Raw genomic sequence first — 128,792 nt, 5'->3', positions numbered from 1 at the left:
GCCTGTCAATTTTCTGTTTATCATCATTCTCACTTGTAGCTTCCTCTTATTTTATCCCCAGCATCTCCTGGCCTTGCCATCTCCTCCCTGGCCCTTCCCCATGTGGTCATGGCTCTTTTCCGGGTGTGTTATCTCCCCATTTAAAAAATAGGAGGGGCGCCAATGCTCTTTCTGGCACAGAGCACCAAAAAGTCTAGTTGCGGCTTTGGGCTACCTATAGTTAGGCTTGCCATAATATCCCTTTATTTCTGGACACCTATGATTTACACAGGTTCTATGGCTGATTAAAACCAGGTTAAATCCATGCTTGAATTTAGCCAGCCTCAGAACAAATGTAACTCATAGGTGTCCTGGATTAAAGGGATAGTATGGCAAGCCTAGCTACTGCATACTTATACGTGATACTGTCCCTTTTGTTATTTCCAACTCCAAGGCTGACCCACGTAGATGATTCCTTAACTGACAGGAAACTTGGGCCATTTAGATTTAGATACTTGTCAATGTTTTCCCTTCAAAGTTCGGGCAATCCAAGTACCACTTAATCCTATGTATAATGTTCTCCAAAATTGGACTCCATTGCACAACATTATTTTCCATAGTGTCTGCCTCTGTTACGTGGCATAATTCTGCTGTGTATACCAATTACGTTTGCAGTAAAATAAGGGGTTGTCACTGACGAACCTGGGTTAAATAATGAATTCTTTGGGAAATATTACTGTTTATGCATAAGACAAAGGGCATGATTCAGACTCGGACGCTATTTGTGGGCGCTTGTTGGCTAAAAGGGGCCAGCTATTTAAATCATGTGCTCGCACTGCGTCGCGTAAAGCCGCCCACTAAGTAATAGCGAGCGGCCACACTGTGCGCTCGTACCTGTATAAAGATTCCACTTTGCCACTCGCAACACAAGTCATTTCCGGCAGTTGTAGGATTACTCGGTAACATCGAGAGCCATCAGTTCAGGCTAAAATACAAACCAGTCACGTGTGTAATGACGCTACTTTGCTAATTATGCACACCCATTAAACGCCGTTCTGATGGTCAGGCACGTTCGCACATCCACACCCCCATTTACAAGCACCTTCCCCTGTTACCACCCATAAACGGCACTATCTGTCACTCAAAATAGCGGCCCGACTGCGGGCTACGGGCGAACACTTTCCCATCGCAATGACTGGTTCGCGCATGTGCTTTGCGACTCATACGCATGCGCAGATTGCATAAAATCGCTCAATGCGAGCGAGCGCAGCATAGCGTCCGACTCTGAATCAGGCCCAGAGTCTCTCTGGACTGCTGATATACTGTACATTCCTTGGATAACTGCAAATTACTTAAATTACACCACACTCCTTTTTGCAGAAAAACCTAATAAACACATAACATTGTAGGAAGTAAAGCTTGGTATTAAAAGGGAAATGTATCAACCAATTAGTTCCTAGCTAGTATTTATGAAGTACATCCTAAAAAATGATAGGCAGAAACTGATTATTTGCTACATCTTCTCCACTCTTTAGAAGGTTTGATACATCTCCCACAAAATCTCAAAAACCTAAAGAGCTTTTCCATATCTTATTATAAGGGATTTCAGGGGATGCTCACTCAGTGGCTAGCACAGGTCTTGAACTATGGAGCTCATTCAGACCCACTCACTAGATGTGTATGCTCGCACCCAGCGTATGCAAATTTGGGAAGGCAAGCGATCGCACGGCAAGGCAGTAGCACACCCACTATGTCTTGGCGTGTGTCTGCTCAGTGTATGCAGACGCCCACCAGCCTGTCTTAAGATGCCCACTTGCGCATGTCATCTCCAGCAAGTGTATGCAACCATCGGTACCATCGGATGTGATCGCAGTGCTTGCGGAAGACCATAATCGTCCACAAGCACTACGAGCATTTCAGTATATAAACCAGCCAGGTGACGTGTACTGTGACGCTGCCTTTAAATTATGCACGTCTCTGAAACGGTGTTGTGATGCTCAGACACGCCTGCGTTCGCATCTCCACTCCCCCGTTTTTAGCAGCCAGCCCCTGTCACCACCCACAAACGGCTCCTCCTGTCACTCACTCTGCTGGGCAGTCTATACACAGCGCGCAAACGCTTCCCGATCTCTCACTGCAGTTAGCACACATGCACTGCGATGCATACGCATGCGCACAATGTGAACCATCAGCAGCTACGAGCGAACGGGTCTGAATCAGGTCCTCTGTTTCACATGGTTGCAGTTCCACTCTGGCCCTGATTCAGAGCTGGACGCTCTGACAGAGCGCTCGCTCTGAATCAGGGCCTTTCTTTTTTTTTTTTAGAACAGCCTCCTGGCCGCTCGTATCACAACCATCGGGCTTGCGACGAGAGTAGTGTCTCATTGACGCAAGCCCAAGAGAGATTTCGGCTCTAACAGAGCCGAAATCTCTCCCACTGACATCACTCGTGATGTCAGTGGGGCTGCCCCCAAACGGAGGCGTTCACATGGGAACGCCTCCGTTTGGGCAGCCACTCCCTCGGCCCACCCACCAAAGGGGGTGTGCTGTCACTCAACATCGACAGCACGCCCTCTTTGGTACAAGACCCGGAGCGACAGCATGCGTCGTGCGCATGCACACTGGCCCACCATCAACCCGGTTGCGAGCGCACAGCGCTCGCGACCGGGTCTGAAACAGGCCCTCTGTTCCAACATAATTGTGATCCCCAAGCCCACTAAAAATAAAAAATATACTACATACACTAATAATCAAACAATATCACTCGTGAATAGACTAAATCAGGGTTCTCCACTTCAGTACTCAAGACCCCCAACATGTCATGTTTTATGGATCTCTAATCGTGCACAGGTGAGTTAATCTATTTTGCTTACTCAGTAATTATCCCACCTGTTTCCACAGACAAAAATCCTCTAAACATGACCTGCTGGAAAAACGTGAGGGCCACTGGACTAATGCATCATATACACTAGACGACAAAAGTGAACAATATGAACGATATCATTCAACGATATATCATTCATATCATCTATTGTGTATGGTCCGAACGACCAACGATGCACGCTCCCACGTGACGATAACGATGTCTGCTGTTTCATCCGAAAATGCAGATCAATTTGACGATATATCCAGGAACTGCCTGTTCGGTGATGTGGCAGGATGACGTCACTGAACGATATAACGATGTCGTTTGGCCAGCAGTTCAAGGGCAAACACTGACGATCTCGCTGATGGAGCATATCGTCTAGTGTGTATCAGCCTTAAGGGCCTCATACAGCTTTGATCGCAAATCCGCATTCGCACACACCCGGCCGATGTTTGCAATATGCGCATAAGTCGCAGCGGCTATGCAGACCCATCCTGAACTGATTGACAGAAAGTGCCGTTTGTAGGTGGAGAGTGGCGGTGGTCAAAGAAACGCAGACATGCTAATGCGTTTGAACTAGGGATGTGCAGGCTCGGATAGGTTCGAGTTTGCACGTTGAGTTTGGATTTTTCCCTCCAAAAAAACGGAACTCAGGAAGAGGCTAAACGTCATCTTACATGGACGAACATCATCATTCCTGGACTTTTGTCCAGGAATGATGATGTTCGTCCATGTAAGTAATATCTAAATGCCACCTTCATCAAGTTTTGCCCCTAGACAAGTGCCTAATGGGAAATTTACCACTGAGTTGTCACGGTTATGATATTCTGTAGATGAATGCTGCAGTATATTCAACTAGAATGCAGGTAACAATAGCAAATGAGTAAGTCTGAATGCAGCATGGAAGCTGCAACACTAGCAGAAATAGCTGAGGATGGTAACCAGCAAGTCATCCACAAAATAGCAATGGAAGTCACAGGAGACATGATATTAGAACACAAGGAATGAATACTGAGAAGGAAACATGTTGTTCAGCCAATGTGCTGACTCTAGATGCAGATTTAAATAGCAGACAGTCCATTCCCATTGGAGCAGAGGATCAGGTGAGCAAGAAGCAAGAAGTGTCTCAGCATGTCAGAAATGCTAAGACCCAAATTCGTGACATGAGTAAGGGCATGTTTTGGGCTTGCATTTGCAAATTGTGGATAAATAGGCCAGTAAAAAGTGGCAATATTTTCTTACCATTCACTTCAGAGGAATCCAACAAATAAACTTTCCGTATTACACCTGTACAGCTGCTGGTGATCTTCACATTGGAAACAAAGTATTGCCAGTATTCTAATTGAGAAGGACAGTACAATTTGTGTCCTATATATTATCCCAGCAAGAGCATATCTGAAACATTTTGTTACTATTACTTGCATATAAATGCTGTCAATTTGAAGAAGATGCGAGGAGCAACTAGTCCACACCGATTATTACTATTACTAGAGAGTAGCAGGGAAAATGAAGGCAGAGGAGCAGTCCATGTTGGGAGCAGCAAGAAGAAGGAAGGCAGAGGAGCAGGCCATGGTGGGAGCAGTAAGAAGAAGGAAGGAAGAGGAGCAGGCCATGGTGGGAGCAGCAAGAAAAATGAAGGAAGAGGAGCAGGTCATGGTGGGAGCAGCAAGAAGAAGGAAGGAAGAGGAGCAGGTCATGGTGGGAACAGCAAGAAGAAGGAAGGAAGAGGAGCAGGCCATTGTGGGAGCATCACATCTCTCTCCACATTCTGCCAGATCTGTCTGCCACCTTCCACACTGATGACCCCCACTTCTCCTCCACTCTATTGGCCCCCGTGACTCTGTCCTTTCACCTCCTACCGTATTCAACTGGCCCCAGTATACCCCTCCCTTCCTCTACCTGTAGTACAAACAAGTGTCCATTCTTGGCAATGTTCTCTTCTTCTTCTTCTACACCTCCTCCCCTAAAATTCTCTTTAGCTCCTTTGGCCTCCAATACTCTCTATTTGCTGATGACACTCTCGAGTCTGTAACTGCCTAACTACAATCTCTTCTTGGATGTCACAATGATTCCTGAGCATTAACATGTCCAAGACCGATCTCATTGCTATCCCCTCTCTCACTCTGTAATTAATTATTAACCTCACCCTCTCTTATGCCTTGGTGTTACCCTTAACCCCGCTTTCTTTTCACTCAGTCACCGCTTAATCTTGCCATCTCCACCTCTGGAACATATACAGAATCTGGTCCTTACTCACCCTAGATGCCACCAAAATTATTTCTTAAAGCTTACCAGCCCTTCTCAGCCCTTCAACACTCTTATCCTTTACCTTTCCACCATGTCCCACTCACAGGGATATATTTACTAAGAATCATCTTTGATCAAGAGTGAACACGGTGGACATCGCTGGGATAAGTACTAGTTTTTCTCGATCAAACACTGAAATTCACTAAGATTTTTGTTTTGCAGAATCATGTTTTTCGATGGTCTATGGAATCGTGTCTGATCATGTGTGAGTCCAGTCATATTGAGCTGAAATAAATAGATCTACCTGTGAGCAGCGTGTTTGGCAGAAGCACTGCACAGATCAGTGTAAACTGTTCAGTGCTTGTATGTGTTTGTAGTTGAAAGAAAATGTTAAAATTGAAGAATAGAAATGGCTTGGGGTCCCCCCCAAAACATAACCAGCTCTGGACCTCTGAGCCCCTTCCCCTAAAATAATGGGAAAAACCAGTGTGGGGTTCCCCCTATTTTCCTATAACCAGCACAGGCTGAACCAGTCAGGCTGGTAATGCCATAGCAGGTAGACACTCAGCCTGGGGTCCTCCTGTCAAAGCATTCACCAAGCCCAAACTGGTCAGCCCAGGGCTGGCAGTTGTTGGAAAGTGTGGACCCCAAAAATAAAATGGGGTCCCCGCTCCTGAGGATCAACCCAGGGCTATTCCCTGCACAACTGGAGACGATGAGTGCAGGGGTAATGGGTTAAATATAGAAATAATATTGTTATTCACAGTGGGACTACAGATCCCAGCAAGCCTGCCCTGCGGCACTTGTACAAGTGTCAGCAGCCCACCGGCACCTGTACCCTCACTGTAAAAATATAAAAAAAGACAGGACATGGACATCGTATATTCTGTATTACACATTTACTCACCTGCACTCACTCATACTACATACTTACCTACTCCATGGCGCTGGTCAGTCCTTTTCTCCAGTAAGCATCCAGTGGGCTTGGTGAAAAAACCTGAACCAGGGGACACAGAAGCTCTGTATATACATACTGTACATATAGCACTTCCCCGGAGACTGACAGGACTCACAACATTTCCTGCACCTTAGCCATGATTGGCTAGGAGCCAGACCACTCTTAACCAATCAGCAGCCGCTGTCATATGGTCTGAGTGTGCTCCATGTTCGATTGTGTTTACAAACATGATACTTGGTGAATCCCTGTGTTGTATTCCTGTCTATAGAAAGTACTTGAGAGTTGGTTTGACGATTTATTGACTTCAATTTGTGTGCCTGCCCGTGTTTTACAGACCTAATTGTGTTTTTACATCTGTGTTTGCCTTTAGTACATCTCCGTATTTGAAAATCAGGGGAAACTCTCACTACAATACAATCGCAGACAAATATGATTCTTAGAAAAAATACCCCCAGCTGTTGACCCCTTCCCCTTAGTATGTAAGCTCTCAAGGACAGTGCACTCTTCCCTGTTATTCTCCCCTAGCAATTAACCTTTTCACAAGTTGTCTGATTCCATGGGGTATATTATTTACTAAGGTCGATTTTGTTTTTTGCCCGATTTTCCATCAGTTTTGCACACCAACCATTTACTAAAGGTAAAACTGACCAAAATACAGACTTTACAACATTGAACCAACAATTGGTTATTTAATAAACCAGAATAGGATCCGCAGATTTACTAATGGTTGGTTTTAAAACTGACCAAAACTCACCCCAAAAAAAGACCTGCCTGAGGCAAATGAATTTGGAAGAAGCACTGCACAGATCACTATGATATGTGCAGGCTTCATTAGGTGAAAAACCATAGATATAGTTAAAAAAAAAGAGTAGGCACCCCCCAAATCCATACCCAGCCCCGGACTTCTCACTTTGGGCTGGTATTAGTGAAATGTGGCATGGGGTTCCCCCAAATTTCCATACACCAGTGCTAGGCTGATCCAGCCGGGGGGGGGGGGGGGGTTAATGCTATAGCAGGAGTACACACCATAGCATTAACCAGCCCCAGACTGGTCAGCCCAGGAATAGAATTCCCAGATAAACCAATTGCATACTTACCAAATACAAATCCTTGGTTGAGCTCCTCTTTGGGCCTAATAGGACTTGTTAAAATAACAAAATGGACGAGGCCATCGGACAGGCACTGTCAGTGCTAACCTGAGATGACTCTGGAATAGTGCCATAGAAATTACTGTAATGGGGAAGAGCTGATTAGCAGAGAGTGGGCACTGTCATTGCAACTGTTCCTCCACTTTCAGCCAATTAGCACTTCTTCATTCATTTTAATGGCAGTGGTTCTGATTTAGCAGTGATCGTAATTGCAACTTTGTACACAGATCGAGCAATTGTTATCCATTGCGCATGCACCGCAATGCGCGTGCGCTGCGATCGCATTGTGATCACGTACGTACATAGGAATCCATTGCAGAGTACCTGACAGGCCGTGAACGTTTGGGAGAAGTGACGGGGGAGTGGTTGCCAAAACGCAGGCGTGCCTGTCCGTTTGAACACTGTTGCATGAGCATGCATAAATTAGCCACTGCGACAACATACGCATGCTTGAGAGCCCCCTGCATGCGACGAGGCTTGCAATTTCTGCGACAGGTCAAACCTGCTGTAATTGTGCGTGACTGACCAATGTGCTTCGATGTTACCGATGTATATGCATGACTGCGAGGTATTACAGATGTGAGAATGCAGTAGTGGGCGTCTCTATGATGGCTGAGCTGCGCAGGCATTAGCATATTTTCGCAGCTTCATTACGTGCGATTACTCAGTTGCGATCGCAATTGCGATCCGTGTTGAATCAGGCCCAGTGTCCAATAGTAATTTTTCATTTTGGGATCATAGGGCATATAGCTCATCTGTTCCCCTGGACACAGGAGAACAAGAGGACTACATATAACACATGTTCAGCTTACCGCACTATTCCTTCTACAGATCCTCCGGGGATGGAGATTATTAGTATGTAAACTGAAGTAGAGGATACTAGCAGTCGCTACTTTGAGTGGTAGCAGGGGAAGGTGCTTGTAAAAGGGGGAGTGGATGTGTGAAAGCAGGCGTGTCTGGCCGCCAAAACAGCGTTTAAAGGTTGTGCATAATTAGCAAAATAGCGTCATTGTACACGTCACCGCACTGATCGCTGTGCTTGCGGCAGGCTACAGCAACTCCTAGGGCTGTGAGCAGCTCCGTTGGCTCACGATGGTCTTGATTAATCCTTCATTTACCGGAGATGACGTGTGTTGCGAGAGGCATGGGGGCGTCTTCAGACATTTGCGAGCGCACTTTGCCGTAGCTCGCTAAAACATAGTGGGTGTCCTTACGCGACACAGTGCGAGCGCTTCATTTAAATATCCGGCCCCTTTTTGCCAGCGAGCGATCGCATCTTGCGAGCGGGTCTGAATGAGCTCCACTGGTTTTTGTAGTGAGTCGATGAGACTGATTCTGAGGTGGACACAACACAGCCACAGCTGCGTCTTTTGCCGCAGTCGCATCTTTATGCTATTGCCGCATCTGATTTTCAAACAACTGAGGTGCCCACTTATTACAACATCTTAAAACAGTGCATTTTCGTCACTGTGCGTATTTAGATGCAAAATTGGTCGCATCGGTTGTCCTGTGGCTGGTGCCGTTTCTCCAGTATGGACTCTGGGCCTGATTCAGAGCCACTCGCTGCTGGCGAGCGTTCGCTCTGAATCAGGGCGTGTTTTTTTTTTTTACTCCAGCCGGCTCGCAAAGCTGTGGGTGACCACCCACAGCTTGTGCGAGCGGCCTAGAGTTCGTCGCGATTATCGCCACCATCGGGCTTGCGACGAGATCCTGTGGTAGGTCTCGGCTCCTGCAAGCCCGAGTGGACTTCCTGCTCTAATAGAGCAGGAAGTCCACTACTGACATCACTAGTAATGTCAGTAGGGCCGCCCACAAACGCCAGGCGTACCTAAGAGAATGTCTGCGTTTGTGCAGTCACCCCCCCTCCCCGCCTACAAAATGGGGCGAGCTGTCACTCACCATCGACAGCCACCCCAACTTGTAGCGAGACCCGTAGCGACTGAGCTGCAGTTGCAGGACAGGTCTCATGCATGCGCACGCTGGAGGTGGCGCATGCGCAGTGGGGGACCATCGACCCGCTTGCTAGAGCTGTGCGCTTGCGAGTGGGTCTGAATCAGGCCCTCTGACCCATGCGCAGACTGAAGACATCGTTCACTTGCGTGCAGCATTGACATGGCGTGCACCTTTTTACCAAGCCCAGGCTGAGAATCAGATAATGGAAGTAACAGCAGTAGTCATGTGAGGCTTCTGTCAAACTAAAGCAGAAGGATTGTGTAGTCAAACTCACCATTATATGACTAAATATTGACAGCTTGATATGGCTGGGAATGGGCTAATTTGGGACAGGTGTGGGGATTATTTTTAATATCACCACCAGGCGTATTGTGTATTGTCTTTTTCTGCAGTAACTAAAATGGAGGGGTGGGGTGTTAAGTTGAGAAGTTGTAGGTATTGCTTGTGCCCAGGGTGCCATATGTGCCACCCTCTAGGTACTGTACCACTCAATCGGGTGTAGTATAAAAGATAGACAGTTAAAAGATCAACAATGTCTAGAATAGATAGACACCAGATGTTAGACAGGGAATATGTTGACAGGGACAAAAAGCAAAGTTGCCGACTTGTAGCTCCCTCCTTCCGGGAGGGAGCTGTCGGACATCCTCAGCAGGGGGGCGTGTCCCATCAGAAGGGGGCGTGACCCGGACTATGGCTAGTCAATGGGGGCGGGGCATGGGCGTGACAATGCGATCGCGTCATCGCGGCCCCGCCCCCTCTTCACAATGCCAAGATAAATGGCAGTGTGAAGCAGGGGGCGGGGCCATGATGACGCGAATCGCGTCATCGGGCCCCCCCGCTGACGGGGATAATACTGTATTCGAGGGGGGGAGCGGCGGCGAGCCAGATGGATCACCGGGGACCGGGAGACTTACCTACCTTTCCGGGGGGCCGGGAGCGGCACCCGATTTTCGGGAGGCTCCCGACCAAATCGGGAGGGTAGGTAAGTATGACAAAAAGTCAACACACTACAGGTCAACATGGAAGAAGGTCGACAGTCAAAAGGTCGACATGAAAATGGTCAACATAACAAAAAAAAGCAAAGACCATAGTCAAAGGAACATAAAAAATACAGAATTAAAATAAAACAAGTATGCTAAAAACATAATTCAAAAATGTTTAATTCCATACTACCCTGGTATCAGAAAAAATAACATTCTGCATCCCTCAGATTTTATTCTTCCGTGGGCACAGAGTCCGCTCACTGAGTCATTTTATTCTAGTAGCTGAAGACATGAGCTATAAAACTGCAGTAACAAAGCAAGTACAACACAGAAATGGGCAAAGCATTTGAGCCATAGGGCCTGATTCAGCAAGGACCGCAGTTGCTAATATGCACGCAATTGGCCGATTGTTGATTTCTGCGCATGCGTCACAGTGCGTGTGTGCGAACTAGCAATTGCTATCGGGACTGCGATCGCAGAGGCTACGCAGACCCATCGCAGAGTGGTTGACAGGAGGTGCCGTTTAGGGGTGTGACGGAGGGGTGGCCAGGCGAATGCAGGCGTGCCAGCGCGTTTCAATGGCGTCTCAGGGGCATGCATATATTATCCACTGCTACAGCCTACGCAGCCTGAGGTCTCATAACGTGCGTGGCTGTTAGCAATTTCTGAGCGAGGTCAGGGCTTGTGCAAGTGTGCGTATGCATTGCATGCGTATTAGCAGAATAACGATCCTTGCTGAATCAGGCCCCTATACATACCTTTACATCTCACTTAAATATAGTAGAAGTCACAGTTAGATATGAGAGCAGACACTAGGGAACGCACCTGGCTGATATTTCATAGTGACAAAGCACAGAGTACACACCACTGCAGGAGCACGTTCCTTCTCCAGTCACTCCCATTGGGGAGGGCAGATGATTACATCACTGTGAGAAGTCAACTTCCCTGTGCCTGCTGTGTGTGTATCAGACAGTTACTCGGTGAGTAAAGTCTACAAACAGTCAATTTATTTTGGGGTGGTGGTCTTTTAATCTGTTCAGTTTAGTGCCAGGGCAGCTATGATCATGTAGATTCCTGTGCAGTCAGACATGAGGCATGGCCCAAACTAGTTTCAAAGAAACTTGTGTGTCAGCTTTATTTCCTGTATAGTCAGCACGTTCCGGGTGTTGTGTGTCTGCCTTTATCTGGTTCACTAACACATTTGATTCATACAATACATACTAAGGTGCTAAACAATAAACATGTCTCACAGAAAATTAGACAATAACCCAGGTACACAAAGGCAGTATTTACCACATTAGGGCCTGATTCAGAGGTGAACGCTAATGCAGCCATGACTGCGTTTTTTTTCCACAGCGCGACTTTATACTAATACCGCAGCTAATGGGCTTCCACTGGCGGCTTTGCTAATCCATCACTACGTAAAAAGACGAACCATCGGTCGCACATTTTCGCACAATCGAACATTGCACCAGTCATATGGAGGCGCAAAATATCCCTCTGAACGTTGGCGCCAAAATCAGTGCAACTGTGGGAAGTAGACGCAGTCGCTGACCATAACACTCCTGCGCATGGCTAGCAAACCCCGTTACCTACCAGGCTTGCCTACCGAAATTATCTATCTCTGCGTCCAAATTCGTTCTGAGTCCCCCAGAAGACTTACTCACTCCTTCGAGCGGCCTCGAGTGCTACTTAATTTTCAGGAACCTCCCAGCCATTCCAGTAGAATAGGCAAATATGCAGTAAACATTCCTAAGAGATTCTGGGTGGGCACAATGCCGATGTTTGCGGAATTGAGCAATTATTATTGCACTGCGCATCCATCCCGATGGATTACCGATGGTGGTCGCAGTGAGGATTTGAGAGTGATTTACAGTCAGTAAGCGTTTGTGGGAGGTAAAGGGGGTGGCGATTCAAACACAGGCATGTTGCGACTGTTTTGGAGGCACATTTCAGCCTGCAACTGTGTTTGTGTACTCAAGGCCTGATTCAGCTTGGATCGCCGTTGCTAATACGCACGTAATCGGCGATTGTTGCATTCTGCGCATGCATCGCAGTGCACGTGCGCTAACTAGCTATTGCAATCGTGACTGCGATCGCAGACTCATCGCAGAGTGATTGACAGGAAGTGCCATTTGTGGGTGGTGAAGGAGTGGTTGGGCAAATGCAGGCGTTTTAACGCAATTGCAGGAGCGTGCAAAAATTATCCACTGCGATGGCCTACGCAGTCTGAGGTCTCATAGTGTGCGTGGTTGTTAGCAATTTCTGAGTAAGGTCAGACCTTGTGCAAGTGTGCGTGAGGCTGCGATGGTACTCCATTGTACCGATGGTTTTGCAGTCTTGCTAAACATTATGGATGTGTGGTAAGTAAGTGGGCATCCTTGTGTTATGCTGCGAGGACATTGCGATCGCAATGGATTAGCATACTGGGCCTGATTCAGCAGCTGCGATTACGCATGCAGTTCAGCTGCGATAGTATGCTAATCCATTGCGATCGCAATGCCTTCGACCTTACTAAAAAATTGCTAACAGCCACGCACGCTATGAGACCGTGAGACCGAAGGGTGCGTAGGCCATCGAGGTGGATAACGCCTGCGTTCGCCCGACCACTCCCTCGTCACCCTCCACAAAAAACACTTCTGTCAATCACTCTGCTATGGGTCTGCGTAGTTCGGCAACGCGCACTGCAATGCATACACACACATGCGCAGAATGCAACAATCGCCCAACTGCATGCGTATTAGGCCCACTATTGCAGTTGAACTGCGTGCGTGATCGCAGCTGCGATTCAGGTCATCAGTTACAATGGCTTCGGCGGCTTACCTCTGAGGGACATTCTGAGCAACCATAGCATTGCTCTGATGATCGAGGGTGCAACTGATGGTGTGTCGAGGGAGCTCCGTCGTGCGCATGCGCGAGACACGACGAGCGAAGGACTTTCCTTCGCTCGGAGTGTCTCATCAAAGGGGGCGTGCTGTCGATGGTGACTGACAGCACGCCCCCTTTGGTGGGCGTGCCGGGGGCGTGCCTGCCAGACGTAGGCGCTCCCAAGGGAACGCCTACCGTCTGAAGCCGGCCCCACTGACATCACTAGTGATGTCAGTGGGAGTGATTTTGGCTCTGATAGAGCCAAAATCACTCCTGGCCTTGCGGTTGAAAAACCCAACCGCAGGCTTTTGCTCGCAGTTTCGATGGTCGCGATAGTCAAGACCATCGCGACCATCATTCTGCACGCTCGTATATGCTGTGGGTGGTGACCCACAGCTATACGAGCATCCAGGAGGACGCTCCATATTAATGGAGGTGGGCCCTGATTCAGAGCGAGCGCTCTGGTCAGAGCGTCCGGCTCTGAATCAGGGCCTTAGACCAGAGTTCGGGTGCTACAAATGTTTTCCCTGGCGGGATCTTGACCTTAGTGACTGCAGCAAAGCACCCAGGATTTAAAATTGGTTTGTCTTCCTTTACTTCATCCTCCTAGGCCAAATTGAAATTCTCAAGCAAGTATCGGGGCAACGGGTTACCAGCAGCTTCCATGTTTTTGGGCCAGAGTATTCTGTCGCAAACTCTCAGACGGATAGTGAATGCAACCCGTATTCAGGGAATTGACTAGACATATTCCTGAGGCGCGGAGTCTAATGTGCTGGCGGGGTACTCACCGGTGACCCTTGCAAGAAGGTATGGACTTAGCTGCGTCTGACACACAAGTCACAGCCCTCAGGTTAGGTTTCCCTATACAGGTGCTGGTGACTAGTAGAGTGCAGGAAACTTGTAGTGTAGTAGACTAGCCGGGTCAGAACCAAACAGATAAGACGGTACCAAGGAGCAGACGTAAACGGGTCACAGGGAATAGCCGAGGTCAGAACCAGATATCAAACACGGAACCAGGGATCAGGCAGAATCGGAGCCACGATCAGGCCAAGGTCAGAACCAATAGTCAGGATATACACAGGAACGTTGGAGTATGGTAATGGAGCCTATACTCTGGCACTGGAGTGCTCCCAGGAACTTCCTTTTATAGGTCAGAATTCAGACTAGCCCCAATCAGCGCTTCCTATTTTGAGTGCCTGTCACTATAAATCTTTAGCAGAGTGGCGCGCGCTCCTAAGGAAGCTGCGGCCGCCTGTACACAGCTGCCGGGGAAGGAGAGGGACAGCTGACAGCGGGTGCCTGGGATCCCTCGCCCGCTGTCCCACGCCAGCCAGGACTCCAGCGTCGCCGGACCAGGTAAGAGAGACCTGGATTCGGCGGCGCCGTGACAATAATTATATAAGAGGATGAGGCAAACAGGTCCTATGGTGAAATAACACTTAGAGGAGGCCCAGGAGCATCTGAAAAAGCATTGACAGTCTGACAGTAATCTGATTTTTCAACTCAGGAAATAAGGTGTTACTACTTGTTCCCACTCAGTCAAGTCAACTCTTTGCACACTGGCAGGGACCATACGAGGTCATAGCAGTGGTGGGGCCAGTGAATTATAGTCTGCCAGCAGGATAAAAGGCAGGAAGAACAAAATTATCATGTCAATCTACTAAAGTCTTGGCACAAGGAAGGTCCTGTGTTTCATGCTAGCCATTAAGCAGAAGATTGTGAGGTACCCATTAAGTCCTCCTTGACACCTCCTTGAAGGCAACAGGCGGTAGAAATGGTAACTCGGAATAAAGACGTATTTTCTCCTATTCCTGGAAGTATCAACTAAGTGTTGTGGAGGGTAGTGTAGACCTATTATGGAAGTCCCGAAACCCAATGGGACTATACGCTCTTGCAATGACTTTAGACATTTAAATAAGGTCTCCCAATTTAATACATATCCTATGCTACGGATAGATGAACTGGTAGAGAACTTAGGGCCTGATTCAGCACAGATCGTATTGCTGTGTTTGCATGCACCCGCTAGCTGCGAAAATATGCTAATGAATGCAATCGCGTGGCAACCGCAGCACTATACCAAGATGCCCATCACTATATAAAGCCACCCACTTCCCATGACATGCGTCCGCAAGTCAGCAAAAACATTGGTAACATCGAGTAACATCTGAACCATTCGTACAGTTGTGGTTGACCTGACCCTACGTCACAAACTGCTAAGTTTCCTGTCACCATCTAGACCTCTGCCAGCATTTACAATCGCAGGGGCTTAATTATGTACACCCCTGAAAACTACGTTAAAATGCACAGACACGCCTGCCCACCCCACCTCTCCACCTCTAAATGGTCACTTCATGTCAATCTCTATGCTATTGAACTGCATGTTCACTGTAATCGCACAAACATCGACCAACTGCGTGCGAACGTGTTTCTCCTAAACTTCACTGTGCTCTGTCGGGAGAACACAGTGGCCCACATTCAGAGCCACTCGCAAAAAGCGAGCGCTCGCTCTGAATGAGGGCGGCCACTTTTGTTTTGAAAGCTGGTCTCCTGGCTGCTCACTAAGCTGTGGGTTACCACCCACAGCTTTAGCGAGTGACCAGGTGATAGTCGAGACCATCGCGACCATCGGGCTTGCGACGAGACCCTTGAGGTAGGGTCTCGTCTACCGCAAGCCCCAGGTAGCTTCCTGCTCTAACAGAGTAGGAAGCTCCCTACTGACATCACTGGTGATGTCAGTAGGGCCGCCTACAAACGCCAGGCGTTCCTTCAGGAACGCCTCCGTTTGTCCGGCCACCCCCCCACCCCGCCTACAAAACGGGGCGAGCTGTCGATCAACATCGACAGCCGCCCCATTTGTAGCGAGCCCCGGAGCGAGTGAATTTGTCACTCGCTCCGGGGCTTGCGTACGCGCACTGCAAGCGCTGCATGTGCGCAGGCCCTCACCATCGACCCGCTTGCAAACGCATAGCGCTTGTGAGCGGGTCTGAATGAGCGTCTGTGTCAGCACAGCAGACAGAGCCTGAGGCGGCTGCAGTGGCCAGATAAGTGGGGCACTGGGGAGAGGTGAGCAGAGGGGGGGGGGGGGGTTGGGGCGGACAGAATTACAGTGTAACAGCGCATGCGCAGCACGGATTCCAGCTGCGGTAAGTTAGAGCAGAGATGGTAAAGTATCTATTTCCCGAAAAGCTGTCATCGCAAAAATGACAACTTTTCAGAATAGATAGTTATAGGGAGGAGGAATAATGAATTCCTCCGGTAATTAGGTAGAATGATGAATAGACCCCATAGGGGTCTATTCATCATACCTTAAAACTCTCTGGAGGTAATTAGGTTTAGAACTTGCATGGAGTTCTACCTAATTACAGGAGGAATTCATCATTCCTCCTCTCCCTAACTATCTATTCCGAAAAGCTGTCATTTTTGCGATGACAGCTTTTCGGGAAATAGATAGTTATCTCTATATACACTACCTTACTGCAGCTGGAATCCATTCTGCGCATGCGCTGTTACATTCGTAAAGCCAGCGCATGCCCAGCACTGCCTACAGCGGCGGTAAGTTTGTGTCCCCCCCAAACCGCCCCCCCCCCTGCTCACCTCCCCCCAGTCCCCGCACTTACCTGCCCGCTGCAGCACCTCTGGCTCCTGGGGGCTGTGCTGTCACGTGTTCTCCCAGCAGCCCACAGTAGTTTAGAAAAAAAAAAACTTTTTTTCTTCTAAACTTTGTGTTCTGCTGGGAGAACACGTGACAGCACAGCCCCCAGGAGCCAGAGGGCGGACCAGGGCGCCGGAGGAAGACACCGGGGGACCTCACCAGCTGGAAGCAGGTGTCACCTGCTATTCGCCACCTCACAGTGGCGAATAGTAACTCCATCAAATTCCGAAAATACATAATTTTCTGAATTTGATGAATAGCCTAATTTGAATATCCCCATACTAATGTATGGGGAGTGTGGAAATGAACGCAGGGGGACGTAGCAAGGAGATATCAGTGATATCTCCTGTGCTAAGTGTGTTCATGAATACTAAAATAACGTTAATTAAGGAAAATGTCCTTAAAAACGTTATTTTAGTTTTGATGAATAGGCCCCATAGTCTCTAATGAAAGAGGGGGGCATCCACTACACGATTTTAGCAGCCGATTGAATGATAACGACGTCGTTATCGTTCAATCGTTTAAAAATCGTTTATAAATAGTGCAGTGTTTGGTCGTTAACGATCAACGATGTGCGCTCCCGCTGGTCGTTTAATCGTCTCGTCAGTCGACTGAATATGCAGGTCAATTTCACTTGATCTATTAAAGATCGTTTGCATATCGTTCAGACTGAAAGATAAAATTTCAAGGGAAAAAATCAAGGGAAAATCGTTTAGAGATTGGCCATGGGAGTAGATCGTCTAGTGGATGTGCCCCTTAATACTTTCAGTGGGAGTCTGCAGATTTATGCTAAAGACACATATTCCTGCACACAGAACACAGCTACACAGGTGGATCACATAGGTGTGATTGTTTAGTTAGTTAGAGCTTGGGAGGAAGCTGGTCTTTTGTTGGGGGCAGGGCGAGTTGCCCAGGGACTAGAGAGGAACAACAGTGTCTAGTCAATGACAGGGTTGCTGGAACACTTTGCTGGTGTGATGTTGGAACCAATGCTGATGCTGAATGTACTATCCTGACAATCCTGGCATCCCTTATAATAAATTACAGCAAGCTGGTTCAGCAATACATGGACATTCAATCAGTACTACCTTGTTTGCCACTATATATATTGAAACGTTGCCTTTTTCACATATGCTGCATAAGAGTTCTTCATTTCTAAGACGCCTGGAGTGCTGCACCACTTTCTTTATACGCTGTGTATCTTACCTTGTGCGGGCACCCGACGCTGCTGTATGTCATAAGGGAGAGCCGGACCTTCCGCTGTATATTTATGTGAGTTACATATATAGCATTCATATGCTAACTCTGTCAAGGCTCCCTGCTATATATTATTTGGATTCTCAACGAAGTGGACTTATATCGTCACCTATCTATGCAGGAGGGTTTATACTGAATCCCCTGCTCATTAAATACATGTATTGAATTTTATTTTAATATACATTTTTTTGGGACTATGTGCAATAATTGAGTTTTTAATCATACGTTGATCATATGAATGGGACTGTTTGAATTTTTCTTTTTCTTGTTGATATATATCTATTTGGCATTTTTTGGATATAATATCGATCAATTTTGATACCATCTATTGACATCATTCAATTTATTTGCTTTTTCTCTTGATCTACTACATATATTTATAAAATTAAGACATGACAGATGAAACTGGTTTGAATGAGGCTAGTGGTTATTCATTTATGACGTATACCATAGGAGATGTACACAGTTACTCTGAAGCTGATGATATCCTTTATAAAGAGATTCTGGCTGAACAAGTTGAATCAACACCGGTAGATGATCTATATAGGACATTGTTAAAACTTAAACGTAAGGAAATTGACTACTATTACCACTGTATATCCCTCAGTGATTACCATCGCGCTAAGAAGATTCCTCGAGGGCTTCGAGTAAGAAACTCACCCACGATAGGGCGCAATGATCCCACCTTTTGTAAAAAATGGGTGGGAATCCTTAACAAATGTTCCATGGATCTCATGTTATTAATTATTGAACAATCTACCAAAGAAATGAACTGTCTTAAAACAAAAATTGCTGATTTTGAATCTATACATAAATCCATCATTGAGGCTGATACAACTCAGAATTGGTACGAAAAATTGAATGGGCAAATAAATATTTATAAGCGTGACCTAATCAAATTTAAATCTGATAAAAGAACAAAGGTAGATTTAGATTACGAGAACCATAATGTCTATCGATGGACCGATAGACCAGGTAACTTTGGTGTCAAAAAAACATTTTTTCGTCGTAAACATCGTATAGAGAGAGATCCTGATTCATCAAACAGCTATACATCTACAGCGAGTGAATCGGATAGTATGCATATTAATCCTGTTGATAATCGCCCTTTAGGGGTTACTACCAGGACAGGTGGTGCAGGGGGAGGCGGAGGCGCCCGTACACTAGACGGGGGCGGCAATGGCAGAGGCAGAAATCGAGTGGGCAGACCGCCCAGGGGTCGGAGACCTTAATAGTCAATTTATCGGACTACAAATTAAACACCTATGAGGAACAGTTACTAACTAAAGGACTGTCATTTGTACCCACCTATCGGCAAAATCCTTTACAGTGGGAAATTGAAAAATTCCGATTACATCGACAGTTGAAGTTAAAGGAATATTTTTTCAAAAATCCTCCGATGCCATCAGCTTTACATGAGGTGCCCGCACAAGTCTCTAAACTCCTCCCTAAATCTACCTTTGAGCCACAGTCACATAATGCCTCTATCCGTACTTTCATGAGATTACTTGAAAATCAGACTAATATCTATGCCTCACAACAACCAACATTAAGGAGTAATTTGTCTATTCACGAGAGAAAAGCATTACAGTCTTTAGCGTCCAATAAAGACTTGATTTTTAGACCCGCGGATAAAGGGGGTGCCCTGGTTATCCTTAATTTCCAAGACTACAAGGATGAGATTGATCGCCAGCTGTTGGATCTTGATACTTACAGTCAATTACCGCGGGATCCGACTTTTTCTTTTAAAAAAGAACTGTTTGATCTCTTGGATGGTGCAGTACAAGGCGGTTTGATATCAAGTAAAATTAGAGATGCCCTGATTCCGATAGGTCCTGTCGTACCATTGTTGTACATAATTCCTAAAATACACAAGTCACTTGTGAAACCTCCGGGCCGCCCGATTATATCGGCAAAAAATTCTTTATTTCAACCTGTGGCTCTCTTTTTGGATTCTATCTTACAGCCTTGTATTCAGTCACACCCCAGATTTCTACTTGATACCACGAGTTTATTGATCAAACTTAATAATTTGCCTACATTTAGTGATGATATTCTGATGTGTTGTATTGATGTTCAAAGTCTTTACACGGTGATCCCTCATGATATGGGCGTGGCGGCTGCCGGCAAATATCTTGCGGGTCATCCAGATTACCATGGTCCAGATTTGAAACTTGTTCTAGAATTACTGCGGATGGTATTAACAAAAAACTTTTTCTATTATGATGGTCGTTTTTTCCTCCAGGGCAGGGGATGTGCCATGGGTTCTAGTGTGGCCCCCGCCTACTCTAATATATTCATGTTCGAAGTAGAACAGGATATTTTCTTTACAGATGCCCATATTGCAGCTAATATCGCCCTTTACTATCGTTATATCGACGATATCTTATTGTTCTGGAGAGGTTCTAAAGATAACCTTATTGGGATCATCGATCAACATAATATTAAATCTCATCCTATCAAATTAACGTATACCATGAGTAATGTTTCAATTAACTTTCTGGATGTTGAAATTTCACTAACTGAGGGTAGAATTAACACAGCATTGTACTCTAAACCCACTGACAGGAACAACTTATTGCAATATAGTAGCTTTCATCCTAAACCATTAAAACGTGGCCTTCCCTATTCCCAACTACTAAGGATTAAGAGAATTACATCTGATCCTATTATAGCAGAAAGACAAATGGATACCATGATAGAAAAATTTAAGCAAAGAGGATATCATTCTAGTTTTTTGGAACAAACTAAACAAAAAGTATTACAATTAGATCGCAATACTTTATTGCAATATAATCGTAAGACAGGCAATGCATCCAGGATCCCTTGGGTATGTCAATTTAATCCTGCTAGTTCAGGAATTAATAGTATATCCAAGAACCTATGGCCGATTATAAAAACCGATCCTGATTTGGGATTAAGTGATTCAACTTTGATGCCCTGCTATACTAGAGGTAGGAATCTTCGTGATATATTAGTTAAATCTGATATTACACGCATACCTAGTAACAAAACAACTTTTCTAACGTCAAAGAAAGGATGCATTAAATGCACTTGTACCACCTGTCAATACATGATTCCGGGTGACACTTTTCAACATCCCCATTCGGGACGTACATTATTTATACGCCAGCGATTGACTTGTTGTTCTAAATTTGTTATCTATCAACTGCTTTGTCCCTGTGGGCTGTCATATATTGGGAAAACAGAACGTATGTTCAAAGAACGTATGGCAGCTCACAGGTCATCCATCAGAGCATCTCTCAGTGGCAATAGCGACCAGCCTGTTGCACGTCATTTCTGCCAGGCTCATCACCCCCTTACCACTTTGAAATATAGGATGATTGACCAGGTTCCATTATCTGTCCGCGGCGGTAATAGGTCGCTTAAGCTGCTTCAACTAGAAACTCGCTGGATCTTTCGCCTGGGTACTCTTGTTCCCAAGGGACTTAATGAGCAATTAGGACTCAGTAATTTTCTATAATTCTTTGCACCTATTATCTTTGTGTTAGTTATTATTAATCTAATTGATCTTTATATTGCAATCGCTTTTTATATTGTTGTTTACTTTATAATTATTGGCCATATATAATATTGTTCCATGGCTTTATGTCCCTGACATGATCATCTATTCTATCTATATACATGCGCTTTGTTCCTATTACCCATATTTTTTGTTGTGTTGGTTTATTTTTGTTTTTTTGTATCTATGGTGATGGTAGCACTTTGATGACGCATCTGTTGATGACGTCATCCTTTGTGCGCCGATTGAACGGGCGTGTGGTCCCGTTTCCGGCGTTCACTTCACGGGGTTATTTAAGGTAAGATGTAATTGTTTGTCTTTAGCCTGACGAAAATGCCACAATAAACGGCATTGAAACGTTGCCTTTTTCACATATGCTGCATAAGAGTTCTTCATTTCTAAGACGCCTGGAGTGCTGCACCACTTTCTTTATACGCTGTATATATATATATATATATATATATATATATATATATATATATACACACACAATGAAGTGGAAATGGCAGCACTCAAAGGACTCCAAATAATACCCCTTTTACACCAGAGCAAAAACCTGGGTTTTTGCTGGGTCTACCCGGGTCGCAGCTCAGTATAAAAGGGTCCCTGAAAAATAACCCAGGTCAAGTGACCCAGCAATCCAACCCAGGTAGCTACCAGGGTTGGACCCAGGTAATGGTGCAGTGTAAACGATGCAACCCAGGTTATCCAACCTTACTCATACCTAAAATGAGCTGATTGGTGGTTGTGGAGCATTCACCTCATACTTTTTATGACATCATAGGTTTAGCAGGGCAGACGTGAGTTCAGTGTGAACAGGGCTGACCTGGGAGTAAAGGCCCCCATACATCAGCAATCTGAAAACCACAATTGAACAATTTGAAGATTTATTGCCCGATTTTAGGATTTCCCAATCTAGCAATCTGTGCCCATACACTACAGATCTTTTTCAGTGATTTGCAGATCGATTGCAGCAAACACAGATCTGCCAATCTTGAAAGGCCCATCATTTTGCTAGAAACGGTCTACAAATCTGCTGATCATGTCCATACACTAGCAATCTACAGCCCCAATCGATCTGTGAAATCCAACATGTTGGACAATCTGATTAAACAATTCCAATCAGTTTTTGTTTGCAATCTGCGATCTGTGAAGCCCATACATTGCAGATTTTTATACACAATCGATTGCAAATTGCACGATTGCTGCAATCCATCTCTGATGTATGGGGGCCTTTACCCAGATTGAAGGTGCAGTGTAAATGGGTCTGACCAGGGTTGGAACCATGTCCAAAAACCCAGGTCGGACCTGGGTTTTTGGTGGAAAAGAGGTATAAGAGTACAGAGACTGACTGGTTACTCCAACGTTTCCATCTCCTTTTATTGGAGATTTTCCTCAGGGATAAAGCTTACACAAAAGACAAACACGTACATACCTAACTCACCCAGGTGATTTAATCATCCGTTGCAGCCGCCGGAAGGAGTGGACGTCATCTACACACGATCCTACAAAGGACGCGTGTGATCCCTGTGCGGCATAGCGGTAACCATGGAAACCACCTTGGCTGTCCACAGGCGATGACATCATCAGAGGGAAAGCCTCTCTGAAACACAACTCCCACTGCACGGTATCTTAGTTACTATAGTGACATGACCCATCACCGAATAAAAACAAGCATAGAAACATACGTCTCATGTGCAAACGCTGTAAACAGCGCAAGAGTGCTAAAGTTGTAAATATATTCAAAAAGTAGGAATCTAGAGTACAATACTTAAACTAATGAGTACCTACACAGGCACATCGTAATATCCTAACAGTTAATATTTTAAGAAAAATATCAGATCGGAACACTTAGGGTGCATACACACTAGACGATATGCTCCCTGAGCGATATCGTCTAGTGTGTCCCCGGCAGGCTGTGCTCAATGTCGTTCATGACATTGAGCACAGCCGCTGAACAATATCATTAGCGATATCGTTCAGCGCCGGGCTCTCTCACCCATTCCCTGACATGCAGCAACCTGACGAGGTCGTCAGGTTGGCCTGCATGTCAGCCCGATGAACGAGGATGACGAACGACCCGCGGGAACGCGCGTCGTCGTCATCGTTCATCTTTTTTGTGTTAAAAATGGACGATAAAGTGGACGACTGAACGATAACGATATCGTTATCGTTCAGTCGTCCACTTTAATCGCCCAGTGTGTACGCACCATTACAGAACATAATTAATTAAAGTCCATGCTAGAGAATGAAAAACATACCTAGTATTAAAGTATTGTGCCAATCTACAATATGTAGGACCATTAAAGCATTGCAAATGTATCTACATGTGCTGGAAAATATAACATCACACTGCTGCCAAATTAATCCATGTTACCTACAAATGATTGCTTACATACGATATAGCAAAAAATTGTAAATGATGTTACAAAGAAAAAAATGAACATTTATAGAAAACAGGACAGAGACCAATATTCATTTAAGCCAAAAGGGGCTATACAATTCATTCGATGTATCCACTTGGCCTCTAGTCGCAAGAGGATCTTCTCCCTATCACGTCCTCTTGCAGAAGGTGGTACTTGGTCCACAACTTTATAGCTTAATGTTGCTAATGGATGCTTCTTTTTGCTAAAAATGGCGAGCTACTGGCTGGTCCGTTTCTCTCCCACTCAGAGCCAATCTGATGGATGAGCGGTGCTGGGCCATCCTCTCCCGAAATTGGCAGATGGTTTTGCCGATGTACATAAGTCCGCAGGGGCACCTAATAGCATAGACGACAAACGTACTTGTGCAGCTAAAAATGTACTTAATGGCGATTTTTCGGCCAGAATATGGATGTGTAATATAATTACCACTCTCCATATACCGACACCTATAACAACCTGGTTTTTTAGTTAGAAAATTAGCCAATAAAGGTGAAGACTGAAAACCGGTAACGTCATTCTTTACCAATCGATCTTTCAGATTGGGACCTCTTCGTTATCCTTGCATAACTCTGGTATTTTTTAAACATTTTAAGGTTGGGTCAGATGTAATAAGTGGCCAGTACTTTTTAATGGCATGGTTAGTTATATGACTTGCTGCAGAGAAGGTATTAACAAAAATCATATTGTTTTGTTTAACTCCCTGGGACTTAAAGGAGGTTCGGAGAGAGCGCATTTAAGCACACCAAATACCTTCAGCAGGGCTATTCGGGGGTATCCATAGTGATCCCCCATGTCAGTCTATCTTTTGTGGGGTGTCAGGCTGATTTCCCCAAATCTGCCTGTTTCAGTTTCGCCGGGACGCGTTTTCGTGTCCTTTGAAATTGAATAGGGCGAAAAGCGGCCGCGTGCTCAAAAAGTGTTTTCTCCAAAAACATGCGATGTAGGCGGACAGTCCGGCAGGGGAAATGGTCGGGACTTTTTGCAGCTAATTGAATATGCCCCTAGATATGTCGGCTAATTTTAAATTTGTCCTTCCGATTTTCCCTATGTGCATTATTAGCCCTTTTAGCCTCATTTACTCTAAAGAGAAGATTCAATTAGCCACTAATACTACGTTGTTTATCTTGGCAGACAACATTGCTGGTCTTAGCTTGCATCCCATAAAGTTGCGATCAAACAATAGGTCCCACCCTAATTACCCAATCTGTGCACAGCCAAACATCACTCAAGGCTCTGTAAATGAATATGCACCTTAATTCTAAATGAAGCCTCTGGTAAGTACATTTCTGGGTGCACTTGGTAAACATTGACAATAATACTAGAGCAGCGGTTCCCAAAGTGTGTGCCACGGCTGCTGCGGATGGATGGTTCATCAGCAAGTCAAACGATCGTACTGCCACCTTAGCAGCCCGCAGTCATTTACACAGCACAGCCGGCCCCATGCTGTGCTTCTGGCTCTCACTGTCAGCGCTGTGCGGCACCGCCCCCTCCTACTCTTCCCAACTTTCTTCTACTGCACCTCACGGCTCACAGTGGGACTCCTGGACTCTCCTCTGTTTAGGTTAGTAATACCCCTTTTCCACCAAAATTCCGGGTCTGACCCGGAGTTGGAACAGAGCTCCTATCCAGATCAGACCCGGAATTTATCCGGCGCCGCTCACACCGGAGTCGGGTCTGCATAGACCCGGCTTTCCCGGCATGAAAGTGGACGCTTGGAGATGACGTCATCTCCAAGCGCCACTGAAGCCGGACCAATCGGCCGGCTAGCAGCGCACTCCAGGTCATCGCAACCCGGAGAGAGGCCAGCGACGACTGTGTGTTTGTAATAGCAGCCAGCCAATGAGAGTCAGAGACTCTCATTAGCTGCTGCGTCGTCCGCGGAGGTAGCCACTCATGAGCTCCGTGTGCCGGCTCCCCCCGCAGCATGTGATGGGAGAGACGTCATACATCATGACGTCTCTCTCATGCAGGAGAGGAACGGCCGGGACTCAGAGCAGACAGCGGCGGTCGCGTCGGGAGCAGGGATCAGGTAAGTTGTATTTTTTTTTGTTCTTTGTGCGTTTGTGTGTGTGTGTAAGCCTGGCACTACAGGGGGGGGGCACTGAAATAGAGGGTGGCAGCTACCAGGGGTACTTTATGGGGGGGTGCCCGTTACTGGGGGGAACTGTATAGGTGTGGCCACTACTGGGGGCACTGTATAGGGGGGGACTAATACTGTGGTATACTACTGGGGGGAACAGTATGGGGGGGGAGACTACTACTGGGGGCCCTGTATAGGGGGGGCTACTACTGGGGGCAATGCAGCATAGGGGGGATTACTACTGGGGGATTACTATTGGGGGAACTGCATTGGTGGGGTGGGGGGCGCCAGTCCATTACATTGCCAGGGGCGCTTGGATCACTAGATACACCCCTGCTCACTGACACATTTTAAAAGATCTACAGGTGGAGCTAATTATATCACTAGTAATTGCACTGTTTGGGGTCCTGAGGACCGAGTTTGAGAACCTGTGGTCTAGAGCAGTGATTCCCAACCTCGGTCCTCAAGGCACACTAACAGTGCTGGTTTTAGTGATATCCATGATTGTGCACAGATGGTTAAATCAAAATAACTGAGGTACTAATTAAGTCACATGTGCTCAAGTCTGGCTATTCCTAAAACCTGGACTGTTAGTGTGCTTTGAGGGCCGTGGTTGGGAACCCCTGGCCTAGAGCATGGAACAGCAACCCTATATTGGCCTCATACATTTTTAAATGCATGAAGCTAATCTGTGTTCCCAGATTACTATCTGAATTTTCACAACCCGGTGCTCATAGAGGAAGTGGTTATACGAGTGGTTCCCAAACTTATTTACTTCACGGCATCCTTAATGTCTCGTTAGGTTTTCGTGATAAAGTGTAATGATAAAGAAAAGGGATAGCATTTATATTAAATTCCATATATGCAATTTTAATTAATAATTCCAACTATGCTGCCTCAAAACTTCAGACACTGGCCCTGATTTAGAGCCGGACGCTCTGACAGAGCGCTCGCTCTGAATCAGGGCCATCCCTGCTCCTATTTGGAGCGGCCTCCTGGCCGCTCGCATAGCTGTGGGTGACCACCCACAGCTATAGCAAGCGGCCAAAATGATGGTCGCGATGGTCAAGATCATGGCGACCATCGGGCTTGCGACGAGACCCTGCGGTAGGGTCTCGCTTCCACAAGCCCAGGAGTGCTTTTGGCTCTATCAGAGCCAAAAGCCCTCCCACTATCATCACTAGTGATGTCAGTGGGGCCGGACCCAGACGGTAGGCATTCCCATGTGAACGCCTCCGTCTGGGCAGCCACGCCCCCGGCACGCCCACAAAAGGGGGCGTACTGTCAATCACTATCGACAGCACGCCCCATATGGTGCGAGACCCTTAACGATGGCTTGGCCGTCGCTATTCGGGTCTCGCGCATGTGCACGACGGAGCCGCCTCCGTCGTGCGCATGCACACTTGGGCACCATCGACCCGCTTGCGAGCGCTCAGCGCTCGCAAGCGGGTCTGAATCAGGCCCACTGTGTCACAGCCTGTCACTAACCTAAACAGAGGAGAGTCCAGGAGTCACACTGTGAGTCATGAGGTGCAGTAGTAGATAAAGCCAGGAAGAGAAGGAGGGGGCGGCCCGGGCCGCACAGCTCTGATAGTGAGAGCCAGAAGCACAGCATGGGGCCGGGGCCGGCTGTGCTGTGTAAAGGACTGTGGGCTGCTAAGGAGGCAGCGCGAGTCCCGAGCAGCTAACTTATAGACGGATCATCCACCCGCAGCACCCCTGCATCAACGCCACGGAACATCTGGGAGCCGCGGCGCACACTTTGGGAAGCGCTGCGTTGCACATTGGCAGAAGCAGCATGCACACATGAGCTGTGCTGCAGATACCACCTCTGGGTGTCCGTATCTGACTATATGCAGGCATCCATCGGATGGCTGGCAGCCATCGAAAACCAGCTATTTGATGGAAAAAGCATTTCCACTGGATCAGGAACAACGATGGCTGCTAATCTTCATTTTCTAATGTCCAACCCTAATAGCATACAGCAGAGCGGCAGCAGAAGCCTGTCACACAGCAAAGAGGACAGTGAGGGAGCAATGAGAGAGATAGGGCCATATTCAATATGGGAGCGAAAAGTCTGTGTTGGACTTTTAGCTCCACATCGGAGGTTAGAGTGAGGATAAAGTATCGGGCGTGTGCCCGCTTATCCCCGTATTCAATTTCAAAGGAGCAAAAACGGGACGCGGTGAATTTGGATCTATGAAAAAACGTGAATTTTTGGGAAATGTGCCTGAGACCCCCCTAGAGATGTCCAGACATGGGGGATCACTATGGGGGTTTGTAATAGTCGCGGCAGATGTTTTTTTGTGGCTATGAAGAAGTGGTGAAGAATTGCACTTAGATTTTTTTTTTTTTTTTAAATTAGTTATTCCTATCAAATTTGGGGTACATGAAAATGGGGGTAAGCATATTTTTAAGTCCCTAAAGTTAATTTAAAAAATTCAGCAAAAATGCACCTCCCGATACTCTGCGCAATGAAGAAAAAACCTGTCGTACACTTGGGGACCCCTCTAAATTTAATATGACTATTTTAGAAGTGTGTTCCCTATTTATTTATTTTTTTAACCCCAAGATTAAAGTTCATTTTTTGTGGTGCCCCGATTTATTTATTTTTTTAATCTTTTTTTGACACAGTTTATTTTGAAATGACATTCCCAGGCTTACAAAAATAGCCTGCACCCCTAAACTCCAATTCTGCACTTTTTTTCGCCACCTATTTCAGTGGTGAAAAGTTATCCCTGTTTTTTTTTCAAATACTTTTCGAACCTGCGAAAAGTCTTTGAAATAGAATACGGGGATAATTGAAATAGGTGAAAATGACATTCCGACATTTAGCTCCAAATTGAATATGGCACATAATGAGGGAAATGGATATGAGAGAGGTATGGAGGGAGGGGATAAATAGAGAGGCAAATATAGAGGTGGGCAGTAAAAGAGTTATGAAGGACGGGAGCAATGAAAGTTATGGAGGGCAATGAGAAAGGTTTGACGGGGCAGTAAGAGAGGGGTTAAAGTGAGAGATATGCATGGGACAATGACAGAGATATGAAAGGGCAGTAAGCTATGGAAGGGACTATGAGCCATATTCAATTAGAGGCGAAGTTTTCGCCTGTCCGACTGTTCGCTTCATTCGCCTGTTTCAGAGGCGAATTTATTCCGTGCTCGTCCCCGCTTTTCGCCTAATTCAATTGCAAAACAGGCGAACACGGAAATAGGCGAATGCGGAACAGGTGAAAAGTACTGAAAGAATTGGGGAAATCAGTCTGTACCCCAGAAAAAGATGCACTAACATAGGGAATCAATATAGATGTGTACTAATAGCCCTACTAAAACTATTTTGCGTACTTAAGTTGTGTAAATTGGCTGCTATTAGCGTCTTTGGAAAAGTGGTGAAGAATGGCATAAAGCTGTATTTTTTGGTGAAAATAAGTAGTCCAGACAAATTTGGGGAGCTTGAAAATGGGTGCTAGCATATTCTTATGTCTCTAAAGTGAAGTTTTAAAAACCGTGAAAAATCCACCTGCTGCATGCACCTGCAATCCCAAAAACACCTTACCCATACTTGTGGACCCCCAAGAAGTATTTTTCGCTACTTTTAATGTTTATCCCCCCACTTTTTAAATTTACACCCCAAAAATGACATGTCTTTTTTGGGGTGTTCTTAGGTTTTAGTTTCTGGTTTTTTTTGCGTATTTGTCCTTTGGGGGCTGTCCCAAGGGGTCTGAGTTGTTTCCCCATGTTTGCACCCCAAAATAAAGATTTTGCATTTGTTTTCACCAGCTATTGATTGGAGAATAATTTTTGGAGAATTGTTTCCACTTAGGCAAAATTGTCCTGGAATTGAATTTGGCGAATTTATTTTAGGCGAATTTTTCACAAAAAAACAGGCGAATATGGCTTTTCGCCTCTAATTGAATTCCCCTCAATGTGTGAGATATGGAGAGAAGGGACAATAATAGACACCCATCTATGCTAATGCTTTTTGTTCAAAGGTTACTAGAAGAGATGACTATTTTATTATTATGCCAGATAAAAGTGTGCCAGGGTGTTATCAGGTCTAGCAGGGTATGATCAGCTTCCCTTTTCACATACAATATAAATATTGTGGATGCCAAAGGTTATTCAAAGCTGCCAGAATCAGTCTGTTATATTTTATTTGTGTCCAATTACCAACTACTTTATAATGTTTATGTCTCGAGATGCAGAATGAACCATTATATATTGTATGTAGGACTGTACATTCAATACAAGCCAGTAATCTAGCTTCCTGATTTTAATGTAATATGTAATTTGAACAGAAATATAAAATAATTTAATGTATATTACATATAAAACATACAGACTTACTTACTTGCAGGACCAACAAACAGATCAAGGAGGCACTCTGGGGACTTAATCTAGCAATTAGCACTCCACGCCAGGCAGGACTCTGTTTCAGTTTTCTTTAATTAACTTTCCTCAGGGACACATAATACATATGAATACATACCTTAAATATCCCATCAAATAACACCTCCTGTGCAGAGTGCTCATTATGCCATGCGGAACTTCTCCATCCTGATGCTGCGGCACCCTCAGCCATGTGTTTATATCATTATGTGTCTCTGTTGAAAATTCATTAAAGAGAACTGAAACATTGAATATACCCTGCCTGGCATGGAGTGTTAATTGCTAGATTAAGTCCCCAGAGTGCCTCCTTGCAAGTATATTATTTAATATATTCGAGGAGGGCATCGGGGCCTAATGACATTTAGTTGGAGGGGAGTGCCAGTACTTCTGGACTTTCATATGCACCTAGACATGAATCTATGCTATGGATTAGTAAAACATACCCCTGGTGATAAGGGTCAGTTGCCACTTTATTCTGTCGTAGGGGCAATATATTTCTAATAACAATATACATATATCTTTTAGCTGGCACACTGGTAGCGAAGGGTTGCCTACCCCTGGCTTAAAGAAGGTTGGAAAAGCTGTCATCTAGAACTCTTGCTTGAGACATACTTTTAAAAGTTACTTACATTGACATGTATGTAAATCTTATTATTATTATTTGTTATATTACTTTGTCTTCTTTAGATAAAATGGACTAAATCTCCCTTGAGGCATGAACAAGGAAAAATATGTGCTCTGCAATTCGCTGTCTGACTGGAAATTAATTGGCCGTGGATCCTTTGGATCTGTATATAAAGTAAAGCACAATGATTTAAAGTTAACTGTGGCAGTGAAAAATCTTAGAGAGTAAGTATCACCTGTGTGGGCTGTGCTCTTGTTCACTTGCTGTATTACTCACCTTTACCCACTGATGTTAAAATATCCGCCATATGGCTTATGGGTAGGAGATTTATGTTGTGCACAGATGGTGCATGCAGACACAAGATCTTTGACTTAATTTTGAAGATATGTTCACCAAAAACTTCTGTAGACTAGCTTGTATGCTACTGTAATCTGACTCCAGCATGATCTGAAAATCTGAGACCATGGTCCAAAGTTAAGGGTTTGGAACGTATGTCCGGAGGCAGATAGGATTTTCCTGGAGATGGTCTACAATCCTCTAAGCTAGTACAGTACTGGCCAATATTACACTTCCTGGCTTCAATATAGGGTTTAACTCTGTAGTGCCCTTTATCTGTGGAACCAAAAGAAAGACAGGGAGTGTCAGCTTTCTTATTTATTGCTATAAGATTAACATTAAAATGGGCCAAGGAGAGTGATCACCATGCCTGTCAAGGATTTAGTCGCTCAGTGTTTTACAAGTAGGATACGTTTTTGTGGTCAGTAAAGAAGTCAGTGTAGTAGTAGTGTGCTTAATTAGTTTTTTAAGGCCCTGCCAGAAGGTGTTGAACATTGCCACATTATTTTCAGAAAGCTCAGAGGCTAAAGTATGAAACTGTACTCATACTGACCCACAGTAGAAGCTCCTTGGCGAAACCATAGAAGAGTAGTCGCAGCGGAAGTCACTCTGAAGGTTCATCAAAGACCATTTTAAAAGCATCCAGAAAGGCAGTACAGTTACAGAGCAGAGGATCGATGTGCTCCCACAAGGCAGAGGCTCAGGCTAGTGCCTGAGCAGACAAATGGCAAAATAATACAGTAAATGCCTCTTAAGCCTTTTCGGAACCAAAGCTCCCTGGAAGCAATTCAAGTGTATCTAGCATTGGTTAAGAAACCCTCCGCACTTCTTAGAATCCCCGTTATATTTAGGGGGATTAGGAACCCAAAGATTACTACCACTAGATGCTTCTGGTAGTGATGCCAGAGAAGGCTTTAATTGTTCAGTCAGACTAAAGGTAGGTTGCAAAGCATCCAGATGATGAGCTACTTTCTAAATAGTGCATCATTTTTGCTGAGACGCCTCACGTGCAATTAAATGTTGAAGCAAACCTTTGCAGAGGGACTCCCAATGGCATCTATCCAATCCACCCAGGCACTATCACATTCCTGGGTGGATTGTATGCTGTCAGGCCAGGATTTGTGTGGTTAAGGTCCAGGTGTACAGATTAACAGACCCCCCAGTCTTCACCAAGAACCGACGCAAGGCAGGAGTCCACAGGTTGTGGCTCTCTAGCTGCTCCCAGTAGATGATGGTGTGAGAGCACAACAGAAGCGAGTTACAAAATCAGCTGGCAAGAGTGGTCAGGGTCACAGACAGAGTCATGTTGAGGTCTGACACAAGTAAATAGCCGATTGATATAACAAGCCGAGGTCCGGAGCACAGGGAGGGTACCAAAATTTAGGGACAAGTTGAGGTCAGGGGCATAGGCAGAGAATTGTAGACAGCAGAAGTGGATCCAGTACACAAGCAGGAATCACAAGCAATGGTAGAGCAAGGTAAGTGACCTTATACTCTGCCAGTGTGACATCCCTATGAGAGACGCCGGAGCATACCCGCATACACACTGGCCAAATATAGATGGACGCCGGGCAATCCACTGACCAGGAGAGCAGACTGCCCGGAGACATTACTGGACCCAGTAAGTCAGTGCTGTATCATGATCTATAGCTGTCAATCTACAGCAAAAAAAGAGTTGTACATTGGGAGCTGTACATTACATTACATAGGAAAACTCAAAAGCAATACAATGTGGCTGAGACCAAGGAAAGAGGAGCATATCCAATAAGCGTAATTTTTACAGCACGGGGAAAGTTCTGGGTGTAGCCTTTCCCCTGCGCTGTAAAAATTCTGGTGATGTGCAGTAATACACTAATTCCGAGTAAAATGTGGAATCGGATTCTCCACACTTAATTACCAGAGGAGTAACTGAATTGGTCAATGCCGACAATTAGCCCTGTGACTAATTGGATATGCCCTAGAGACTGAAAGAAGCACTGATAAGACAGTCAGACATACTGACATGGCGGGCAGACACGCTCATTGATGGAGCTCAAAAGATGCATTCTATTTGCTCAAATGCTTTTAATGCATAGCAAGGAGAAATCCCAATGAATGCCGTTCGACTTTTTGGAACTGAACCAGTAAAAGCCTGTGTCCTCTTTGGTACAGCTACTGCTTCTTTACCAGCTTGCCATGGGCCTCTGGATGACCTACAGAAGGAAAAACCAAGGACTCATATGGCCATTGAAAAATTACACTTTTTAAAAGTGTAGAAGAGAGAGCGTAGATTTACACCTTTTTTTGTATATTCAATGTTTATTAACAATCACAAGAACAGCCAAGTAATAACTTATATAAAAGACAATGTAAAATCAATCATTGTGAATGCGTTTTTTAAAAATGACATCAAAAATAATATCAAAAATCGAGAGGGGGAAGGGGGAACATGGGGGATTTAGGAAAACACATCAAGGGAAAGAGGGTCAAGGGGGAAATGGTAGAGGCGTCGGATTGGATAACCTATATATAAAATCTTTTAGCCACAAAATATAGTACCCAGATAAAAGAAAAAAAATAGTGTTCCCTTATCTGCTCAGTCTATCACAAATGGTCCCGATATTCAGTAGATTCTTTATATTCCAGCCAGGCAAAACTTGTGGTAAACTCCTGTTGTCTATCCCGATTGGAAGGAGATAGAACTTCCATATCTATATACATATCTAATCTATGAAACCAAGCATCTATCGGAGGGGGGTAAGGAGCCCTCCAATAAACCGGGATTATTGCTTTTGCTGCATTGACAAAATGTTTAAATATAGACTTCTTATATCTAGAGATAGGTAAGTCTATTATATTAAGAAACCAGGACCTTGGTGATTTGAATAATCGTATTCCAGAACATCTGGAGCTTAGGACAAGTCCACCAAATATGGAAGAGGGACCCTGGTATATCTCCACATTGCCAACAGGAGTTGGGAAGACCTGGGAACATTTTACACAAAACACTTGGATAACTATACCATCTGGTGAGGAATTTAAAATGCATCTCAATCACGGATATACTTTGAGAAGATACTTGAGTATAAAGAAAACATATTTCCCACTGCCTATCAGAAATGGTGAGTCCCGTTTCCCTCTGCCAAACTGTGGTAAACTTGGGAAAAGAACTATAATGAATTTCAGCTAGCAATTTATACACATCGGAAAGAATGTGACGAGGTGCTACAGAAGAGACGCATAAAGCTTCAAAGGGAGTGAGAGCCATAGAGAGTGAAAACCTAAGATATGTTTGTATAAAATGTTAAACATGTAGGTATCGCCATATCTGACTACTCGCCAGAGTCCATCTTTCCTGAAGGGAGGGGAAGGGGACAACAGGGGACAATATTCTCCACCAGTTGACCAAGGCGAAGCGGGTGAGATGAGCGCCAATGTGGGAATGAGTGTGGATGGAGACCTGGTACAAAGTCAGAATTGTAGAAGAGGGAAGTAAGAGGTGAAGGTGAAGAGGAAATGTGTCGGAGAGTCCTGTGTTTCAGCCAACGTGATAGCGTAGGAGAAATCGTTGGGGGTGTCAGGGATGGGGGAGTCTGTATCCAAGGAGTTATATTAATGGGGATAGATAAGAAACAATTTTCAATACAGACCCATTGTATAAAAACTACCTCACATCCATTCAACTATATGAGAAGAACAGCATGATAATAATGTAAAAAAATTAGGGAGTTGCAAACCACCTTGGTGTTTACGTCTAAAGAGGGTACTGTGTTTAACTCTAGGATGCTTGTTAGCCCATATAAAATCCTGGACTACTTTATGGAGGTCTTTAAAAAAAGAGATGGGAATATGTATGGGTAGGGTTTGTAAAAGATGGGGGATCCTTGGTAGAATATTCATCTTAATGATATTAATGCGCCCTAACCAGGAGACTTGTAGAGGAAGCCAACGCTGAAGATCCATTCTGATGGTCCTCAGAATCGGGTCAAGATTTAAATTAACTAAATCCAAATTATCTCGTGTGAGAAGTACACCCAGGTATTTAATATGGGAGGGGTGACATACAAAGGGAAATGCTTAATCCTAATACTATGGTGTGAGGGGTGTTTACATTTAATGCAATTGATTTGGAAGCATTGATTTTAAAATTGGTTTACAAAAAAAATTTATGAAATTTAGCATACAGACTAGGGAGACACAGAATGGTTAGTAACGAAAACCAGAAGGCCATCTGCATACAGCGCCAGTTTATAGACGTGGGAACCCACCTGTACACCGCCAATATCTGGGTTCAGCGAATCGCCCTTGCTAAAGCCTCCATACATAAAACAAACACCAAAGGAGATAGGGGACAGCCTTGCCTGATGCCGTTAGAAATATCAAAGGAGGATGAGAGTGTGCCATCCTGACTCTGACGTTTGGTGATGCTATACGGACAGAGGCCCTGATTCAGAGCCGGACGCTCTGACAGAGCTTTCGCTCTGAATCGGGGCCGTCCCTCTGAATTTAAGAGTGGCCCCCTGGCCGCTCGCATAGCTGTGGGTGACCACCCACAGCTAATGCGAGCGGCCAAAATGATGGTCGCGATGGTCAAGACCATCGCGATCATCGGGCTTGCGTCGAGACCCTTGTGGTAGGGTCTCGTTGCCGCAAGCCCTGGAGTGCTTTCGGCTCTATCAGAGCCGAGAGCACTCCCACTGACATCACTTGTGATGTCAGTGGGGCCGGCCCCAGACGGTAGGCGTTCCCATGGGAACGCCTCCGTCTGGGCAGCCACGCCCCCGGCACGCCCACCAAAGGGGGCGTGCTGTCACTCACCATCGACAGCACGCCCCCTTTGATGCGAGACCCATAACGACGGCTTGGCCGTCGTGATTCGGGTCTCGCGCATGCGCACTTGGCCAACATCGACCCGCTTGCGAGCGCTCGCGATCGGGTCTGAATTAGGCCCAGAATTTTAGTAGGACAGTTAGGACCTAGACCCAATCGGTGCAGTACCCTGGACATAAACTGCCAGTTCACCCGATCAAATGCTTTCTCTGCATCTGTGGACAATAGGATCATGGGGGTAGAGGAGTTGTCAGCATGATGAATGAGATTGATAACCTTGGTGATATTGTCTCTTACCTCAAGGCCCGGAACAAATCCCACTTGGTCCTGGAGGCGAGAAGCAATCATCTTCGCCATCAATTTTGTGTCGACATTTAACAAAAATATTGGACGGTAACTAGAACATTGCAATAGATAAAGGCTGCGCTAAACCCGTCAGGTCTGTTGGGGATGCTTCCTTTGAGATTAACGGGTTCACCTTCCCTGAATATAAATCTTAGTAAATAATGGTACCTCTGGGGCTTCACTCTCAGACTATATATCAGTTGACAACACAATCTGGATATATATATTCTAGATTTATTATGGTATTTCCTAATGTGCAAGTGTACAATTCAAAGGTCACAAAAAAAAAGTCACAATAATTAAAAATAATACCTAATACCGCTATGCATACATATATCACAAAGGCAAAAATAAAAACTCTGCAATCCCTAATTAGCTGTAGCAATGATGTGGGAGAGAAACGCTACTGAGCGTTTTTCCTTAACCCTCCAGTTAAGATAGCACTGTAGGGTATAGTAAAAGAAGCCCTTTTCTAAGAGTTTTAAAAAGTTTAGGTTAGTAGACAGAGTTGTCAAATGGATAACAGGTGGTCTCACCGTAATCTGCTATGCACTGATGTGGTAATCCAACGGACATTGATAAGAAGTATAGGAGTCGTTTGCCGGCAAACGTGTAGGGTATCTGGCGCAGTGCAAGCGTCCGTGATGTCCCCTTCCTCGTGTAAGATATTTGATTCAAGGATTGTAATAAAAGTGGGGCCAATTTGTCTTGAAACATTTTATAGTAAGAAATAGTGAAGCCGTCAGGCCCAGGACTTTTACCTGACAGGGAGGCAGCAATAGCAGCCTCAAGCTCCAGCAGGGAGAACGGGCTCTCAAGAGAGGCCCCTATCTCCTCCGGCAAACTGGGAAATTCTACTGATTGGGCGCGTACTAAACTAATAGATGATTATTTACAATCAGTAGATTTTCAACTTGATGTACCATGGGCGGATCATTTAGGCAAATTGGTACCAAACCAGTGTTTTGTGTTGACGTTAAGTGCTCTATCTAAATTACCTCCTTATGGAGGTGATTCAGTGGTGGACGCAGTAGAGACTGCAACTATATTTATATAAATAATTTTGTGTCATAATGCTTAAAATATAGTAAATTATATAATACAAATTGCCCTTGTTTATCACCATGCTGCCCCTGGCATTTCCCTCTTCATTGGGCTATTTTGCTTATAGTAAGGCCGGGTACACATAAGGCGATATATATAGGATTATATGTCATTTTGAGGCAAATTGGGTTGACAGATTGTGCACATCTCATAGTGTGTACACTTAATCGCGCATTGACGCTTGTCTTTCCTCGTATCTTCTCATCTGCTGCTGCATGTTACATGGGAAGATGTGGTAAACAATGTGTTGCACATTGTGCAGTGTGTACGCCCCCCAACTGCACACAAGACCACAAGATGTATTGGTCCAATCTTTCCTCTGAAGATATCATCTGAGCTGCCAGTGATCTACGCAATGATTGCATAGTGTGTACAGGGGAAAAGATTAATTCTATTCAACACATCAACATGGTATATTGTGCTGTCGTTCGTAAGATTGCATAGTGTGTATGCTCTATATCATGTGTTCTGGGATGAAGGGAAAGTGCAACAACCATTGCTGCGTCTTTTGTACAATGTTCTGATGTGTACCTGGCCTTACTGTAAAAGAAACTGCTCAGTAATATGTAGATATTGTCCTCCCTCTTTGTACCTCATCTTAAGACACAAGTCAAAACTGACATTGTCATTGAAACAAGGCTAGTATTTTATTAGGGTGACATATAATGGAATCAAATTCAATACATTTTAAGTTACTTTTGTACATTTAATTTACCTGGTGGTATGTGAGGATGGAAACTGGTGGGCTGCAAATACTGCATTCCAATAATTTAGCCCAAACTTTAATTAGTCAGTTTGTGCCTATTTTATACATAATGATAATGATATGCACTTATAGGGATATATATACTAAAGGTCGATTTTCATCAATTTAAAATCGATCAGCATCGATGTTGTGTTTCTGGGGTTAAATCACACATTTACATATAGTTAAAAAAAAAAAATGTCTGTTAGTAAATCTGTGATTTAGCCCCAGAAACACAGTATCAATGTTGATTGATTTTTATCAATTTTAATTAAAATCAAACCTTTAGTAAATATACCCCATAGGGTGGGAACCTGGATAGGAATTTTCTTCGTTGTTGTTGTCAATAGGGTTATATTAGAGACGACAGAAACTCCAGACTATGCTGAAGCCTGGACATCCTCATATTAGAAACACACAGAATTCTGTTACAACTATCCTAAAATAAAAGTACTTTATGTGAATCGGTGAAACAAAAAGTAAAGCTAAATATAATTCCACTTGTTACAGTAATGTATCACAGGGTCTTGAAGATCTCTTTTCTGAAGCGGAGAAGATGGATTCTGCCTCATCTAACCCTTACGTAATACGTCTCTATGGGATCTTGAAGGATGGACCTCCAGGCATTGTGATGGAGTACATGGAATATGGCAGTTTAGGCACGTTAATGGAGAGAGTTGAACCCATGCCTTGGGCCTTGAAATATCGCATTCTGTATGAGGTGGCATTAGGGATGAACTATCTGCATACTCTGTCCCCTCCTCTTCTACATCTGGACCTCAAAACAAAGAACATCCTTATAGATGGGGATGTGCATATAAAGGTGAGACTTGTCTAATATTTCTATGTGTGATCATTTATCAGTTATTAGTGTATATGATACATTGTCATTATCATGAAAAACATAGATATGTTGAATTGAAATGTTGATGAAAATGTTAGTAGCATGCGCTGAATGCTTTATTGTGGCCTGCTCCATTTACCTGACTGTCTCATTGTCAGCAGCAGCTGAGATGACTGATTAATAGAAGCCCAAGAATTGAACCAGACTTTAAAGACTCCAGAGGACACCTGTCCCTTTTAACTGTATAGAGTTTGTAATGCAGTACATAACAGGCATGATTAGTAGCACTGGTGACACAGTCAGCATACTTGCACTGAGGACACTGCTGGCACCCCCGCTCTGCCGACACCGCTGGTACCCTGCACTGAGGACACTGCCAGCACTCCCACACTGCCATTCCATCTACTGAGGACACCGTAGATTGTATATACATATATGTTTACAGTCACATGTCAAAAAAGCATCAGCTGGTATTTTTATGTGTGGTCAGAGACTGGTAGCAGTCAGCACAAGGTCGAATATCATCAGAAGAGTTTACTTAGAGTACGCCTGTTGCTCAGGTAAAGGACTAAGGGGCCTAACTATGGTCCTGATTCAGAAAGGAACGCAGTTTGCGTATACGCAGTACGCAATTGGTCGATTAATTCACCAATTAATCGACCAGTGTGCTTGCGTGTGCCAGACGCTGCGGTCAGAACTGTGTACGCAGACAAACGACAGAGTGATTGACTGGAAGTGCCGTTTGTGGGTGAAGGGGGGGTGGCAGTGTGAACGCAGGCGTGCCACTGCGTTTCAATGCAAGGGTGTAGATAAATTAGCCACTGCGATGTCAGACTCCTCCTGAGTACTCATAGCGTGCGCAGAAGTTAGCAATTCCTGAGTGAGGTCTGGGCCTCCTCCACTCTGCATCTGGGTTCGATGTTACTCGATGTTACCGATTATTTTGGTATCGGATGTGAGTAAGGGGAAGTGGGCGTGTGTCCGCAATGCGAATGCAAACATTTAAATAGCACCGCTGATGTTAGTAACGCAGTTGCGTGCGTATAAGCAGAGTAGCGTTCCTTGCTGAATCAGGCCCTATATATTAATAATTGAGTAACTACCGTGATTAGCAGTCCGTATTGCGGCGAATATTTAAATTTTTAATGGATATATCCCCGTTATGTACTAACTGTAACTTGTAGGGGCAGGGGTAGCACTTCTAGCTGTCCCTGCTAGTTACTAAGAAAGGGATCTTTAGATCCCTCTTCTGGGAATATGCCTCCATAGGCATATAGCGGTGTACACCCTCTGAGGAAGGCATAACAGGGAGCGCAATGAGAAGTCACAGCCACTGCTGGACAGTCCCTGCAGGTAGTGAATTTTACGGGGTAATATCTGCCACTGGTTCCCATTGATAATAATGGGGACTGCACACATAGCAACAATTCATAAAATTATGCAGAATTATGCAGAAACTGAAGTCTATATCATTTATGAAAAAATGGTTGACAGATAGGCCCCTAAGCAATTGTGGATACCACAGAGGACATGCCCAAGTACACACACATCTTCTCCTGTATACTGCTAAACATATGCAGCTACTGTACAATAAGCAAAGAAGAGGTTATGACCAGCATCGGCTCCTGCCCTCCTACCTGAGCGGGGCTGCCGCTGCTGCTGCTGGCCTGGGTCCCGGTGCCTGCTCAATAAATCTGGCAGGCACCGGGACCTGCGCATGAGCGGTGGTGGCGCCACGCATGCGCACGCCTAACACCAACTTCTTGGGGGCTGCCTGAAAGGCAGAGCAGCTCTCTGCTGATCACAGCCCAGACTGGCAGTCCCAGGGGGAGGAGACACCTCCTCCTGGCTGCCTGTCTTCAGCGTGACTGGCAGGCGGCACCTCCAATAAGAAGCCACCTCAAGTCAAAGTGAAACCAGTGCAGTCACGGACTGCACTGGCTCACTGAACAATGGAGGATTTTACTGGGGGTGCTGCAGCCTCGCAGCCCCTAAGTAAGATCCACCACTGTTTATGACATGTTTAAGGAGTTGTAAGACAAGACAACTGCACACTGGAATGAATGGCTATTTACATTTCATGAAGTTGGTTGGAAATATAAGGGGAAGGTGTGTACATTTTCTTGTCTTTATACATTTTTGGCTGTACAGTGTGTAATTGAGCATAAACTAATTTGATGCATTTCTTCACCAGCATGAAACTGTCACCTATAAACGTTTTATAAAATATTATCATTAAAAATCTTGGTATTAGTCTGCTGACATAGGACCTGATTAAGAGATGTCCACTAATGCCAATGCAGCTGCGATCCCGAACTCAGCTGCAGTGCAAAAATGTTAAATACGAAGAAGATTTATTGTGGCACCCACCTGCGGTTTGCAAATCCAAGCATCTTTGTATGAACATACGCAGCAATGGTCGCAGATCCTTCGATTATCAATCTTCTTGCCTACGGGATCGCAGATGCAGGATGTGACACGACCCGAAACAGTTGCAACATGCCTGTGTGCTTTTCCTGCCACTCCCCATTACCTCTCAATAATGTTCCTGACGATCAATCACACTGCCAGTAAATAGTTGCTGCGAGCGACTATGGTAATGTACCTAGACGCGTGTGCATCGATTGCCAATTATCGCTCAGCTGCGTAAACATCGGAATAGCATATATCTCTGAATCAGGCCCATAGTCATTAAAGGATTATGACTGTCATTTCAGATCACAGACTTTGGTCTCTCTAAGTACACAAGCGGCTCCTCTATCTGTAAGCTTGATCAATGTGACGGAGTTGCGGGGACCATAGAGTATATGCCCCCAGAGGCATTTAAAGAAGGGTACCAACCACACAAATCAACTGATGTTTACAGGTAACTGAATAAAATGTTAAAAATCCACATTTACATACATATAGTGACACTAGGTAATGTAAGCCTGTCTTTGATAGAAAGGTGTTTTTTTTTATATTGCACAGAATATATGGCAGGACACAAACCAACCTTTACCCACATACTCTCTGATTTTCATCACACAGTAGCTTAGCAAAATTTTATTTTGTTGTTAGTGCTCTAATATTTCCCCTTTATCCATGAGAATAATTAACTCTACATATTATACAGCCCAATAATTTTTCCCTCTGGTGGTTCTCATTCACCCTTCACGGTGGTGCAATTTATCAACCCTTGAGATGCTTGATCCATCTACATATTTTTTCCTAAAACTGTTCTATCACAAATCAATGTGCTAGGTATAATAGTTGTGCCCAGGGATGCAGAAAGGGAAAGGGGAGCATGTACTAATTACCCGGGCCTGGGCTTATTGAAGGGGCCCAGCAGGGGTCTGAGGGCCTGATTCACAGCCGGACGCTCTGACCAGAGCGCTCGCTCTGATTCAGGGCCCTCCTACCTCTTATTGGAGCAGCCTTTTGGACGCTCGCATAGCTGTGGGTTACCACCCACAGCTTATGCGAGCGTCCATGATGATGGTCGCGATGGCCAAGACCATCGGACTTGCGACTAGACCCTGCGGTAGGGTCTCGCTGCCGCAAGCCCTGGAGTGATTTTGGCTCTATCAGAGCCAAAATCACTCCCACTGACATCACAAAATCACTCCCACTGACATCACTGCGCACGACGGAGCTCCCTCCATCGTGCGCATGCGCACTAGGGCACCATCGACCCGCTTGCGAGCGCTCAGCGCTCGCGAGCGGGTCTGAATCAGGCCCTGAGTCCGCTGCCCCACCACCCATTCTTGCCGGTCAGTGTCAGCTGCCTCTCTCCCCAGCCTAGCACACGTTGCTGTGTGCTGGGCTGCAGTGGGCCGCTGAGCTCAGCAGAAGTCTCCTCTGCAGCCACCTGATGTGTGTGTGGGGTGGGGCGCACTGATTGCACCTCCCCTTCCACTGGCTGCGGGGAGCATGGCACCCCCTGTGTGTGCTCCGCAATTAATATATTTTCTAATGCCCTCTACAGCACCCTGTGGCTGTGGCATGCTTCATGGTGACTCAGAGGTCTGCCATAATTTCCCTCTGCTATAGGATCTGGCACCTGGCACGTCCCTGACTTTATTCTTGATGTCACGTGATCACTGCTGTCACTAGAGATGGGCCTTCCAACCTCGCTTCCCTATTTAAATGGTGCTCTGGCATCAGATGGTTGCCAGAGTATAGGGCTTACTATCTAGCTTCTGCATATTGAGACTTCCTTTGTGTATGATTTTGTGTATGACCTGGCTTGTTCATGACTTCTCTCTGCATAACCCCTGTAACCTATACATGATCTCCTGGTATCCTGACCTTGGATCTGTTCGTGACTCCTCTTTGCCTAATTCCTGTGGCTGTCCTGAGGGAATCGATATGTATTACAGCTGGCTGCACGGTGCCTAAACCTAACCTCCGCGTCCCCGCAGCCTAAACCTAAGTCTCCGGGGGGGGGGGTGCCTAACCCTAAACTCCCCCCCGGGGGTGCCTAACCCTAACCCCCCCTTCCTCTGGCCTAATCCTTACCCTCCTGGGGGGTGCCTAACCCTAAGTCCCCCGAGAGCCCTGACACCTAACCCCCCTGCGGCTGTCCGCACCCGCCGCCCGGCTTACCTTTGTTCGGTTTGCCGGGCGTCGGGCTTCCGTAGGTCTAATGACAGGCGTTGGGATTTCGACCCCTGTCATTAGTACCCTACCGGGATTTAACAGTTGGGAAGCCGGCTGTCGCCATTTTGACCGCTGGCTTCCTGACTACATCCCGTCCTGAGACCTCACAGTGTACCGACTCTGGCTTAGTTCTTGATACTCCTTGCTTAACCCTTGTGGCTCATACAAGACCTCAACATAGATAATGTGGATGGAGATAAAGTACCAACCAATCAGCTTCTAACTGTCATTTTTCAAGCACAACCTGTAAAGTGACAGGAGCTGATTGGTTGGTACTTTTAGGTCTATGTACTAAGCATTGGAGACCGATAAAGTGGATGGAGATAAAGTACCAACCAATCAGCTCCTGTCACTTTACAGGTTTGAGAAACGACAGTTAGGAGATGGTTGGTTGGTACAGCTATTTTATCATGAAGAAGGGCAGTGATATACTCCATGGAAGCAGTGTACCAAACCCTTAAAGCAGTAATAGAGGGTGCGGCAGACTGCTTCCAGTTTAAAGCAGTTAAGAGTTTGGCAGTGTTGAGCTGTGACCACAAAGATTTTAGATGGTTTGGGAACTCCGGGAATCGGTTTACATAATATTACATATAAGGGATACTTAGGTGGGTACAGAGTTGATCAAACCGCCCACCAATCTACAGAAATATATATAAATCTGGTTATCCCCCCTACAGCCCTGGGGTGCAGGTATGGACCCACACAACCCAAAGGAAAGTTAGGATGATGCCAAAGTGGGAAGGAGACATATCTAAACATTTGTTCAATTTGTCCTAAACATCCAGAGTGGCTCTAACGCATAGACCTGTATGTACCGAGGCTGGTCTCAGGTCAGGTGTGGAGGGAGCCATGGAAGTAATCTCACCCTTTGGTCTCCAATCAGATTACTTTCAATATCCACCCATGTCTTCTTTCCCAGGTCCACATGCCATTACATTTAGGGTGGGATGCATGACGCATAGCATTCGGGATGCAATGAATCCCACCACTCTTCGCATGCATGTCGGTGTTAATTACACCGGTATGCATGAAGAGAAACGCAAAGGACAGCTCTCTTGGTAAGAGCTGTCCTTTGCGAGTGAGGGATTTCCGAGTCGATTTCCATTAAGCTGAGAAATTACATTGCTGTTTACTGTAAAATATATGGCGTATGAAATATGCTGCATATATTACAAAAGAAACCTGGGGTGAATGAGGTTGTGATTATGCAATGAAAAATTTAACCCAAAAGGGTTCAACAAAAAATACTGTTGTTTCTATGTGTAATTAATCATGAAAAATATTGGTAAAGTTTCAATGAACTGAGGGCCTGATTCAGACCCGCTCGCGAGCGCTGAGCGCTCGCAAGCGGGTCGAGGTTGCCCAAGTGCGCATGCGCACGACGGAGGCGGCTCCGTTGTGCGCATGCGCGAGACCCGGATAGCGATGGCCAAGCCGTCGCTATGGGTCTCGCACCAAAGGGGCCGTGCTGTCGATGGTGATTGCCCAGACGGAGGCGTTCCCATGGTAGAGCCAAAAGCACTCCAGGGCTTGTGGGTAACAAGGGTCTCATCGCAAGCCCGATGGTCGCGATGGTCTTGACCATCGCGACCATCATTTTGGCCGCTCGCTATAGCTGTGGATGGTCACCCACAGCTATGTGAGCAGCCAGGTGGCCGCTCCAAAAAGGAGGAGGGATGGCCCTGATTCAGAGCGAGCGCTCTGTCAGAGTGTCCGGCTCTGAATCTGGGCCTGAGTACGCCCTGGGCCTATGACAGGGGTGAATTTATAACTATGCAGCATTAGAAAATCTTCTAACACCGCAATTTAACAAGAAAGATTGCTGGGGTAGCTGAGCAGCTCCACAGTGACACTGGCTAGCAGTGTAATGAGTGACTTACCATATTGACGGCATGTTTGGGCTCCTTCTGCACTGCGTGACCTGTGATTGCCGGGTCACACATGCACACTCTATTTGAAGTCCAGAAGTGGCCTAACAGTTGCAGTTTCAACAAAAATGTAAAAAAAAAAAAGAAATAAAAAACAATAATATGTTAAAAAAAACAGAAAAAAAAATAATTATCTTAATATATCTTGAAATTTTTTTACAAAAAAAATCTTTAATTAAATAAAGCAATTTTTCCTCTACTGCTCACAGCTATCACCATCCTGAGATAGGTATAGCAATAAATGGATTGTGGTGGTTACAAGTTCTAATCCTTCTAATTTCCTGTAGCTATTTCCATGCTTTGCATGGGGAAGCTATTGCTGGGGGCAGCTGCCAATGTCTAGCCCTGGTGATAACCAACAATCGCTTCAAAAACCAGGCTCATCTCCCTATGATAAATAGATCCCTTAATCTGCCATTGGTAAAGATGTGATAATAAGGGGTATATTTACTGAAGTGAGAGTTTTAGAAAGGGAGATGTTGCCCATAGCTACCAATCAGATTCTACTTAACATTTAACTAGCACTTTCTAAAAAATAATAGCTAGATTCTGATTGGTTGCTATGGCCAACATCTCCACTTCTAAAAACTCTCACTTTAGTAGATATACCCCTAAAGGTGGATACACACTGGGCGATATTACTGAGCGATTGCACGATTACGACATCATAATCATGCAATCGCTTAGTAATCGTGCACAAATCGTGCACTTTTATGTCAGAAACGACCAGCGATGCGCGCTCCCGCTGGCCGTTTTTGACATTGTCCATCGCCTGAACATGCAGCACAATCTGCCAATAACGACAGATTGGCATGTTCAGGAATGATGGACTGTGCCAGAACTGAACGACTGATCATTCAGTGCAGACACTACAGGTGATCAGGATCGACTGTACGATTACGATCGTACTGTCTATCCTGATCGCCCAGTGTGTACGCACCTTAAGAGTCTTATATAGATTTTACAAGCTACATTTATCACAATACATTTCCATGATGTACTGTAATCATATTCATATCTACTGTATAAATAGCATTAATCAGATGTTTTCTCTTTTTACTGTAGTTTTGCCATTTTGTCTGCTGTGGTGCTTAAAGGTGAAGACCCTTATCCTGGTAAGACTTACAAAGACTATTAGTAGGGGCTTAAAAAAATGGGTCCCCAGCAATATATTTTTAAACTGTATTGGTACAGAAAGTACCTCCCAGCATAATATGGTTGTCAACTAAATAGGCTAAATACCACTGCATTAAGAGTTTAAATATATTATAGAAAATTAAATTTCTCTGGCATCCAATCTGCGGGACACTGGAATACCGGAATACATACGATTACCGCCGGACATAAGTCCGTCGGTTCAAATCCCGACATGGCTGAAAATCCAGATCGTCCCCAGGTAAGTATCAACTAACCTAACCCCCCTAACCCTATCCCTCCTTAGGGGTGCCTAACCCTAACCTTCCCCCCAGTGCCTAACCCTAATCCCCCCTCTAATGGTGCGTACACACTCAAGATATGCTCCCTCATGACATTGAGCACAGCCGCTGAACGATATCATTAACGATATCGTTCAGCGCCAGTCTCTCTCCCCCATTCCCCAACATGCAGCAACCTGAAGAGATCGTCAGGTTGGCCTGCATGTCAGCCCGGTGAATGATAATGACGAACGACCCGCGGGAAAGCGTGTCGTCGTTACCATTCATCTTTTTGGGGTTAAAAATGGGCGATAAAGTGGACGACTAAACGATAACGATATCGTTATCGTTCAGTCGTCCACTTTATCGCCCAGTGTGTACGCACCTTTAGTGCCTAAACCTAACCCCCCCTTCCTCGCCACCTAAACCCAAGTCCCCGCGGGGGGTACCTAACCCTTCCCCTAGCCTAACCCTAACCTCCCGGGGGGATGCCTAACCCTAAGTCCCCCCCGGGAGCCCTAAACCTAACCCTACCCACCCGCGGCTGTCCGCAGCGGCACCCGGCATCACTTAGATTCGGGATGCCGGGCACCGGTCTCCCGGCGTCGGTAAAATGACAGGCGTCTAGCATTAGACGAAACTAGAGCACTGCCTGAAGTGTCCCTCAGACATTCCAGGCGGTAGTATTGGGAGCAGGGTGCTATTCCAGACACCCTAAAACCAAATGCAGGTACCGTTGGGGAGCGACGGTGCCTTCCTTAGGCCCTTGCACATTCTAGCCAATCATTGAGAACTTGTGCTTCTCACTTTAATAGATTGGATTAGCGGTACGGCTTGTAGATGTTCAGAAGTATTGCACTCATGTTGAGGTTGATTTCTAGTTTCCAATGTGTGATCAACTAACCTAATCCCCCCTAACCCTATCCCTCCTTAGGGGTGCCTAACCCTAACCTTCCCCCCAGTGCCTAACCCTAATCACCCCTCTAATGGTGCGTACACACTACACGATATGCTCCCTGAGCGATATCGTGTAGTGTGTCCCCAGCAGGCTGTGCTCAATGTCGTTCATGACACTGAGCACAGCCGCTGAACGATATCATTAACGATATCGTTCAGCGCCGGTCTCTTTCCCCCATTCCCCAACATGCAGCAACCTGACGAGATCGTCAGGTTGGCCTGCATGTCAGCCCGATGAACGATAATGACGAACAACCCGCGGGAACGCGCGTCGTCGTTATCGTTCATCTTTTTGGGGTTAAAAATGGACGATAAATATCGTTATCGTTCAGTCGTCCACTTTATCGCCCAGTGTGTACGCACCTTTAGTGCCTAAACCTAACCACCCCTTCCTCGCCACTTAAATCCAAGTCCCCCGGGGGGTGCCTAACCCTTCCCCTAGCCTAACCCTAACCTCCCGGGGGGATGCCTAACCCTACGTCCCCCCCGGGAGCCCTAAACCTAACCCTCCCCACCCGCGGCTGTCCGCAGCGTCACCCGCATCACTTAGATTGGGGATGCCGGGCGCCGGTCTCCCGGCGTCGGTAAAATGACAGGCGTCTAGCATTAGACGAAAGAAGAGCACTGCCCGAAGTGTCCCTCAGACATTCCAGGCAGTAGTATTGGGTGCAGGGTGCCATTCCAGACACCCTAAAACCAAATGCAGGTACCGTTGGGGAGCGACGGTGCCTTCCTTAGGCCCTTGCACATTCTAGCCAATCATTTCGAACTTGTGTTTCTCACTTTAATAGATTGGATTAGCGGTACGGCTTGTAGATGTTCAGAAGTATTGCATTCATGTTGAGGTTGATTTCTAGTTTCCAATGTGTGATTAAATAATCTGCACAGGTATTACTAATGAACACACCAGTAAATGTGTCACACCCCCGGAGCACCCATAGAGAAACTTCACCTTGAAGTCAGTGCTAGGTGATTGTCCTGTGTACCTGACCTGCTTGCTGTCTTTACTGTGTATCAACCTAATTAACCTTATTCTACAGCATCCATCTGTTCGTTTATATATGCTTCATTTCTGACTGTGCACTGCAAGCATCCATTTGCTCATTTGGATTTGTGTTCTGCCATCATTCTGCAAGTTTCCATATGTCTATTTAAATGTGTATTTGTGTCTCTTGTTGCATTGCTCCTTCAGCCTGTTTGTATTTTGCTCTTTGATCAAGCTTCACATGTTCCTATTGCCTACTATTGTAATGATGGGTATTATGCTGAAATTTGCTATTAACGCCGCAACAAGTGTTGCTTACTGATCTAATTGCTAGAATTTCTGTTATGGCCTGGAAACTACAGTTGAGCAACAGTGCAGTGTGGCCAATCAGATGGTGGCTGTTTTTGTGACCAAGACTGGTCATGTAGCTTCCGTACCACTCATGCAGCAGCGCACTGTCACTGGGGACTGGTACGCCAACCAATGCCTGCTGCAAGTGCTGGAAGCCATTATAAGGTGCCATCCAAGAACTTGCACTAGTGGTGCCCTTTTCCATCATGACAATCCACCTGCCACAAGTCCAGGACAGTGGTGGATTTTCTGGCCCATGAATGCATCCATGTGCTTAGTCATCCGCCGTACAGTCCAGACCTGACTACCTGCCACTACTTTGTGTTCCCACAAATCAAACGCAAGATGCATGGGATTTGTTTTGAGTCACTGAAAGCTGCAGTGGAGTCCTCTATCCAGCATGTAGTAAACATACCTGCTTTGGACTGGTCCAGCTGCTTCAACAAGTGGTTTGAGCACATGCAACTTTGCATAGACTCCTCTGGCGAATACTTTGAAAATATGTAATGTTTGCTTTGTTTGTAAATATAATACTTTTTGCGCATCTGGAAACTCATTGCGCACCAATTGTAATGCTGGGTAATATGCTGAACTTTGGTATTAGCACCGCAACAGTGTTGCTTACTGATCTAATTGCTAGAATGTCTGTATGGCCTGGAAACTACAACACAGTTGAGCAACATTGAGAAAGAGGCATATGTTACCATGTGAACTATCATTATGAGTTGTCTGTCTCATTCAGTGTTCCATCCATCAAGCTCACTCTACAATACCCAGAGATAAATCCTTACTACCTAAAGCTTGAGGACCTGGAGGCATCTAAATACCTGTGAGCATATTCTGTTTCTGTCGCGTGGCCTTCCCCAGAATAGGGATAGGGACTTTGTGATGGCTTGCCAGATATTGGCCCAAAACAAGAATCTGCATCGTCAACTCTTTCGACCCCTGATGTACCTACCTTTTCCAAGCAGGCCATTGTCCTACATCTCATTAGAATTTATAGTGTACCTATTCCTGTCCAGAGGGTTTAACACTGCATAGGTAGTGGTGGACCTGTTCAGGAAAATGGCATACTTCATTCCTCTCTCTGGTCTTCCACCTGCCAAGGTCCCAGTTTCATTGTTTGTTATTTTCAAGTTACACAGAATTCCAAAAAGTATAATTTCAGATTCAGTGTCATAGTTTATTGCGCTCTTTTGGAGGTAAATTTGTTCTATGCTGAGTACAGTCTTAGTATATCTCAGTGGTGTGAAAACAAAATAATATGATAAACAAGTAGCAATATCCCCCCCTGGTAGTGCCCCCAGTGTTAATCCCCCCCTGGTACTGCCCCAGTAGTAATCCCCCCCCTGGTACTGCCCCTAGTAGTAATATTCCCCCTCTGGTAGTGCCCCCAGTAGTAATACCCCCCCTGGTAGTGCCCCCAGTAGTAATACCCCCCCTGGTAGTGCCCCCAGTAGCAATATCCCCCCCTGGTAGAGCCCCCAGTAGTAATCCCCCCCTGGTAGTGCCCCCAGTAGTAATCCCCCCCTGGTACTGCCCCCAGTAGTAGCCTCCCCAGTACAGAGAGATGTAATAAAAAAATAAAAAAAACACTTACCTGAAACCCCGCTCCTGGTCCCGAAGGTGCTACTGGCTCCTCCGGCCGCTTTGCATTATGGGAGAGACGTCCACGTCTCTCCCATTACCCACTGCGGGAGCCGGAAGATGGCTCCCGCAGTGGGAGGAGCAGCAGCCGATGAGAGTCTGACAGACTCTCATCGGCTGCTGATTACAACAAACACACAGGTGCCGTTGCCGGCGGCTGTGTGTTTGGCAGTGTGTGGTGCTGACCGAACTCCGTCCGGTCAGCGCTACACACGCGGTGCAGCTGTGTCTAGAGACATAGTCTGCACCGCGGCCCACATGGTACGCTACTCAGCTGCGTACCATGCGGGCATGACTCGAGTATAAGCCGAGGGGGTGCTTTTTCAGCACAAAAATGTGCTGAAAAACTCGGCTTATATATGGTACCTTAATCCCCGCGCCCGCCGCTGTCTGCTGCTCCGTCCTCCCGCTCGGTACTATGGGAGAGACGTCATGATGTCTCTCCTATCGCCCACTGCAGGAGACGGAAAGGGGGAGCTCATAATTGGTCTCCAACCCGGCTCTGGCAGTGGGCACAGCAGCCAATGAGAGTCTGTCTGACTCGCATTGGCTGCTGAAACACACACATCGCCGCTGGGTAGTACGAGTATACTACCCAGCGCCGGCGACAGTGTGTGTGCAACTGCGGTCTGCACTACACAGAGTGACTAGGGCGGGCCTGTACCATAGCGCCACCGGTCCCACGGCGCCCAGGGCACAAGCCCCGGCGGCCCTGCCCTAGTTACGCCACTGGTATATCTTTAACTTATCATCCACAAATGGGCAACATAGAGAGTGAATCAAGTTTTAGAACTCACATTACATTTGCCATATGCATGTTAACTGGGAAGAGTCACTTCATTGGGGAAGCAGTCGGGAAGCCGACGGACGTAATCCCGAACGCCGGCTTCCCGACTGCTTAATCCCGGCAAGGCACTAATGACAGGCATCGAAATCCCGACGCCTGTCATTAGAAATACGCCGAAAGCCCGACACCCAGCTTACTGATCGAAGCTAAGCCGGGTGCGGACAGCTGCAGGGGGGACGGGTTAGGTTTTGGACTCCCGGGGGGACTTAGAGTTAGGCACCCTCCCGGGAGGTTAGGGTTAGGATAGGGGAAGGGGGGGTTAGGGTTAGGCATCCCCAGGGGCACTTAGAAGGGAGATTAGGGTTAGGCACTTGGGGGGGAGGATAGGGTTAGGCACCCCTAAGGGAGGGTTAGGGGGGGGGAATTAGGTAAATTAGTACTTACCTTAAGGACAATCGAGATTTCCTCCTGTGTCCGGGTGCTGGTGTCGGGATTTGAACCGCCGGCCATGCGGTTCATTGAACAGAGTTTGCTTATAATAATACATCTCATGTGTGTGTGTTTTTAAACTACTGATTTACCTAAAAATCCCCAGGACCTTTTACTGTTCTATGTTCAAGCAGGGGGTGTTTTGGTCCAAAACTTCAGTGAAGCCATCTTCAGTCTTACTAGATGGTTGGCCAGAAAGATTCTGCACTCTAAAAAAGTTCAAGGACAGACTCATTACTTGTTTCATTGGATGGGGTAATGACCTGAAAGAGGTCATGGTTTCCAGCAAGGAATCTACATACTGACTTTCTTTAGAATTTAAAAAAAAATGTACTCAGGCCCATTCGTAGGCAACAGCAGATGTTGCCACTCTTCTGTCTCAGAGAACAGCTTACATGTGTCCCTGACCCACTTCTATTGAATCTCCAGACAGTTTTTAAGGCTTCCTCTCCTGTCCTGGTGATAGTTTTGTGTGACCCAGTGTTCTGATCCTGCATTCATGTGACTTTTACCTTCTTGTGAGTGTGACATGGACTCTTTGTATTCTTCCTGCCCTGACTTCTACATGTTAAATGGACTTTACTGTTGCACGCTGCTTGCACAGACCTTGGCCTGTTGTCTGGATTTTGTTCCTGTCTGATGCCTGCCCTGACTTTGGCCTGTTATTGGTACTACTTCTGCACCACCACCAGCTGTTGGATCCTGTCCATCTGTACCTAGTGTCTGATGCATTATTTTGGTACAATATGAACTACCTATATGATCTGTCTGCTTCCTTTGTTGATCTGTTCATTAGGTTCACTCTGCAATACCCAGAGATAATAAATCCCTACTACCTGAAGTGTAAAACCTGGGGCATCCAAGTACCTTTGAATTTATCACACTCTATAGGAAAAGCAGCTCCTTACGGTGATGAATTTTTATTAATCTTCTTATCTCCATCTGTATTACCCTTACATAAATCAGCAGTGTCTGAGAGGACTGGGATTGAAATTCCGGCGGCTGTTTAGTCGCCGGTTCAAATCCTGACTGCACAAGCCCGAAAGGAGGACATCCCAACTGGGGCTGGTACATATTCTAACCCTCCCCTCTCCCCCCCCCAACCCTCCCTTGGTGGTACCTAACCCTAAAACTCTCAGGGTAGTGCCTAACCCTAATTCCCCCCGGAGGTGCCTAATCCTAATCCCATTTTTCAGCGCCGTACACCTAATCCTACTGGGGGGGTGCCTAACCCTAACCTCCCCCCCAGTGGTGCCTCACCCTAATCTCCCCTAATCTAACCCTCCCCGTGGGGGTGCCTAACACTAAATCCCCCCAGGGGCGCCTAAACCTAAACCCCCCCACCCCCACTCCTGCGCATTTCCTACCCATTTTTGTGTTTAACAACAACTGAACCTCTTGACATACCTGCATGCTGGTATGCACTGAGTTCCTGTCACTTGATTGTTTGATTGATTGATTGACTGATTAGATATTTGCATTACATGTGTACCTAAGTATATAAAAAAAAAAATAATTAATTGTTGCAATTTATGTAAATGTATTATGTATTATGGATTTTTTTCCTCCTTGGAAAACTAATGCCGCGTATCAACTAGGCGATTAAACAGAGCAACTGAACGATAACGCCATTGTTATCGTTCAATCTCTTGTTAATCGGCCGCAAATCGGGCAGTTTAATGTAAAAAACGACCAGCGTTTTTGACATCTATCATTGCCCAAACTTGCTGGTCAACCAGACGACGTAGTAAGATTGACCAATTTCGGGAATGATTGATGTGCCTACACTGACTGATCGTTCAGTGTAGGCACATCACAGACCGTGAAACGACTGCACGATTACAATGATGTAATCGTGCTCTCGTTTCACAGTCGCCTAGTGGATGTGCGGCTTAAGAATCTACGATCTAACCTAAGCTCATAAACTGCTACAAGAAAATCTATAACCTTGCTTTATATAAGAGTTGCTAGTGACATTCACAAATATAATGCAAATGAACTTATGAAAATGTATGAGATTAGAGTGTGATTTGTTTCTGTGCCTGTCAAACTTTTTGTTTCTAACCTTTTTTAAGGTCACTGCAGGAAGCAACTGACTAATTACAAGGAATAATATCTTCCAATTAGCTAGCTCAGATATATCTTCCTACAGGCATTCTTCTTACAAACATTTCATTCTTGTTAAAAACCCTTTTAGTAATTTTTGGCAATAATGATGTTGTGATGTAGCATTTTCTGATGACAAATGTACATAGAGCATTTTTCATTAGTGATAAATCAAAATGTATATTGGGCCTGCTTCAGATTTAAATATAGGGCCCGATTCAGAGATGTAGGTTATGATGTTTAACTGCGCATGTGCAGATCAGATCCTGTGTCGACGGATGCAGTGCGGCTGCAGACATCAGGTGAGTAACAGTCTCACTAGCAACCAGGGCCGCCATCAGGGTGGGACTGCCAGGACTGGGCACAAATACAGAGAAGAGGGGCCCGCCCATTCCCAATGCCCATCCTCCTTCCCTCCCGTGCCTACCACCCAAACTCAACAGCAACGATCAACAAGTACCACCGTCACAGGGTGACAGGGGGCCCTCTGCCTTGTACTGCCGTGGCCACCGCTGTGCAATAAAGTTGTTTTTTTCTTTTGCAATCCGGGCCAGCGCGCGCTTCATGACGCTGAGAGAGAGGAGGAGCCGCAGCTCGCGGTGTGCAAGGAGCATTCATTCCAGCCTGAAGAGAAGGTAACTGTCATGTCCTGCGGGGGCTAGCTGGCAGAGACATTAGGGGGGGCTAGCTGGCAGAGACATAAGGGGGGGCTGACTGGCAGAGACATAAGGGGAAGGCTGGCTGGCAGAGACATAGGGGGAGGGCTGGCTGTCAGCGACATAGGAGGGGCTGGCTGGCAGAGACATAAGAGGGGGCTGGTTGGCAGAGACATGAGGGGGGGCATGCTGGCAGAGACATAAGAGGGAGTCTGGCTGTCAGCGACACAGGGGGGGCTGGCAGAGACATAAGGGGAGGCTGGCTGGCAGAGATATAAGGGGGGGCTGGCTGGCAGAGACATAGGGGGAGGGCTGGCAGAGACATAGGGGGAGGGCTGGCAGAGACATAAAGGGGCTGGCTGGCAGAGACATAAGGGGGGCTGGCTAGCAGAGACATAAGAGGGGGGCTGGCTGTCAGAGACATAGGGGGAGGGCTGGCTGGCAGAGACATGGGGGGGCTGGCTGGCAGTGACATAAGGGGGGGCTGGCTGGCAGAGATATAAGGGGGGCTGGCTGGCAGAGACATAGGGGGAGGGCTGGCTGTCATCAACATGGGGGGGCCGGCTGGCAGAGACATAAGGGGGGGCTGGCTGGCAGAGACATAAGGGGGAACATGCTGGCAGAGACATAGGGGGAGATATGCTGGCAAAGACATAAGGGGGGGCTGGCTGGCAGATACATAAGGGAGGGGACTGGCTAGCAGAGACATAAGAGGGGGGCTGGCTGGCAGAGACATAAGGGGGAGTCTGGCTGTCAGAGACATAAGGGGGAGCTGGCTGGCAGAGACATAAGTGGGGCAGGGGGCAGGGTGGCAGAGAAAGAAGGGGGACTGGCTGGTACTGGAGAGACGCTGCGGGGCAGAAGTTGCAGAAACACCGGGGGAGGGGGGCCCTTCCTGTTTTATCAGTCCTGGGAACCACAATTTCTGATGGCAGCCCTGCCAGCAACTCAGCAGTTTGACCGCATTCCCCATACGCACCAAGCTCCAGAAACCTTCTGGAGCTTGTGCCTGATAGGCAACACCATCTTTAGCTAATAGGATCCCCCCAGGGTCCCCCCCCCCCTGCAGATCAGGTATGCCCAGAGGGACTCACGGGTTATAAACCCAGAAGTACCCTCACCGCAAAAGGACAGTTCTTTTTGGGAGAGCTGTCCTTGCTTAAATCATGCATGCGATCATTGGCGGGATGCATTATGTCCAAAATACAATGCTTGATGCATCCCGCCACCTAGCTGTTATTTTTACAGGCTGTGTTTGAAAAATGACAGGAGCTGATTGTTTGGTACTTTGGGGGAGATTAAAGAAAGCTTGGAGAAAGATAAAATTGTGAGAGATAAAGCACCAACCAATCAGCTCCTGACATTTTTCGAACACAGCCTGTAACATGACAGAAAGGAGCTGATTGGTTGGTACTTTATCTCTCACAATATTATCTCTCTCCAAGTTGTATTAAATCTCCCCCTATATCTCTCTCCAAGCTTTAATACATCTCCCTCTAGGTTTTTTATAGTTTCTTCGCTTGCTAAAGAAACCTGTCACCTTGAGCCAGACAGTACGTGGAAATTTCAGCTAACAGTATGTCATTCCATTCGATGGTCCCTATCCTTGTGCATGTTAGAGAAGTGAGACTATCAATCAGAACTGTGGTGGTACTTTCCATCAGAAATAACACAATGACATTCTGTAGAAAGTCATCTGTGAGATTGTAATGTCCACACACTGTATTTGAGTTTGTCAAGAGTAATCTGCGTGTAAAGTGGGGTACACAACTATAAACCCTCTGCTCGATCACCCCCGGGCCAGGGGATGCAATTGGGAAGCCGGCTGACGTTAGCCCGACAGCCGGCTTCCCGACTGCATTATCCCGGTGAAGGGTTAAATGACAGGCGTCTAAATCTAGACGCCTGTCATTTTTCCGACGTCAGGCACCGCCCGCCGACAGCCGCGGGGGGCGGGTTAAGTTTAGGGCTCCCGGGGGGGACTTAGGGTTAGGCACCCCCCCGGAAGGGTTATGGTTAGGCTAGGGGGAGGAGGGTTAGGGTTAAGCACCCCCGGGGGGGAGGTTAGGGCTAGGCACCCCCCCGGGGGACTTAGGTATAGGCAGCGGGGAAGGGGGGGGTTAGGGTTAGGCACAGGGGGGGAGGTTAGGGTTAGGTACCTCTAAGGAGGTTTAGGAGGATTAGGTTAGTAGATACTTACCTTAGGACGATCGGGATTTCCAGCGCTGTCGGGCTTCCGCTGCCGGGCTCTGCTGTTTTGTCGGGCTGCCGCTGCCGGGATTCGAACTCCCGGCCATGCAGCCGCCGGGATATCATACCCAGGGGGTGGCCTAATCGCAGGAGGCATGTCCACGCAGTCTTATGTGTTTTTTTTTTTTTTTTTTGCTGCGCGCTGGGGAAGGGACGCTGTGAGTCCCTCAGACTGGTGCAAATCCAAGGCAGAATAGAGGAGCAGTCTCCCACTGCTGACCAGCGCACAGCAGCATATGCTGGACTGCTGACAGGTAAGAAAGGGGTGACGTCAGACCCGGACCCCTTCCAGTCGCCTCCAACAAGCCCGGGCCCGGGAAATTAATACCCGCTCCAACCACTCTCTCTGCACCCCTGCTGATCCAATAGAAGCCGGTACACACTGAGCTAGTGTGCTGCAGGCAGTTGGCAGGGGGTCACACTGGGGACACATTGCTTTGCTGATCATCAGCGTTTAACCTGATCAAGCGCAGATGGAAAAGGTAATAATTGGCAGCATACAATGAATGTTCATGGATTGCAAACTAACTGAATACATTTTTTGTGTTTCCTCTCTGCCAGTAACAAAATCTATATTGATTCGAGAATGTGTCACTAAAGGCCAGCGTCCATGTCTCAAGTCACTACAAAAAGAGAACTCTGTCAAATATTTAAATGAGACAGTTCAATTGACTATGAAGTGCTGGGATAATGACATGTTCCAAAGACCTTCCTTCAGTGGTAAGCAACACCTTATCAGAAATAATAAATAGCAGCACTTGGGCAATATATTAACTGTATTTTAGAGCACTTAAGTCCGTTTACTGTACCTTGTATCTTACTTTTGTTCACTGCATGGTTAATGGATCATTAACAGGGAAACATAGGGATTATTCATATTATGCACAATGGACACCTATAGCAGCATGCTTTTTTATTCATTTTCATGCATTCTCAGGAATGCTTCTGGGTAAAATACAGTATAGTGATCGGTCATCCCTACTAAATTCCACATAGATTATCTAGTGAGTCTCTGCAATGCACTGGCTGTGCTTATTGGTATACACTACAAGGTTAGTCCACACTGCAGGTCGGCTTAACATGGTGAAGGTTTATTAACCAGGTACTGAAGAACCAGCAACAGGTCAAGTACAGGTTAACAGGAGCATTTATAGGGTTGCTAGGCGTTGTGGTGTGCCAGGTGTGCACTCTCTGTATAGACTAATGGCAGTGGGATATATTAATACATTCTGCAGCGGTGATATAGTGGAAGAGTGGGGTCTGTATATCCTCCGTTAGTGGAGGAACTCAGGGGCACATCCGCTATGTCTGAAGACGGAGAAGATGTATGTGCAGAAGGTGCAGGATGGAGGTCGCGTTTCCGGCAACAGCCGCTCCAGGTCCTAGTGGCCATCAGCAGCCGGACAGGTGTGCAGAGGCAGCGCGAGCATGGGCTTTAACAGTGCTTGGGGGAAGGAGAGAGAGAGAGAGTATTGGTTTTCAGCCCGTAGTGAAACCCACCATCTAATTGGAGTAGAATGGGAAATGAGGTTCTATCTGCCAATAATGCTGCTGGATCATAGAAGCTCCATCCCACATATGGATAAATTGTTTACAGCCTGGATCAGTTAATTCATTGTAGTCTTCATTACTAGCTACCAGATTGATCCCAGCTTTGCCCCTGGCTTCCAGAATGGGCTTCACTTTGCACACTAGCCATCTGAAGGCTCATGCTGAGTTGGACGCCAATGTACTTACATCCGTATGCTGAGACACGTTTCAAGATCCATCAACTCTGCAGTAGCTGCCTTTAATGCACCAGGTTTATATTGGTGGTACTTACACCCATCCAGGTCATAAGCACAAGAAAAAATATAATTAGTTTTCATAGCAAAAAATGTATTCACTATTAAGTTTGATTTAAATAAATAGAAAAAAAACCCTTTAAAATACAGTAGGTACAACTTTCATTATTGTGTACAAAAGAAAATAAATACATTCTAAAATATGGCCATAAAACCATATACAGTATAGAGACAACAATGAAGAAAGCACCTATCAGCTTCAGTGTTGAATCCATATAAGCCAATCAGAAGCAGTTAACTACTTCTGGTTACTTTTATTATCATAATCAGCCTAAGTTGCACCACTGTGTATTTCTACAGACATTCAAGCATCTGTAAGCAATACGCCAGTGACAGGCATAAATGCAAAAATTACAATGTATCAAGCGCTCCTTTTTCTAAGATATATATCTAAAATCCAAAAAGTTCCAAATTTCAACAGACAGTCTTACACAGGGAATTTTCTTTCTTCTGATACTCTCCTTGTTCCAATATTTCCTCAAACAAAGGAAAAGGGTATATCGTTGGAAAGATAGTTATATATAAATAGTAACATTTCAATCTCCTACTTACATGTAGGATTGGATAGTCCGTCTTCTAATGAGTAACAAGGACTTCCTCCTCTTTGGATTTTCCTTGTAGGTGATATATACTCCACTGATGGCTATACGAGTCTTTAATTAAATCCTCAATTCCTCAAAGAGAATTATAACAGGAAAACAACCATAGTGTAACTCTGATAAATTTACTAAACACTAGGTAAATATACACATCAATAAAGGATAAAAAATGGGCGCGTACTAAATGGAGCCTTCCAACCAAGGCAAGAAAATACACATGAGGTGGTGAATGAGTACCCGGGTTCGAATCACCTCCCAATGACACCTCCCAGTCCGGCATTATTACCACACAGCAACGGTCTCCTCAACACACTAACGCGTTTCGGCACAGAGCCTTTCTCATAGTGTGACTGATATGTGAACAGAACCTGTTTAAATAGCGGTGATTCAACTCCATGCCTATTGTCAATCAATCTTTCTATATCCCTTTTGTAGCAAGGTAGGGAGACCTGGTACCATCTCCTGGGGTAGATGGCACTGCGCAGTAGCTGAGAAATCACACAAAGTCCACTGGTCTGGTGCAACCAGCCTCTGCCAGTTTTATTAGGCAAACAAACAAAATAAACAGAAATAAACTCCTTGCCGTCTGGCACTAACTATACAGAAGTAGTCCTAGCTCACTAATAAACAAAGTATAAGAAGCTTTTCCAGGTTTAGTTTTACCTGATTTTCCCACAGAGACACAAAAGACTGTCCTCTCCCCAGGCAATGTCTCCCTGCAAAGATCAGCCTCACAGCACTAAAAACAGCTACACAGCTGAAAACCCTAATTAGCCTCCTCTGTGAATCTAATAACCCAAAAAAACTAACACAAACACCTTCCTGAGGTATCAAAAGACATAGGTCAGGAATCTAGGGCAAATATACCTGCCTTCCACTATGATGCCAGTGACCTTGTCACACTTTTCTAGAGATACGTTGATAATCCAGTCGCACAAGACTAAATTTGATATCCTGTAAAACCCCTTTTAATATATATCAATGAAAGGAGGTGCTACCAAGGGCATATATATTTAGATCAAACACAATTAAAGAAGGAGAACAAAGAAATGCCCTATATAGTGCACTCAAAAAAATGTATATTACAACTTAAAAAAACAAAATAGAAAGTGTCCAAAGAATTAGAATAAGTGATTAAAATAAGGTGGCGTCCCTGTATTCGTGTGCTCTGCTATATCTGAGGTCTCATTACTGTTAAATGTCACATATCAATTTATATTATTCACACGATAACCTCAAATCGCCTACTGAACCAAACAAGTGAACATGTACATATTAAGCAGTGTGTCAGTTATGCCTGATAACCCAGTTAAAGTAACAGTGCTTTTAGTTATTTATTTATTAGGAATAAGAAGTTGGCCAAAGCTGACTTATCATGGGGAAATTTTCACAAATAGTAAATATTATTATATAATTAATTACTCAGGATTATATATGATGAATTATATTCCCCCTTTAAATCTCAGCTTTTCATATATTACCTTAAAGACCCTTATTGTAGAGTGTTTACAGGGCATTGTGGCGTTCCTTGTAAAACATGTGCTAACAATATTGTACTTTCTGCTTGCTGCAGCTGAAAAAGGACGCTCATAATCATTATGTGTTGAACATGATTAAGGGAAGTTAATTTCCCTGTATACATGTGCTAATTATATTGTACTTTTTGCCTGCTATACCCAATAGAGGGCGCCCATACCTGTTGTTGTGTGTTGAGGTGATTGAGGGCAGGTATTTTCCCTGTAAACATGTGTTAATAACATTGTACTCTTTGCCTACTGCACCCAATAGAGGACATTCATAACCATTGCGTGTTGAGGTGATTGAGGGAAAGTATTTTCCCTGTAAACATGTGTTAATAACGTTGTATCCCTTTTCTGTTTAGCAAACCTCCCTTTTAGTTTTTGCAGTGTTTAAGGGAAAAAGTATCTTTCCAGATTTTACTATCAATATAAATGCATCTCTATGCTGGAATTACACAGACATGCCCTTACTGTACTCGGGCTGCGTATGCAAGCCCCGTTCCTCCTCAGTGTCACCTCTCCAATTGTAAAGAGGTGTAATTAGTAAATTTGCATACATATACAGCCAGATTTGTTTTATGGCATGCATTGTACAAATTAGCATATTTTACACTAACCAAATGGGGTTATACTAATCTAAGCATGAGCCCCCAGATTAGTCTCAGCTTTGACCATAAGCAGTGGCGGCGCCTACGTTTTTATGTGAAGGGGGCTGCAGTCCGAGCAGTGGTCCGGTCCCTGTTCTATTCGGTGCCTGGTAAGAGAGGCTCGCGTGCACAATGCTCACAACGCCGGAAAACTGCACCGCGAAAAGGCAGAGGAGTAGTTCCCATTGGAAGTGCTCTCTGTAATTTGCGCTCTGGATTGGCAGCCCCAGGAGGAGAAAGCATATCCCCCCTGGAGCTGCCTATCTAGTTGTGATTAGCAGATTGCACGTCTAATAAGAAGCCACTGTCAGAAAACTCTCTGACTTACTAGGGGTAGCGGATTTTACTGGGGGCTGCAGCCCTGCAGCTCCTAGGTAAATCTACCACTGTTCACAATCCATCATATTAAACACAAGTTTGTTTGCAAGGCTACAGAATATGCTTTTTATTGTATATACTAGTAACCAGGATTAGCTCCGTGTTCCGTACTAGTCAGCAGAAAGTCTAGCTAAGCACACACACTAGAGCAGTGTTTTAGTGATATCCATGGTTGAGCACAGATGTTAAATCAAAATAACTGAAATACTAATGAAGTCACCTGTGCTCAAGTTTGGCTATCCTTAAAACCTGGACTGTTAGTGTGCCTTGAGGACCGTGGTTGGGAACCCCTGCACTAGAGTCTAGTAAAATGTGCTTGGGTTAAAGGGAGTCCAGACACCAAGCCTCAAACTGCACCACTAAATGTTTTATATACTCTGAAATGTATTTATCATATAAATAACCACACGAAGATATAGGGCGGGATGTAATAGAGATGGAGTCTGCCGGAGGTGCGGGATGCAGACAGTTCGGCTTTGCCCTGTAAATGACTGCAACTTTAAAAAAACGATCAAGATCGGTCTGCATCCCGCACCTCCGGCAGACTCCATCTCTATTACATCCCGCCCTCAGTCTGTATATATAAAATAGTCCCTTAATTGAGTGCATTATAAGCTCTTATTAGCTCCATCTCTATGTGTGAAGGCTTCCCTCCATTTTCCTGGCAAGAAACTCAGATGTGGACGCAATGCTGATATTTACGCAGATTGAGCGATTGTTAGCCATTGCGCATGCGTGTAAGCCGCACTGTGCATGTGCAGCAATTGAATTGCGATTACGCACACACAGAGGAATCACTCGCAAAGTGAGTGATGGGTAGCGTTTGGGGGAGGTAACGGGTGGTTAGAAAAACGCAGGCCATACTTGCCTACTCTCACGGGAGTTGGGGGAGGCTCCCGATTTTTCAGGTAACCCCCCGCAACCCAGAAAGAGCAGGCAGATCTCCCGCATCCCGCCCACTTCTTAGTGAAGTGGGCAGGATGGGGATATTTTACAAGAAATTTGTCATTTAGCCCTGCCCCTTCCTTGCAGACCCACAAATCGCAGGCTTTTCCTGTAAAGGGGGTGGGGCCTAATGATGGCTCTAGTCTGGCCCCGCCCCCCAAAGCTGAGAGCAGCTTTCCTCTTTGGACCGCTCCCGGAAATGATTCACAAGTATGACACAAGCATGTCTGAACCGTTTAAACACCATTTTCTGGACGTCCATAAATTAGCCACTGCACTCTTGCTCACACGAGGAGAGCCCTCTGCGTGTCTGGAGACCCGTTATGTCTGCAACAGCTTAGACTTACTCAGAGGGCTGATGGCCACCTGATCTGTGTTCGATGTTTCCGATTTTGTGTGCGTGAGCGGTAGATGTGAGATGCTGTCAGTGGGTGTCTCTAAGCCCTGGACGGCGAGTGAGGCATTAGCATATTTTTGCAATTGTAATCCGTGAGAGTTCGCAGCTGCGATGGCATTTGTGTCCACATCTGAATCAGGCCCTCAATCCTACGGTTTTAGGGAAGCGATTGTTGTACTTTGAGAATGGTGCTCCAGTGTAAGAGGACCTGTGCATGACACACGATAAGACATGAAGTGCAGTGTTTTCTCCTTGCAGAATGCTGTAACCAGTGGGAGACATTTTACTCTTCATATGATAAAAGTGAGATTAAAAATGCAGTGAGAGAAGTACAGGACACAATTGTGAGTATATTCCAGTTACACAATTGGTAGTAAAGATTTATTGTGCTGCTGTATGTTGGTTCACTGCTTATGAAGGCAGTAAAGCAGCATTATATTTAGCAATTGTTCTGCTTTATGTAGTGTAAACCCGTGAAACAAGATTTTACCTACGAAGGTAACGAAGCTGTGTCCACCAACCATAACAGTCACTATAGACGATAGATAGATAGATAGATAGATAGATAGATAGATAGATAGATAGATAGATAGATAGACCCTCTGTACTCGCTAAGAGCAGGATACACATGCTACATCCTGCTCTGCAGTGAGCACAGAGTCACAAATACTAGTTAATGATTTGTTCTGTTAGCTGCACCTGGGGTAAAACACTATTGTTTTGCCTATTGTGTACCAAGGCACTCATGTCCCCTTTTCATAACAACCTAAAAATGGATATTGACTACCATCCTAAGACTTCCCTAGCACTATACGGGAAGCAGTTGGGAATCCAATGGACGGAATCCCGAACGCCGGCTTCCCGACTGTATAATCCCGGCAAGGGTTAAATCACAGGCGTCGAAATCCCACCGTCTGTCATTTTCCCTACGCCGGGAGCCTGACACCCGACTTACCGATCGAATGTAAGCCGGGCGACGGGCGCAGACAGCCATCGGGGGGGGGGAGGGCTAGGCACCCCCCGGGGGACTTAGGTTTAGGCGGCGGGGAAGCGGGGGGTTAGATTTAGGCACTTAGAGGGGGGATTAGGATTAGGCATTTGGGGGGGGGAGGTTAGGGTTAGGCACCCCTAAGGGAGGGTTAGGGTTAGGGGGGTTAGGTTAGTAGAATAGGTTAGAGAATACTTACCTGGGGACGATCGGGATTTTTACTGCTGCCGGGATTTGAACCATGCGGCCGGCGGTAAATCATACTGAATCCCCACTATACTTCCACTGCAAGGACATGGTACACCCGGGCAATTCCACTGAGTCAGCTAGTGCCGATGCTAAAATAAATATCTAAATTTCTAATGTGGTAATGGACATTAAAGGTAATATTCCTTCTGCTGTATCTAAATACATTTGAGGTAAGGATTAGAATTGTAAAATCTGAAGAAAATGTTCATTTGGTTTTCTCTAAGATGTGTTACATAAGATATCTATAACCCCTCATATCTTACACCAATCTCTGGTTTAGGAAAAGTGACAATAATGTCTTTTCTAGTTTTGTGAGAACTTACCTGAAACTTGACATCATTTTTATTTGATGTTTGTCTACTTTTAGTAACTTTAAAAACCTTTCATATACTTTTTTAAATAAACAGTTTCTGAAAATACTGAAGTGTTTAGAACATTTAAATTATTTTCTGTACACAGTTGAACATTTATGTTTTTTATGTTTTGATGATAATTAATGATAATTTTAATTGATTTTACCTCAGGATTCATATGACAAGAAGGCAGAGAGCTCACATAATAAGTGTGCACCGTCCATAACCTCCACAGACATGGTAGCAATGGTTGAAAAACTTAAGACTGTGAAAATCTCTGAAAGTTCATTTGTCCCAAACCGTATGTGAAAGGCATAAAAAACATTTAAAAATATATTTTATATATATCATATGGTTAAGCTTTTTTGAATAGTTATCAGTTTTAAATTGTTTTCAACCCACAGAAGCTGTGCCTGTAAAAATCCCTCAGGAAACACAGAGGCAGTATACAGGGGTTCCTGAGCAACACTTACCACAGGCAAAGCCACCAGGGGCATGGGTAAGAGCAGGGTCACTGAGAGGGAGGGAGTGGGGGGACAGCTACTAATTATCCGAGCCCGGCGTTGTCTAAGGGGTCCAGGGCCTGATTCAGAGTAGTAGGCATTCGCACAGCAGTTGTGTCTTTGGACGCAGCTGCTGTGCAAAAATATGTTAATGCCTGCAATAGGCATCTGAAGGGAAAAGATGCTTCCTGCCGGCCTCTCAGATCTGCTGCCTGCGTCTGAAGACGTGGATCAAAACAACATCACGACCATCGGTTGGAATACGCAGACACTGGCCTCAGCACTCCCAGAAAATGGGCACCCATTTTCTGCAAACACTTGTCCCCGTCCCCAGACGGCCATAGCATGTCGATCTTGCTGTGGCTTGGGGCCACTGTGTGCGATCTCGCAGGACTCGTTCTGCATATGCGCAGTGCGCATACGCAGTTCACCCACAATCAGAGTTGTTTGTTGGTTTGCGTACAACTCTGAATCAGGCCCCAAGTAAGGGTTGGGCAAGCTGTGGAGAAGAATGTCCCTCTCCACAGCACGATTTGTTTTTATACATTCATCTTTATGAGGGGGTGTGGCCATGCCTCCCAGATTTGGCCATACCTCCTTGTATCTCCCAGAACCACTGAATATCTGGATGGAGAGAACCACATTATTTTCAAATTAATAGAGGGTAGAAATGTCATTACCTTGAACATGATGAACAGCTTCTGATATGCCAAGAGCAGTCTGTTTAGAGTGTTATATCTGTTACTAGGTTTGCTGTCCATTTAGAGTGGTATATCTGGTGCTCAATTCTGGACTATCAAGAGCTGTTGCAGCTCCAATGGATAATATTTCTTCAACTTTAGTAAATAGTAGGAGAGGTCCATAACTAATGGGGGTGTGGATTGAAAGAGCTACAGTATTTAGATAGACAGTCAATAGGTCGCACACCAAATGGTCATCAGGGTCAAAAGGTTGACTGTTAATTGATCGACATGAACTAAGTTTGGCTGGGTCAAATGGTCGAAATGGTCACAAGGTTAACACAAATTGTCGACAGATAAAAGGTCAACACATGGTTTATTAATATTTTACCCTGACTCTAACCCTCCCCCTGGTGCCTGACCCTAACCCTCCTTCTAGTGCATAACCGTCCCCTCCTGTAGCCTAACCCTAACCATCCCCTTACGCAGTCTAACCCTAACCCTCCGGCAAGTGCTTAAACCTAACACTTAGCCCAACCCGAAAAATCATGAAAAGCACCTGTTGACCCTTTCTGTGTTGACCTTTTGTGTGGCGACCGTTTGATCATTTCGACCTTTTGACCCTGTCAACCTAAGTCCATGTCGACTTAACTGTCGACCACGTCAACCTTTTGTCCCTCAGCCATTTGCATGTCGATCATCTGGTGTCGCCTTATTGACTGTCTAGCTACACAATGTAGATCTTCCATCCCTGTACCAACTTATGGTTGTGTAGAGTTGCAGTGTGATAAACTAGATTGTGGCTCAATGCTTTAGGGCAGACTATGCAATGTAGTTATCACTTACCAGCAGGAGGAATTCATACACAAAGTGGACAGGCAGTCTCCAGCCAAATAGTGACAGACAAAATTTTGATTCCTCCTTGGAACTTGTATAAGAACTTGCACAACCATGTCTTTTCATTATTTGACTGTGCTAATCTCTTCTATTTATATGTACAATATTTGTATTGTTTTAGATTCTGTAATAGTTGTTTACATTTACAACTGTGAGGTAATACATACTGTATGTATCTGTCTAATTCATCCAGGGACCTACCCACCAACCTATGACACAGAGACCACAGTATCCAGGTAATCTTCCATATGTACTGCATATAGTAATATGTTGCAGCAATGAAATGACTCCTATATGAACAGCACACAAGCACAAATATGCATATTTAAATTAATTGAGGAATGCCAAAGCCACAGTGTAAGGCAAGGCTATATAAACACTTTCACTGACAATTTCCACACATATATATGAAATCGCAATAAAATCAAAGAAAATGTTTAAGTATATTCCATCCTAATTACTAGTTAAATATTCATCAGTTAATGAAAAATTAATATTCATAAAAATATTGGTAAAATAACATCCACATTAATAATCTATATGTTAAATAAATAAATATCAAATGTATCCAATGATTTTAACTTAACGGATATATAAAGAGCTTGTGCCACAGAAAGCTTATCGTAGAACAAAAAACATCATCTATGGACTGATTCTGAGTTGGGAGAAAAGCAAAAAAGAGCAAGCAAAGGGCCCCATACATTAAGCAGACGATTTCACGATCCCCCAATTGGACCGGAACCGCCAATTGGAAATGCTGACCGACAGCCATCGATGATCACCGATCCCTCAAGGGATCTGTGCAAATCCTCATGTTAAAAGTACCCCATTTGCTGATCACGATCATATTTTGACCCCGGCATCTGGGGCTCTGCATATTGCGGTAAACTATTGCTAGTGTATGGGTGCCTTAAATTTGCACCTTGGCAAAACCATGTTGCACTGCAGGTGGGGGAGATTTTGAATGTGATTTAGAATGTGCGGAGATATTTAGATTTGAGAGGGGCGTGACCAAACTAAAATTTCAATTGCAGTGCAAAAATAAAGCTGTCCAGTAATTGTGGGCCACATGCAAAAGCATCCAGTATTTATCCTGTATGCAAAATTATAAATGTACTCGTGCCCCTTGCATTGCAACATGGTTTGTTACCAGATACAAAGTTACTTGCTTTTTTTCCTGCTTTACTCCCACTTCAAAATTAGGCCCTGATTCAGAGCCGCTCGCAAGCGGCCCGATGTTTATGCACTGCGTATGTGCCGCGTACCTAACCTGGTGTGGATTGAAAGATCAACACTATTTAGATAGACAGTCAAAAGATCGACACCACATGTTAGACAGGCAGTAGGTCCATAGGGTCAAAAGGTCGACTGTTAAATAGTCTTTAATGGACTATGATCAAAAGGTGTAAATGCTCGACAGTGTCAAAAAAGGTCAGAACACAAATGGTTGACACAGAAAATGTTGACACATTTTTTTTATATATTTTAACCCTAATCCTCACCCAAACGTTCTCCACAGTGCCTAACCTTAACTCTCTCCCTTGTGCCTAACCCAAACCCTTCCCCTGGTGCCTAAACCTCATCCTAACCCTAAAAATCATGAAAAAAACATGACCTTTTCTGTGTTCACTATTTGCGTGTTGACATTTTTACCATGTCGACCTTTTGACCTCGTCGAGCTAAATACATGTCCACCATTTAACCTGGGCGAACTTTTGTCCCTGTCGACCTTTTGCATGTTGACGATTTACTGTCGATCTATTGACTATCTACATTTATCTAGGCCAGTGGTTCCCAAACTGGGTGCCGTGGAGTACTTGCAGGGGTGCCACTGGTTGGTGAATAATCAATGTAATTGGCAGCCACCAGCATTGGTTTTGCCTGTCATAAAATACTTGGACAAACAGAAGTGCAACTAGAGAACTGATGGACAAGCACAATTTACTTAATTTAATAATCTTTGCAATACTTTTAAACGTTTCAAACTTTTCGCCTAGGGGTACCATGAAAATAATGCTGATTTTCTAGGGTGCCGTGATTCAAGAAAGTTTGGGAACAACTGATTTAGACACTGTATATTTTTTATCCCTGCTCCCCCAACATACCTCCCAACATGACCCTCTCCAGGAGGGACACAAAAAATCTGGTCTTGGACTTCCCTGGTAAGAGGCGGGGCTGCAGCACAGTTCAAAATTCAAATAGGGGAGTCACACCAACTGTCATTTCACACACTGCCAAACATCACTGGCTGGGACTCACTGGCAGTTGGTGTGACTCCCCTATTTGTATTTTGGACTGTGCTGGAGCCTCCACCAATCATAAATTACCAGGGAAATCCAAGACCAGAGCATTGTGTCCCTCCTGGAGAGGGTCGTGTTTGGAGGTATGCCCCATAACTCTGGGGTGCAATGAAAAAATGCCACTGTGAAGGAACTAGGTGGGTTCCTTTGTACAAACACATGATCAAACAAAATACATATAGAAACAAGGCATTAATAGTGTCAAACACAGTAATTATTAAAGTGCTCCGAAAATTAGATGGAAGTCAATTAAACAAATGATTGCTTATTCCTCCATATCCATTAAGTTCATATCAATATTTCACGCAGTCATGTGGCAAAATTTGCAGAAAGAATAACATAGTGTAGTAATTATTTTATTGCATTTTTAATTTCATTTTAAGTGGTGGAAAAAATGGCAAACCGTTAATCTTTAGGGCAGTGACACAGCAGGTATAAAGATCATCCCTTCAACAAACACTCTGGGGTTAATGGTCCCATGATAGATCTTTGGTTACTAGTTACCAGCCAAAATGCAGCATGAGTGAGATTTTTAGCAACAGAAACCTAAAGGATGCAAAGGATTTTAGTTGCTGCTTCTCATCCAATTGTAGAGGACGCCTCGGCTCAACATCAAGTATCTATGTAATAAAGGAAGTAGAATCTGGTCATGCGTCACCATTTCAAAACAAAATAGAATTTATTGTCACACACACGTACCAAACATGAATAAAAAGTCACATAAAACATCTACCATATATAAAATCGGGTTAGGTACGGGATCCTGGCGGTCAGAATAAATTAACCCTTAATCCTCCCCAGTGGCGTACCTAGAGAGGAGGGGACCCGTGTGCAGTCTCCGAAACGAGCCCCCTCCTCTCCGCCCGGCGGCCGGCAGTGCACTGAACTGTGTTATAGACTCTGGGCACTAGAGTGTGCCCAGAGTCTATAGTGTATGCACAGATCACCGGTACTGCGCATGCGGCCATTTTCCAGTCGTTTTACAGCGCTGGACGCCAGCGCCGATGTGGGACTCCAGAGAGGTAAGTAATATTATGGGTGCAGGGTGTGCGGTGCGGGGCCCTCCTGGACCCAGGGGCCCGTGTTCCCGGCACACTGCACCCATTATAGATATGCCCCTGATCCTCCCCCTAACCCACATTTCTCGCAGCCTAAACCACCCCCCCCCCCTGCAGCCTATCCCTAACCCTCCCCCTAGTGCCTAAACCTAACCCTAACGCTCCCCCTAATACTTACCATCGGGATGCCGACGGTTGGGATTCTGGCGCCAGGATTCCCCGACTGCCAGGATGCCGACTGATCCTGTGATCTGGTGGCTGAGTCGGCAAGCTTACGGCGATGTGCAGCAGGTTATGCATTCACACTTAGCTGCCATTCTGGTTTGTTAACAGCGAGTTTGACTAAAATAAATAAAAGAAACAAAAAGTGTAGAGTCTTTACCCAAAAGTGAAACTAGCACTACCCCTTCTGCCGAGGCTAGTAATGGAAAAATTTGAGGGAACAAAGAGCAAAGGGTCCCTCTGACATCTCCATTACCAGTGTGAGAGGTGGGTGCGGTGCAGTGCCTGCCGCCGTGCAGGTGTACGTCTGTGCCTTACCTTTCGTCGCACCCTCTCACCTTCAGGCCGTGTGTTGAGCAGACGGTCCTGGAACTACCAAATAGAACACGGACAAAATGACCTAGGGGGAAGGAGACGAGATGAGTACCGTCCTTCCTCACGTCGACCGACGCGCCCTACCGAACCGGGGGATAAATTCAGGTTTTAAGTGAAGATCATCATTGGCACTTTTGGCCTCAGATCCCGAATTTTCACCTATCGGTACTCAGAAGGAAGGAGAGATAGATAGTGACAAACAAACAGGGAGAGACAGTACACACAGATATTTCTTACCGTGTCCACTCGTGCTCTTCGTCCGCTCACTCGCCTACAGTTCCCTGTAAGGAGATATACAACACAGCCGTGCAGGGCCTAGACCTATGTCAAGCAACTACACATACTAAAACGGCATCACCCTCAACCTACAGTGTGTGTAATGCGACAGATATAACAATAACTAAACTTTTGCCCTGCACGGAACACCAATCGCAGTCCTCTCCGGTCCTCAGCCACATTCTTCGGCCCCTGGCCCGTCCTGGCCAGCGGCGCCGCCTCTTCTTCTCTTCTTCCAGCCGGCGCCGCCTGTCTTCTTTCTTGACAGCGGCGTCTTCTGGCCTCTTCCGCGGCCGCCGCCCCTGTTGACGCGCCGATCTTCTGCTCTTCGGGAGGTCTTCTCTCCGCCGCCGAACTAACTCTTCCCGCTCGGCGCCATCTAATACAAGACGGCGCGAGTGGGCGGGGCTATGACGCGGCGAGCCGCGATTGGCTCGTCGCGTCTGCCTCTGATTGGCTGCTGGCCCGCGAGCCAGGTTTGGCTCGCGGCCAGAGCCAAACACCCGCCACACGGAACACCGCGCCCAATGCCTGACCGGCGCTGGGAGCAGGTACTCTGTCCCAGCGCCGGCTACCCGCCGCTTCTTGGCTGCCGGGCGCTGAGCTTACGCCCGGAGCCAAGCTTCTCCCGACGCCAAAGTACCGCCGGCACTGATGAAAGGGACCAGGCGGTCCCTTCACCAGGTGCCCGCGGTGTCTGTACCGACGCTAGGGACATCACTGTCCCAGCGCCGGCAACGGATGTGTCCCGCAGAGGACACATCCCCTCTGCCTGCCCCTGGAACTCTGCTGATGCTGGGATCAAACACTCGATCCCAGCACAGCCTTCCACATTAGCACCAGCGATGTGTGGGTTATTTATATCATTTTTTAAAGATTATTTCACATACAGAACCAAGCGGGATAGCAGCTATTTGACCGGTCAAAGGGACCTCTGTTTTTCAGTGACTTATTTGGGTGCAATTCCAGCAAGTAGTAAACTCACTGGCTATTACATCTGTCGACATCTATCTTTAATATGATAAAAATTGGGATGGCGACTTGCGTCAAGATTGATTCTGGCAGGTTTCTTGTGACTGTGCATCAATTTGCCTTACATTACATTAGGTAACATGAAAGTAACAGGAAAATCAGCAGAATTAAGTAATTTTGACAAAATCAGAGGTTACTACATTCCTCCTATACATATAAAACATGACAACAACTTGTTCAATCTGATAGTTATACAGTCTATATTGTAAAGTAATGCAAGGGCCGTTGATAATATGTAAAGCACACAGGCAGCTAAGCAGTGATTTATCAAAACGTTACTCGGACTCTGGGCCTGATTCAGAGCCGCTCGTAAGCGGCCGCTCGTTCGCTCCGAGCGATGTTCGCACATCTGCGCATGCGTATGGGTCGTAATGCGCATGCGCCAACCAGTCGGTGCGGTCGGAAATTGAGCGCTCGCAAAATAGCGAGTGCCTGCTAATTTGAGTGACAGGATGAGGCGTTTGTGGGTGGTAACAGGGGAAGGTGCTTGAAAACAGGGAGTGGTGATCCGAACGCAGGCGTGCCAAATGGTCAAAACGGGCGTTTTTAGGGTGTGCATAATTAACTAAGCAGCGTCATCGGCCACGTCACTTGGTTGTCTCTTAGCCTGAACTGTTCGCATGATTGCGGTAGGAAAATCCTACCACAAGCACTGACGCTCAGACGCCTTTCGATGTACTCGATTAATCTAATAAATAGCGGAGATGACGTAGGATGCGAGCGGCCAGGGGGCGTCTTTGCAAAATAGCGAGCGCATGTTTCGTTCGCTCAAACATAGAGGCGTCAACAGACCGCAAAGAGCGAGCGCTCACCTTTTTCTGAACGAGCGAGCGCAAATAGCGTCCGGCTCTGAATCAGGCCCTCTATCCATACGGCCGTGGCAGGCTCCTTACTTCTGTGTGCTAATGCGAGAATCCAACAATGCAAACAAATGAACTTACATCTGCGCCCTAGAGATGCTTCCTCACCGCTAAAATCTAGGTGTCACCTAACAACCCAAATAGTTCAGAATACAAAACAAATTGGTTCCTGGTGAATGGCGCTTCAATTACAATATAACAATGCAATAGAATTATAATAACAAATTTGTAATAATAAAAAGATTCACACAACATATAAGGAAAAGGAAGAAAAAAGGAAAAATAGTATCAATAAACGTTATAAATATATATATATATATATATATATATATATATATATATGTATTGTTGTGGATACACCAATGACTTCATGCAGATCCCCAAGTCACATGGGTGCATGTGCAGGACCACAAAACCCTTCACTGCTTCTCATCCACACATATGTGATTTAACTAACACACAGGGCTGTTTCTAGGGTCTGAGGCTCCCAGTGCGAATAGTCAAAATGCGCCCCCCCCCTCAAGAAGCAGTAATATCGGGGAGGGAGCATGGCCTTATTGTGAGGGAGTGTGGTCTCACAGTAAGGTGGCGTAGTCTCAAAAGACCACAGAATGTCAGCCGCTGTGACTGCTGAACCCAGGGGTGGCTAACCAGTCAGAGGCAAAGAGCACAAAAATATCTGTAGTTAAAGTAAAGAGCTGACAGCATGCGCGTGCCTCTGGCGCGCACTCAAAAAGGGGTGTAGCCTAGCTGTCACAAGGCCACGCTGCATTTTTGTGTGCATGCCTTTGGTATGACAATTGCAGGAGCATAACCTTGTGTCACACCCATGTTTTTAGTCACGCTGGGGGCGACCCCAGCACATTGAAAATACAAGCCAGAGCCACATAAAATACACTGAAAAAGCCAGTTCATGATAAATACACTGAAACAAGCCACTTCCACATAAAATATATTGAAAAAGCCAGAGCCACATCAAGTTTGTTTTAAAAACCACATCCATATAAAATACATTTTGAAATCCAGAATCGCATAAAATAGATTGAAAAAGCAAGATTCACATAATACACATTTCAGCTCCTCCATGTGTCCTTACCATTCCAGCCAGACAGGTCTCAGGCTGCTCCCCCACTGGCTCTCAGTCAAAAGTGCCCATTATGCAGTGCCCCCTTAGTTATCCCCATATGCTGTATTTGTGCCCCTTATGCAGTGCTCCCAGACTGGCCCCTTATGCAGTGCCCCCAGACTGAAGTAGTGCCACTATGCAGTGCCCCCAGGCTGGCCCCTTATGCAGTGCCCCCAGGCTTAAGTAGTGCCCCTTATGCAGTGCCCCCAGACTGGCCCCTTATGCAGTGCCCCCAGGTTGGTCCCTTATGCAGTGCCCCCAGGCTTAAATAGTGCCCCTTATGCAGTGTCCCTAGACTGGCCCCTTATGCAGTGCCCCCAGGCTGAATTAGTGCCCTTATGCAGTGCCCCCAGGCTGGCCCCTTATGCAGTGCCCTCAGGTTGGCCCCTTATGCAGTGCCCCCAGGCTGGCCCCTTATGCAGTGCCCCCAGGTTGGCCCCTTATGCAGTGTCCCCAGACTGGCTCCTTATGCAGAGCCACCAGGCTGGCCCCATATGCAGTGTCCCCAGACTGGCTCCTTATGCAGAGCCACCAGGCTGGCCCCTTATGCAGTGTCCCCAGACTGGCCCCATATGCAGTGCTCCCAGACTGGCCCTTTATGCAGTGTCCCCAGGCAGGTCCCAGCCCAGTACTTACCTAAACATGCTTGGCGATCCCACTCTCGCTGCCTCTGCCTCGCTCTGACTGGATCTAACTAGATCCAGCAGTCGCGCAGGGCAGGCTCCTCATGTGGCGGGTGTGACGTCACCCGCGCAGAGCATCACTGGGAACGCTTGCCTCTGAAGCGATCGGAGGCTTCTTTAGCCTCCGGTTGCTTCAGAGGCCAGCGTTCCACAGCAGGGGTCGGAGGCGAAGCGCCCCGTGTGATTGCACGCGTCGCCCGCCCCTAGAAACGGCTCTGCTTACACAGTTGTTATCTCAGGAATCATATGAAAAAATATAAAGAAATACAATATAGTGAAATCCAGTATGTGTAACAGACACTTGCCAGTGTGTACCCAGCTTTACTCTTCTGAGATTCTGTGGAAATAAAGGAGAAGTTTGCAACATCTGAGATACGCCTATTAATCGGCTATATTTTGTGAGTGCAACCAGTCCAAAGCTGCAGCTGCTGTGCTAGTTGTGTACAACTCTGAGGCCCATAGTTCTGGAGCAGTACAAACGTTCTTTCTCTGATTTGCTTCTTTTTCTTTAGGTGCATACTACCCTTACTATTGGCCACCCTACTATCCAAGATACCAGACTTCACCATATGGACCTGTAAGTTACTAATGCATTGCAGAGCTTAGCATTATGACTCTAAAAAGTCTATGTCAAACCCAACTTAAAATTTATCACACTGTCCCAGATTCTAGAGTTATAGAACTGTCAATAGAAGATCTATCCTTTTAAAAATGCACAGTCACGACGTGTCAGGGTTGTGTATGGAACAACATCTGTATATTGCATGGGTAATTTAATAATTTAAATTTCTATACTTTAAAGCAGCAATCAAACACAGGCTTTTTTTTTCTTTAAGTAGCAGTACGTTTGAAAAATTCATTTGAAAGTCCCTTTTCTTAGCTGTCCTCACTCAAACCAAACCATTATCTACTTTTTAAAATCTCTCCAGAGAGTCGACAAGAGTGGCTGAGAGTCACAGCAACAGACTTTGGGCATGCAGTGTCTCTCTGCTCTCTACAACGTGTGCCATGTGACTGTGGCCATGTGACATTGTAATCACATGACACACTGCCAGTGCTATTTTTTAGCAGGAACTCCTGAACCTCTCATTAACTATGACGTAATGTCCTGGGCCAAAATGTATTTTCCATAAGATAAGTTTAATTTTATAGTCCCTTTTGAGTGCCTTCTTTTCTAAGTACTATATGTGTGTGTGTATATATATAATATATATATATATTTATATACTATATTCATAAAATGGTCTTTCTATAGCTCCACCCCAGTAGCTCCACCCTCAGTTCCTGAATCTACTTTTCCAGAAAAATAAGTGCAAAGAGTGCAGAATTAAAAATCTTTATTGGCAGCATGAACAAACAAGGAAACTTGTTTTTTACCAAGCTTCATCTTATAGCCTACCACAGTTATATATGCAAAAAAAAACACCTTGTTGTTTCATGGGATTGGTGGTTCAAAGAGTTCTATCCAAAAACTTATGGTGAAAAATGTATATAACACATGTAACTTTGACAAGGAAGATGGGTCCCCCTAAGCTCTGTGCCCTATAGCCGCTGCACCCCTTGTACCTATGGTAGTTACGTCCATGGATGTTACATATTTGACTGGTTCATTTTTGTACTAATGTTCTCCAAATAGGAGGGCTTCAATGATGCTCAATACAGTTTTATTTTATAATGTGTGTCCTCATTCACCTAGCATTTTTGTGCCATATGGCGCAGGGCATAGTGTGACTTAGATGCTCCGCCATGGGTAGTGATGTGTACATTTTCCTAAACTTTTCATCTTATTCGTTTAGTAGCTACACACAAGATCTCACATGGTGTACAAGGGACACCAGATTAGTATGTTTCACACACAGGAATAAGTATAAAATGTGTAGAAAGTCGCAGATTAAGCATACCTATAAATTATAACAGAACACTGTCTTTTGCCTTTTTTATCCAAATTTGCAACTTTGGGTGGAATTCAGTTAGTTACGTCATATACCCCACAGTTAATTGATCTTTTCCCCACGCGGTAAACACTGGGTTAACACGCATTAACCCATTGATTGTGCGTAAATGCAGAATCAATTGGTTTCCCTGTACATTAACAATCATAGGCCCTCATTCAGAGCTGTACGCTCTGAGCAGAGCGCACGCTCTGAATGAGGGCCGCCCTCCATAATTATGGAGCGTCCTCCTGGACGCTCGTATAGCTGTGGGTCACCACCCACAGCCTATACAAGCGTGCAGTTTGATGGCCGCGATGGTCGCGACCATCGAAACTGCGAGCCGGAGCCTGCGGTTGAGGTTTTCAACCGCAAGGCCCGGAGTGATTTTGGCTCTATCAGAGCCAAAATCACTCCCACTGACATCACTAGTGATGTCAGTGGGCCGGCTTCTGACGGTAGGCGTTCCCTTGGGAACGCCCCCGTAAGGGAGGCACGCCCCCGGCAGCCCACCAAAGGGGGCGTGCTGTCAATCAACATCGACAGCACGCCCCCTTTGATCAGACACAACGAGCGAAGGACTTTCCTCCGCTCGTCGCGTCTGGCGCATGCGCACGACGTAGCTCCCGCCGTCGTGCGCATGCGCAGTGCACAACATCGACCCACTTGCGAGTGGACAGCCGCTTGCGAGTGGGTCTGAATCAGGCCCATAATCTGCATTTTAACCCAAATTTATCCTCACAGCTCCTGAAGCTGCAAGTAGAATTTCTACCTCTGGTAATTAGCGCATGGGGTTCCCGCAGCTAATTGATTCAGTCAACGCATTCAATTAGCTGCGTGGTAAACCCTGCAGTTAATTGAATTCTCTCCCTTAGTTGCACACAGAAGTAAGAGTAATGCCAACCCCAGTAGTCAGTGTGCGCTTGCAATGCACTTCTTTTGCATTAGCGATGGGACTAAGCCATATACAGTATTTAAAGAAAAAGATGCTTGGTGTGGCAAGGTCTCCGGCATGCCAAATGGCGCTATTTGGCATGATTTGAGCAAAGGTGTATGTGGACACATCTGTATAACAAGGATCCCACTCACCAAATTGTTATAATGAACATTCCTTGAAAAGTTTCTTTATACACCAATCTTATATTCCATTCAGTCCCTCATATCCTTGTCTTATGAAACAGGACTCATCTCAACACCCTTGTACCATTCACATAAAGGTTTCTTTAAGGATATGGAATACCCAGCCATATCCTTATTAATCCACCAAAGAGACACTCGATCTATTCTTGATAAAATGACATTTATTATATAAAAATGATATAGATAAAAATAGCAAAAACAAAAACAGTCACTAGATGGTAGATGTCAGGATGCGGCCTGGGATCGGCCGCTACTCACCTCTGCGCTGGTGTCCTTGGGCTTTGGTGTCCAGACGCTGGGAGTGGAGGTGAGTGGTGACTGAGTATTCTTCCTGGGGTCCGCTAGAGCTTCCGTGTGTGCGTCCTGGTTTCCGGGGTGCCGGGCATGGGCGCAGCCATGTTGGTTCATATCACCTGACTAGTCTCTCCCAATGATATTCCTGTAGTCACTCAGCTGATCCTCTGATCAGCTACCTAAGGGTATTTAAGTATGACTCCAGGAACAGGAAACTGCTGTTCAACTTCGCTGTTCCAGTGATTTGTGATTCTCAGCAGTGTTGCTCTGTGTTTCATTCCTTCAGAGTGTTGCTTCAGCCTACTCACAGTTCTCTAGAGTTTCCTGCATTAGCTTCCATGCTATTCTCAGTCTGAGAGTTATTTCTCTCCCAGTACTCCTGTCTTTTATGTTTCTATGGGCTCTATTTATTAACATTATTTTGACTAAAATAAAGTGAAATAGGGTGTTTTCACACCCTTTTCACATTATTTTAGTATCACCTATAGTTACTACCGGGCAATTGGAGTAGAATTCGTAAAATTCTACTCCAACCCCTAAGTATCACTTATTTTTAGTAAAGCAGATCGCATTTCCCATAACTGTAATGGGAAATGTGATCTGACCAGAGTTACTAAAAATGAAATGTGAAAAAATATTGGGGAAAGCCCTGTGATAATAATGCCACCTGGAGGTAGCGTTATCCAGGGTCTCCCCCGGTTACCGGACTTCTGCCCTGCTCTAACAGGGAGAGCAGAGCCGGGTGTCAGTCCCAGTAATCAGCTGTGTGGTCTAAACAGACCGCAAGCTGATTACTGTAAAAAAAAGAAAAAAAAATAGTAAAAAAAAAAATTGACTTACCTGACTCCAGGGACCGGTGATCGGACCTCCGATGATGACTCCTCTCCGGTCAGCTGATCTCCCATAGTGCACTGCTGCCCGGTCATCAGGTGATTGGGTCCCAGTGCAGTATGGGAGATCACCTGACCGGAGGTATGCAGAACATCACCGGAGGCCCGGATCATGCAGGTAAGTGTAATTAAGGGAGAGGGGGCTCGTGGGGGTAGGGTTGATCGCGGGGGGTCCGCAATTGCGGGGGGCTGGGCTTAGCGCCGGGGGGCAGGGCTTAGCGCCAGGGGGTAGTAGCGGTGGCTGGTCGGCGCATGTGCGGGCACTTAGTCACGGTATTTTTTGCAAAAATACCGTGATAAGGCTCCGAAGGGGATTCGCAGGGACAGAGCTGTATCACAAGCTCTGTCCCTGTAAGGGATTTGTAGTAAATCCCTGTGATATTGCCTGAATTCGCAATGCGAATTCAGTCGTTAATATCACACTACAATCTGCATTCAATATGTGGATTGTAGTAAATAGAGCCCTATGTCTGTGTCTTGTAATGTGCTGCTAGTTCTTCTGCACCTTCTCTGTGTTACTGAGGTGTCAGATTACCTGCTGTTACTAAAAAGAGAAAGATGAGGTATCTGCGCTGGTAATTATATAAATATGTGACACCTTTAAAATAAAACAAATATATAATTTATTCGATAGTGAACTGCAGTTCAATACAACATACACACATATAACAAATAATTAATAAGAATTAATGCCATAAATGACGCAAACAACCAAATGAATGGGGTGGTTGTTACAAAAGGATAGTATCCAATTGTTCCCAACGGCTAATATGATAGCCAGTAAATGATATCAAGCAAATGACAATAATGTTGGTATAAAATAGGGCCCAATAAAGGGAATAAAGTTCTCAAGCTGGTCAATGTCACAATGGATGGTACCATGATCACAATGGATGGCATCACGGGACCGGCTCCCATACACACCGGTGTGTATGGGAGCCGGTCCCGTGGTGCCATTCAGCTATACACCAGCACCCGGTATGTTGCACCTTTCATCCACGGTCTTTCGCTATCCACCCAAAGTGCAGGCAGGAGTCGCCTGAATGGTGTGACTCAGTCTAACATCACTGCCGCTCAATTTTTCTCCTGTGAGCCTCTGTGGGGTAAGGAGTTGTAGTCACTGGACTTTACACATTTGGATGTGAGCGAATTCCATTGGGAACAATTGGATACTATCCTTTTGTAACAACCACCCCATTCATTTGGTTGTTTGCATCATTTATGGCATTAATTCTTATTAATTATTTGTTATATATGTGTTATATATGTGTGTTTGTTATATGTGTTATATGTGTGTATGTGTATGAGTGAACTGCAGTTCACTATCGAATAAATTATATATTTGTTTTATTTTTAAGGTGTCACATATTTATATAATTACCAGCGCAGATACCTCAACTTTCTCTTTTTTTATATTATTTTGAGGGTTTATGCAGAAGCCCCTCTGGTGTCAGCTGCAGGTTTTTATATTAAGACAGCAACTGAACAGATAGCGCACCTATTTGTTTTTCCTTTTTACCTGCTGTTACTAGTTGGCTCCCAGCTGGTTCTCTAAGCAGTCCCCAGTATATGCTTGTGTCCACATCTCTCTGTGTTTCTCTGTGCAAATCAGCACATGGATTTCTAACTATTCCCAGTACATTTCTCTGTGTTTGTCTGTGCAAATCAGCACCTGCATTTCTAGCAATTCGCAGTACATTTCAAGCAAGCCTGCGATTAGGATCTCTAACAGTGTTCCAGTATTAAGTTACTTTCCAATATTCAAGCATTCAGTTCACGTCCAGTGTTCTAGCATTTAGTTCATTTTATATAGTTTCGGTCTTCTGCCATTCCCAGGTACATGTCCAGAGGGCCGCGACCTGCTCACTTGGTGCGGTGAAAACCAAATCCCAATTGGAGTGGTCACTGGAGAAAACCACCAAGTGAGTTAGACTCCGCGCCTCTGGGCAGGTCTAGCCAAACCTGGGTTCGGCCTCAACTAGGAGACCTAGTTACTGTCACTTCCCTAGTCATCCGAACCCCCCGGCTCACCGTCCTCCACAGAGGAAAACTTGCACCGGATCGTGACAGCAGATGGATAGCCTTATAGACCGCAAGCCAAACCACCTTACTCAAGCCCGGGACAGCAAGGAGTAAAAGCTCAGATGAAAACCAATCACAAGGAAAATAAATCCATCAGCCATATGTGCAGTCTCCCACCATCAACGCGTTTCGTACATCTGTCCTTCCTCAGGATGTGGTATGACCTGCACATGAAGCTCAATTTATACCCCTATCAATAATCCAATTATGAATCTTTGATGATACATATTATAGTAAAACAAACCCTTTACAGTATAAAAACAAAGACTCCCCAATCTAACAATAAGTATTGCACTTGATGGTCAGACATGTTATTATTGTGACACATGAATCCACAAAATACAATAAAAGATACTCAAAGTTCTTAAATAAAGCACATAAATATATATAAAACCCGGAACATCCCTTCCACCGGGTGGAAAGCATCAGCCTAGATTCCTGAACAACAAGCATCTAGTGGTAGTCGGGAGGGTCAAACACATTCTGACTATCATTCTTTTGTGACTTAATCGTAGATAGAGAGATCACACTCATTCCGACTTTAATTCTTTAGTGGTGCACCTCATATGTAACAGTGACATATATACATGGAAATATTTTCTTTATGAAAGCACAAGATTAGTAATATTTGTATTGGTATGTAACTTTATATATCTATCAAACAGCAAATAAAAGCATGGAAACCATTCTATGCATCTATGCACAGTGGTTCCTTTAAACATACAGTTTTTTTGGAGGGGGTCATCCATGTACTTACAGGTATGTCATATTCTCTTTTCAGGCCTTCGTTCATTCTTCATATCCTCAGTCTGCTTTACCAGGTAAGTACATTCCATTGGCCAGACTTGTAGCCTCTACATTTAGTACTGTGCACTAAAAATGCCTTTTAGTAAAAAATGCTGCCCTACAACCTAAAGTGGTGAATTTACTTATCACTTTAAAATGGCTGCAAAACTGAAGTTTAAATAGGAGCACCAATGCAAAGCTCCTCATCGGTCATTCTGCTCACACTCACTTCCAAAAACAGAACTACAATACAGCCACTGGGGCTCCAAGGAGGGGCAGCTCAGCTATAGTGCTCCAGGTGGTGCTGCAGCTTTAAAGGACATATATATTTATAGAAATAATGTATGCAACTGACCATATATACAGGCTGCAGTAGTTGTCCTTGATTGTCATGATGTTACAGTATTGTTTGATTCTTTTAGTAGCGGTATTGCCAATAACTATACCGTTTGTCCTACTTAGCCAAAATGTTACATTGCAGTTGTATTGGAAGGAAGGGAAACAAACATTGTCTACTTGTCATTTCAGCTACTACAGTCAATATTAGTGACTGTGCTGGTCCCATACAGATTGGACATAACAATTCCATGATTGTGAGGACATATGAAAGTCCGCGTGCAAACACTAGACTGACAGGACCTGGCCAGACCACACCTAGATACTACAGTCCACCACTGACTAGAGGACCAATGCAGACCACTCAACCTCAGCCAACCATGCCATCAAGAGAAGCTTTTATGAGCCATAATTTATGCAAGCAGGAGTCTGAGCCAAAGCTTGACCAACCAATCCAAATCCCTCTGCCACATGCCACTGCCATTAGTGGCTCACAGCAAGGACAAGTCAATCATTTATCCAACATCCAAGGAAACCAACCCAATTCTCAAGTGTTCCCAAAACAAACAGGACATTGATCATCAGCATTATGTACAGTAAGGTTTCCAATATTCTCTACACAGGAGAGCCAGACTCGCATGGAACAATCTGAACCAATCTGTATTTAGCACAAGACAGCATGGCAGATTATGTTCCCATATCAGTTATTTAAAACCATGCTATTTTTAAATGTGCACTGCATACCTGAATAACAATTGCATATATTCCAATGCCATCATGCAACATGCTTATTTTATATGTGTCTGGTTTTAAATGCAGAGCTCACAACTCCATTGCCAGTATATCCTATCCCATGTAGACTTCTGCCAAACAAGCAAGGAGGATGCGGTCTCAGTATCATGTGCTCGAAATCTGTGAAATATAATATGGCATTAACTGACTGTGCACTACAGAAATCACCTGCCATCATAAAGTTGGATTGCCATCCTCAGGGTAGTAGTAATCTTTAATACATTGATTATTTTTACATTTTTATCATAGGATTCAATTAAATCTAAAATATTTTCCACTTTGATGACATTTTTTTAATTGTTTTATTTTAATTTTGTTATTTACAAATAAAATAAAGTAGGGAGTTATTTCAAAACATATGCAAACATTGGGGTCAATCCTATTCCATGCGAAGGGTGCAAGTTGCCGTTGCAATGGCGTTAAAACACCGGCAACAGACCGGCACCTCGCACCCCTCGCGCCCCGCTCCACGCCCAAATTCACTTAATTTTGCTCTGGGCCCTATTAGGCTGCGAGCAATTTTCAGCGAATCCGGGCTGCTGTAAAGTGTGGGCGTTGCTTGAACTGACGAGATCATCGCATCTATTTGGATCGAGCCCTATTCTACGTATATACTGTATGATGTGCGTGTATTACGTTTGATTACGTTTGATTCTTTTAAATAATATTATTTATTGGTGCAATGTAGTGAATTGGTAAGTACGTAGGAAATGTTACTATTTGCAGAGTCTTGTGTTTCCCCTGTTTATTTATTTATTACCAGTTATTTATATAGCGCACACATATTCCTCAGCACTTTACAGAGAATATTTGGTCATTCACATTAGTCCCTGCCCGAGTGGAACTTACAATCTATGGCCCTCATTGAGAGCCGTACGCTCTGAGCAGAGCGCACGCTCTGAATGAGGGCCGCCCTCCATGAAAATGGAGCGTCCTCCTGGACGCTCGTATAGCTGTGGGTCACCACCCACAGCCTATACGAGCGTGCATTTTGATGGCCGCGATGGTCGTGACCATCGCGACCATCGAAACTGCGAGCCGGAGCCTGCGGTTGAGGTTTTCAACCGCAAGCTCCGGAGTGATTTTGGCTCTATCAGAGCCAAAATCACTCCCACTGACATCACTAGTGATGTCAGTGGGCCGGCTTCTGATGGGAGGCGTTCCCGTGGGAACGCCCCCGTCAGGGTGGCACGCCCCCGGCACGCCTACCAAAGGGGGCGTGCTGTCAATCAACATCGACAGCACGCCCCCTTTGATCAGACACAACGAGCGAAGGACTTTCCTTCGCTCGTCGCGTCTGGCACATGCGCACGACGGAGCTCCCTCCGTCGTGCGCATGCTCAGTCCAGAACATCGACCCACTTGCGAGCGGACAGCCGCTCGCGAGTGGGTCTGAATCAGGCCCTATATTCCCTATCACATGCTCACACACACTAGGGTTAATTTTTATTGGGAGCCAATTAGCCTACCAGTACATTTTTTGGAGTGTGGGAGGAAACCGGAGTACCCGGAGGAAACCCTCGCAAACACAGGGAGAATATACAAACTGCACACAGCTAGGGCCATGGTGGGAATCAAACCCACGACCTCAGTGCTGTGTGAATGAGACTACCAATGCTGACCTCATTGTTACCTTAGATAAGACGCTTTTTCTCAGTGTCCCAGGCAAAAAAAAGTGGTTGCTCAGCTGAGCTATATTTGGATCAGTTTTAATATGTAACTGAGCATTTGGTTATCTGGAACAGACAGACCTCCTAATAACTACAACAAATTATATTTCTATATAGTGAATCATTACCCTGTTAGTCCTCAGAACAGTCTGAATTAGTCATGGCATGGACAAAGCAAGATGTCATAAGTGTTGGGGAAGGATCAGTGGCAAATGCAGAATTTCTAGAGCGGGGCTTCCAAATCCTTTAATTTAGAGTGAGTGTGGCCAGTCCATGAAGAGTGCAAAATTAGTACTTATCCAGCTTTAATATGCGTCATACAATGTGTATTGTGTGTCATAATTCCAGCATATACAGGATCACAGTAAGTCACTTGATGCGGCAGTAAGCCATCCTGCCTGAGCTGAATGTTTTTATTTTAGATGTGAGCACCATTCCAGAGCATTGGAGCCTGGAGGAACAGCAGAAGAACCTAGCACTTCCCTGGACATATATGTACATATTGGGCTCTATAACATCCCTAACAGTGCATGTTTTCCAGATCTCCTAGTTGGTGCACAGGTTATTTATTACTGGCTGATACATGTTAAAAGATCCACAGGTGGTGCTAATTATTTCATTTGTGATATTGAGAAGAACATGCAGCACTAGTAAAATTCTATTATATTACTATTTCTATTGTGGTTATGGTTTGTGCTGGGGAGGGGGGTTTCCAGGCAGACGGAAACCCCCCCTGCGTTTGCCTATGAGGATACTTCACTTGCCCTTGCTTATTCCCAATGTAGTGTTGCATATTATTTGGTGGTGGTACTTGCGATTTCCATCTCATACCACAGATACTCATGTGGATCTAGGTCTTCTGACTGGACTGACTGTTTCATGAAGCTTATTTTACATGTTTCTTCTTCGGTAGAACTGCGCTCTCGTTGACCAAGGGGTGGTGTGTTGTGGTTTCGGGGTGCTGCACCTTTGTGTGGGAGTACCTTTCCCGCACTGAATACGTATGGGGGTAGGGGGGGTAAGGTGCGCTCTTCCTGCTAGTAGTGGTGATGGTGATGACTTCTGTGTGTTTGTGAGTGGTGTTAATTGGAATGTTTCTTCTGGTGGTGGTGGTGTTTTGGGAGTGAGAAGGAGGGTATGGAGTGTAGTTTGGAGTAATGTGAAAATGGGAATAATATAGGATCAAAATGCGGCCAGCGAGACACAGTAGTTTGGGCCAAAATCTTTTATTGAGTAGTCACAATGCTGCTCTGTTGAGCCTCGGACCAGCCTCTCTCTCTCCACCCCACCCCTCCCCAGGCGTGCTCAGCAACTGACTCCTGGCCAGGGTTGTCTCCATCATCGATCCTCATTTCCACGAGGGGCCGTCAGTGATAAAAGCACCCCGCACATCCGGCCGCAAGTCCGCACAACCAACATCGCCAGTGACCAGCTCCATCCCGGTTACACCTTCCACATCTCCCTCTCCTCCCTGGCTTTTTTTGAATCAGTATCCCGGGCAGACCACCCCCCAGGGGTGGTCCCAGCACACACGCTGCAACCCAGCCTCCAAGCAGCTCACCCATCCACACCTCTGGCTCCGCACCAGCGGCACGACCAAGAGCCAACCTCAGCTGCACACTCCGGTCGCTGACCTCCGCAGACCAATCAGAACAGCCGTGCACCTGCAGCACTCCAGGAACACGCTGATCCAGCTCACCAACAAACCTGCAGCTTCCAACCTATTTGCAACGGCTGCAAAGTCGACCTACATCACCATACCAAAAAACCTACCGGTAGGTAAGTACTGCCAAGACTCACACCAACACGCGGGACGCCACACAGGTGTTCCAACCCACTTTGCACATCCCCCCACCTCCCGAGACTTCCTAGACTGTCGACCATAGTTCCAGCAGGGGTGACGGGCAAGGTCACTGAACCACACGGGAAGGAGCCCACTGAAAGGGTCCACCTATCTCCCCAGTCTCATCACCACTCATCACTGAACCCCACCCACCTGCCCGGGATCTCAACAGAGCAGCATTGTGACTACTCAATAAAAGATTTTGGGCCTGATTCAGAGCCGCTCGTAAGCGGCCGCTTGTTCGCTCCGAGTGATGTTTGCCCAACTGTGCATGCGTATGGATCGTAATACGCATGCGCGAACCAGTCAGTGCGGCCGAAAATTGTTTGTTCGCTAAATAGCGAATGCCTGCTATTTTGAGTGACAGAATGAGGCGTATGTTGGTGGTAACAGGGGAAGGTGCTTGATAACGGGGAGTGGAGATCCGAACACAGGCGTGCTTAAAAGTCAAAACGGGCGTTTTAAGGGTGTGCATAATTAATACAGCAGCGTCATTGACCACGTCACTGGGTTATTTTATAGCCAGAACTGCTCGCAAGATTGTGGTAGCAAAAACCAACCACAAGAATAGCGAGCAGTTCATACGCTGGTCGATGTACTCGATTAATTTAATAAATAGCTGACATGACGTAGGATGCGAGCGGCCAGGGGGCGTATTTTTTAAAAAAACGACCGCAAGTTTTGTTCGCTCGTTCAGACATAGAGGCGTGAACAGACCGCAAAGAGCGAACGGTTCATTTTAATAGCCACCCCTATTTTCTGGACGAACGACCGCAAATAGCGTCCGGCTCTGAATCAGGCCCTTTGCCCCAAATTACTGTGTCTCGCTGGCCTCATTTTGATCCTATTTTATTCCCCTTTTCACATTACACCAAACTACACTCCATACCCAATCACACCCTCCTTCTCACTCCCAAAACACCACCACCAGAAGAAATATTCCAATTAACACCACTCACAAACACACACAAGTCATCACCATCACCACTATTAGCAGGAAGAGTGCACCTTACCCCACCTACCCCCATATGTTTCTTCCCATGTCCAGCATTTGCATTCTCCTCCCATTTGTGACTTCTTCTTAGTTGGGTTGGCAAATGGTATACCCATTGTACGATAAGTTTCCGATACGTCTCTCATCTGTTAGCTTGCACTCATGTTTCTTTGTCAGTATTTTATTTGTGTGACAACCTATGTGGGTTATTAATCTCTGGGTATGTTTAGAAGTAATGGAATCATTAATCTTTTGTCTTGCTAATATGAACTCTTTATTACATGATCCATTGGTACTTACCTACCTGGTTTAAACGCCATTGACACGTTTTTTTTAAATATGGGGCCATAGCTGCAGAGGCATAGGTAATCATTTGGGGCCCCGCACCTCATGGGACATTGCCAATGCCAGACCCAGAGTGGGACAAGCAGACTCGCCACACCTCCTGTTGTATTGTGAGATAGCAGCACTCCTCTCTGGTGGTGGAAGTATTGCACTCAGATTACCATGGGATTTGGTGTTAGCACTGTGTGATGAGGGTCAACACCTGAAGAGGTGCCTGGATCCCTGCTCCAGGCTGTGTTGCAAACATGATGTAATGACATCAGCATTGGGACGTTGCCAGTCAGAAGACAGGAGCCGATAGGTGACTGAAGATCAGGAAGAAGCCGAGTAGGGTACGTTAACCAGGGGCACCGAGAGGGGGGTGGAGCGCGTACTAATTGCCCAGACTTGTTGGAGGGGATCAGCAGAGGGCCTGGGTCTGTCGCTGCCCTCCCTCCCTCTTATCTGTCAGCAGCCCAGTACACGCTGTTGTGTACTGGGTTGCAGTGGGAGACCAGTGAGACTGCTACTGCTGAGCAGCAGCAGCCATCTCCCCTCATCTGTCTGTGGAGGGGACGATCACACTGATTGCACCCCCTTCCTGGATTTGCACCGGGCTGAGGGGCTCAAAGCGCCCCCCCTCCCCAGCGTGCAAATGCTTTTGTTTTGTTTTTCTAAGGGGGAATGGTCACACATTCCCTAATTAGGCCACGTCCCAATAGTAATGGGGCCCGGGCCGGCTCTCTACTGCCCTGACGTTAACTGCTGGAGACACAAATAACACATAAACGAAGTGGGGCACATGGACGAGAGGCAGTGCATTGGATAATGTACATTACAAAGAGGACAATTTTATTTAAAACATAAGAATATACAATCTTTTATTATTGCTTTTGATATTGACAGATTTTGAAAGGGTAATTCTGTGTGTAAAGTATGGTATGTGTAGGACTGGCACATCGGGACACCAGGGATATCCCGCTAGGCTCCACCCCTTCAGAGATCCAAGCCAATTAATTTCCTTCAAAAAGGTCCTAAGTGTCCTTGTTAATCCCTGTGGTTCCAAAGTAAATACAGAATCAGCCTTCTGTAGCCACCCATTATATGAACAGAATATTTGGGCATTCACATCTATCCCTGCCTTAGTGGAGCTTACACTTTACATTGTCTACCAAATGTACATGCACACCCATACACAGTAAGGTTAATTTTTTTGTTGGAAGCCAATTAACCTACCAGTATATTTTTATATTTACTCTCAAAGAGTATGACAGACCATAAGTAGTAAGTACCCCTATAAGTGCAACAATAATTATATTTGTCCCATTTATGTCTATATGAGTTACTGTTGTTTATTTATATGAATATGAATCCCATGTAAAGCCCTATATAGGAGTCTATGTATAATAGGGATGGTTTTTCCTATTTAACAAGCCCTACAGCCTGCAATATGCAGCTAGAGCCTCCCCATGCAATCAATAGGGAAGCCTATTTCACAATGGCAGATGTACCGCTGGCTGTCCTCCTATCTCTTAGTTTAAGCTTTGGCGGTACACTAGAAAACATGATGTATTATTAAAATAAATAATTTTTTATTTTTGTAGTTGCAAATATTACTTTTTTTCTCTTTTTAAACATGATTTTTTAAATAATCTTGACTTAAGGCGGCTACACATCGTACCGTGTGCAGTAGAGATGTGCGCTGACCCCCGTGTTTTGGTTTTGGATCTGGATTGGTTTTGCCAAAACCTCACCTCCATGTTTTGTTTTTCGGTTTTGGTTTTGGATCTGGATTTTTTCTTTAAAAAAAAATCATAAAAACAGCTAAAATCACATATAATGGGCCTTTTTTTGTTCCTACAGTATTATTAACCTCAATAACATTTATTTCCACTCATTTCCAGTCATTTTTGATCACCTCACAGCTCACAATATTGATTTTTTCATCTAGTTAAGGAGCAAAAGGTTGCATCCAGCTAGCTGGCTCAAAACGGAGTGATAAATAGAGTTGAGGACTGTGCAAAGATGATGGTTGGGGTACCCCTTGAGGATTGAAGAATTGATAGTTGGCACAGTCACTGACTGAAGTAAGAAGAGTTCATACTTGATAATTGGTGAGGCCCCTGTCTGAAGAAGTGATAATTGGTGTGCAGCCCCTGGCTGAAGAATTGATAGTTGATAGTTAATTGTTGATACAGCCTCCGGGCTGAGTAGTAGTGGAATACGGAGCTATGATTAGGAAGGAAAAAGCCCTGCAACAGCCTTGAGGGCTGGCTCTCTTAGCAAGCTGTGGCCGTTACAGCCTTGAGGGCTGGTGAGGACTGACGACAGCTGGCCTTTGGGCCGTGAAGCAGGATGCGGCCTTTGGGCCGTGTTGCAGCCTTAAGGGCTGAGAACCCTTGGCTGAATGGCACTGTTGTGAAACTTGTGCCGTCGGGTTGACACAACAAGCAGCAATTGGTTCAGAATTTTCTGTAAAAAAATGAAAGGGGCATGCAGGCGATGCTGTCTGTGGCCATTACAATTTCTGGACATTCATAAACCATTTATTAAAAAAGTCAGGCAGCAATGCCCCAACCAGCATATAATGGAAAGGAAAAAGGTGCAAGATGGAATTATCATTGGGCCCCCCCCACCCACCCTTATGTTGTATATATGAAACAGGACATTCACAGTTTAACAAACCAATCACTTCAGCGACAGGGACTGCCACTTGTGGCTGAAATTATTGGTTTGTTTGGACCCCCCACATAAGCTGCCAATGCGCAGTGGACATTAGTGGCAATGATCCCATACACAAACTGGCTTTACAATACATTAGATTATTAGATGTCATCATCGTCATCCCCATCCCCATCAGTATGTACATCTTCTTCCTCACACAATATGAATTTGTCCCTGCTGGAATCCACCATTACAGATGCTTCTGTATTTTTTGGAGTTAAGTGCTGGTAAACGTATTCCTCATGGAATTTGTAATTCATTTTGATGAACATCATCTTTTCCACATTTTGCGGAAATAACCTCCTACGACGATCACTGACTGAAGGTTCCTGGCTGCATTGAAAACTCTTTCAGCGTACACACTGGAGGGTGAGCAACTTAAGTACAGCAAAGCCACTTTGTGTAAGGGACTCCAAATTGGCTCTTTTTCCTGCCAGTAGTGAAACAGACTTTCTGACATGCCTATTTGGATGCTATCCCTAAAACAATCATCCACCATTCTCTGAATGGTGACCGTATCAGACAAAGTCACTCATTGTAGGTAGTTCTTTCAGACCCAACCAGATGTCATTAGATTTTGCTGACTGATCTGCATCACCACCAGCAGTGGGTCTCTTAGGAAAATTTTGTTTTTTCTTGGCAGCTGTAGAAACTGAAGGAGGAGATGCTGCCGTGTCACGTTCTGCTTGAGCTGATAATTTTTTCACCACCAGCTCTTTGCATCTTTTCAGATTTATGTCCATCGAAAAAAAGACAAAAGGTATTACTTAAACCTAGGATCAAGTATGGTCACCAAAATATAGTGATATAATTTCAAGAGATTGACGACCCTTGGATCCTGTCAAAGCGAATGACGGGCTTGATCTACAAGTCCCACATACTTAGTGGAATCACTCCGTTTCTGCTCCTCCTTCAGTTTCTCCATCTGCTTTTGCAAAAAGTCTGATTAGGGGAATGACCTGACTCAAGCTTGCAGTGTCTGAACTAACTTCACATGTGGCAAGTTCAAAGGGTTTGAAAACCTTGCACAACATGGAAATTATTCTCCACTGCGCTTGACTAAGGTGCATTCCCGCTACTTTCCCTATGTCATAGGCCACAGTGTAGCCTTGGATGGCCTTTTTCTGCTCCTCCATCCGCTGAAGCATATATAGGGTAGAATTCCACCTAGTTACTACCTCTTGCTTCAGCTGATGGCAGGGCAAATTCAGCAGTTCTTGCTGGTGCTTCAATCTTCGACACGTAGTTGCTGAATGTCGAAAATGTCCAAAAATCTTTCAGGCCACCGAGATCATCTCCTGCATGCCCCTGTAATTTTCAAAAAAATTTGCCCACATGTAATGCTCACACAATATTGCTAGCATTGTCAAAAATCACAAATCCCGAGGAGAGTCCAAGTGAGGTAAGCCATTTTGCAATGATTTCCTTGAGTTTCTCTAAGAGGTTCTCAGCGGTATACCTCTTACTGAAACCGGTGATACACAGAGTAGCCTGCCTCTGAATGAGCTGACATTTGTTAGCTGCTGCTGCTGTTTGCACTGTTGGAGGCAATATACCTACCCAGTGGGCTGTCACAGTCATGTAATCTTTAGTTTGCCCTGTCCCACTTGTCCACATATCTGTGGTTAAGTGGACAGCGGGCACAATGGCATTTCGGAGGACATTAATAAGGGTTTTTTAATGTCCTTGTACATATTGGGAATTGCTATTCTAGAGAAGTGGAATCTAGAAGGGACATGGTAGCAGGGACACACGACCTCCATTAACTGTGTAAAACCCACTGCATTAATGGCGGATATTGGACGCAAATCTAATACCAGCAAAGCTGTTATGGCATCAGGAATCCGCTGTGCAACTTTGTGTTTGCCATACTTTTTCACCAAATCAAAGGATTGTGTGATAGTCAATTGTTTGGTTGCACTTCTTGAACTACTAAAAGTAGTCTTCTTCCTGGTCCCCTTCTGGGATGAAGATCCACTCATAGCAACAGCAGCAGCAGGCGTAACACTCAAGGATCCTTCTGAGGAACAACGGATAGGAGAGGAGTCAGTCCTTATGAGATTGGATGCAGGACTACTTCCGATCACGAATGAAGATGTTGGTGATGATGCAGGTGTTGGTGGTGGATATTGCAGGCGCTTGGATCCAGATAGAAGGGAGCAGCTTGGTGACACTGGATTGATTGTTGTTTGTTTTTTTGTCCCCAAAGTTTCAATACCCTTTCCAATTTGATGACTGCACTGCAAGTGACATAACAGGGAAGAGGTTCCAAGATGGTTAAGGTCCGTACCTCTACTCACTGTTACATGGCAATGGTTACAAATGGCTTGGCAAAGGTTGTCCAGATATGGGTGGAAATACTCCACACATGAGATGTGGATTTTTTGGTCCTTTGCCCAGGCATGCCAACAATGGGATTTTTCCCACCATGGGCAACAACTGTTGCCTGATTGTGATTTACAGTTTTTGCACAAACATCCTCGGCATCAACATCCTCATCAACACCCTCATCATCATCAACATCATCATCATCCTTGTTGTTGTTATCGCCAACTACATAAATATCCTCCTCGCGCAATTCCACAGAAGCATCCTCGATTTCTACGTCAGCATATTGACTTGTGCTGTTCATCCCCACATTTGCAGAGGGCACACAAATGGTGGAAGTACGATCCTCTTCAAGTACAGTATTAGAAAGGTCAGGCTCACACATGGCAACCGCAGACACACTTGGAAACTCCTGGGAGATCTGTGACTTTTCTTTTCGGAAACAATTTAAATTTTTTTTTGTTCCTCTTCTACAAGCAGAAGGGCTTAAATCATCACCAGTCATAAATAAAGGCCAAGGCCTTAGCCTTTCCTTGCTACTTTGTGTAGTGAATTGCATATTGCTATTTTTTTGTTTCACTAAAGCTGACTTAGCTTTAGTTTTTCTTTGCTTTAACAGGGTAAAAGTTGATTTTTTTAGCCTGACTTTTTGGCCTGACTTAAGCCCTGCTACATCGGCCTTCATAGATGACGTTGATGGCCTTGCATAGTGATCATGACTGCTATCGACAGCTACAAGACTGGTATGTGGATCCTGTTCTCCGGTCATGTGACTGTCCTCCATACTCACTGCGGTCTTACAGCAGTGTCACCAAGCAATTATAGCGCAGCTAAGTTGGGGCTAACGCACACAACCACACACAGAAAAAATTGTTGTTTCTTTTTCCACACTGGGGGTGGGTGAAGAGCACCCTTGAAAGAGGCAGCAGCCCCTTAACAGACAGCAGCACAGCACACTTGCACACCTACGTTGATGACCGCTGTGGCTAGCACACACACAAAAAAAATTTTTGTTTTTTTTTCACACTGGGGGTGAAGAGCACCCCTGAAAGAGGCAGCAGCCCCTTGACAGAAAGCAGCACAGCACCCCTGCACACCTACATTGATGACAGGTGTGGCTAACACGCACACAAAAAAATTGTTGTTGTTTTTTTTCACACTGGGGGTGGGTACAGAGCACCCCTTATGGACAGAGCACCCCCTGGACAACACAACATTACAGCCAGCCAGCCCCTATATATGGACAATAGACAGCCAGCCCCCATGGATGGACAGGACAACCTCAGTCACAACAACATCCAGCCAGCCCCTATGGACATTAAGCAACACTGTTGCCAGCCCTATGCACAGCATCACAGCTCCCTCCCTCTTCACTCTCCACAGCCAGAATGAAAAATGGCGGCAATCGCGGGACCTTTATAGAATCCAAAACCCGCGAGAATCCGACAGCGGGATGATGACGTTTTGCCTCGTTTTCAGATCCGAGTCAAGCAGGAAAACCCGAGCCAACTCGGATCTGACTCGGGTCCCCTTATTTCGGGTAAGTTCGGATCTCAGAGATCCGAGCACGCTCTTCTCTAGTGTGTAGCCGACTTAAGTCCAGATTATTTAAAAAAAAAAGTAAAAGAAAATGTTTAAAAAGAGAAAAAATATATCTGAATGCAACTTTATTATTCGATCCGACGGCCGACACATCGGAGGCGGTCCCCACACGGAGCGATTCGCTGCCTGATATGCAGGCACCCACCTCCCCCCGCATAGTGCTCCATGGGATCGTACATCGCTGCACCAGATCTCTTGTGCAGCATGAAAGATCTGGAGGTACGAAGAATGATCCCAAGGGAACGCGCACTGGCCGATATCATACCCACACATGGAACGATATAGCAGCGATATCGTTCCAATCCGTCAGATCGGCTGCTATATCGCTCCACGTGTGGGGCCCTTAAGGGCTTGATTCAGCAGAAGACGCTAATGCGATTGTAGTTGCGATTTTGCACAGAACGCAGCTGCAAAAATATGCTAAAGCCTGCCAAAGCTCAGCGACATAAAGACGCCCACTGCTGCTTTCTCATATACATCCAGTCTCTCTATTCTGCGTAAACATCTGTACCATCGGCGCACATCGGCCAGTCAGGCAGCATCTACAACAATTCTGACCAGCCGCATACACTGCAAGTTACCTCACACACAGAGAGCTCTCGTGCTGCGTATGCAATTGCAGTGGCTAATTAATGCATGCCCATGAAACGTCATTCAAACAGACACACCCTGGGACAGACTGGGGCAGTAGCTCAGCCCTGGCAGTCACCTTTGTGCGAGCGCCATAGGTGCACGCTCGCTCGCAAAAGGGGCGTAGTTGTTTCATGGGGGCCTGGTGTGCAGCATGCCCGTCTCTTAGTATCCCGGCCGAGCAGAGCGGTGGGAGCCGGTGTTGCTCGGTAATTATTTAACACTGGACTGGCCCATCATGTGCGCCGTGTCCATCATGTGCACTGGCCCATCACTGCCACCACCCCTTCCCTCACCCGGAGCTCATACCATGAACTCCAGCAGGGGGGTGGAGGACAGGAACACCTCCGGAGTCAGGCAGGTGATTTCCGCCCTGTATAGCAGCAGCCGCACTACTCGATGGCCAGATGGCCAGTCCAGCCCTGGGCACACCTTTATTTTTTAGACCACCCCACTCATCACCACCCCCAAATGCTGACAGCCTGTCACTCACTTTGCGATGGATTCCTCTGTGCTTTTGTAATAACAATGTGATCGCTGCTGAATCAAGCCTTATGCTCTCGAAAGAGAGTGACATGAATTTTGTGCTGTCATTGTTTCATGTGGCATTTTTTGTTTTAGAAGTCTTGATTTGAGTATAGTGCAGCAACAATTGTGGTTCTACCTCAGTGCAACTAATACCCTACCTCAGTATCAGACTGGCCCATCAGGACACTAGTGATATCACCGGTGGGCCCAACTGCCTGAAAGCTCAAATCCTGGAGCCAAGATCTTGCAGTAGTGTGCCCTAGGCCTGAGCGAAAGGGGCAGGTTCAGGCCCATGCCTTCCCAAACTGGTCCTGTAATTACTAAATGGCAGGGACATGTAGGCAGGGGAGGCAGAGCCACCTCTGTCATACTGCTGAAATGTGATATAAAAATGATTAGAATAATACAAAGAAGATATTTATAACTTATAAACATCTTCTTTGTTAATTGTAATAATTTTTTAAGATAACACTCACCAGCTTTGTGGAGCTCCCTGGGACTGCAGGTAGACGAGAAATGGAAACATAGAATTTGACGGCAGATAAGAACTACTTGGCCCATCTAGTCTGACCTTTTTTACCTTTGGGTAACCTCAACCCTATGAGATGAGGCAGCAACAGCTCAGCCTCGCTTCTGTATACTCTGTATAGTCAGACACTGCTTGCAGAGCTGGCAGTGGGGCACACCTTGGGCAGTAAGCTGTACAAAAAGAGAGCTAATATAGGCATGCCTCTGAGTATGGGGGGGTCATGCCTTGACCACTGATGGACACCTTGGATGTGTCATGTGACCAATCGACTCCTGTCTATTCTTTGTTTTCTTTTTTTTTTACTGAAATTTTTTAAGGATCTTCCTATAATACACTGCAGCTTATTGTTTTATCAGCAATAAGGTTTGCAATATTTGGAAAGTAAAGTTGTGCAATTGCTCTAAGCTCTCAACTTTAATTCATATACTCTCACTTAGGGCTCTATTTATTATCATTATTTTTACTAAAATAAAGTGAAAAGGGGTGTTTTCACACCCTTTTCACATTATTTTAGTTTCACCTAAAGTTACTAAAGGGCAATTGGAGTAGAATTTGCAAAATTCTACTCTAAGCCCTAATTATCACATATATTTAGTAATCAAATCGCATCTCCCCCCCTTCCCCTCCACCTAAACCTAAGTCCCCCGGGGGGTGCCTAACCCTAACCCCCCCTTCCCCTAGCCTATCCCTAACCTCCTGGGGGGTGCCTAACCCTAAGTCCACCCTGGGAGCTCCTAACCTAACCCCCCCCCCCCTTCCCCTGCGGCTGTCTGCGCCCGGCTTACCTTCGATCGGTAAGCTGGGAGTCGGGCTCCCGGCGTAGGTCTAATGACAGGCATCGGGATTTTGACACCTGTCATTAGACCCCTGCCGGGATTAGACAGTCGGGAAGCCGGAGGTCAGGTTTACGTCCGTCGGCTTCCCAACTGCTACCCGTTCACTGAAACAGGAGCGCTTCTGGAGGTTGGTAAACAAATATTTATTGATAAATGGGCCCCTAAGTCATGTTGTTAATTATGTACTGAACCTGTTTACTGATTTAAATTTTAAACTAGCAAGTGCTGTGCAGGAGGTGAAAAGAGATGGACTTAATTCAGTTATTTTTTTTCATCTAAGCTGTTGTGCTGAAATGAGAAGGAAATGTAACAAACTGATGCTCTGGCACTTGTTCATTTCACATTGGATGTACTGGTTTAGCGGTGTCTGCACCTACACTTTCACCCAGTGGCGAAACTTGTGAGTGGTGGGCCCAGGTGCAAAAATTTGCTTTGGGCCCCCCTCATCCACCCTACTCCAAATTCAAAGTGCTGAGGTAGAGGGTGACAGGGAGAAGCAAGAGGTAGACAAAGAGAGGCAAGAAGGTGACAGAGAGAGATAACAGGCAATGGGTGAAAGGGAGAGAGGATAGGCAGTGGGTGACAGGGAAAGAGCGATTGGTAGAGGTGACAGGGAAAAGCAGTGGGTGAGAGGGAGAGGATGACAGGGAGAGGGTGACAGGCAGTGTGTGACAGGGAGAGGAGAGAGGCAGTGGGTGCCCGACACATACCACACTGTAGTACCCCCACATTATGTCACACTGTAGTACCCCCATTATGACACCTCTAGTGCCTACACATTATGCTACATTGTAGTCCCCACATATTATGCCACCTGTAGTCTCCACACAGTGTACTCACCAGCAACATCCACAGGCAGCCAGCAGAGCAGCAGTCACAGCCTCACAATAAGTCACACCCATGAGGCTGCACTGCTGCTGTGTCAGAGGAGCATGTGATGGGCTCTTCCAATCAGAGCTCAGCACATGCTCCTCTGACCCCACTGCAGAGACTACTGAGATTCATTAAAGAAGTAGTGCACTGCAGTGCTGAGCCTGACTGCACTCTGCTCTGGTCCCCTGCGTGTAGCTGCTGGCCAGGTCAGTCACATCCTTGGTGACTGCCCGGCAAGCAGCTGCACTGCACCTGCCATACAGGCACTGTGGACCCCTATATTACTGCGGGCCCTGGTGCAGTGCACCAGCTGCACCGCCGGTAGTTCCGCCCCTGCTTTCACTTGTGATTTAAACCTGCATGTGCATAGTGACCTGTTCACACCAACTCACATTATCTCAAGTGGCAAGAGGAACTCGAGTTAGTGCCCAGGTGGCTATTGGAAAGAGGTGTATGTACAGTATATATAAAGAGAGAGAGAGAGAGACACACACCCATAGATTTCCTAAATTATTAATATTTACTTATATTGAGTAGCATATATTATTAAAAACTATAATATGCTCCTGAAACATAGCATTCTTTATTGCTCTATATAATATTTGTATTGTGAAAAGTTATGATGGGAATCGTAATCAGCTCTGCATAGGGTTTGTGAGCTCTCTCTCTCTGGCAGGGTTGCTCCTTTGACTTAAGAGGGCTGGCTCCACCTGGAGATGTCGTTAGCTAATGCATGCAAACTACAAAAAGCTAAGGGGTCTATTTTCTAAGCTTTATTAGGAGATAAAGTGAACGGTGATAAGGTACCAGCCTATCAGCTCCTAACTGCCATTTTTTTCAAACACAGCCTGTGACAAGGCAGTTAGGAGCTGATTGGCCTTATCATGTTCACTTTTTCTCCTAACAAAGCTTAGAAAATAGACCCCTAAGCCTTATGGGGTCTTGACTTGATTCGAAGTTGGACTCGGGATGGAGTCAGGTGATGACCGTAGAACAGTTGTTTGGTATTGGAAAGAAGTTGGCCTTAGAGGGGGTTATAAATGAATAAGAAATAATGATGGAAGACTGTAGAATACGAGAAATATGTCATGACTGTTACACCGGAGGGGACACCAGAACTCTGGGGTTGGCAGGATCACCAGCAGGGTAGGCAAGCAGGGTAATGCTCTCAGTAGACAGGAGTCCGAGGAGGTATGATCAGGAACTAAACAGAACTGAGCGGACGGCTGACTACAGATGAGACTGCAGCATACAGCTCTGACACAAAGGGTCCCAAAGAACTAGCTCGCAGCTTGCGCTGTGAATGACATTGCACTGGCAACTAAAAGGACTTCCAGACAGCCCTTAAGTACTATAGGATAATGCAGGATTGGTTGATAGAACGCCCAGGGAGATACTGTGACGGATTGGCTCAACTGGTAACATGTCTGAAACAAGATGGCGGTGACCAGTAGTCTGTAGCGCGGAAGCGCTGCCAATCTCACTACTTAGCCAGCAGTCCTGCCACCTACTCACAGGAACTCACCTGCACCCGTGCTACCTCCAGAAGCCAGCACTTCTGCCGAAGGGACCCTGCCAGAGTGCCTGGACAGGTAACGTCCGCAATCTCCGATGCTGCACAGACCTGGTCGTGACAGTACACCCTCCTTTAAGGGTGACCTCTGGACACCTCTTAGGTTTCTCTGGGTTTTTGGTGTGGAATTTACTAATTAAACGAGGTGCATGGACATCTCCAGCTTTCACCCAACACCGTTCCTCAGGACCATAACCTCTCCAATCTAGTAGGTATTGAAGTTGGCCGTAACAGAACTGAGAGTCTAAGATTTGTTTGATCTCAAACTCCACTCCTCTATCAGTTTGAACTTTAGGAGACTGGGGTAAAACGTTGAGGAACCAATTGAGGATTAGAGGTTTTAACAGGGAGATATGGAAAGAATTTGTTATTCTGAGATAGGAAGGGAGTTTCAATTGGTAGGCTATTGGATTGATGACTTCAGTGATGGAAAAGGGACCATTGAAGCGAGGTGCAAACTTCATTGAAGGAACTCTGAGCCGGAGATTACGGGTAAACAGCCATACTTGATACCCCACTTTCATACTGGGAACGGCTCTTCTCTCCCTATCTGCCCCAAATTTGTATTGGTGAGAAACTTTTTGAAGGAAAGAATGGATTTGAGCCCAAATACGTGAAAAATTTTGTAACGTTGTAGTCACGGCTGGGACATCATAAACTGGTAGGTCCTTAAATTCTGGAACTCTAGGATGCAGACCATAGACTATAAGACATGGAGTTTGTCTAGTAGATAAGTGATAGGAGCTGTTGTGTGCAAACTCAGCCCATGGTAGGAATTCAGACCAGTTATCCTGAGATGAAGCCCTATAGATCCTCAAGAAAGTTTATAGATCTTGATTTACTCTTTCAGTAGATCCGTTGGTTTGAGGGTGATAGGCCGCAGAAAATTTCAATTTGACGTGTAAAACGAAGCATAAGGCCCTCCAGAACCTGACCACGAACTGGACTCCTCAGTCTGAAACGATTTCAGTAGGAAGTCCATGCAAGCGGAATATACGTTTTCGAGAATCGGTCAATAACTACCCAAATGGTAGTATAACCATAGGAGATGGGTAAATCAGTTACAAAGTCCATAGACAAATGAGACCAGGGATGAGTCGGATTGGATAGAAGCATCAGTTCTCCTGCAGGATCTTGTCTGGATGTTTTATGCTGCGCACATAGGGCCTGATTCAGAGCCGTTCGTTAACAGCAGTACGCTCGTTGCGTTCCGATGTTGAGAAACCGCGCATTGCGTCGGTGTAACACTGCGCATGTGCGTACGGCAGATTGCAAGCTTTTTTTGTCTCGTTCGTCAAATAGCGTACAGGAAGTGACATGTCAAATGTGATTGACAGAACAGGGCGTTTTTGGGCGTTGACGGGGTGGAGATGGAAAAACGCAGGCGTGGCGAGGCGTTTTTGGGGCGTACATACATTATCAGATGCGAACGTCAAATGTGTTCGTACCAACTCATACGTCACTGGATGATCCTCTTTCCGTTCAAAATGCTCGCACAGCTTAGGGTCTGGATTACTTTACCACATTGGCGATGGCCTTCTCCTCCGTTCCGGCACTCCACGATGTTGCATCGATTAATCACGCCTTGTCAGAAATTCAATTAGTGTTGTATTGAAATCCGGCTTGGTATGTGTTTTGAAATCAGTTTTTTGGGTTAGCACAAAACCGTACGCAGGTGGAAATCATAGCTGCTAATGTCAGGATTACACAATCAATTAGCGTATATTTGTGGGGGTTTATTTTTGGGTTGATATTTGGTTTTTGGCCTATTGTAACAATAATGACATCATGTTTGTGTGTTTTTGGCCATTTTGCTTTTGCCTGGTGAATTTGCATCCTTATGTAAATTTGAAAACGTTCCTTAAAGAGCCCTTTTGTTTTCTCATGTAAAATGTTGGTGTTGCGCGTTTTTGCCTTGTGGGCCAGGATTAAATGTAAACCATTTCTACAATAATGTCAGAATACAATGTCGTACATTTTTGCCAAATTTATTTGAAAAAAAAAACTATTTCATGCACATTTTTTACCCAAACATTTTTTGCAGTGTTCATTCCAACAATTTTAATAATTGTGCAAACATAAAAGTTATGGAAACGTAAAGCTAAAAATTAAAAATTCACAAGAAAGGAGAGGGAAGTTTTGGCCAGAAAGGAATATGGGGCAAGCACAGAAGGAGTGTGGGAAAAGTAGCCAGTGCTGTCAACGTTTTTTCCCCCGTTTGGCAGGGGGAGGGAGGGCGCCAGACCGGGTCCGGGATGTCATCGGGCTGGCCTGTCCAGAGGCAGATGTTGTGGCCTCTAGACTAGGCACAGGGCTAGGCACATTTGGAGGATTGGCTGATGTTGTGCCAGAGGTGGAGGATCCTGATGTTCCGGCAGGAAGGGAGGTCGGCTCCACCATGTGCTGGCGAACGAGCTGCTCCAGGGCATTGGCGATGCGGATGTTGGCCCTGGTATTTTCCGCCAGGGCCTGACCAATGGTCACGTTGGCCGCAGCATTTTGCTCCAGGGCCTCAGCCACCCGTACCAGACTGGCGTCCATCCTCTGCAGAATCTCCGTATGGAAATCCGATTTAAAATTGAGTTCTGTGAGGAGGGACACTGCCTGCGAGGGGGATTGCCCAGGACTGGCTTCTGCAGGGTCCTCAGCCGGATGTACTGGTTCCTCCCCTGCAGAGCCTGCAGAAATTCTGCGGCCAAGGCTCCCCTCTGGAGCAGACTCATCCGCCTGTGTCTCTGTTGGAAAAATGAGAAAAGAGTCACATTAGAATCTACATATTGGCACATTAACATTTCAAAGTTGGTGACATCACAATATTTACCTTGGACAACATGAGGAGCCGCAAAGTCTGGCATGTCCGTATCCATGTTGGACACGCCAAACACCTACACAGCCTGCACACACCCCTGTGCCAGCTCTTCTAAATCATTCAACTCCAATGACACAGGGGTGGGACCCCCACCTGTCCCCCTTGCATGCCTAGCCCTGTCAGCCATTTTTTGTTTCAGGCGATATTTGAAGTCTTGCCATCTGTGGGTGAAAAAGTAGCCATTATTCATGCATTCTTTCACCCAGTTTTTTTGGGTGGTCAAGTTTTTACTTACTGCCGTTTGACATCCCGGGCTAGACGGACAAAATCACCCACCCTAGTGACAGCAACGGCTACCTCCTCCCACATTCTCCACTTCTGGCTTGCACTCATATTCCTGTCTGCCTGTGGCAGGATGTCCACACACTTCTGAACCAAAACCTCCATCTCCTTTCTTGTGAATTGTGGCTGCCTTTTCTTTTTGCCAGCTTTAGCTGGAATACTGGGCCCAGCAGCCTCTTCCATGTCATTCTCCTCACCTATTTGTTTAAATGTTGAGAATTGTAAGCTTCACAACTTGCACTATATTATGTTTCAAATTAATCATTGTTTACAAATGCCTGAAATACTTACCGCCAGACTGTTGCCCATTGTTTCCCTGGTCTGTAGCCATGTCTTAGCTCCAAACAAGAAATACACCAGAACTTTTTTGTTGGCTCGTGACGTATTTATACATGCGTCCTTATTTTTCGGCCGCATCATTGATTGTGCGTTCCTATGATCCCTCCTTAATTTGTGCGGGAAACTAAACACTATTTATGGCTTGGGGCGTCTCGAGTCGAGGTGGCGTTTGTTGATTGTTGGAGGTTACGTTGGTCGGAGTTGATTGTTGGCGGGTTTTGGATTTGGCGTTGGTGGGAGTTGTTTTTGTTTGCTATTTTTCTTTATTTTTTTTCCGTTCGCTTTTTTTCTGGTGGTTTTTTTTTGGGAGTTTATTTATTTGGTAAGTTTTTGGCAGTCTAACTTTTGAACAATTTGTGTCTCCTTCTTTTCCTGAATTTTGGCTCGTTAATTTATCCAAATTTCATCTTTGGTAGGTTTTTTTTGGCTCTGCCCCAACGACCTTTTGATCCGGAGACTTATATATTATCTATTGGTAAGTTTTTTTTTTCACTTGGTTATTAAATGTTCATGTTTGTATTTACGCAACTTTGTTTGACCTTACACTTGTAACCTTTGTCTTTATTAGTCAGAAATGTTTCAAAAAATTTGTGTTTTTCTATCTGCGTATTTTTGTACTTGTATTTGCGAACTAATTAGCGCATTTTTAACTGTTTCTATTGTGACTGGTATTTGCGAACTAATTAGCGCATTTTTAACTGTTTCTATTGTGACTGGTATTTGCGAACTAATTAGCGCATTTTTAACTGTTTCTATTGTGACTGTGTAATCAGTGGATTAAGTAGTTAATTTCTACATAGGCATATAAATTGTAAGTTGTAACACAAATATATATACCCCTTGCTAGGCCTCTTGAGGTTTGAAATGAGATTGTCTTAATACAGTTGCTGTTTTTCCATAGAATGGTCAAATGACCTTTTGGGGTCAAAGAAGACATAAATTGGGGCCTAGCTCTACCTGTCATTTCTACTACTAGAAGTATAATGAGCCATTCATGCCTTACATGTTCTTATCAGTTAGCTACATTCCAATGAGGTGACCACTGTAAAGCTGTGTAGAGATGCTAAGCATTATGGGTAATTAACTGATGTCCAGACTCTATACAAAGGAGCCTTGAAATAGAGTTCATCTCCAGACATTAGGATACGTCATTAATGTATTTCTTTGTCTGGTAGTACATCTTTGTGCTTACGGAGCATGTGCAATAGAGATAAGTTTGGTCAATGCTATGCTGGACCAATGAGTGCTTGATACCTAGCACTGTATGTAATTGATATGGGCTTAATATCCGGCAAGCCAACACCCCATTTTAGGGTATATAAACCAGAGGTACACAAAGGACCCATTAGCTCCTGGTAGACTTGAGACTGCAGTAGAGTGCTGCGAATGTATATTATATATATTATCTGGGCGTTGTGAAACGATGGGCTCCCCAGAGAGAAGATAAGATGAAGTACATCTTATGCTGAAGATGATGAATTACCGGTGTCATCTGAATACATAGACAAAAGTTGAGTATACAGTATACTTTGTATGTTGTTTGTTTATTGTTTGTTTGTTACTTGTAAATAAAGTGTGTTCATTCGTACTCACTCATATTGGTCACATGTGTGTACTATTTCATTCCGATCAGAACGAAACCCACCGTTATGCACTTGGTGTCGAGAAGTGGGATCGGAAGGGTTAATTAGTTTGTGACCAATTGACTGATTCTATAAAAAATTATGTTTTGCTGTTTCTCTGCTGATCTGTATATTGCATTGTGTATGTTTTCTCTGTTTTATTCCTATGAGAAAAAAGATTGTGATTTAGCTTAAATCACATTGTATGTTGTTTTGTCTTTTTCTTTTAAAAAAAAAGAAAATTGAGAAATATGAACTAAATGTTGAAATCCATGAATGCAGGGAATATGTCCAGAAATCAGATTCAAAATTGAATGCAAATGAGGTTTCTGATAACATGCTTGAATTGTCTAGGACTGTCCCGTTTGCTATACACTGTGAACTGATTGAAAAAGAGGATATGTCTGCATGGCCACTCGAAGGGGTGTTGCTGAGTGAAGGGGTGGTGATGATGCCTTTTGCCTTGCCCAATGAGACATGGGCATTGCCCAAAGCCAAGGGGTGGGAAATGGGCAGGATTGCAGTTATAGACCATGCCCCTGAGACTGAAGACTTCCCCCATGACAACATTACTTTTACATGGCATGATCAGCGTGTCATTGTTGAATGTAAAAATGCAAAAAGTGAACAAGATGTGTTTTCTGATGAAACATCCATTGCAAATGATGTTCATGGTTTACTTGCTCATTGTGAAGGAGGGGTTGGTGGGTACACACTGACTAACGACAAGGGGCATACATGCAGTACAGACACACTGACTGTGGGTTTGTGTAGTGACAAAGGTGCAGATTTTGTGTTTGGTAATGAAATTCACATCCCAGTGTATTTCCTTACAAAGCCTTACCAGCCAAAGGTTTTGAAGCAGCTGAAAGACACACAGTTGCTAACGACAATGGCAGAAACTCTCATGCTTATTAAGGAGATCAAAGCACTACTTGCTGGCCGAGTGAAATTTAAACCAATGTTTGAACTGTCCATACTGGATTTCTTTATGATCACAGCTCCATGGTGGTGGGAAGATTTCCAAGACAGAGAGCATTATTGGTTCATGGACTATGGTGCTATCTGCACGCACACAGGACTTTTGTTGCCCATTGCTGAAGCAAAGCAGCTTTCTTTACAAGCTGACAGCCGACAGCCAGAAGAAGGGGCTAGCGAACATGTTGCATCTATGACTGTTTTCCAAGTCACTGACAAGACTGGATGCCCTGTAAGTCTTCACACTGAGAAATTGACATTTGACACAAAGTCTATAAGGGCTGCTGTCCAAAGCTGGAAGATCGACGTGGGACATGCTGATACACACACCTACAGCTTCAATGGTGTGTGCACAAGTGAACTGAGCACAGAACATGGTGTGCAATTCACCGCAAAGACAGCACTGATGGTGCTAGAACTGTTAAGCCATGACGGAGCTGACGCTGCATTCAAGCATGCTCAAATCAAAGGGATTCCTTATATCCAAAACATGGTCAGAGACATTGCAAAAACCTGTTACATTTGCCAATAGCTGGAAATGTGGCCTACCTTGCTTGCTACTGAAAAAGGCCTCATATACTGTGAAATAATGACTGCACAAGTCTGGCAATTTGAATTCATCGTTTGCCACCAAGAAGATGGAGGACGAGTGCTGTACTGAACAGCTACAAAACACTGTCATTCAGGAGTGAAGTTGTCCCAAGCAGAGTGATACAAGATAAGAGACTTTCCTGAACATGTGACACAGACTGATTTGTTGATATTATGGGATGTCTGAGAAGATTCAAGCAGACAAAGACACCCAATTCTACAGACACAACATGGAGTATATTGGGTTATTCTAATCTTCATACCATTCACAAAACTGACATCAGTATGATTGAATGAATGGGTGTTGTTTAGGAAACAGGAATGTTCATATATATAAATGTGGGGTGTTTAGAGTAGGGATGTGCAGGCTCGGATAGGTTCGAGTTTGCACGTGGAGTTCGGATTTTTCCCTCCAAAAAAACGGAACTCAGAAAGAGGCAAAACGTCATCTTGCATGGATGAACATCATCATTCCTGGACTTTTGTCCAGGAATGATGATGTTCGTCCATGCACGATGACGTTTTGCCTCTTTCTGAGTTCCGTTTTTTTGGAGGGAAAAATCCGAACTCCACGTGCAAACTCGAACCTATCCGAGCCTGCACATCCCTAGTTTAGAGCAGGCTGTATACAGTACATATGTTTTGATAACCGGAGGGTGGTAAAAGTTTGAATTTTTTAAGTAAGATATCTGGTGGTGCACAGACACAAACACTTATGATAAAGTTGTGAAGAAATGTTTAGTAGGAAGAGATATAGAGATAGGTAGAATAGATAATTGCTGCAGGATAAGTACATGCTTATTTTGTGTTGTTATGGTTTATCTCACACTGTTTATTTGTTTAAGCCAACAGGTTGATGGTTGGAACAGGAGGTGAGAGAACGTTGCTGGAGGTGTTCCTGAGATGACGATGGCCAGAGAGTGATTTCTTATACAGGAGAGAGTCCAGGAGGACAACAGAGTTATAAGATCTGACAGCACAGCCATTACATACATCTATGTGTATTCTGCAAGACTGAACTTGTGCCTTATATTGGTTGGATCCACACTCACCAATATTCTCAAGACTTTTTCAAGATGTCATTGAACTGAACTGAACTTTGCTTTACTTTACTGATATTATTATCTTATAAGTAACTGATATATTTGATATAATCATATGTATTCTTCACTGTTTTATTAGAATATTCACATGATATAAAGGAATATATATATATATATATATATATATATATATATATATATATATGTAGAGAGTTAGAAATGAAACAGGAGTTCAGTGATGCTTATTGACAGATTCTGCAATACAGCCAAAGTGGTCAAGTCCTGAATGGAAATGTTGCTTTAGTGATTTTATATTATTTGTTTTATGTAATCATAGTATTAACCTTGTTATGTTATATGTTGTTACATAGTTTGTTAGGACAAGTGGTGAAAGTACAATGGAGGTTTAGATTATGCAATGGGGATTATGTTCATTATATTTGATATGTAGAAATTAGGGTGGAATGTAATCAGTGGATTAAATAGTTAATTTCTACATAGGCATATAAATTGTAAGTTGTAACACAAATATATATACCCCTTGCTAGGGCTCTTGAGGTTTGAAATGAGATTGTCTTAATACAGTTGCTGTTTTTCCATAGAATGGTCAAATGACCTTTTGGGGTCAAAGAAGACATAAATTGGGGCCTAGCTCTACCTGTCATTTCTACTACTAGAAGTATAATGAGCCATTCATGCCTTACATGTTCTTATCAGTTAGCTACATTCCAATGAGGTGACCACTGTAAAGCTGTGTAGAGATGCTAAGCATTATGGGTAATTAACTGATGTCCAGACTCTATACAAAGGAGCCTTGAAATAGAGTTCATCTCCAGACATTAGGATACGTCATTAATGTATTTCTTTGTCTGGTAGTACATCTTTGTGCTTACGGAGCATGTGCAATAGAGATAAGTTTGGTCAATGCTATGCTGGACCAATGAGTGCTTGATACCTAGCACTGTATGTAATTGATATGGGCTTAATATCCGGCAAGCCAACACCCCATTTTAGGGTATATAAACCAGAGGTACACAAAGGACCCATTAGCTCCTGGTAGACTTGAGACTGCAGTAGAGTGCTGCCAATGTATATTATATATATTATCTGGGCGTTGTGAAACGATGGGCTCCCCAGAGAGAAGATAAGATGAAGTACATCTTATGCTGAAGATGATGAATTACCGGTGTCATCTTAATACATAGACAAAAGTTGAGTATACAGTATACTTTGTATGTTGTTTGTTTATTGTTTGTTTGTTACTTGTAAATAAAGTGTGTTCATTCGTACTCACTCATATTGGTCACATGTGTGTACTATTTCATTCCGATCAGAACGAAACCCACCGTTATGCAGACTGGTATTTGCGAACTAATTAGCGCATTTTTAACTGTTTCTATTGTGACTGGTATTTGCAAACTAATTAGCGCATTTTTAACTGTTTCTATTGTGACTGGTATTTGCGAACTAATTAGCGCATTTTTAACTGTTTCTATTGTGACTGGTATTTGCGAACTAATTAGCGCATTTTTAACTGTTTCTATTGTGACTGGTATTTGCGAACTAATTAGCGCATTTTTAACTGTTTCTATTGTATTTGCGAACTAATTTGCGCATTTTTAAATGCTTATTTAGACCCGTTAAATTGGTTGTTTTCCCTTTAGTATTTGTTGATTACATTTGGGCCCAATTTGAGGTAGTCTGCGCAATGTCGTTTTGCTATTTGGGCAAATGTGTGTTTCTCCCCTTTTATGTTTTGTCTTGCACCCAATTTTGATTCCTAAATGCCCAGCCTAAATTGTTGCATTTTTATATTGTGATTATTTAGAGTTTGCCCCAATCATGACAATACCCCGGCATGTAAGCATCAATGGATTGTATCATCAAGCTAAGTAAAAATCTATTTTTTTTGGGGGGGGGAAAGTCTTACATTCAAATCTTGCCATTTCAGGTTGATCTGGGTCGGATTGTTCTGGCCATGCTCCCGGAAGCCGACCAACCTCAATCTCGTCTCAGGCGTAGGCATCGTAGGCGTGCAAGGCCCCAGATATATCGAACACGTGTCACTCTTTTTGGAATGCCCGATGATGAGGTTTTAAGACGCTACCGTCTTCCTCCCAAAATCATCATAGACACTCTCTCATTAATAGAGAGTGATCTTGAGTGGCAAATTGACAGTCCTACAGCAATACCACCACTTACGCAATTTATGGCGGTGTTACATTTCTGTGCCTCAGGATCGTTTCAAACAACGGTGGGAATAGTGGCGGGCATCTCCCAATCATCCTTTTCCCGGATCCTGAGGGCAGTGATGGAGGCACTTTTCAAGCACCTCCATCATTTTATTCAAATGCCTTTGGATATGGGTGCCTTTAGTGTGGCCAAGGCCAATTTTTACCAAATAGCTGGCTTCCCACACATCATAGGGGTTGTGGATGGTACTCATATACCACTTCAGCCTCCAGCACGGCTGGAGGCCATATTTCGCAACCGTAAACACTATCACTCCCTGAATGTAATGGTGGTATGTGATGCCTCCCTCCAGATCCTGTCCCTGAATGCAAAATTACCAGGAAGTGCACATGACTCATTCGTTATCCGGCAATCAGGGATATGGCACAAATTAAACAACCTACAAGCTGGTGATGCGTGGCTTCTGGGTAAGTGGAGACCTTTAGTACATAACAATGTTAAGCTTGATACACAGTGATCCTGATGTTGTCACTTCTTTTTCACAGGAGACAGTGGCTACCCTTGCACGCCCTGGCTGCTCACTTCTTATTTGGCTCCCACACCAGGGCCACAAAGTAATTTTAATGCCGCACTTACAGCCACCAGGCAAGTGGTGGAGCGCTGTATCGGCCTTTTAAAAGGCCGATTCAGATGCCTCCATCGCTCTGGTGGCGAGCTCATGTATTTGCCGGATATGGTTTCGAAAATTGTGGTCCTGTGTGGGATATTTCACAACATCGCTATAAGGAGTGGTGTCCCAATGCAGCCAGAGGATGCCTTACCTGAGGATGGCCCCCCCGAGGTTGGTCGGAGGTCAGTATGTGGGGGGGCCATACGCGATGATGTGGTGGCCAGATATTTTAGGTAATTATTGGCAACACAACAGTGTTTAGACACAATGTGGTAAGGATTGTTTGAGAACATATAATTATTTTGTGTTTTTTTCTCAATGTTCTGTTTGTTTTCATAATCTTTGGGACTCCAACGATGACTACTTCCTGCTACCCTAAAAAAACCTTCATGGGGACACTTTGGGAATATATTATGGAACCCATATTGCAACGCCAAATTTGTGGAATCATGTTGGCATGGTCCTTCATCAACCAGTTCTTGATTTTTTGTTTTAATTTTAAAAGGTTGTTGTATGTGTTGTATTCACTGTGTGTTTTGTTTGTGAGTGAACACTTTGTTATTTTAGTTATGTTGTGAATAAATGTTTTGAGAGTGTAATTTTGTACCTTTTTTTGCCCATTACAAGCAAGTGTAACCCGATTCACACACGTTAAATTTGCCTAAGGGGTAAGCCTGTAATGACGCAAGTTGAGCTAAAATGTAAGATGTTTTCTGGGTCCAAACCAACACCCAAAGGAATCCTGTACAATCAGTTGGCTTCGTAATATCAGCCTAAGCAGGTTGCCCCCCAGATAGGAACCTGTAAAATGTAGTAATATATAATTTGTACAACACAAAAAAAGGCCAATCAGATTGTTACTGTTAGGTGTTTCTTGTGCCTGTTTTCCTAAAAAATACAACACACAATCTTAGTGACAATAATTGCAAATCCTTGCTGGAAGAGTCTACTATGTCAGTGTAAACAATCTCAGATTTGGAAACAAGGAATGAGACAGAACGTTAAGTTTAAATTTTTAATTTATTTAACTTTTGTATAAAAAAAAACTAAAAATTGTTCCTAAGGAGGACCGACATATGGTCAAGGACCACCAGCAGCCCGATGACGTGGTCACGCATACGCCCCACACATCCGGCTAATTCAGCCATATGCCTCTGTTCCTCTGTGGGTTAGAAAAGTGTGGGGATTAATACATCAATAATGAAACCACATTAAAAAACAAGCCAAACCAAGCTACCCAAAAATGTCAATATTGTGGCCCAAAGCAGAATTACACCGAAAATACCAAGCACCCCAAAATGGTCTACCCAAAATTTACAAGTCAAAAAATCAGATTCAGACAGGTGTGATATGTGTATGGTGAAATCAGCAGTAACAGGTAAAGACAAACCGAAAACTCCCAAAAATTCGCAAAAACAACACAAAAAAAGGCACAGACACATGATTACATACAAACAGTTTTTGCAAAAAAATAAACTAAAAAAAAACATACCGTTCAAACTAACGGCCGCTCCCGAAGCCACTCCCTCGTCCTCCTCAGAGGTGCCTCCATTCCCCAACGAGGTTGGCGGGGTGATTTGGGATTCAGGGGAGGGGGTAGTTAGAAGAGGGGTGGTTGGAGGAGAGGGGGAATTGGGATGGAGGGGAAGGAGCCCTGAAACATCCTCCACAGGGTCTGTGCAGGCTGGGGAGGAGGGGGAAATAGGGGAATTTGGGGGTGTGGAGGTTTGGCTTGGGGTTGGGGAGAGTGGGCGAGAGCGCCGTCTTTGATGGCGATGACGCCGTAGTCTTCGCTGTGCCCCTAAAAGATGTGAAACAAATTGTGGTTAGTTTCAACCAAAACCGAGTTAAACACTAATTTATGACAACACAAATATGAAAACATGGCCATGCAGATATGAGTACAATGAATAAATAGGACATACATGAAAACATGGCCATGCAGATATGAGTACAATGAATAAATAGGACATACATGAAAACATGGCCATGCAGATATGAGTACAATGAATAAATAAGACATACATGAAAACATGGCCATGCAGATATGAGTACAATGAATAAATAGGACATACATGAAAACATGGCCATGCAGATATGAGTACAATGAATAAATAGAACATACATGCAAACATGGCCATGCAGATATGAGTACAATGAATAAATAGGACATACATGAAAACATGGCCATGCAGATATGAGTACAAAGAATACATAGGACATACATGAAAACATGGCCATGCAGATATGAGTACAATGAATAAATAGGACATACATGAAAACATGGCTATGCAGATATGAGTACAATGAATAAATAGGACATACATGAAAACATGCACACGCAGTTAGGGACACAAAGATAAACATGAAAACCACAGTCCCAAAAACTTACTTTCCGCGATCTGCATGCGAAAGCATGCCAGCAAGCGGGGCGTCCGCCGTTGCAGGTCCGACCACCTGCGCTCCAGCTGGCCGATCTGGCGGCGTGAGCCGAAGGAACGTAGGCGGCCACGTACCTCCACATATGCGGAACGCTTCTCTCTATTTGTGATGGGTGGAGGCTGGCTGGTGATCCGCCTATCCATCACCTCGGTTAACACCAGCAGCTCGCGCCTGGTGAATGCCGAGGCTCTCATGATGGCAATGGTGTATTTGATAAAAATCATTTTTAATAAAGACCCGAAAATAAATTTGATTGGCTAATGTATTTGGGTAATTAACAGGACCAATTCTATTGGTTAGTGTATGAGTCATGTGTTCGACAGGGCCAGAAATCTCTTGAGAGTTATGATAGGCTTGATGCAGTGACATGCGTAAGCAAATTTAAATAAAGAAATGAACCCAGGAAAATATGCGTGGTTAAAAACAAATAAAACAATTGTTTAATTGGCTCTAACATGTATTTTGACAAATAAAAGCGAATGTTTAAGCCGTACGTATTCTGCGGGTAAACACAAACACGGACAAGATTAAAGTTTATTGCATTGTAAAAAAAAAAACAATTAAGCTAATTGATATATTGATTGGCATGATACGATTGAGGGAGGTAGGCAGAAAAAAGGAGCAGGTAATCGGAATCTGACAGGCCCACTTCCGGTTTGTACTTGTGCGTGCGTTCCCTTCAAGCCACTTCGGGGATGTACGCTCGCTATTTGGCACGCTCGTTAGTTAGAGGAGGGGTCGGTAGAGTTTGGGGAGGATGTTTAGCTGCGTTCGAAAATACGAGCGAGTGCTTGAATTTACATATTTATTTACGTACGCCGAACGTACGAACGGCCACTTGCGTCCGGGTCTGAATGAGGGCCATAGAGTGCAAGAAGAGCTGAATTCTGTAACCTCAGACTTCATGGCTGGCCACCAATAGGACTGCTGTAAGAATCCCAGAGTTTTATGAATGCCCATATGCCCAGAAAAACGAGAAGTATGTTCCCAGGTTAGAAGTTGTCTACGTAGATCGGGAGCCAGAAACGTTTTCCCAGGAGCTAGTTGAATATGAACAGTAGCAAAAACTTTGTATTCTAGGACGGTAGTCTCTTTAAGGTCTTCTGGGAGGTTTTCAGAGGAAAAAGATCAGGAAAGAGCATCAGTCTTTAGGCTTAAGGATCCTGGACAGAAAGTCTAAGTAAAATTGAATCGAGAAAAGAATACTGCCTATCGAGCCAAACGTGAACTGAGACACTGAATGTTATTTAAAAATAGTAGGTTCCGATGGTCCGTGTATATGGTGAAGGGAAATTTAGCGCCCTCTGCGAAGGCTAATTTGACGGACAGTAATTCTTGTTCCCCTATAGGATATTTTCTCTCTGCTGGTAGGAATTTTTTTGAAAAATATCCACAAGCATGGACCCTATTCTCAAATTTTTGTTATAATACCACCCCCACGGCTTCAGACGAAGCATCTACCTCCAGGAAAAAAGGACTATTGACATCAGGTTGTTTTATGGATGCAGAGATGAAAGCTTGTTTCAGCATTTGGAAGGCTGTCTCAGCTTCGGGAGGCCAGGGGTGGGACCCTTTGTGGGTCAGGGCCAAAATGGGTGCCACTAGGGATGAGAAACCTTTTACGAATCTCCTGTAATAATTGGCAAACCCCAAAAAATCTTTGCATGGCTTTTAAAGAAGTTAGGATGGGACCAGTTCAGAATGGCTTGTATCTTCTTGGGATCCATTTCTAAACCAGAACCAGAGATGCCATATCCTAAAAACGGAATGGCGGGTACCTCAAATACACACTTCTCAACCTTGCAATATAGATGGTTTCTTCTGAGAAACAAGACTTCCTTTACATGCGACCGATGTTGTTCAAGAGTAGAGGAAAAGATCAGGACGTCATCCAGGTATACAATGACTGATACATAAAGTAAACCTCTGAAAATGTCATTAACAAAATTTGGAAAGACAGCGGGTGCATTTCAGAGAATAAAGGGCATCACTAAATACTCGAAATGTCCAAACCGAGTGTTGAAGGCGGTTTTCAATTCATCACCTGGACGTATTCTAATGAGGTTGCACGCCCCTCTTAGATCTAATTTTGAGAACACTGTGGCCCCTTTAACTCTGTCAAATAATTCGGTGATAAGGGGTAACGGGTATCGATTTTTTTAACGTAATGTCATTTGAGTCTCGGTAGTCGATGCAGGGTCAGAGACCCCCATCTTTCTTGGATACAAAAAGAATCCCACACCAGCTGGAGAGGTGGAAGGGCGGATAAACCCCTTTTGTAGATTTTCTTGTATGTAGTCAGACATGGCCTTTGCCTCGGGTAATGAAAATGGATTGTACGACCTCGGGGTGGAGTCTTGCCTGGAACCAACTCAATGGAACAGTCCCATTCTCGATGTTGAGGCAAGATGTCTGCCCCAGTTTTGCAAAACACATCACTGAAAGAAACGTACTGGCTGGGAATCTAGGTTTTCTGATGATTGAATTTTTAATGGGTTTAATACAAGGCAGACAGGAAACATGACAAGACTCTCCCCAGGACAAAACTTGCATGGAGCTCCAATTGATTCTAGGATTGTGCTTACGGATACCCCAGAATAATCTCATGGGAGGCTTTAGGAACAACAAGAAAATGTATGAATTCTGCATGAAGAACCCCCACATGAACTTGTACAGCTTGAGTTTGCAGGAAAACAGTTCCATTGATAATTGGACTGCCGTCCACTGCTGACAAGGTGATGATGTGGTCGAGAGATGTAAGGGAATTTGAAGCTCTCGGACGAGCTCTGCAGTGATAACATTTTCAATAGCCCCTGAATCAAGGAGAGAAAGAACACTTTGAGACCCTTGTTTTAAATCCAAAGTAATGGGTATAACTGATTCAATTTTAACTGAAGACAGAGATATAACTCCCTACCTGGTGTCTCCAATACCAGTTAGGAGCGGAAGTTTCCCGGACGGCAGGAACAGGAGGCAACTAGGTGACCAGTCTCTCCACAGTACATACAAAAGGTTTTCACGCCGGCGTCTTTGCCGTTCCTCAATAGTGAGGCAGGCTCCATTGATCTGCATGGGTTCATCGTTCACGGGTTCAGGTGCTGGTGAGAGGAGGGTTGGTACAGTAGATCAAAACCTGAAACGTTTATCTTTATTTTTCTCTAATTGTCATCACGACAACGTAATTCCACTTTATTACAGAAGGAAATAATGTAATTAAAACTGGTATTTGAATTCTGAGGCCAAAGTTTGAAATTGGATGACATATTGGCTAACTGGACGATTCCCTTGATGGAGACGCATGATCTCAGTGGAAGTTCACGTCGTTCTCCCAGGTTCGTCAAATATCCTCCGAAAGGACGCCAGGAAATCAGTGTAATTATCAAGTAATGGATCCGACCTCTCCCACAGTGGTGAAATCCAATCTAAGGCGGATCCGGACAGAATAGATACAATATAGGCGACCTTAGATTTAGGGGTTGGAAAGTTCGCAGGTTGGTGAGTGAAATGGATGTCGCACTGATTAAGAAATCCGCAGCACTTAGTATTTCCATCAAACTTGTTAGGTGTCGGTAAATAAAGATGAGATGGAGTGGTTGGAGCAGTAATAACCGGGGTAGATTGCTGATTGGTAGCGGCAGGAAAGTTCACTGTAATGAGGGAAGCTTGCAGTGCATTCTGACGGAGACATATCCTGAAGAAATTGAGCTAATTGCCGTTGTGAGGCTTCCAATCTTTCCATCCGGTTAGCAGTACCTCGAAGTAGATCCGCTCTAGGATGTCCACTAGCCGAATCCATTGGGCCAGTGCAAACTGTCACAACTTGATTCGAAGTTGGATACAGGCGGGAGTCAAGTGATGACCGTAGAACAGTTGTTTGGTATTGAAAAGAAGCCAGCCTTAGAGGGGTGTTATTCATGAATAAGAAATGATGATGGAAGACATTCTGATAGTAGAAGACTGTAGAATACGAGGAATATGTCAGACTCAATGACTGTTACACTGGAGGGGACACCAGAACTCCGGGTATGGTAGGATCACCAGCAAGGTAATGCTCTCAGTACACAGGAGTCCGAGGAGGTATGAGCAGGAACTAAACAGAACTGAGCGGACGGCTGACTACAGATGGGACTGCAGCATACAGCTCTGACACAAAGGGAGCACAGAGAACTAGCTCACAGCTTGCGCTGTGAATAACGTTGCAGTGGCAACTAAAGGACTTCCAGACAACCCTTAAGTACCATAGGATAATGCAGGATTGGTTGCTTGAACTCCCAGGGAGATACTGTGACCGGATTGGCACAACTGCTCACATGTCTGAAAGCAAGATGGCAACATCCAGTAGTCTGTAGCGCGGATGTGCTGCCAGTCTCACTCCTTAGCCAGCAGTCCTGCCACCTACTCACAGGAACTCACCTGCACCCGCGCTACCTCCAGAAGACAGCACCTCTGCAGAAGGAACCCTGCCAGAGCACCCGGACAGGTAAGGTCCGCAATCTCCGATGCTGCACAGACCTGGTCGTGACACCTTAGAGCTTGTTAAATTGTCTTTTAACTCAAACTATACAGAAAATTATAGTGACAAGTCCTGCAATGGTTGCCGGTCTACAATATCTCCTGCCTTCTATGTTGTTGCATACTGGCGACACTTAATTCTGTCCTTAAACATGCTGAAACAGCCCTCTAATCTGCATTCACTCTTGTACAATTGGATTTATTTATTTAAGTAATTATGTAAGCTACCACTGAGCACTTGCTATATAATATGCATTATATAAACCCTCTGATTTACATTTTCATACATTTACTGTATTACTGGCAGAGCTAGATTAAGGCTTGGGGGGCCCAGGACACTTAAGTCTGGAGGGCCCTAAAGAGCAACATTTGGGTGCGGGAATTGGGTCCTCGGGATAGTTGGTGGGGTATGCATACATACATAAACATACATACAGACAGACAGACACACACACACACATATAGACAATATAGTGTCCCCGCTTCCTCTAACCTTACAAGCTGGATAGTCATCATCACATTGAGTGCACCCAGAATGACAATGTCTGCAGCAGTTCCTCCTCTTCTCTTCTCCCATGCAGCCTGCATTGTCTGTACAATGCTGTCTAGCCCCGCCCCTGCTCAGACTCCACCTCCTCATTTTTCACATCCTAAGCTTGCAGTGCAGTACCACTCTGTAGCTGCAATCTATCTATTTATGTCAGGGGTGACCTTGAGAGAGGGGGACACAGAGAGTAATCCAGCTCTGCTTACCGACACAGAAATGTTGCCATAGAACTCAACAATGCACTGTTCATTCCCTGATGTAAAGTGTGTAGCATCACTAACTTCAAGCGACATCTGTAATAAGTATTATGGGACCTCTTGCATCTGTAGCTGTGTTGAGAGTTGTAGTGCTATGTTTTAATTGTATACTGTATGATACTGTTTTTCTTTCTTGAACTGTTATAATGTACTGTCATGTTGTTTCCCCCCTGTACGGCACTGCGGACCACATGTGGTGCCATATTAATATAGTTCCATTATATTAATATTCATTATCAGGGGCCTATTTGTCCCATATAATTAAGTATCCAACTTACCGCAAATTGCAGTGGTGGATACTTAACCACTAGAACTGTTCAGTATTGCTCCAGGGCAGGGATAGTTGCTTTGAAAATCCCTATCCCACAAACCCTAACATTGCTACTAAAGTAGCAGTGATATTACCCCTGCCGATCCTGCCCATTGCGCATGTGTGACCTGAATTCATGAATGTGCATCGCCACTGGGCACACAGTCAGATTTGTCTTTGCAACATGCCGCTCCTTTCCATAGTAAGAAGCGGGTATCTGGCAACTAACTCCATCTGAGGATAAAGGTTTCCACAGACAAACTCTAAAAACTTTACGTTTGTTAAATATTAGGCGGCCCAATGAAACCCCTAATAATGATTGGGCCCATTACTAAAAATCATGTGGAAACTAGCATTTTTGCATGTGTAATGGGACATTAGTGATAATGACAGGCCCTATATGAGCAATAATTGTGATGTATACTATTAAGATCTTGCTGTGTTACTCCGATCAACAGATTAAAGTGCACACTTTAATCCATTCCCCAGCTGTCCTGTATCGAGGCCAATGTCCTGCCTCAGCATTCTAAGGGGGAGATGCATCAAAGCATGGAGAGAAATGAAGTAGAGAGAGATAACTGTGGTACCCCAGAACCTGGGAGTATCTTATGTTGTGTACCCTTATATAAGTGTTGCTGGACATTTGGATGGATGGTGACAGTGGACAATGTAGCCTGCTTCAGGAGCTGGCGTGCGCTAGAGAGACTGGACCTCCAGTGCGATAGATGCAGGGCCGGATTAAGGGAGGGAGGGGGGGCGACGGGGTGGTCCCTGAGCCCAAACACAAGGAGGGGCCCCCACACAGGGCCGGTTTGACCCTGCCGAGAACAGGTGTCCAGTGGCACCTGTTCCCGGACTGAGGCTCACTGCCACGATCCGGTGTTACACTGACTGTGCTGCATACTGACTGCATAGCGGCTCCAGAGTCCTCTCATCAGTGTCACGTGACACATTATGTCCGTGACACTGATGAGAGGACTAGGGAGCAGCTCTGCCAGGAGTTCAATGCATTAGAATCGACAAAAAAGATTGCCCTATGAAAGCTGTCGAAAAAAAATGCAGAATTGGGGTTTTAGTGTGCAAACTTGCGGGAACCACCCTGCACCCTTGGGGCAGTCCCCCCAAGCTAAACTGTGACAAATATAAAAAAAATACTTAAGAAGACCCCAAAAAAGTACTTCACCCCTATAATGATCCCCTATGTTAGTGCAGCTTTTCGGGGGGTGCAGAGTGTTTTTCCCATTTTTGACAGGACTTTACCAAGTCCGAATTCGCCGGGTGCCGTTTTTGCTGATTTTTAATTCAATACTGGGATAAGCGGGGACGCGCTTGATACTTTTCCACAAAACCAGTGATGACGGCGAAAAGTCCGGCATGCGAAAAGTACGGGACTTTTCGCACCTAATTGAATATGCCCCTAAACAGCTTATGCCATATCTGAGTGAGCAGTAGAATTGGATCCAGGAAAAGGGAAGGACAAAGACCATTTTATAGTACCTAAAGTGCTTCTGAAATAGCAAGCTTTAATTGACGAGGAAACTAATATTTCGGGAGTTATAATTTCTTCTATCATCCCGGGCAACAAATTATAAGGGGACAGTTACCAACTGCATATCCTATTTGGGGGCCTATTCATCATCACTTCATTTTCAAATAAGCGGATGAAAATGCACATTTTTACCTGCAATTGTGAAAATTAAGTTATCGGGCCATTCATCAAGGGAGTAAAGCAGGAGATATCACAGATATCTCCTACTTACCTTCTTGCTGAATGGCCCGCTGTCCCCATACACTAGGTTGGGGACAGTATTCATCAAGCTCCGAAAATATAATCTTTTCGGAGCTTGACTGCGGGAGCATTCACCATCTTCAGATGGCGAATGCTCCTGCTTCGGCATCGCAACCCGCTCCTTCCCTATGGGAAGAAGGTCCGGGTTGTGAAGAGGGATCCTTTTGGATCCCTCCGCCTCTGTCTGGCTCCTTCCGCCACACGTCGGGGATCTTGTGCGCATGCGTGACCTATAGGTTTGTGCATGCGCACTCCCGTCACTGCTCCGACAGGAGCAGTGAAAGGATTCACTGCTTCGAAAAGGAGCAGTGAAGCCGCTCGCAGGGGCAGCTGATATCACACCCGGCAGCCGCTGTGAGTTAGGATGTTAATTATGATTTTACTATTGAGCTTTTTGCATGACAATGCTTAAAGTTATGGGGTCTATTTACCCTGCCTTGGATGGAGATAAAGTGAACAGAGATACAGTACCAGTCAATCAGCTCCTAACTGCCATGTCACATGCTGTGTGTTGAAAAATTACTGCTAGGAGCTGGTTGGCTGGTACTATCTCCGTCTACTTTATCTCCATCCAAGGTTTAGTAAATAGACCCCTATGTCTGTTTCATAATAATTCCTTTCTAAGCACTTGTCACATTTTCCACTTTAAAATAACACTACCTTATACATACCTGTAGTATGCAAATCATTACTGAACTGAACAGGTGAAATGTGCACATTCGTTATCTTCCTTTCTTACACTTATTAACATAAAAATAATGTATATTGATATTGAGTGAAAAGCAAAGGTGAATTTCCTCTCCACATTTTCCTTGATTATTTCTTTGTGCTGACTGGAGTATGTACATTGGAATAGAGCGACACATCCACCAGGGGGCAGCCCAGTTCCAATCCATAGGTTTATAAGCAGTACGTGTTTCCAAACAAACACCTGAGTTACAAAATGCTTTTTCATATATGAGCCTACAGCTGTGTTATCTCTACTTTCACTTTCTGCTTAGAAATCTTTGGGAACTCCCTACAGAAATGGTATTCCCATATACCCTGTCTCAGAGCCATAACTAGACTTTTTGGTGCCCTGTGCCAGAGAGAGCATTGGTGCCCCCCTCTCCATTTTTTAAATAGGAACATAAGATAGTGCACCTGAAAAAGAGCCATTGCTTCATGGGGAAAAGCCAGGGAAGAAATAGAGGAAACCAGAAAAAATTGTGAATGCCACAAATGTTAGGCGCTGCCTAGGGACAGTTCCTGTGTGTTGTGTACACAATACTCAAAAGTTCCGTAACAAATTAGCAATAAACCAGCATAATAAAATGTACACGCATAAAGTGAAAATGCTGCCGCATTCCCTGAGTAGTCTCCCGGGAAAGATATCAAAAGAAACAAACCTAAAAACAATATTAAGAAAAATGCGGCGCATGCAATGTAAATTAACTGGAAAAGTATAACCAAAAAATATATCAATTAATAAATAAAATAAACAAATACTGTGTGAGCGACCTATGGAAATATATACAAAACAAGTTTAATATGCATGATCCAAATGTTTAGAAGAAACACTGTAAAATGGGTATTTTAAAACACCAGAGATAAGGACCCATCCATCTTTTGTAAAAGTGTTGTAAGTAAATAGTCAGTGGGTGCCTGCTCAGTCGGGAAGCCAACGGACGAAATCCCGACCGTCGGCTTCCCGACTGTCTAATCCCGGCAAGGTACAAATGACAGGAGTCGACATCCTACTGATTCCACTCAGTCCTACAGGGTGCAATGATAGAAATCCAGCAGGGTTGGAATAACCTGCAGCTTGTGCAGTCCCTTGGCAATAGAATAATCCCAAATGGTAGTATGGGTGATAATAGGTCCAATAAAAGGGTACATCTCTGGTTATCAGCCATACTACCATTTGGGAGCATTCTACAGCCAAGGGACTGCACAAGCTGCAGGTTATTCCAACCCTGATGGATTTCTATCATTGCACCCTATAGGACTGAGCAGGCACCCGGTAATTATATTTGGAGCCCCCACTGACTATTTACAACACTTTTGCAAAAGATGGATGGGTCCTAATCTCTGGTGTTTTAAAATACCCATTTTACAGTATTTCTTATGAATACTATGTACATAACAGTATAATGGTCATGTTTGTCATAACATTGGATTATGCATATTAAACTTGCTTTTTATATATTTGCATAGGTCGCTCACATAGTATTTGTTTATTTATTTCTTTGTTTATTTATTAATTGATATATTTTTTGGTTATACTTTTCCAGTTAATTTACATTGCATTGCAGGCGCCACATTTTTCTTAAAATTGTTTTTAGGTTTGTTTGTTTCTTTTGGAAGAGATAAGGGTACTAATGGGGCAACCTGGAGATACTGGGGATAAAAGAAGAGGAAGCTACAAGTAATCCTGGGCATACACTATACAATTATCTGTCCAATCTGGCTGGTTGGAAGAAAACCTGGTAATGTATGGGAGCAAATGACAAGCGACCATTTGCTCACAAACACTGGAAAACAGACAATAATGGTCGATCAGACACTTTGGTTAAAACACACAAATTTAACCAATTTGAACAATTGTTTTTTGTCCGTTTTCCAGGGTTTAAAACCACATGATCGACTGTCATTTCCTCCCATACATTACCAGGTTTTCATTCCAACCAGCCAGATTGGACAGATATCTGACAGATAATTGCATAGTCTATGCCCAGCATAAGAATGATAATAAACAGGAAAATTGACAGGCCCAAACAGTGCTCTCTGCCCTGCGGTGCCCTGTGCCATGGCACTGGTCGCACTACCCTTTTTCCGGCCCTGCCCTGTCTGAATCACTGATGAGCATGTACAATATATCTGCTTGGAATTAACTTAAGAAAATATCTGTGTAGCAGTGATGTGCGGCCAGGTGAGGCAGAGCCTCTCCTATTATACCTAGGTATACGCAAGTGTTTTTTTAATATCAAAATTATAAGAAAATGTAAAGAATATATAAATATCTTCTTTGTATTGTTCTAATAATTTTTATACTGAAAACTCTGGAGTAAAAAGTGTATGACAGGTGAGGCACTGCCTCCCCTGCCTACCTGTTCCGCACATACCTGATCAAAACACACCAAATTTCCAACACTATATAACTGCTGCACCTTTCTATAATGCCCACATACTGTATCTGTATGTGTAAATCTGGCTCTGATACTAGTCAGTGCCTTCCCAGCCATTTACCTCACTGCACGTCACTACACAGTCGGGTAGGAGTGCAGTGGTACCCTGGGGGCCCAGCTGTAGGAATAGTTGATTACATTTCGAACTGACATTGTGTTTGTTGAACTAAATTCACATCTTGACACATTTACACAGCTTGGTCATAATGCAATTTTATTTCATTTACATAAACATATACTTAGCCCATGACGATATTGGATCAGAACCTCTATATACCACTGCCTGTACCTTCTAAAATCCTATCTATAAACCTCTAAGGATGACGCAAATTTGGAACGTGTGGTTCCGAAGCACAAAGTATTATTCAAGTAAAAAGTACAGTCAGTTACACACTATTGATCCATACACAATTAGACGCAAAGGAATTATACATACGCATGCGCTCTGGACCAGATCTGGGCATTCAGAAAGAAAACCTCCATCAATCAGCATTCAGCAAGAAGACTAAAGACCCAGTGTTTGAGCACACATGTTTATACCCCCCCAGAATAGACAGGACAATAGTGAAGTTTCTTCCTATGCCATTGGTTCCCATGGGGGAACCATCTGTTACAGAGCGTTTAACAGGCTGGTTCAAATAGACTCAACCCAGTCTCCAACAACTGGGGGTCTCTGCCCTCCCGCCTCCTAACAGTCATCCTAACAGTTGTTCATAAAATATACATTTTGTTGCTTGTAGTCTCTGCGGTCCATAAGTTGAGAATGCATGATGCGATCTCCACACCGATAGTACTGGAATTCTGTTGAAAAAGTACGCATCAGTACGAAACCAAACACGGCTCTCTTAGCATGTATAAAACCTTAGTTATCAAATATCTTTATTTCACAGCATTTAAACTAACTGAACCAACTTAAATCTTATACTTTAAAGCTCATTAAACCTTTTATGTGGATATGTAATGTGTGAGTATGCGAGGTGTGATGTAAAGACTCTAGTTAACTTGGGGCAGATGCGTGCGCATGAAGCTAACAACCAGCGTTTTCATACAAGATCTTAAGCATTCGCTAATATGCAATTAGTTAACAGCGCAATTGTGCGTATTAATGTGTGTATGTGAAATGGTGAAAGATGCAATCGCATGATGCTAATAAACAGCATTCGCATGCAGGATATTGTGCATTCGCTACTGGGCGTCATGTTAGCAGCTCAATTGTGCGTAATGTGCGATGTTTATGCATGAGATTCCATCTATGATGGACTTAACATATTTATATATATATATATATATATACACATGTACATACATACACACATACACATATCATTCCTCACTCACAGTTTCAGACTGCAATGCAAATGTGTTACCTCCAGCTGTGAAGCTGGGTCATTCTGTCTGGGTGTGGGGCTAAAACCTGTTTAGGATTCAGACACATTCAATTGTGTAGATCAATGCCTAGGTTATATTACAATTGCCACAACTATACTTGTCTACATACAGGGATTCCCAATTTGTATGTAAAACACTCACAGTTTCTGGTGCATTGTCTATTCTATTTACTTTTTCTCATGAGGCTGTTCTTCTAGTTGCCCTTGGTAGATTATCAAAAACATTGCCATCTGTTCTTAGTTCGTGAGTTGTAACTTAAAGTGACGCTGGTCGCAAAATGGCATCTTGCAGATTCTTGTTTCTAAAATGGAGTCTAGCTGCCATTCTCAAGATGGAGTCACGCACGCTTCAATTTTAAACTGATCTTGTCTTAGTCAATTATCCAGCTTCGACACCCAGATAGTCAGAAAATATACAAAAAGATGTATGAACATATATAAGAGGAATGTCACACAAAATTAGACACATTTCCAAGGACAAAGCTCTAAGTGAGTAGTAAAGTGGAGAACGAGGATGGTGTGGGACTATCTGCCTACAGCCTGGAAAAGTAAATTTTTTATGTTTTCGGACCATACAGTTGCCTATGGCCGCACACTGCATATATGAGCCTAGCATTTCTGATTGTATTTGGATCTTCAGCCACCAAAATTCACGATTTGTAGCATGACCTTTACCCTTCTGCCCCCCCCCCCATGTCATCTGCTATTTGTCAGCCATCTCCTGGATCTTCAATTGTTAATCCATACTTTCCAACTCTCGTGGAAGTACTAAGAAAGTCCCGATTTGGGGGGTTCGCACCAGGGGTGCCAAGAGGGGGGGAGTGGGTACTAATTACCTGGACCCGGGCTTGTTGTGGAGGGCTCGGTGGGAGCCCGTGTCCGATGCTGGCCCCCCTCCCTCTTACCTGTCAGCAGGCCCAGCAACAGGGGGGACTAGGGGCACACCTGTGCCTGGCCCCGAGGTTCTGAGGAGCCCCGAGTGCTCAGGGCACGAAGCACCTTTCTGCCGCGGATCTGCATAAAAACACCCCCCTTTCTGCCGCGGGTTCGGGTAAAAACACCCCCCTCCAAAGTGTAACTGCATCGCCCCGCCGGCCCTGGCCCCCTTCTCTCTTGTTGTACGGGCTGTGGGTGCCGGCGGAAGTCAGATGCTTGCGCATGACGTTATGCACAGCGTCGTCATGACCTCATTCCCATGATGCTGCGTGGCTGCCTGCACCTGCCCTCCACCCTGGCCTTCTTGGTCATCCACTGAGGAGCGGGCGCCAGGCTCAGAGACAGCAGGGAGCCCAGCTGGACAGCCAGGAGCCAATTAATCACAGACACTCGCTGCTGCCCACCCGGCAACCTCCACCTGTAGGTGTGGGCTGCACTGTCCTGGTCCTCATCTGTGCACTGTCTGTCCCAGTGTTAGGGTAAGTCAGTGACAGACTGCATTAATTTACTGTATTGTGACTGACAGACAGTGTTCATTTCGGCAGCTCAATTTTTCTTGTATATCTATACTATATAGATATATGTGTGTGTGTATATACACACACACTATATATATATATATACCCAACCAGTTCTGATGACCCCTGTCAAAATTTGTTGAGTTTGTTGTGCAAACTGATGCATCAGATGTAGGCATAGGAGCGATCCTGTCCCAGAGTAAAGAAGGTGAAGAACACCCTATTTTTTACTTAAGCAGGAAGTTGAATGTACATGAGAGAAACTATGCTACGGTCGAGGAAGAAGCATTGGCTATAAAGTGGGCATTAGAAACTCTCAGGTACTACTTGATGGGAAGGAAGTTCAGGCTGATCACTGACCATGCCCCTTTGAAATGGATGTCAGAGAACAAAGTGAGCAATGGGAGAATAACAAGGTGGTTCTTGGCACTGCAGAACTTTAAGTTTACAGTCGATCACAGGCCAGGAAGCCAGCTGGCCAATGCAGGTACTTTTTTGCGTGTTCATTGTTTGGGGGCTGCAGTTGTTCTGCCCCACAGCTCGAAACAAAGGGGAGGATATGTGATAGACGTACTAAAGAAGTCTGGGATGGCATATATGTGTGTCCCAGATTCCTATCATATGTGTTTTAAAAACCCCAGGAAAAGTCTGTTATGCCAAACAGACCAGAAGTGTCAGCTTTTGGTAAAAGCCGGATAATGGGTCCTAGGGGTGTGGATGTGAGAAGAGAAGGGAGGGGTCCATCCACAGGCCATTTCAGGTGTTGGGCCTTTCAGTCTGAGAGCAGGCTGATTAGTAGTTGCACCTGGAAGTGGCTCAGATAAGCTGTGTTAGGTTTTGGTTCAGTGTCTCACATACCCTGGGGAGAACAGACACTGAGGTTTGTTCAGAGACACTGTGATATTTGAAAGTGCTGTGTTTGTGTTTGTGGTAAGGCAGTAGGCCCTGCCACTTGTAGAGAGGGAATAACCTGTCTAGTTAGTGCCCAGACGGGCTAGGATTTATTTTTATGTTTTGTTTATTTTGATGTTTATATTGCACAATAAAACTGGTTCCGACCAGCTTGCATGAAAACCCTGGACTGGTGTGCTGTTTCCTGGCTGCTGTGTGTAAGTAGGTGTCCATCTACCCCAGTAGAGGGATCCCCTACCCCGACTATATCACAGTATATACTGTACATATATATATATATATATATATATATATATAGCGAATAGCATGTGTCTGGCACTCAAGGGTAATTCAGATACACAACCTGCTCCGGTGCCTATCCAGATAATGTATATGGTAGATGTATGGTGGGTGGCACTCGGAGTCTCTGCAACAAAGAAACAAATGCAGAAGCAGTCTGTGTAGTCAATGTTTCAGGGGAATGAGCCCTTTTATCAAGACGTAACAAATAAAAGACAAAGACAACATATATACCTGAGTGATGCACCAGACGTGCTCCATGCGATCCACGTGAACCCGTCTGAGACCCGATGACGTCATGGGCGTGCGACTCGCCAACGGTCGGGATCCCACTGTGGGCGTGGTCAAGTGACAAACCCGTAACCAAGGTGACAGGATATCAGCTGTCTGTATAACAATAAAGTAACTAACCGTAAGAACATCGCCCAGCCATAGCTGAGTCCATATCTACAGCCTGCAAGGCACTAATCTGGATGTCAGCAATAACATAACTAAAACATAGATCCAAGTAATGAATGAACAAATATATGCAATTCCACAGACCAAACGGGAGAAAAAACAATGGTCATATAACCGCAGCCCTATGAGGATGTCATAAAAACGAAATGAATAGAGCTACTAGATCATGATAATACATTAATGAACACATATATAAACATATATATTAAGATAGTCTTACTGATGACCGTATGGACATTTACAGTAAAGGATATCGAATCATTGAAATACCGTTATACAGCCAAAGCCATAATGTAAATGTATATTAGAGACCACAGAACAAAACTGAAAAACAGATATTTATAGAAAACAAGATAAAGACAGTATCTCATTTAAACCCAGCGGTTGTACTCTCTGCAATACAAATATCCACTTGGCCTCCTTCTGTAAGAGGCGACTATCCCGATCACCCCCTCTGGGGTCAGGAGGAACCCAGTCAATCATTTTGTATCTGATAGATGACAAGTTATGATGGAAATCACGAAAATATTTGCAACTGGTTGGTCGCATGCTTTCCCCTCTAGGGCCGCTCTAATGTGGGATCGATGGAGTGCCATCCTTTCTTTCATTTGACAAGATGTTTTGCAGATGTAAAAAAGTCTGCAGTTTTTTCACTAGTCGTGGAGTGCCATCTCCTTCCATGTAGTGTACATATATTATATAT

The 128,792-nt window shown here is 44.9% G+C and overlaps 1 protein-coding gene across 3 annotated transcripts; it reads left to right on the top strand.

The window, feature by feature from the left end:
• Positions 1-11,013: 11,013 nt before the first annotated feature.
• On the top strand, positions 11,014-83,813 carry LOC148526534 (receptor-interacting serine/threonine-protein kinase 2-like). 3 transcript variants are annotated; one of them, XM_088469934.1, is made up of 14 exons: positions 11,014-11,114; positions 13,613-13,809; positions 31,017-31,178; positions 38,804-39,116; positions 41,855-42,003; positions 46,772-46,821; positions 57,911-58,069; positions 63,938-64,023; positions 65,441-65,570; positions 65,674-65,768; positions 67,543-67,585; positions 75,794-75,858; positions 82,400-82,439; positions 82,933-83,813. In XM_088469934.1, exons 3-14 carry the CDS (start codon positions 31,045-31,047, stop codon positions 83,316-83,318), a joined length of 1,650 nt encoding a protein of 549 aa, XP_088326060.1. In that variant the 5' UTR covers positions 11,014-11,114; positions 13,613-13,809; positions 31,017-31,044; the 3' UTR covers positions 83,319-83,813. The 3 variants fall into 3 exon arrangements, with proteins under 3 accessions (XP_088326060.1, XP_088326059.1, XP_088326061.1); XM_088469933.1 differs by lacking the exon at positions 13,613-13,809; XM_088469935.1 differs by lacking the exons at positions 11,014-11,114; positions 13,613-13,809 and adding an exon at positions 17,565-17,926.
• The last annotated feature ends 44,979 nt before the right edge of the window (positions 83,814-128,792 follow it).

The sequence above is a fragment of the Taudactylus pleione genome, unplaced genomic scaffold (genome assembly GCF_031769625.1).
Source record: "Taudactylus pleione unplaced genomic scaffold, aTauple2 ptg000095l, whole genome shotgun sequence".
NCBI lineage: Eukaryota > Metazoa > Chordata > Amphibia > Anura > Myobatrachidae > Taudactylus > Taudactylus pleione.
Note: the sequence above shows the minus strand (reverse complement) of the source record. Positions and strands in the feature narration are given on the sequence as shown.

What these genes read in the sequence shown, in the direction of transcription:
- LOC148526534 (XM_088469933.1), top strand. Translation starts at nt 31,045, where the DNA reads ATGAACAAGGAAAAATATGTGCTCTGCAATTCGCTGTCTGACTGGAAA. An exon ending in GCAGTGAAAAATCTTAGAGA is followed by an intron (nt 31,179 to 38,803) that starts GTAAGTATCACC and finishes CACTTGTTACAG; the next exon opens with TAATGTATCACAGGGTCTTG. An exon ending in AGGTGAAGACCCTTATCCTG is followed by an intron (nt 46,822 to 57,910) that starts GTAAGACTTACA and finishes CCTCTCTGCCAG; the next exon opens with TAACAAAATCTATATTGATT.